The sequence below is a fragment of the Phoenix dactylifera genome, chromosome 17 (assembly GCF_009389715.1).
Source record: "Phoenix dactylifera cultivar Barhee BC4 chromosome 17, palm_55x_up_171113_PBpolish2nd_filt_p, whole genome shotgun sequence".
Classification (NCBI taxonomy): Eukaryota; Viridiplantae; Streptophyta; class Magnoliopsida; order Arecales; family Arecaceae; genus Phoenix; species Phoenix dactylifera.
The window spans coordinates 15,216,000-15,337,768 of record NC_052408.1 but is presented as its reverse complement, the minus strand read 5'-3'; the positions used below and the strand labels follow the sequence as shown (position 1 = coordinate 15,337,768).

Here is a 121,769-nt window from a genome sequence, read left to right as displayed (position 1 = left end):
CACATTAGAATTATATGAAATGCCGCTTTTATCAAAAAAAAAAAAGAAAAAAAAAGGAAGAGAAAGCAGCAACAGTTGTAATCCTTCATAAGATAAATGCCTTCTACTAAAGCTTTTAGCTAATGCACTCATCTTTTATCTCTTCTAAGCAAGAGTTGAACTATTTATGGTATATCTTTATTATGGTTAGCGTTGTGCATATCCCCCCAAAAAGAATCTCAAAGAAGAGTATTGCTCCAACTTACTGCGATTTACAAAGGGTGGGGGTTGGTGTGGGGTCAAAGCTTTGCCCTTGATATTTTTTACCTTAAAAATCAAGATTTACAATCTTTATGCCTCAATGGCAAATAGATAGTAATAGTCTAGTTTGGAGGTTTAGGAGATTTATGAGAGAGGACTACCCTCCATTTTTTGTAGTCCACTACCTATGAATTCTACCAAAATAAACAAAAAAGATAAATAAATACATAAAATATTTTACTTTTGTGATTTTATGGAACAATGAAAGAGAACGAATAAGATAAAGTCTCACAAGGACTAAAAAATTTTCCTGATAGTTACAAACTTAATGACAAGATCATCAGAAGATGCTGTAATTATTCACATTTCAATTGCTAGTCTGTCAAGGAGCAAATCGACTATATTAGCCCATACCTCTCGTGACCATATCAAATTTTTCATGTACCAAAAGTGAAAAAATACACAATGTCACGTAGAAGCTATAATATAATCAAACTAAGCTTGTCTTAGTGCTAGAGGGAACAAGAGGGATTCACCTTGTTACTTTGTTGATCATTATCATGTTTGATCTTCTTCTTATTTGTTTTCTTTTTTTTAAAAAAAATGTTGGAAAATTGGGGTTGAACCCGAACCTTAAGATTTGTTACTTTATATGATCTCTCTTAGAAAAGATATGTTTCTAAAGTTCAGAATTCGATCTCAGCTTGTCCCACTCAAAAAAGCCTTCAAGAGATGTAATGTAGAATTTCAAAAAGAGTAAGAGAAAGATAACAAAACGTAAGAGATAGCCAAGATGCATATAGGAAAAGAGATTTGGAAAGCTTGCACCTATAGTCCTCCAAGAGTTTAAGTATTTATAAAGTAAAAAGGGCAAAAATATTGAGCCAAGAAAGAAAGAAAGAAAAGATTTTAATGTTACAAACGACAAGCATTGAGCCAAAAAAAGAGAAAACACTATTAATGCAATAGAAAAGCTATTAATGCATGGACAAGTGGAGTGCCATGGTGCAAGAACGGACCGAAATCCTTTTGTGTTTAGCGTGAGGTTTAGTCGCATATTTGTTGAGAATAGCCGTGGTGGTATTAGGGAAACAGGAGAAGTTTTTTCCTGTGGACTTTTATTTAGCGAATTAATATTTAAAATATAATTCCTTTCCCTTTTTTCTAGTATAACATTACATTTTCCAATAATTTAGTGCAATGATATTATTCATGGCTGGTGCTAAGCATGCACATGCAATGCACATGCATGGATGCACAAGATGAGTGGCATTCGATGGACGACTAAGATTCCATCGCTTATCTGCTTGAAGTGAATTGGGTATATATTCTTCATTTAGTTTGTGCATCTTTTATTTTATAGAATACAAGGGATATTTTAGCAAAAAGGAAGTGTACTGAAATAGAAAAATTATATGAACTCGGAGATTAAATATCTTGACTATATTCTTGGACATCCCCAAGCTATAACAATTCAAGCCATCACGACTGTCTCGAGATTACAGTCTTTTCTCTTTTTTTATTTTTTTTATAAAAATTTTGTGGAGAAATGTTAGAGTTCACAAATGATACATGTTCAGCTTAATGTTTCAAAAATTTATGGTGGTGCTTGGTGCCAGGAATGGCCAGACTCAACTCTTTGAAGTTATAAATAAGATAGATATCCCTTTCATAATTTTATTGATTGTAGTCATAATATCACTAAGAAAAATGAACTAGACTTTATGAATGAACAAGATTATTGGAAAATGGCTTTATTGTTACATAGTAATAACTCTATCAAACCATGACTTATGTTGTACTTGGTGGGAACCGACTCATTGATCTTAGATTTTGCTTAAATAATAAAGTGATATATAGAGAAAAAAAGAGTAATTTTGTTGAAAGCTAAAATATTTCTTTCTTGATAAAAATGTTTCTTAATAACTATAAATTTTGTTATTTCATTTGAAAATTAGATATTGTATAAAATGAACATTTATTTGTTGGGTTATAATTGAGAATCATGGCAAAATATATCTATATTAAGGATGAATGCTCATAAATTGTAAAACAAATAGAAGTTATGAGACATGATCCATTGTCAAGCTAGTTCAAGTCAAAAGAAGATTTGTTAATCATGAAGTTATAGGACGCGACAATTTATAGTTTTAATTAGAATTATGAATTTTACAAGTGATAAAGCATTGAAACATGGCAAATATCACTTTTTAGAGTGATTTATTTTGAATCTAGAAAATGTACTCTTAGATTCATTACATCACATGAATCTCAAACATTGACAATGATTAGTGTAGTAACTCCACAAAGCCGTCGAATGATGGTATAAGCTACAACCAACCTTTTCCAATCTTGAATGTCATAAAGGGACCTTTCAAAATCTATTTTGTTGAATATCGAGATCTATCTTCTTAATAAGTTAAGTGCACTATTTTATCAAAAAATAGATATTACACAAAATTCATATGTTCGCAGTGGATTGTAATAATCGTGAGCCATGATTAATCTTAGTTTTATTGATAATGAATTTTTTACATTATAAATTGAAAATCAAACCTTAATTGAAAATATGACCCATGATCGAGCTTCGTTGAGTCAGAAAAAGATTCACAAATCATGAAGCAGTGATACTTTTTCAAAACAATCTACTTTGCCTTTTGAAAAATAAAAAACTCAGTGAGCCTGTCAAAATAGCACATATTCATTGGGAAGAAAATCAAATTGAAGATTAGTTGCAGGTCATGATAGATTTAATTGACAAGGATTAGAATGCTCTGAGTGTGACTAGTGTTTTAATGAACCAATCCATTAGGAGGTCTGATCATGACTTACTAGTTCAACCACGAGTCAAATGCAGCTCAACCGATGATCTCTACATTTTGCTTCATAAATAATATGCTTCAATCCATGGTGGTTAGATATCCTCTACCACCATGATTGGGTACGCACTGAAAATCTTTCTGGAAAGAAGTAAGAAGCTGATTGTAATGGGCAAAAGATCAATTTCGATAAGAGCTGGTGCTTCTTCTCGAACAGAGCTCCTCAAAAATGGTATCAATCGACCGCTGCTCGGGCCGTTTGTTCATTAAACAGTCCGATTCAATGCTTTAGGTTAATGGTTTTCTAGATTCAATTACTCTCCATAATATTTTTTTTGTCCTTTCTTAAATTTTCTTTTTTCTTAGGACTTTCGATCTTTGCAAAATAAAATAAAATAAAATCTCAATCTTTATAAGTGATAAAGCACAATAACATAGTGAAATTGCATCCTAAAATTATTTTCTCAAAATTTTAAAGATGTTGTCTTGATAAAATAAAAAACTTTCCAATAAACTATTTGAGAAAGATATACTACAAAGATCCAACAAGCAGTCCCTGCGTCGATCCAACAAATATTTCTCCATCCAACCATCCATCAGACCACAAGCTTCTAATTTCTCCCTCAAGATTCCTTCTTGAAGGACTTCACAGAACACCTCCTTGCTACTATTCTCTCCGAGCTTAAGTAATCATCACCTTCTGCATGTGGTTCGCCACCTCCTCCATTGTTGTCCTCCAGCCCATGCATGTATGTCTGCTCCTCCATTCGCAGCTGCGAGAAAGTCATGGGCATCTTACCAAGGTAAAATTTGCACGAAGAGAACCTTAAGACATAAAATCTTAGACTAGTGATAGAGGGAACAAGAGAGACTCATCTTCTTGTTTTGTTGTTGGCGGCACCATGGCATGGGTTGCTGTCTTCTTCGATCTTCTTATTTTTTTAAGTGGAAAGGCTGGGATTGAACCTGAGCCTTAAGATCTATTGAATCATGTGATCTCTCTTCAAAATACACTACCTATGAGCTTAAGGCTCAGAGTCCGATCCCAGCTCATCCTACCCAAAAAGGCCTTCACAAGAGAGAGGGGGAGAGAGAGGGGGAAAGAGAGAGAGGAGGAGGAGGAGAGGAGAGGAGAGGAGAGGAGAAAGATGAGGAGGAAGAGGTGGAGAAATGCACAGTGTTGGCTAAGATACAAGGGGGAAGCTTGTACTCACCATCTGAGAATTCAGGTATTTATAAAGAATAAGATGCAAAAATATTAAGCAAAAAAAAAGAGAAAGCTATTAATACAACAAATTGATATGTACAAATGGAGCAGCATGGTGTAAGAACAGACAAAATCCCCTCAGGTTTAGCATGACTATACGTTACAAATTTGTTGGTTTTGCTTATAGCGGTTTTAGAAAAACAGGAAAAGTTTTTCCTATGGGCTGAAATCATTTAATATCCGGTGGATTGAGCTTATCTAGTAGGATGGTATTTGAACCATTATTTATTTCTTTTTTATCATAATATTAGTTTTCATTTTATTTTATTGAAATAAAATTATAAATGAATGGTGTGGAGCATGTACAATGCACATTGTGTGCGAAAAAATAGAAACATTTGATGGATGACTATGAATACAAAGATTATATTTGTATGGAGTAATTTTGTCAAATATATTATTCAATTTACTTTGTATTGTATACTTCTTTATCTTCCTTGAAAATATAATTTGTATTTTGACAAAAGAAAAGAATCGCATTTAAATAGGTGAAGTAAGTTGAGAAGGAATATTAAATATATAGGCTGTCAAGCCATGCCCCAAGGACATAGTGACTTTCTTGGGCTTGCATAGCAATTTATCTTTTTTAGATTAAAAAATAAGAAGATAAATATTAGACCGCATAAATAGAATATGCTCAAAATTAATATGTTAAAATTTTATGACAACATCTAGCAACAAACTAGCTAGAATCAACTCTTCGCAATTATAAATATGAAATCCTTTAATAATTTTTTTGGTTATGTGTGAAATAATACTAAGCAAAAATAACGATGACTTTTAAATCATCAAATGATGTTGTAACTAGTTGAAACTGACATGAGTAATCCTTGATTTTTTGAATAATTAAATGATATAATGAGGCATAACAACTTTCTAAAACTATTCTTGAGAAAAATAATTCAAATAAATAAAATGTATTATCTCATTGAAAAAATATGTGCCACATGAAACTTACATATATTCATAGTGTTGAGTTGGAGTCAAAGTAAAATTTATATACATTAATGATATATTCTTTGTAAATTGGGAAATGAACAATAACTAGAAAATATGGGTCATTCTAAGCTAGCACAAGTTGAGAAATATTTGCTAATTATGAAATGTCAATAGCGACAAAGTATAGTTTTTTTTTCAAATTAAATATATTTTACAAATGGAAAGAATCAGAGCACGACAAAAATATACTTTTTAAAACTAATCTACAGAAAGATTTTGATGAGTTCCTTGAAAATTGGAAAACAAACTATAAATATAAAACACGACCAATATCTAAGTCATCTAGTCTAAGTTGGAAGAAGATTCGCTAATCATGAAGCATCGAAAAGTGACAATTATAATCTTTTCTATTTTATATAGTGCAAGTAATATGAATTGAAACACGACAAATGTACTTTTTTTAAAAACATGATTTAAATCAAATCTTGAGAATTGTCTTAATGTATTTATTGTACATTAGAAAACAAACTATATCCTTGGTTAATTATTAATCTAGTTTGGATCAGAAGTAAACTCACCAATCATGAAGCTTTGAAAAGTGACGAGTTATATTATTTTAGAAATATGTGCTTTACTAGCGATAAGAATCGAAACACAGCAAATGACATTTTCAAAATGATTTACATCAAATCTTGAGAAATATTTTTATAAGCTCCTTGTAAATTAGAAAAGAAACCATAAAAACATGGCCAATAGTTAAGCTAGTCCAAATCTTAAGAGGATTCGCTAATAATGAAGCCCTGGAAAGCAACAACTTGTAATGTTTCAAAACTATATACCTTACAATTGATAAAGAATCCAAGCATCACAAATGCTACTTTTTTAAAAATGATTTATATCAAATCTTGAGAAATATTTTCTTACATCATTAGGCCCCATGGATCTCAAAGATTTAGAGGGCTTTGTGCAATACTTCTACTAAAACTATTGAATGACAGTGGACCCTAAACTTTACCTGAATGAGTATTACAATTTGCGAATGATGAAATGATTTAATACAACAAAAGTTACTTTTGAAAGGTTTTTTTTCATAGAATGTCAAAATATACTTGTCTTAACAAATGAAGTTTGTTGTTTGATTTGCAAGTATATATTGTACAAAATTAGCATACTTTTGTAGATCATGATCATGAGTCACGATAGTTGCATTGACGAAGAATTTGTTGCACATTGGAAATCAAAACCTCACTTGCAAACACGTGTGCTTGAGCTTGGTTAAGTCAAAAAGGTTAAGGCAAAGTTACTCGCAGTTACCAAGTCGATGGTCAGACCATTAGAATACGGTGCTCGTATTTGAACCAACATTCCTGTGTCAAGGTGACTAGATTAGTCATTTCTCTCGTGAGCTGTTCCACGCAGGAGTGAAGTCTTTCCTACTAAAAACAAATATACTCCTCGAGGGGAGATTCCACCACAGTGATCGATTGGATCCAGAGCTGGAGACGTGCAGGTGAAGGCATGTTGTTGCTCCACGATATTCGCAAACTACTGGAGGAGTATGGCTTCCATCAGGCCATGCAGGTCTACAGGAAAGCAAATGGTGCTGCTAACTAGATTGCTTCCTTTGCGGTTCATTACTCTATAAGTTTCGTATGGATGGATCGCGGCACAGTGCCAGAACTCTTATCTGGTCTTTTGTTTTCTGATTTTGTTGGCCGCATCCACACCCGTCGAGTGTGAGCCGCCGTTGTACTAAAAAAAAAAAATACAAATACAGGTAAAGAAAAACTAAAGGTTGGGAGTCAACCTGGGGATTAAGATTCATTGTATGTGATTTCTCTTAGAAAACACATACTACTATCGCTTAAAACCCAGAGTTCAGTCCCAGCTTATCCCACCTAAAAGGCTGGCAATCAAGAGATACCCAGAGAGAGAGAGAGAGAGAGAGAGAGAGAGAGAGAGAGAGAGAGAGAGAGAGAGAGAGGCAAAAAATATTGTTTGAAGATTGTGGAGGGGGGTTTTGCCGAGAGCACAGTGGCTTCTCATACCTCACATATGAAAAGAATAAGAAAAGAAGAACAGTAGTGGAGAGACAGCAGAGATACATAAAGGGGGGATTTAAGAAACTTGCACTTGGCCATATAATACTTTGTGTGATCATGAAGTGGAAAAGGCAAACGTATTGGGCGGACAATCTTCTTTTGATTTGAACTAGCTCAACGACGGATCATGTCTCATAGCTACTATTTGTTTTCCAATTTATGAGCAATTCATCCTAAAGATAGGTAGATTTTGCCTCAATTCTCAATTATAACCCACCAAGTACATGCGCATTTTATGGAGTATCTATTTTCAAATGAAATAACAAAATTTGTATCTCAAGAAAGATCCGTTTTGACCCGGGTGGTTTGTTCGATTGAACCATCTGTGGTATTCTTTTTTTGTACTTTCTTAACTTTTCTATTTTTTTAAGAACTCTAAATCCCTATACGTACGTACGTACCCGAGAAGTAAAAAAAATAATGTAATATAAAATAAAATCTCGATCTCTCTAAGTGATAAAACACAATAACGGAGTGAATATTGCATCTTAAAATCATTTTCTCAAATGTTTGAAGATGTCGTCTTGATAAAAAAGGAAACTTTACAAGAAACTATTTGAGAAAAATATACTAAAGATCATACAAACAATCTTTGAAATCAGGCACTGTACATTGATCTCAATCACATGCAAAGAGACCCAAAATTTTTCTCCATCCAACCATCTGTCAGACCACAAGCATCCATTAATGTCTCCCTCAAGGTTCCTTCTTGAAGGACTTCATGGAACACCATCTTGCCATTATTCCCTCCAAGCTTCCCGTACCAATTAATCATCACCTTCTGCATGTGGTTTGCCACCTCCTCCATCATGGTCCTCCCGCTCATGCATGCATGCATGCTCCCCCATCTGCAGCTGCAAGAAAAGTCACTAGCTTCTTACCGACGTAAAATTTGCCCGAAGAGAATCTTATGGCATAAAATCTTAGACCATGGGGTTAATTTTTTGATGACCATAAACTTAATGACGACATCATCCTCATTTACCTTTTGGCCAGTGTTAGTTTGTGAAAGTCCTGTGAGTAGATCAGGCCATTTCTCTCGTGTGCTATATCCCACCCAGACTTGATGCCTTTTTTCTACCAAAAATAAATACAAATACACCAATGCTAGAAAAATGCTAAAATGCAGCCAAGGTGACCGCATGCATTTTAATGATAGAGGGAACAAGAGAGACGCATGATCTTAATATTTTGTTGTTCGTCGTGCCATGGCATGGGTCAATATCTTCTTTGATCTTCTAGTTTTTGACGTGGGAAGGCTGGGATTGAACTTGGGCCTTAAGATTTACTGAATCATGTGATCTCTCTTCACAAATACACATTACGTATGAGCTTAAGGCCCAGAGTTCGATCCCAGCTTATCCCACCCAAAAAGACCTTCATGAGAGAGAGAGAGAGAGAGAGAGAGAGGAGGAGGAGGAGGAGGAGGAGAAATGCTAAGAGTGAGCTAAGATGCAAAGGGGAAAAGGTGATCTGGGAAGCTTGTACTCACCAACCGAGAATTCAGGTATTTATAAAGAATAAGAGGCAAAAATATTAAGCAAGAAAAAAGAAAGCTATGAATGCCACAAATAAAAAGTTGAACACAAAGGCAAACTGCTATTAATACAACAAATTGATATGCACAAATGGAGCAGCATGGTGTAGGAACAGACAAAATCCCCTCAGGTTTAGCATGACAATACGTTACAAATTTGTTGGTTTTACTTATAGCGGTTTTAGAAAAACAGGAAAAGTTTTTCCTATGGGCTGAAATCATTTAATATCCGGTGGACCGAGCTTATCTAGTAGGATGGTTTTGAACTATTATTTATTTCTTTTTTATCATAATATTAATTTCCATTTTAGTTTATTGAAATAAAATTATAAATAAATGGTGTGGAGCATGTACAATGCACATTGTGTGCGAAAAATTAGACACATTTGATGGATGACTATGAATCCAAAGATTATATTTGCATGGAGTAGTTTTGTAAAATATATTATTCAATTTACTTTGTATTGTATGCTTCTTATCTTTCTTGAAAATATAATTTTATTGTGACAAAAAAAAAGAAATGCATTTAAATAGGCGAAGTTAGATAAGAAGGAAGATTAAATATCTAGGCTGTCAAGTCATGCCCCGAGGACACAGTGATTTTCTTGGGCTTACATAGCAATTTATCTTTTCCAAATTTTTAAAGAAAAATAAGAAGATAAATATTAGACTGCATAAGTAGGATGTGCTCAAAATTAATATGTTAAAATTTTATTACAACATCTAGCGACAGAGTAGCTAGAATCAACTCTTGGCAATTATAAATATGAAATCCTTCAATAATTTTTTTTGTTATGTGTGAAATAATACTAAGCAAAAATAATGAAAACTTTTAAATCATCAAATAATATTGTAACTAGTTGAACCTGACATGAGTAATCCTAGATTTTTTGAATAATTAAATGATAGAATGAGGCCTAAAAACTTTCTAAAACTATTCTTGAGAAAAATATTTCACATTAATAAAATTTATCATCTCATTGAAAAAATATATGCCACATGAAACTAGCATCTATTCGTAGTGTCAAGTTGGAATCAAAGTAAAATTTATATACATTAATGATATATTCTTTGTAAATTGAAAAATTGACAATAACTAGAAAATATGGGTCATTCTAAGCTAGCCCAAGTTAAGAAAGATTTGCTAATAATGAAATGTCAAAAGCGACAAAGTATAGTTTTTTTTTTCAAATTATATATATTTTACAAATGAAAAGAATCAGAGCACGACAAAAATGTACTTTTTAAAACTAGTCTACATCAAATCTTGAGAAATGTTTCGATGAGTTCCTTGGAAATTGGAAAATAAACTGTAAATATAAAACACGACCAATATCTAAGTTGGAAGAAGATTTGCGAATCATGAAGCATCAAAAAGTGACAATTATAGTCTTTCCTATTTTATATAGGGCAAGAAACACGACAAATGTACTTTTTTTTTTTAAAAAAATCTTGAGAATTGTCTTAATGTATTTCTTGTACATTGGAAAACAAACTACAGTATATGTTATGCATCATAAATTAGAAAGCAATTTTTGTCGCTTTTTGTCGCTCATCATTTCCAAAATTTAGAATCAGTGTTTGTTAGCTGTAGTATACACTATGAACCACTATCGATCATATACCCTATCGATGCTAGAGAATCATGTAACTTGAGATGATTATCAATTATTATCCTTAGATGTTAACATTATCCTTTCTAAGATTTAATAAAAATTCTCAAAGGCGATACTTGTCGTGTTTCAATAATTGATAATTTATAATTTTTTAAAAAAATCAAGTTTTCATATCTCAAATGATTGACAAATCTTTTTGACTTATCCATTCTAAAAATAAATTTGTATCTTATAATTACAAATTGATTTCCAAATTATAAGGAATTCATCATCTAGTGCATTTAAAATTTCTATTATTCATGATCACAATCACACTAAACAGATGGATTTTATGCTAAAAAATTATTAAAAGAATGTTGACTTCCACCAAAGTAATTTTTAAAAATAGTTATAACTAAATGTTGTCACTTCATTTGCAAAATCTAAAAACTATTGAAGATAACTTTTAACAAATAACATTGTTCATCTTTGATTGCATTATAACCATAAAATAAAAAAAATAATATTTTCATTAACTTTGACAACTTAGAACTCATTAATGAATTCTATTGCTCTTTGATTTTCTAAGATTTTAGCGCACTTTTTTGTGAAATTTAACAAAAAAATACATAAATAAATATTACCAAGAGCAACCTTATTACTCACCAAATAAAAAGAATAATATTAGACTAGAAAAAGGATAGAAATAGTATTTTAGATGTCATTATTAAATACACTTAGCCCACTGGAAAAGCCTTTCCTGTTTTTTCTGAAACCATCAAAGCCAAAACCAGCAAATTTGTAACTGATCCTGGTGTTAAAATAACAAGACTGTGTTTGTTTTTGTTGATGCCACTCCATTTGTGCTTATCACTTCGTTGCATTAATAGCTTTTTTATTTTTCTTGAAACCCTCTACCTTTTTCTCTCTATAAATATCCAAGCTCTTAGCTAGCAAACACTATCTTTTCAAATACTACTCAACAATGTCCAAACCAAGATTGTCATCCCTCCCCCTCTACTCCTCTTTATGCATGTGAAATATTTTTTGGTGGGATAAGCTAGGATCGAACCCTGATTCTTAAGTCATAGTATGTAACTATTTAAATAAGGTTACGTTTGTTGTAGCTTGAGAATCAGGTTCAATCCTAGCCTTCCCGCTAAAAAAAGGGGTAAAAGATGGTGTAAAAGCCTTTGCTTGCGACTTGTAATCATCGGTATAATCTCTCTCCTCCCTACCGCTTCTTTAATTGTTTGAAGTCTAATCTCTTCAAAAAAAAAAAATGGTGGGATAAGCTAGGATCGAACCCTAATTCTTTGTGGGCATATGCCATGCTCCTTTTTCTTGATCTTTTTTTCTTTTATTTTTCTTTTTTTAATGCTTTCGAGGATAAATATCAGAATCTTATCGATCATTTAAGTAAGAAAATAATGAGAATTATCAAAGACTAGAGGAAACACCTTCCACATTTTGACCACAAAATCCACATGGAAGGAAAGTGTGACTAGCCACTTTATAATGTACATGGATCCATACTCAAGGAAACATGTTTCGTTGTTTGAACAACAAAAATCACTTGGAGATAAGGTGCGAGGGGGGATAATTCGAGACGAACGCATGATGCATGTAGCCCACTGGAACCGAGGCATATGATTGGCGTGGTGCACCGTCATATGGTGTACGGTATAATTTATTCTTGGAGAGAGTATGTAACTGCTAGGCCATGGCTAATTTTTTGATGCACACCATGTTTTAAACAAAATATGATAAACACAGTATATCTAGCGCATTTCAATCTATAGAAAACTCCTCTTTTGTTGTTCAATTTTGAAATAAGCTGAGATACATAATATTTCAAGTTTCAAGCCAAAATTTATCTTTGCTACTTCTCTTATACGATGACAAATAACCATATTAAAAACAAAAAAAGTTTGAAGCAAGCGCTACCATTAAAATGCTAAAAACAAATCCAAGATATTTTTCCCTATCTATTTTTCTGCTTATTACATCAATTTGATCTGTAGTACATTAGCCTGGTTTTCCTAAGTTGCTATTAACATGGTAATACAGGTTCCGGGTCATAAAATTAAACTAATTGCTCTAATAATAAATTTCTTTGGTGGTCCTTTTTGTAATAAAAACACATTATTCTACGAGGTATTCATAAACCAATTAAAGATAAGAAGAAAAAACCTGCATGCTATCATTCATTTAATGACATAAATTATATCATGATTGAATAATGGTGTTATAGGGACTACCAAAATTGAAGGTGCATGCACATGTAGCTCACGAATCTTCTCAATCATACATAAAAGGAATATGGTATTCTCGAAAAATCCAGTGAAACAAATACCTTCTAAAAAGAAAGTAGAGAATGCATGTGTCCATTAACAGATATGGTACACGATTCATGGATGGAAAATAACCTCAAATTTCAAGATACGGTGTCATGGATTTCACCACAGTTTGGTGGGAATGTTGAAGTGGGAGACCTTACTTCTATTAGTTGCCTTTTTTTGTTCCTTGGAATCTAATTTCGTGATGTGATTGGAGTAAGGTTTGATCTAGTGATAAAGATTTTCTCATGCATATTATGTTCATATTATTAGTAATGGGTTCACATCTTTATTAGATGCCCAAGGTTTGTTTGAGTCAATACTCCAAATAACAGACTTCAAGAAACACTATTATTTTCTGTCATGACAGAAGTAATGGGAATAAGATCATAATATAAATATATAAATGCTGCCATTAGCTACTACTAAAAGAAATAATAGATAATAACTGGGAAATAAAAAACAGCACTTTCATTTCTATGTTACAGTTTACGGAAATAAACATTATCACTTCAGATAAATAATAAAATTTTGTAATATTTTGATTTAATCAGTTGCGTGATGACCTGGCAACCTGGGCAAAGAGCAGGTTAGGCTGGGCTTAGGCCGGGCCCAAGTCCAGGGCAAATTCGTTGGCCTGGCCCGAGACAGCCTAACTCCGTAAATCCCCCTTATTTTGATCGATCCGAGATCTCCAGTTCTCGGTAATGGCGGGAGCCGGCGAGAGTGTGTGTGTATGGGGAGGCGGGAGGGAGGGAGAGGATGGCAATGGCGATGCCGGCAAGCCACAACGGGATCGGAAAGGTGATGAGGCGATTGACGGCGCTCCGGCGGTGACGGGCGTTGGAGTTGAAACTCGCCACCGTCCATGGGTGGTCCTATTATCGGGTCCCGTTCACCTGTTGCGAGCAGTCGCGAGCTGCTAGAAAAAAAAAAAAAAACCGCAACATTCCGTATAGAAACATATATACGGGCATTTGCATACAATTTTAGGGAACTGGGTCATGTGCCAGCTCTCGCATACATATTGTATGCAGACGTAAATCCGTATAGAAATATATACGGGTATTTGCACGCATGATCCATCGAAGGAAGGCGGCACAGGAGGACGCGCATAAATATTCCCATGCGGACGAAAATCCGCATAAGAAGTTACATGCGGTAATCCGTAAACAATATTCCCATAATATTTCTGTACGGAACATGGCATAAATCATCTATGCGGAAGAAAAGCCGCATAGAAAGGGTAAGCGGACTGCCGCATTTCATGCCCTTTTTAACATACGCACGGGGGTGAGGTTAGTAGAGGATGAGCTGGTTGGTGCCCACGTGCGCAGCCGCTCCATCTCCCATCCTATTTCTCTAGGGTTGCGAGGCACGATAAATGTTCGATAAAATGCTTGACAGAGACATAGCTTCTTGAGGTTCCCTCGCCGCTCGAGATTTGCACAAATGAGGAAAAGGTTGAGATGAAGGATAAAAGGAGTCTCTCCATAACACACAAGGAGAAGACGCGGGCAGCGCCTTGAATCAAAGTCTGCAATGTGGCAGGGATAGCCGTTCTCTGCTCCATTAAGACTTGGGTGAAGAACTGTTGAGGCTCCGGACTTTGGCAGCATCACATGTCAGACAGACTGAATGAGAAGTTCTGGTAATTGGTAAGCGGAACAGGAGGTCTCAGAGAATAATCCAATTAAACAGAGAGAGAGAGAGAGAGAGAGAGGCATGAAGTTTAGAAATTGGAATCATTTTTTTGCAGCTTGAAACGAATTGTATGGTTCTGGCCCCTTGTTTGGCTGTCTAATGGGGCAACAAAAGCTTTTATTGCGATGCTTCGCTTGCACTCCAATAACTAACATATAAAAGATTAGGTAGTAGTTTATTTTTACCAAATGTTGTACACAGAAACGTTGGAAACAAGAACCAAACTTCTGAGCCTTGTCTCATGGCCCTCCTCTGTGTGACAACCAGGAAACAAGAGAGATATCCTCACATGGCCTGTGGCCATGAGTTTCCAAAGCCAAAGCAAGATTAATAATATTATCCAAGCGGAAAGGGTGCTCGAGCCTCGAGGAAACTTTCAAAGCACACCAAAAAAGTGCAAAGCCAGCCGGCCAAAGAAATCCTCCAACCAGAGTCTCCATGTGATGATGATGGTGGGCTCCCACCACCAACTACCCACCCAAAGTTTCATCCATCCTCTGCCTGCCATCATTGTCCTTCCATTGTTGCATCACCAACCACCACCATCATCACCATAGCTGTAAATAATCTTAGCTTTTTAATTTTATATCTTTCTTCAAGCTTACTTCTAACTAGTTTACTCTATCAAAGGATTATGATAAGACTTAAGAGGTGGATATATCAGTGTATTGGAAGAAGATAAACATGAGAATGAATAAAAGCAGCATATGCTCCAGAAGCTGCTCCATAAGATAGCAATGCAAGCATACTTAATTTACACACTTCTAATAAACAGCCAAAGTGCTGGAATAATACATAGGAAGATAGAGAGACAAGTTGCAAGCCACAAGATACAGGGGAGATAAGTAACGGTGATGATGGCTCAAGGCCTACTCTTGAATGGGATTGCCCTGATGACCACCTGGTGGTAGATAGAAGCAAGTGCAGCTCCAATGAATGGTCCCACCCAGAAAATCCACTGGGGAAGAGAGAAAGAATATGTAGTTAGTTGTCTAAGCTATCATCAAAGTAGTACACAGAACTCGTCATCACACCAAGAGGGGCTTAATTGCTTACCTGGTCATCCCAAGCATGGTCCTTGTTGTAGATGATGGCAGCCCCGAGGCTTCTCGCAGGGTTGATACCAGTTCCAGTGATGGGGATGGTAGCCAGGTGAACAAGGAAAACGGCAAACCCAATAGGCAAGGGAGCAAGGATCTGCGTAAATTTCACCAGAGTTTATTAGCTTAAATTCGAGGGGAGAAGAAAAAACAAAGACATACCAAATAAAACAGGGAGAGAGCATCTTTATATAATAAATTTAAAAGATGGCAAACTGTGAGGTTCTAGTAGTTTCAGAAAATTAGCAAACTGTAGAATCAAATAGTTTTTTGAAAGCAACGGTTAAAATCTTAATAAGTCTCAAAAGCTACAGAATCCCAGCAAGCAAAACAAGAGAGGACCATTTTTAAGCACCATTATATTTAAGCACTAATATGGGATACATATAAGCAGGATTTGTCTATAAAGACATGAAGAGTACTGCAAAGTTAAAGATAAAATATGCATGGATAAATTGATAGCACTACAAAGAAAATGGAAGGCTGACTACATGTCTTGAGATCGAAAGAGTTGCTTACAGGCACATGAGAGTCCCTGGCATTCCTCTTGGCATCAGTGGCAGACAAAACAGTGTAGACAAGAACAAAGGTGCCAATAATCTCAGCACCCAAGCCATCACCTTTGGTGTAGCCAGGAGCCACAACATTGGCTCCTCCACCATTGCTCTCATAGAGCCCCTTCTGGAACCCCTTGACCACACCAGCACCACAGATGGCACCCAGGCACTGCATCACCATGTAGAACACAGCCCTGGTCAGGGAGAGCTTCCTTGCCAACAGCAGCCCAAAGGTCACAGCAGGGTTGATGTGGCCACCTGCCAATTCAGCAAAAGGAAATAACTAAATCAAAACCAGCCTTCAAACAATGAAGGAGTGCTCCAAACTACAGCAACAGGCCAGAGGAATATATATATATATATATATACACACACACACACACACTAGGGGTTCAAGCCTTCAGGAGTGGAAATGAGGTACATGGAAAAAAATTAATTGTTGGCAAAATGATAAATAATATAAATGGAAAGAAAAGAGAGAAAATGGAAAGCAAGCAATATTCCTTTTTGGAAAAAATAACTTAAAAAATTAAAAAGCAGTGAGATGATTTTAGAGAAAAATTACTAAAGCCATATATTCGCATTTTATTTTTTATAAAAATATTTCGCATTTGTTCCTGACAAAATGAAAACTAAAAAAAAATTAACCTGCGCCTACTGTAGTGAAAGGGATAAAACCATAGAACTGAAAAAGGCATATGAAACAAATATAAACCTTCCTTTTAATACTGAAAATTATAACTTACAACCTATATAATCTGTAATGATGATACCAACTTGAGAATAGGCAACATGACACCATCAGGCCAAGATGAGACCAAGAAAATGGAGAAAAGATAAGAAAAACAGAAAAAGAAGGAAGGGGGCCAGTTTCTTGACCTGAGATCCCAGCAGTGCAGTAGACCAGGGCAAAGATCATGCCACCAAAGGCCCAAGCAATCCCTTGGATGCCCACGGTGGAGCACTTGCTGTTGGACTTGACCACACCCATGACAGTAAGGATGGTGATGTAGAGGAAGAGGAAGGTGGCCATGAACTCTGCTATCCCAGCCCTGTAGAAGGACCATGACTGGAGCTCCCCTGGCTCAAACAAGGGAGCTGGTGGGGGCTCCTTGTAGTCCTTGTCCTGGCTCTGAGCTGCCGTCCCTATTGGCTGCCTTTCTGAGAACTTGTTGGCTCCCAGCCTAACATCCTCCTCTTTCCCTTCCATCTTCCTCCCTCTCTCCCTAAGAACTCTATTCTCCTAAAATGTGAGCAATAAAGAAGGAAAAGCCTGCGACTCGAGTGGAATCCAAGGATGGGTGGGGGCTTTTATAGACACACAGATGGCTCAAGTTTGTGGTGTGCTATTTAACTCATATTATTTCTTTATAAGGGCTTAATAGATAGGGTTATGTGTTAATTTAAAATACAAGTTGGCTTCTGGGGGTGGTTTAGAGATGGTTCTGGAAAGGGTTTATATACTACGTAATATGGACAGGGAGGTGGCTTGGCCTTATCTTGTCTCATACCGGCCACTCTATACAACTGCACTTACTGTATAACCTAAGAAGAGAACAAGAGAAGAGAGATTTTTCACTTGATGGCCCTGGGTATACAAGGACAGGACACTTCCCTAGTGTACTAAACGGTTCCAACCTTGACAGACAAAAATTCATCTTAGATCCTTGGTTCAATTAAAAAAGACTGATTCATGAACTGCTTGCAACCTTTTTATCAAATGCTTGCTTTTCAAATATGATCTGAATGATGCTGCATTGAGGAATTGTTATTGATGTATTATTTATTATACAGGATCCTCTATAGAACTCTTATCCATCTTCATGCTTTCATACGACAATCAGTAATTGTAATGCCAGCCATGCACCCAACTTCAAGGCTGTTGGAGTCCAAATTACTTGGATTGAGAACCATACTTTGCGCGACATTTTGCAGTGAATCAATGAAGGCCAGCAGCTGCTCTAATCTGACTCTTGATTCAATCTCAGAGGTTTATCTTTGCATAGAGATGGACTGTGAAGTAAAGCCATTAATATTATGCTTGCAACATGAATGGCTATAAAAGTAAGTGGATTTTTTCTAATTCATTAATAAAAAGGCCAAGCAACAGATTTCTTCACAAGTATATTAGAAAGGTGTTTGTGACACAACCATATTTCCTCTTAACCTACCTAATTCCTTCTCCTTTACTCCTTATCATCTATCTCTCTTTGCATACTTCACTATTCTTTTTACTGTTCAACTTATTTTCCACCCAAGAAGAGGGAGAAAGAATGGCAGAAGCTTTCTGTTTAGTATTTGTTTAGTAATAACAAACGAACAATTAATTATTAAGGTGCACCAAAATGCCAGAATGTTACTTCAAGGGTCAAGCTCATTTACGCTTACCGACGGTGAGGACACCAGTCCGGAGAGCAGGGTCATATATCCGATGCGAAGACGACCGTTATGGAAAGCGACAGCTTGGAATCGAATCATTTGTGAGAGGACTCGTGACAAAAGTTGGTGCTCGCTTTCGCACGCGGCCAAGAGCTACATCCTCATTGGTGTTGTCACCATCACAAAAAGCCAATAAAATAATTCAGGCACACAGCTATAATATATTTATATATGTATGCATAGTGCTAGTAATTAGTACTTGGCAATGTCAGATACAATTAGACCATATTCCTTGATATATGTACTTCAATAGAAAGATGAGTTACCCTTAATACATGCATGGCGAAATGGTGCTAACTCTTATGTGGTCACTCAGAGTCGATCTTTTGAAATGAAGCCGATGAGAAGAGAAGATGAATATAATTTATAATTTTTGGTAGAACATATGAATATAATTTATATGGAAAATATTTGGCAATGAGAATTAAAAGGTGTGTTTTTCCATTGTTCACCACAAAGGATAATATTGGTCAATTTTCTTTCTTTATTTTGAACCATTTTTTCATAGTTTTGCATGATTCTTCAAATGCTTCCCTCTATTGACACTTTGCACTGTGTTGTATACATGTGATAAATTTCTAATTTAACTTATATGTATGCGCATATATATCAAATAAATATATTTATCTAGTTTTATCTTGGCAAAAATTTGATGTGGTATTATCTTGGCATACATTTTACCAAAATTTATAAACCATGCATCTTTCAAGGTTGCTCAATCGATCCAAGACATCCAAGCATTTCCATCCTTGACATTACTTTGCTTAGGGTGATCAATAATTGAATCTATAATTTCGGGAATCATTTCTTAGTCCAGCTAGATATAATAGTTTTAATGAGTTTGATATGTTACTAGCCAAGTTGGCCAGCTAGGCTTGAATTAGAGTGCTAGAAATCTAACTTTAACATTTAAATCCACGTGACATAGTATGAATTCGAGGTATATCCTATTAAAATTCCTCAACATGATGAACATATCATAGTCCAAAGTAAGTAGCTAAGAACAGCAAATACTTCCTGGATTTTCATTGAACCCATACTCGTCTATTTGTATCCGAAGTCTACTAAACGAGTCGCCATAGTCCAATTTTCACATTATTGACTGTATGTTATGTCGCCCTTGTGCACATTGTGATGGCCAACGACAAGGACATTTGGTAATTGTCTACGTTCGCCCATTTCTAGTGGCCCAACATGATTGGGAGGTGGTGGAGACGAAGCCATTCTCTATTTTGTGGCCCAGAGAAGCCTTCCAAAATCAAACATCAATTACGCGAGCAAACTCTCTTCCAAGGGCCGTCCGCCGCCCCGCTACTCCACGCCACACGTTTTCCCCCGCCCCACGCCAAGCCGCAAGCCAGATGGAAACGACGGAAAAATAGAAACCCACAAAAATTTCCACCGACCGGACCAAGCCACCTACCTCAGTCCAACCGTCCAGCACCTCATTTTACGCCAACGCATCACCACTGCGCGTCGGCATAGCGGACCGACCAATTGTTCGCTGACACGTCCCGGAACATCTAATTTTTTTAGGCATGTGATCTAATTCTCTGCGAATAAAATGGGCGCAAGAGTTGCGATGGCAAAACGACACCCGTCTGAGAGTGCATGGCGATATGTGCGCACATAAATATTCTGTTGCAGGTGCTTCTTAGCAGTCAACGGATTGGTACATAGCAGTAAAAACTGAAATGAGAATTTTTTTTAGTATATATCATCTTTCATGAAACATGGAAGCTTTTTATGCTGAAACGCTGTGCGTTCTTTGCTCGGCTTGTGTTGAGTGTAGCAAACATAAATATTTAAAGGGTAGATAAAGGAGTGGTTTATTTTGTTTCATAAAGGCCGGCAATAACACCCAAAGACACGAGGGGGAAAAAGAATAAAGCAGCAGCAGCAGACAGACAGACAATGAAGGTGCAAAATGATGTGCAAAGCGCTATACATCATCGTTATATAAGCAGGACATCGATTGGACAAGTTATAACTTTAAGCATTTCATAGAAAATAGGATTCTTCGTCGGCCAATTAAAAAGGCAAAGCTTCGTCGGAGCATCTCAGAATTATCTCTATATAATCGAGGACCAATTTTAGTAACTATATCTGTATCAGCACATGAACGAGCAACATCCTGAGGCCTCAGAACTGCGCCCACAATATACAAGCAACAATTTATAGGGGCACAATACTTCAACCGCTTATCACTCAGATTTCACACAAACATCATACATACCAAACCTTAGTCAAACTATATAAATATAAACTTTACAATTAAGGTTTGGATCGCCAAGTATTGATGACCGATTTTGATGAACATTTTGACCTGCTGTATCGTATGGAAATCGGAGTCACATAGTTTTGAGGTCCAAAGAAAACATGCTTTACGAATCAGCACGCACGCTATATGACTTTTATTTTCGTTTGTCTTTTCTTTTTCTTTTCCTAGGCGTAGAAACAAGTAAATAGCTCGCTATTTTTTGAAACCGAGTCAGACGGTAAAATGCAACATTGAGCAAAAGCACAATAAGAGCTAATCTCTTCCCAAATCTCCACCAGTTCTGCACTATTAACCCTTACAGGTTGAAAGCTGAGCCTGCAGCCTATCTATTTAATGTTGGATGAAAATACAGAGATTTATTTATTTATTTGATGTCAAAATACAGAGATCTATTGAGCAAGTTGAATATGTGGACAAATTCTCTCTGGTTCTCCTTTTATCCATAGATTTTTCAGTTCACCTCTTTTCCGCCCCAAAGCCAAGAAGGTGCCTGCAAAGGATTCAGAAAAATCAACAGAGGATAGTGGGAGCCAAAAACTGCATTCCATAAGCAAAAGACTTTCAACAAATTTTGCAGAGCTACCATGATTCAAATTCAAGATAAAGTAAAGTGTTAAAGATGGGATGATTGGCTTATATGCTTTTGAATCATAAGAGCCATCAGCTCAGCCAAAATCACCCCTTTTAAAGCAAGTTATCTATTACCAAACTCCTGATCAATTTTTTCCCCTCCAAGTTATATATTCCTCCAGTCGTTTTCTCCCCTTATCTTTTATGCGCTTATCAGATCACGACTTACCCAATGTGAAGGGGACGATGTAGAGAAGAGCTGGTTGACCATGTCCATCCATTAGATTTAAAGCAACATATGTAATAAGAAGACCTGCAGAAATAAATTCAAGCACAATGCTCAGGCATGACTGATAGCAGCAGAAAAATGTTTTGTTCTATCGTCCAAATATCCATTTCAGTAGTTGTATCATTTTGCGATGGTGGATAAAAGTCGATATGTCTTAATCTTGGTAATCTGCATATGAGAACTAGAACGCATGTATGTTGTGTCACTATAAAGTGGACCTATCAAGTTCAGAAGCAAAAACATTTAAGTCATGATGCTCCATTAAAGTGAGCACTAACAACCACCCTTACTGTTTCTGTTGCAGAAACAAATAACATGAAAGTGTTACCTGCAAAGATCATCTTTCTTTGTTCAAAGAGTTGAAGCAATAAAATCAATTTATAAATGTACATCGATTCTTATTAGAGGTGCAAGTACAAACAGAACAAATCAATAAATGTAACTAATCCATGAAGCTACATTACCAATAATGAGATTATCCTCTGGTTACTTCCAATATTAGCTTTGACATTCCATGCTAATCTTCCTAAAAGACTAGAATAAGTACTAATCTGTCTTACCAGAACCATAAGCCGCCATGGACCACAAGAAATAGCCAGCTCGTAGATTTTTATTTGCAGCCCAATCATATCTGCGGACAACAAACAGACAGTTTCACTAAACTGTTTTGCACTTTTGCAAAGCTATAAAGAAAAATTCTATATAATAACTTTCACAAGAATCAAAAGGCATGCAAAAATATTCTTTAGCAGTAACCTCCATTGTGACTAGAGTGTCATGCGTTCGAAACACGGAAACAGTCTCTCCACATGTGAGGGTAAGGCTGCATACATCTGATCCCCCCTAGAACCATAGTGCCCGGAGCCTCATGCACTAAAATGCCCTTTTAGTAGCATAGACAGGATTCCACACAGGGGATGACACCTAAAATCCCATTTAAGCTGCAACCTGCTAATAGAGAACAACAGGGGACTGTTTGGAATGAAGGACCACATAGTTCTTAGGCACATGTGCAAGAAAACGCCCACCCCCTCCCCCAACCCCATCCCACCCACCCACCCAACCAACCACACAGACGCTTATGCACACGCGCGCACAGACACAGACAGAGGGAGGATGGAGGGAGAAGGATGATAGGTCAGAGGCAACAGATTGATATAACCAAGATGAGACAACTTTTTTTTTTTTGTTGGGGGGAGGGGGGGGGGGGTGGGGGGGGGAGGGCAAATCATGCACTAAAGTGTGCACGAACAAAGGCCTGGTTTCAATGGAATGAAAAAACAATGCTGGAGAGCAATTTTTAATTTCCCAGAGATTTTCTCAATGCTGTTATATTTTTATCTGAATCCATACCAGCGAACAGCTATTCCCACTCATGCTACTAGCTTTCTTCACTCATGGGGTTTGGGCTGATCCTATGGTAACCACACTGGCCCTTAGTTGGAAGAGAAGCTCATTTCTACATGAAGGGTAACAAAAACATCATAGGACATAGAGAACACAGACCGATTTATTTTCATAACATTGGTCAAGCTGAGGCTTTTGAATCAGGTCACTGATGTCACAGATCCTTCAAAGAACCAGACTACAAAGATAGGGCAATAACAGGGTTTAATCAATGCCCTTTAAAAGAAAGTGTCATAGATTAGAAAGGTTGGTACCTATGTGGCTCAGCACTCCGGAGAGATCCTCTACACTCACCATGGGGTCCCTCCTGCACCGTTGTGCCACGTTCTTGTTCTTGATTCGGTTGGCTGCACCTACACTAGAGTAGGGTGAGCAGCCGTTGTACCAAAAAAAAAGATTGGTACCAAGCTCCACAATTTCAGTACCGAATATTGTATTGGTACACTACCGGTTCAATACTTTCGGGTACGGTATGGTACGCACCCCGTACCGAAACAACTCTTGACCTCTTTTCTCACTTTTTTTTATCTTAGCACCGTCTGGAACTGGACAGTACGGGTTGGTATGGTACAATATGATATGCACCCTAATATAGAGCAGTAACCGATATGGGTTGGTTCAAGGCATGTACCGAGCCAAAACCCCATCTCCTCCTAGTTCCAATCTAGTACAGGTGAGTATGCCTCAAACCGGATGCTTCGGGACGAGACAACAACCATTGGTTCATACTCTACACATGCACAAGCAAGTTTCTCAAAATCGGTACCAAGTGCCATATTGATCAAGAAGCAAGTCGGTATGGTACTGAGACATAGTATACCAGTAAGATATTTGTACCCGAAAGTGAGAGAGAGAGAGAGAGGAGGGAGGGAGGGAGGGGGATCGGTAGAGTGATCGATATCGATTGGGGCGACCAGCAAGGGGGTTTGTGAGGGTGACCAACGAGGGCGTTTGACGAGAGAGATCAGCAGAGCGACTGGCCAAGGAGTTGCTCAAGGTCAGCGGCGATGGCATCAGAGTGAAGGAAGGCTATAGTTTCAAAGATGAGAAAACGTAAGAGAGAGATTAGGGCTCATGGGGTAGGAGTGGTGTTATATTAAAATAACGTTTTGGATTGGTTTTGGTTCTGCCCTAGTTGTGATTCCGCGCCGGTTTGGTTCGGTAAGCTTCAAAACAGGAGGTTTGAGTCGATATACAGGACCATGTGCACAAGCAGAAGGCATCGAAACATGCCCAACAATCTGTTAAAAATATTTTGTTACAACAAGATGTTTCAAATTGATAAATGTAACAAAGCATCTGAACTGCTAGAGGGAAATCACATACTACATAGGAAAAAGGATGAAATGCCATCCAAAGAATATGGTCTGATTGTGACAAACCTATAAGGAAAATCTCCAAGCAACAATGCTTTTTAAAATACGCATTGGAATATCAGGAAACAGTTACAATTTAGGCACATAAGATCATTTAATATAGTTAAGAATTTTTAAGCCCAGATACGATAAAACCATGGAGGATAAGAAAAAACATGAGCATTTATAAGAGGCTCATGAGTCAAATGATGGAGACAGCACCATGTGGGATCACAGAGGCATTGTAGTGCAATGATAGGATAGAATCCCAATAAAGATGAGCACTTCAGTTTGTACCAGAGGATCAGGAAAGAGGATGAAAGCCCAGCATAAGCGAGAAGCTGTGTCAAGTTTTTTAAACACCTATCCTGCAACAGCATTTAGCACTGAATGCAAACAAGAATTCAATACGCTGACATACTTGTTATATTTCATCCACAAATCAATTGTGATATGCAATCAATATTTCCCAATGGCCATGCACTCATCTTGGTGCGCAAGCTCTAATACCTGATATCCATACCACAAGATAAAGCTGTCTACCTTCAGAACAATATTGTAATATTTTATCCAGTAATCAGAGATACGCTAAGCAACAGAAAAGATAAGGATACCTAAAATTAAAAAAGTAAAACACTAACCATGGAAAGAATAAAAGAAAACCAAAGTCGGAACATGGAGGTTCTGACCTTAATGAAAATGCAATTAGTAGCCCAGGCAGGAGGATATCACCAAAACCAATGATGCTGTAACCACCCCATGGATCAAACATGCGTGGAATCTTAAGTAACATGGGTACACCATCCTCACCAGTCCTATCACCACGTGCAACCTACAAAATAGAGCATATGTAGTATGTTAATCCTTCAAATTGTCACCATTGTCCAACAAAAATAGGACCACTTACTAATACAGTAATACTTACCACAATCATCACACTCTCATGAAACCACCTCTTTGAAACAAAAACCCAAAAGATGTCATATAGGAATGCACAACTGAGAAGCACAGTACCCACCTGATGCAACCAAGAAGTAAAAAAATGAAAATGAACATGACATACACATGTCAATGAACAACAATATATAAACATCATAAATGTGGAACTGCAACCATTAATTCAAGTATTAAATACAATAATTTGCTGAGTTATAAGAAGGACTGTCCTAATTATTGAACATAAACAATATCTTTTAGCATTCACCAGTAGTAATAGAATTAAATTTTAAAAAATGTGTAGCTGGAATTCTAGTTTATAAAATTCTCATTCTTAAGATTGTGGAATTATCTTATGGAAAAATAAAACGCAAATATGCTGCAAGGGGTTATACAAAGGACTGAATTTGAGCCAAGCCGAGCTTTTCTCTGAACTGATCCATTGTTGAAGTCATGTAAAGGCCTGGTCCAACCTACTCCCATGGAATGTAAGCACCCTAAAACCCAACCCCCTTATATCCTCAAAATTTTAGCAATGATTACAGCCAGGCCAATATGTGATTATGAAGCACGTATTTGTTAGACTGAGACTCTTCCCTGTCCAGCATTTGAGCGGATTTTGCAGATTGCGTGCATCTTAATCCCACTTCTTGGAAAATAAAGTGGACAGTTAAAAGCCTTGCATTTTCAAGCTCTAAGATGCAATTGGTTTTGACTTGGAAACTATGATAATGCCAATACCAACTCAGAAGTATGGAAGAGCCAGATGAACCAGCCATTGCAAGTCCAAGAGCAGCCTATTTCTAAACAGCTCAAGACTTTACACCCCGCATGGCATATGATTTTCAAACTTCCAGTGCAAGCCAGTCGATGATAAGGCTCAATGCACATTTTGTCTTTGCGACTACATAATTCACTAGCTCTAACTCCAAGGCCCCACAAAGCATCCAGACTAGCCATTTCTTGCTCATCAACTTCTTGCAAGGAGGCCTAGCTACATTTTCTTGCTATGTGTGACATATGAGGGCTCCGTCCATCAAACATCAATTCACCTTGTCCCCACAACCAAAAGGCTACCATTGCCAATTGACTTTGTCAACCAGTTCACCGAATTGATAGCTTAGTTTGTCAATCTCATCATTCAATAATTATTTATCATTGATACTGTAAATTCAGCATGTCACTCAGCTCTCTGCATAGGCACTTGAGACCTCCAAAGTTTGGAGTGGACCACACTTGAGGTGAACTCTATCAAGTTGCCTTCATTATGACACCTTCATTATGCACTGGTTACCAGTATGCTTGACATGCCTGCTCACTAACATCACATCTACCAAGATCATGTTTATTTAAGCATCATTACAACTCATCAAATGAAAATTGCATTATTCCAACCTAACATCGTCTCACTCATACTTTGTCATTATATCACTTCTCTTTGCCTCTAGGTTCATCATTAGCAAATCTAATCTACGATCAAAGCATTTGTTCACATTGTACTCCTTGGCACATCTATAGTTTAGACATATGACCATATCACAAACATAACTAAGAGATATGCTGTGGATGGTTTAATAAGCAATGAAATGGTTTGATTTATAGTGTTTAGGAAGATCAGCAATCATGTCTGCGCATTCACATGCTATGTATATCCAGCTAGATGGCAATATAATATAATAAGCCTATAGGTTTTTAATAAATACTTGCATCCTAGTTGCATATTCTCCAGGTCATGTAACTGCATACCACGCCAGCTGCAAATCTACAAGAATACTCAGATCTAATGTAATAGAAGTTATACTCCACTGGCCAACCTATTCAAATAGAAATAGGAATTTAATGGATATTTGGATTTAGCAAAGCCCCAAACAAAAGTTTCTTTTCTAACTTTAAAAGATTTTCGCAAAGAGGCGATTTGACCATAGCTGAAACGGTCCACTAGAATGGTTGGAGCAACAGGTCCTTGGTCTCTGTCTCAGCTAGCTGCAGTAATAGGAACTCAAAGCCTCGTCATCCGCGGAAAAGAAAAACTCTTGCGTAGCCTTCATACCCGGAAGCAAGCAAGAGTGCAGGCTCGCCTCGAAAGCGAGCCGGGAGCGATCAAAAGCGATAAACGCTTTTTTGTATTCTTGACTGATTCAATTGATAACGAGAGATAATGGTACCCCGACCATGCCCAAAGGAAAGGGGGGTGAAAGCGGTATCAAAGCGAGACAACATAAGTCAATTCTCCTAGCTTAGAAAGCTATCACCGCTTTCGGATATGTGCATAGCACAGCGTCACTGGTGCGAGTCGAGTCCATATGCAACGGGACCACTAGCCAACACAGCCCGCCTCTGAGGTGGATTCCACATCCTTTGGAAGAATTAATTTGTATTGAGCCCGAGACTGTCTGAAGCTGCATCCGGACTTCTCCAACAACTTCCTCATCTTTGGTGGGTAGTACCTGGGGATCCTGACGTCCCTGAAGATCTCTTCATCTAGATCTTATAGTCGGATATCATCATCGCGCCATAGGGGTTGTGCTTCCGACCTATAGAATAGTATTCCCCGTTCACTGTCTCCTGAAGGAGGAACATAGAAGGTCTTTAGCTCCTCAACTCTAGAAACCTCCAGTTTAGCCAAAGGCTTGATGAGGCCCTCTGGTAGCCTGGTAATTTCAATAGGCTGCTCAGAGGTGATGGGTTCTCTGGTGAATTCCCCCGTCTCGTCGGGGTCAGCTGAGATGCCTTCTTAATTGTCTTCCTCGCTGGAACTGCTTCCCCAGCGCTTTGGTCTATGAGATGCCTTAATTGCTTGCTCACATCTTTCTTCTTCTTTTATGGTTACCAGATAATCCCATAGGTTCACAATATATTGTACAAAAGAAAAATATTAATTGCACACATGAATCATGAGCATATTCAAGTCACAACTTGGAGCGAACAATCTCAAGCCACCAATCGAAAATTCTTCATGTAGCATTTACATGAAATGCATCTAAGTTTGTAATAAACAAATTAACAAGCCTTTCCCATCAATTTCCAGGAAATTATGCAGATAGTATAATACTATATCCTGGAAAAGGACATTGTATTATATAAAGTTTAAAGCATGGAAGGTTAAGCCATGCCGAACCAGCTAGTTTGGGGTGTACCGTCCTGGACTGGTCCAATACCGGCATGGTTTAGTCCATTGGTTCGAAATGGAGGGAGATGGGGAAGGAGAGAAGAGGGAAAGAGAGAGGGATGGAGGGAGAGGGAGAGGGAGGAAGGGAAGGGGAGAGGGAGAGAGGGAGGAGAGAGGCAGAGAAAGAGAGTGCTCGAAAGCTCTCATCTCATCGACAGAGGGGTCTTTTGAAACAGGGGATGCTTTGTACTTTTTTTTACCATTTTCGAACTGAAGTCAGTAAATGCTTTGTCGACTTCACTTGAAATTGGCAGAAAAAAAGGTGCCTCCCGAAATAGCATGGTACCAATCCGTAACATACCATACTGCCCATCAACCTGTATGGGTCCAGGTACCGATTCGGCGAACTTTAAAGTGCAAGTTTACACATTGAATCACATTTGCAAAAAAAATAACAGACTATATAAACTACTGCATATAATTTTTATATTGATATGCCAGAAAAATGCAGACATAAACATCACACAACTTTCTACTTTTTGAAAAAAGATTATTTTCAGTATGAAAGGATATAAGCATACTAAAGATTTCCAAAGATTCAGAATACAATTGATTTATTTTGCAGCTAGTATGCCTTAGATAAGAGCAAGATCTAAAGTTTCTGGACCAGTACTTTACCAATAATAGTATGGACTGGTATGGTGGGGTACCATACCAAGACAGCAAATATGCAATATGGAATCATGTGTACGCACGGTACAGTACTGATTCTACTGAAAGTCATACTAGTACCAGTATCTTACTTGTAGTACAGCCACTGGATCAGTATGTATCGTACTTCAATCCATGGTTAAGAGTATATAAGCCAATAACCTATGAAAAAAGCACTAATATAGCTCTTGGAGCACTGGGAAGGGAAAAATCATACCTTGAGATTGGGTACTCGAACAATTTGGAGAACCGTAATAATCAAAGCAATACCCTGATCAAAAAGGCAGGTAGCAAGAAAAAAAATAATGGTTAACAAAACAAATTATAATAGGTAAAACTTAATCTACAAAAAATCCAGGACAGAAGAATTACATGTGCAGCTGCCAATACCAAGAATAAAAAGAAATGGAGTAATATCCACTCAAACATGCCAGTTCATCAAATATGACTTCAACCGAATCAAACTTCAGCTTTTTCAATTTTTCTAAAAAAAGGGTGGCACACATAAGCCAACATCTAGCTCTACTGACTTTCACAGAACAATCCATAATGCTCAAATGTCTGATAGAGATGGTTTATAAGGAAAGATAACACAATCTCGCTCTAAGAACATCATGCCACTTTAATTGCTTAGTTGAACTTCCCTCTTTTCAAGTGAGGGGCTCCTTGCTGTCATTATTGGAAATGGTAATCTCAACCAGTTCTCAATTTTTCAGACAGTACTCCCGATTTCAAGGGGCGCTCACAAGGATAAGCATCAGTTTTATGGCTGACAAGTCTACAGTATATTTCATATTTTAAGATTTGAAACTTACAAATTATTACTCATAAGCCACACAATTCATCACTTGACAAATAGCATATATCTTAACCGTGTAATTCAATAATATTGAGGCATCTCATCTTGTTTTAGTGCAGAGGTGACTTTTATCCTTCTTGGAATAGTACAGAAACATTATGTTTACTTGTTTGCATTTAGATGAATTTTCCCAAACTCCAATGTTGCATTTATTTAAAAAATATTTGTTTTCGCATATGGATACCACATCATCAAAGCCAATTTAAAGATCATTTAAACCTGTCTTAGGTCCTTATCAACTAATAACAAGACTGCTTGTGGATGTTAAAACAAACTAATGTTTATTGTCCAAAACAATTAACAATATTAATGGGGATAACTAAAGTAGAAGTGGATGCTAATTTTTGATTAAGAAAGTAAGCTGTAATACATGATTCCAACTTGCTTACCTCAAAGAAAATTTTAAAAAGTTTTACTCAGTTTAGTGGACTAAAATAACTCAATTATTGTCATTAAAGTATATGATTTTGAAGAAGTAAATTAGTTTCAAGTGTGCCTCCACAAAATCGACAGATGAGAATAGGTACCATATTTGCAATGCAGTTCATGCACAATCTTGTTATAGCTCAAAAAATATATGTGCCAATTATCAATGCAGCACATATCTAGAACATATGGTGATTCTTGAGTAGTACGCAAAGCAGAAGACTTTTATTTTTCTTACCAGGATATCTTGGCCAATCCAGGCAAAGGATATGGAGCGATAAACAGCCCATACAACAGCAAAAGCAATGCAGAATGGTGAGACTGCTACTGTAAGGTATGAAACAGCTCCAAAAAAGGGCACTTTAAGGAAAGATTGCCCAGTACGTTTAAACCATCTGCCAAAATCCATATATCAATTATTAGTAACAATCCAAAAGCATCGTGCCCTCTCAAACTTTGATAGGTCAACTCTTTTGCTGTGAAATGCATAGCAGGGGCAAATTCATACATGAGATGATCTGGAACTTACTGAACTAACAGTTCTAATCATCTACTCTTAGTTTTAAGCATGTAATGGTCCAAGATAGGCAGCACGTCAAGAAGCAATCTACAAAACAGGATATCATGGGTGGAGGGGTAACACATCTCTGGTGGTAGTTTTTGAACTAAGGCCAAACTCAGCAGCATAACCAGGAATCATAAAGTGAAAACAATGGGAGCATAAAAGAAGTCCCTGGCAGCCCAAGAGTTTGCCTCCCAACTTGGAATAAGTGACAGGAAGCAAGTAAATGGAACTAACATCCATTGTCACAAATGCTCAAAATCAAGCTGAAAGCTTGTGGATTACAAAAAATGACCAAATATTGCAGAAAAGCAGGGAAAAATAGTAACAGAAGACATGGAAATAAGTAGGATATAGGTAATAGTCTTGATCCCGATCTTGATGCATATGATCCAGACAAATACTATTTAAGAGAGAGCTTTTGGATAAATAATGAAGTGATCCAAGCTACTAAACTTCAATATATTTACAAATATATACATATATATGTTATAGTATACTTGTTCCTCCAACTATTAGCAGAAATAACGTACTCACAAATAAAGTGATAGCACAAGCTTTTGCAAGGTTGTGTATATAATTACAGCGTGTTATCATTGTTATCAATATCTGAACCCAGTTCCACCTTCATGTTAAGTAATGTATCTTGACCTAGAGGTGAAAGACCAGGATCAAGAATTTAGTCAACGCTCTCATACATCTCAAAAAATTCTTCTACATTTCTCATAATGTGTATCTCATAAATGCGGAGTAGCTAGCTTTTTAGTTCAAGAAGGAAGCAGTTATAGGAGTGAAGAATCAGAGATTTAAGCCTATGAAGTCGATCACCAATAAAGCATCCAAATACAAACAAATGTTATTCACAAAAGATATATGGTAAAAAAAAGTTGATATTATATATTTTTATTTCTCCGGATCCATGATCACATGATGTGACTATGGTTTTATGCTGGCCATCAACCTACCACAACCCTCCTTTATCGAGGCTTGGAACCAGATATGTACAAAACATAGGCAGAGTTGACCAGCTATGTAGCCGGCCCCAACTAGTTTGGGATTAAAGCTTTGGTTGAGTTGAGCTGTATATTTTACTTATATCACTCCAACGGTTGGCTTTGATGGTACATAAAGGGAAAGGTTTCATTCAACAGATTACTGGAACTGTTTATGGAACCAGGTGCAGATGTGGGTGAGAGGGAGGATTTGAAGCGGCTGCAAGACACCTGCTGGAAGGTTCTCATTATCAAAATTGGAAAGCAGTGCTTAACGTTCATGATTAATCTTTTTAAGCAAGCCACTTTGATGCTTATCTTCATGGGCATAAGCATTAACTAGTGATCAAACATCATCATCCGCACGTTCAAGCATGCATCAAAAAAGAATTGGTAGGAAGACGTGGCATTTGAACACTAATTGAATCTCAGTGTAAATTTCAAGAAGCATTTTATTAAAAAGCCACAGAAGGGTTTTTAGATGTAACATAAAAATATTACATCTTATGTTTATAGAGAAACTGCTAACTCCCAGAACGTTGGGTCAACAAGTTAGCAATTGATGCAACAAAGATGGGATCTTACACAATGGTCCCAAACCCTCTATGACAATTATTTATTTCCATTTATTAAAAAAAATACGCAATGCAATGAAAAATATGCATAACAGGAAAGAAAATGCAACATTTGGCATACCGTGATATTATAGCTACCAAGCATGTTTGTAGGCCCTGAAGTACAACAAAAATGTCCAATTAATAAAATTATTGAAAGAAGAAATAGTAGTGTGAGTAGTGTAAACATTTGCTGAACTATTCAATCAAGGTCTACCTACACCCTGTACAGCCCGATACAAGGTATACCATACTGTACCAGAAAAAGACCAGTACGACACGCACATTCAAGTCGGTACAAGCCCCATACAGCCTGTACAAAAGCGTATTGCCCCTGTACCGAGGCGAAACAACTTGTACCGTAGCGTACCGAGGTGTGTACTGATCCATATTGAGGTGTACCGAGATGAAAATTGAGAAAACAGGTAAGAGAGCTATTTCGGCACAGAGATTTACTATACCATACCGTACCGAACCGATAAGATACCGATACGGTACCCAGTACTAAGATTGCAGACCTTGTATTCAATAGTTAAGCATAAAAGAAAAGCATCACAGCAAAATCTTTTATACCACAACTTGTGGTTCATATAACTAAGTGATTTGTAGTATCACATAACAGATTTTCTTTGGTGAAAAAGTAATAACTTCTTGTACAAGCAAAATGTTTCCCAATATGAGATTTAGAAAAAAAACCCTAAGCTTCATCAGCCCTATAGAATTTTGAGAATGTGTAATTTAGACTTGAATTTCAAGAACATAGCAATAGAAAAAATAATATATCCAAAGGACAGGAGACATATTTGACAATGTTTTGTGAGATCATTAGAACAAGTAAGCAGATCATATGTATCCTGATGTTTTTAACAAAAAAGTTATCAATATCCTGCAACTAAGGAGTGAACTTGACACCACCAGAAGTCAGAATGATATGGAAGTATTGTTCATGCTGAGAAAAAGATAAAAACACGAGATTCTAGACATCACATTGCTTATGTTGAGTAACAACTTCCACTATAAGAATCATGCATTGCTAAATTATTGTTCACTAACAAACTATATCAGCAACATAGCTTATATCAAGTTCTTAACCAATAGTAGAAAGACATGCTTCAGCACTATTTTAACATGAGCATCTAATGAGACTTCTAAGCTCTCCTATGTCAAAATTATAGTCCATAGCAAAACTAGTAGATCTGTTGATACAATTTAAGACTTCATATATAACTTGAAATTAAGCAATGTAACATCTAAGTGCAGTCGTATGACAAATAAAGGCTAAAGTTGATGAATTTGCACCTCGACTCCCCCAATGCAAAATAGAACCACCAAAAGCTCCACAAACCAGTGGGACATAAATTTGTAAAGTAGGATCAAGAAGCATGATGCAATCACAACAAACAATACTGCAGACATTGTGTTTACATCCACCACACCACTGGTGCCTGTAGTTTCCATGTTGAGTATCTCATCTGGGGCATCCTATAAGCATCATCCATGTGTCAGTTGCAATGAAAACTTTTGGCAATATTCGAACACTGCAAAGATGATCAAGTGCCTTTTGGGCGAACTATTAATAAGGACCTTTATTAACTTTTCATATTCAATAGATGCTTCTCTAGAACTCCAAGCTGACCAATAAGATGCACATAGGATGGTACCAACAGCCATAAGCCACAGAAACACCTCGGCTGTATCAGCAAGAGGACGATCCGGAGAGTATAACTGCACCGCAGCTGAAGAAGTTGTGAAGTATTAAAAAGAGCAATCAAGTCATATAACCGATCATCAAATGCACCATGTTGAACAAGGTACGCTGTCTCGGTACCGACCCCATACCAGTGCTACCTTGTTGCTATGTCGGTACGCCCGATATAGGGGCCAATTAGGCGTACTGAGTGTTGGTACGTCCCCCCTTCCACATATCTGCACCGAACCCGTACGGTAAGCTCTATACCGTCCAGTTTGGTACGATCTGGCATACCTTGACGCTGAATGTGAGTGCATGAGAGAGAGAGGTGCTTCTTGTAGACTATAAGAAAGAAGATGGGATTAAGGCCTGGCTAGTGCAGGGAGGCAGGTCTAAGACATGTTATGGTATGCTTTCTCAAGTTCTAAATTCCCCCTTTCTGTCTCACTGAGTCAACCATCATTTGCGAAAGTCAGACACACAAAGCCAGTGCATCTACGGAGGGTGGTGAAGAGAGAAGGGGGGTATCACTATCAAGTCATGTCTTCGGCCCTTACCCATCCAAAAACAAGTTGAGTCTACATCCAGGGATATGAGATTTCAAAAGACCCACCGGTTTATAGGTTAGGTCTGGGTATGTTAAGATTCATACTCTACCCAACACTTACAAGGTTTGGATCAGGACAAGGTCCAAGCGGGCACCAATTTTGGTGATACCAAATAACTTAATGTCCTCAAACAATTCATATTGACATATCTTCAAAACAAATTAATAAATGTCATAAGAAATCCAAAGGATATAAGGTTAAACTTTACAAATATATTATATTTGTTATATATTGTGAGTAAACCATCAGATCCGGGTCAGGTTCCCAAAAATCAGTCACATAACCTAATGAATTATATGATCAAGTGGAGTCGGGTCAAAGTCAAGTTCACCTACAGTAAACTAGAGATGGACCTGAAAATTTTACAGGTCCATCTTGGCACCCATGCCCAACCCATAGGTCAAGAGGTCATCATTGGATTTAAATCAGGTCTGAATCTGCATGTCTTACGACAGTCCTAATTATCAAACCTTTAAAATTAAAAGTAATCATGGTTGATGGAGAAGCATCATAAGACCAAATTTCAGCCATCCTTGCTTAGAGAAGAATTGAGATCAATCGAACATATTTTACTAATTTCTTTTGGAAAAGTAACTAAAACTAATGAGTTTCTGAAAACCTGAATTGCAGTTGAGGTAGAACTTGGCTTCATGTTGTGCATAGTAGATTTGTTGCCATGACATCATCTTATAAGACACATGAAAATTAAATTACAAACCAATGTTTTGCAGTAAAGAAACTCTTATGCTCAAAGCTATGGTGGTGGAAAGAGGAATCGCGACTCATGCTGATCATCAAAACCCAATACAGCAGTAGAATGTCATAGTAAGTACAACATAACAGGAGTGCAGAAAGAGGTATGCCCCTGTCGAGGCAAAAAGTTACTTCAAATATATTCTAAAACATATGTTTGTTTGGATAGGTGAGCCAGAATTTAATTAGACTTAAGCCGCTTAAATATAACCATGCAGTTAAAATTTGTGGCTAACAAAGTCCTTTTGCTAGGAGAAAAATCTAATGCATGTTAAAGCCAAGGTTCTAACATGAATGATAGATGTCTATTCATCCATGTGTCTCAAAGCAACTACCCATTGAAGGAAAGACATAAGATCAGAAACTTGAACAATTAATAAAGAGGCACTATTCACGGAATCTGAAGAGCTTACATGGATCATCAAAACTTAACCATCAAGTAGTGTAGCCTATTACAAATCCGTTATCTTATTGCCATTCACGACTATGGGTTAAATCCTCAAGCAACAAAACCTTTATATTGTTGATCACTTCCTCAAAATTTCCTTCAAGATTTTTATCTGATATGCCTCCTCCTCCTCGATCTCCTAGGCTCCAAACCTTACTAGGCAGTTATTATGTCATCTCAACCAAATCTGAATCCCCTAAACCATATCCCTTGGCTCCACATGGTCTCTACCTAGTGTACTCAATTTTAACTTTGTAATTCCCTACTCACATTTCAACACTTCTTCCTGCTCATACGTGCATCATCTTTGTTGCCTACTGTTCCAATCTTTCAATGCAGCTAGCCATATATGCACCTTTTTTCCTTTTTTTTTCCTTTTAGGAAAGGAGGGTGCTGTTGTCTCTTTAACTTCTCTTTTGCCTGCAGTCTGATCTATACCATACTCATTCTTGTTTTGTGCAATCCCTCACCAGTAACCAGCACGAGAGAAATTTACAGAAGCACGCGTATTTCATCCAACCAACTTCTTTTTCCCAGAGGTGTCTTTGTCTATATCTTCAAGGACGTAAACTACATCTAAAAAAATGATGGAAATCTCTAACCAAGACCTGATTGGAACCTACCATGTATTTCTTTCAAGATAGCTATACAGCTGTAATAGAACCTTTTTCTTTTTACACAAATATCTACTCAAAAGAAGGGGGGCGGGTTGAGAGAGAGAGAGAGGAGGGTGGGCATCAGGTTAAGAGCCAATTGTCAAGACAGCAGGTTTAGAATGCATGTATAATGTCATAGTGAATTGGCAAAGTTATTTATATTATTTAAAACCAAGAGTTCCATGACTCTATAACAAATGACCAAGAAAAAAAAAATGCGAACTGATTTAAATGATGCTAATCCTAATCAATTCTAGTAGCATCAAATAGTTTTTTTTTGTGAACAGCGGGCTCAGAAGGAAGAAATACCAGAACAAATACAAGGTTCCCAAACATGCTAGGCACTTAAGGATGTGGTGTAGATAACTTCATTTCACCAAGTGCTCCACAACTGCACGTAACATATGGACTTATACCATATAATCACTGTACTGGCATGTATAACTGCTGGTGGGATATCCAACTGTCAGAGTATTAGTATTTTTCAGCCTAATGAACAACCACCTGCAAAATTTGTTTCTCAAATCAGCAAGAACAACCACAAGTGTGTTCTTTTTGCCTGTATAAAAGTGCTTGAGAATCATATTATCTGATCACGCTCTCACTTTGATCTGAGAGCCTAAGAGGTAGCATTTTCACCCAGATATTTCCTTCACATCAAGCACACTTTGCACAATGGCATGTTTAAACAAAGCCAGGAGAGTTGTCCTTATTCAGTATTTCTTAAGTTTATGAACTTTTCACGTGCAAAGGATCTCAACCAGAAAATTCATTTGATTTGTAGATGGCTATTTCTCTGGCCTAGATTTGGTGGTGAACAACTGCAAATATGCTTTTTCTCTTATATGAATGCATCAAAGAAGCAAGCGCTTCCAACACTTCATGACTTGTAATGTCTTAAATATCACAAATCAATTATTAGCATCCAGAGATCTTATGCATTTAAGGTAACTCAGATGCATGAACCACCTTTCCTACCAAACAAAAAGTTATATGAAATTCTCTAAATGGAAAATGAGGTCAAGAGTCAGCAAACCCTTATAAACAGTGAATATGAAGGGAGTAAAAGCTCCAATTTTACTTTATTATAGCGTACATATATAAGAAAAAATAACAAGAGAATTGTTCAAATAAAATTATATCAGTGAATAACAAAGATCATTGTTGTGAAATAAAATATGCGCTTTAAATACCATGCACCATATAGAAGACTCACCTGAGGCACCACTCTTGATGCTGCTCTCTAAGCTTGCACCTGCATCTTGTGGCAGCATAACTGAAGATATGCTTATGTTTAAGTCTGTTTCATTGGGATCACAGACCATCTTGTACAATTCTGCAGGATAGACACAGATTATAATATAAAAACCTAGTGACAAAGTGAAGCAGAAACAACTGAAAGAATCAACATCCTACATGGAAAGATTAGAAATTGGTCCTCTATTGAGCAATCTTGTGGAACTATACTCATTACACAGAGGTTTACCAAATCCATGGGATACGTCAACATGTTATTTGAAAGAAAAAATGAAGATGCTTAATTAGTTGAATTTGAGATGACATATAACTGCAGAGTGCAGGAAAAAGAACTGACAGTCGCTGGGGCCAGTCGCTTGTGAAAGATTACATTAAAGAGAATTTACATAATCCATTTTGATAAAATAACTGACAGTCAGCTACTACGACAACTTAAAAGAATGATGACATGAACTACTGACATGTGACTAATTTTATCGTATTTTCTAAAATATTCAGCAAACCTAAGGGATCAAAGTGGAGATGAAAAATGAGAAAGACATCTATTAGAGCTCAATGAGAAAACAGTAAAATAAGAGATTAAGACAGGCTAAGGAAAAGAAAAAAATTTAATTGGACTGTGACAGAAATCAAGGAGTCATGATTGCTCATGAGAAAGGGACAAAATACAGAAGGGTTTTAAGTTCCCCTGAAACAAATGGTACTAAATGTAGGTACAAAAGGGAATGGCAAATAAAGCAGGAATATGTATTGAAGATAGTGCCTTTAATCTGGCCCTTCAAGAACTCCAATACCATGTAAATTGTCAATATAAAGAGCCAACCAGCAAAAAAAAGAGAAAGAGGAAACAAAAAAAAAGGATGAAATGAGCTTATCATCTTTGTATTGATGAAATGGCAGCATTGCTCTGATTATTGTACAGAATCGTTTTTTCCTTACAGCAAATGGCCATATTATGTTAAAAAAGAACAAAATTTAATGGATAGAACTTATAGCTGAAACATTTGAATCGCAATTTTACATATAGGTGCAGTAGCCAACTGCTACTCTGATACTGTTGAACTAGCAGGATTAATATTTCAAATTAGATTATATAACCACAATCTACTGAGCAAGAAAAGTCCATACCTTTATGGGTATTTATAATAAGGATCGCAGAAGCACCAGCTGCTTCCGCAACCTTTGCCTTGGTCGTAAATTTGCAATGTCCTCGGTGCACTAATAGGACATCTCCAGCAAGCTAACAAGAGGAACAGATTTTCAAGTTTCAAACACCTTTACTGAATGTTAAAAAACACTGCAAGAAATGAACATAAAAAAGAACCTTTTTCTTAAGCGTAGTACAGCAATCAGGAGGATCTGACACAGAAAGCCGAGTTCGGTTGGCATATTTTTCTTTTGATTCAATTGTAGTGCCAAATCGAGCACCAACACCAACAAACTCAGCATCTTCTCTGTTGTTAATCCAGGTTTGCACTTTTACCTGGCAAGAAGCATATGTAATATGAAGCCTTGCAAAGAGCAAAACACAAAATGCTGCTAGCACACTCCTAACAACAAAGATGGACACTCAGGGTTTTCCTGAAATCTTGAGAGAAAATGGATCATAAACCAGTTTAGAAGACAAGCAAACCTTAACAAAATTTTTACAACCTAACAGGGTAGAAAGGGGCAACAAACAAGCATGGCCCCCCTGAGTACTGGCAATGCAAGAACCTTGTAAAAACTTTCTGCATTTTGGCACAAGTCCTTCTTATGCGACAACCAACATGTTATAATAATCAGTATTTGCTTCAGGCTGGACATGCTTCAAGGTGTTTGATATACAGGACATGTAACCGACCAACCTACTTGGACATCAGGATTTGATATAATGGCAGACCACAACTTGACACCGTACTAATTTGTGCAAAACTACTAGACTTTAACCTGGAATATTAGCTAGCCGGCAAGCACATATTCCCTGCATAGGGACCCAACAATAGATACAGTCCAACATAATAATTTGGTAAGAGATACTTTTTATGAAATTGAGATTGTTCCCCATCCCTACAAACCAAGCATAAGGTAAAGAGTAAAGACTAAAGACCATAAATAGTATCCTATAACATATTTCCACTACAAATGTTTACTAGCTGGGTACCTCGAATGTTCGACATTCCGCAAATAATAAACAAAGCACAAAAATTGAGACTAGCCACAATGCACCATTAGCAGTAATGATGTGGTGTGAAAAAGCAAACCATGAAACCCCCCGGGTTTCTCTGAGAAGATAAAAAATGAAACCAAGATCAGGAGCGATTACAAATATTTATATGGGTCATTTTTACTGCAACTGCAAATTCGAGAAAGTTAATAAAGGGGAACATATTTTGGTTGAGCAGATGAATGAATATACAAACTAGCTATAAGATCCTTCTCGAAACCACTCTACTCAAGGCAAAAATGGGATCCAGCGATGAACCAATTCAAGATTCTAACGCCCATTAACGATAAACCCACTAAAGATGAAAACCAGTATCATCCGATATTGAAGAGGAGCAAAATTATTATAGCTGAGCCAAACAAAAAAAAGGTAAAAACAGAGTCACTCTCTCTATCCCTATCCTTTGATTTGCTTGAGAAACTTCTTACCCAATCATGCAAATTTTGTAAGCTGGCAACAAAATTAAAAAGGCCTCAGACTGAAGACTTAATAATTGGTTCTATGTGGATGATTAGCAATTGTTGGCATTTTCCACCAAATTGTGCTTTGATCTGAATGCCGCCACAAAAACAAATCCCTATTTTAGGAAAGTCAACAAATGCTTTTGTATAAGAAGTCCATTAGTATCCTAAAACTTCAAATTCAACTAAATTGTTCCTTGGCTCAGATTATTGGAAGGTTTTTCCATGTGGATCTCCCCAAATTCAGTACCTTTGCAATAAAGTTGGCAGCACGAAACTATGCTTGCCATGCCAAGTAGATAATGTGTTTCTCAACAAAGAATATTTCAATGGCATTCAGTGTACCTCCAGATATCCACATTCACAGACAGCACAATATTCAACAAAACTTCTCTTCCTTGGATAGAAAAACATGCCCAAGCCAAGAAATGATTAATGGAGTCAGACAGCTCAAAATTAATAGACTAACCTTAGTTCATAACTAAAAATCAAAAATTCTCGTCATACCTAATTCAAAGGAAAAGAAACAGTAGGAACGCTCATAATCTGTAACGACAAGGGTAAAAGTTTCATCAAAATGCAATAAGAAAAGATTGCACAAACAAAGAAAGATAAATAATTATTACCCATGGAAACACTAATTGAAAAAAGAAAAGAAAACGTATTGCAATTTGGCACAGCTTTATCGTGTTGAAGACCTGGACAAGCAACTTAATCTCAGTCCCAAGAATCTAGTGCTCAAACCGAACAAATAAATTCGTTCTTTCGTCTTCTTTTCAGCATGTAAATTGGCAGTTCAAGCGCTTTAACGGTCAGCATTATACTTCCTGGTTTTCGAAAGCCCACCCTCCTATAGCAATCAATCAAGAACTACATCAAGAAAAATGGGGCGAGGGTTAATTTGCTCGACCCTAACTTGTAAAAAAATTCAATCATTTATGCTAAAAATTATATCTGCAGAGCTTATCTTTCCCATTCCACATCCCCCTTACCGCCGCCCTAAAAATAGAAAAGTTTCCATACAAAATAATAAGCGACAAAAAGAATCAGAAAACCCCCACACCTAGCATAGTTCACGGCCTCTACAAATCAAGAAAACCCTCAAAACAAGAAAATTCCAATCAGGGAAACCGCAAATTTTCAAGAAACGAGATGAATCGAAGAGGAGACTCGCCAGGACGAAGTTATTCGAGCATCCGGGGATCTTCGGCGCCCGTTCATCCTCATGGACTATATCCCCCCCAAGAACCAACCCGGGAAGAACCGACATCACTAGCAGCGCCCACAGCGCCCCCCAAGAACTCCCCCAATCCATCACGAATTCCAACTAATCTCAGCAGAATCAAACTGGAATAAGAACAAGAACAAAAGAAAGGGAAAAGGCGGCGGGGAGGATGAGATTGAGGGGAATGGAGAACAGGAATAGATCTCGCAGCTGGTATAATATGGGTTGAATGAAGTCCCCTCTCCCCCCCCCCCCCCTCTTTTGTTCCCTTCCTCACTCCCGCTTTTTTATTTCGGTGGTTGCTTTCTTGGGGGGGGTGTCGTGGCCCTAGTGGGTTGGACGGCGGAATCTGGGTATCGGAGAGACCTTCTACGGATCGCCCGTTCAAATCACCGCTGCGCTGGCCGTCTTGTGTGGCAGCCGAGAACCGGTGCATTTCACCGGGTAGATTTGGGGTATGTTTCACCAATTGCCGACTTTTATTTAGCTCTTGAAACAAGCGGTGATATGACGGGCGATGCTTAGCCTTTTCTTTTTCTTTAAACTTTTTTTCGGATAGGCTGTCAGCAGGGTTTGGCCGGATGCAAGAGCTTGGTACGGAGGGGGGCAGTACAGAATGCGATGGTAAGATATGTTAATTAATTGGTTTAATGGCGATGGTGAGATATGTTAATTAATTGCTTTAATGGAGCTCTGATAAGGATTGAGAATGAGATGGACGAGTTTGGTGGCTATAGATAGTCTTATGATTTCAGTTATTTGAAGCTAAATGGCAAGATGAGCTGACAGAGGGCCCACCCTTTATTTCCATGGTCGAGGCCCTCACTTAACCTGTAAAATTCTTGATTTGACGAGAACTGGTTTGATAGGCTAGGACTCTGAACTACGGCCTAAATTAGAATCGACAAGATTAGAAAGGGGATATCATCCTCTCCTGGTTCTCAGAAAAATATAAATGATTACTTCGCGATCCAGTTTGATCGTATGTAAAATGATTAAATTTAGATCTAATAATTATCAATTGTTACTTTATTAGTAGGCTTACATGTAGGACATTCTTCTTTTGGGACGTGTTCGCGTCATGCTGTTATTTATATTCCATTGTTCAAGAATAATTTTAAAAAAAAAGTCAGATGAGTATGATATAATACCTAATATATTAATACCACCAATTGTACTAACTTATATATATATCTCCTTATCGGTTGGTACTAGTAAAAAAATTAAAATTTCCACACTTATTTGATGATAAATACGAAACAAAAAACAAATGAAATAAGAATCCCTCGACGACAGGATTAAATCGTGCTGCATTTCTTCTCTTTTACTGAAAATAGAGAGATAAATTTATCAATTCATCGTATTCTCGTTTAGGATTAATAGGGCTCAAACCTATAGCTTTTGTCTCTTGACTGTTACAAAGGATGATACCACCCTACCAAAATTGTCGTTATGTGAAAAAATCAGTTATATTGTTTATGTAGCTTATCCTTCAGATCTTTTTGACGAAGCTTCTATTACAAACATGTTTATTTTTGTTGTAGATTATGTGTTTGGTTTAAAGACCTACAAGCTCTACCTTCCGAGGATCTGTAAATTTTTCTTCTTATTCTAAAACTTTTCAAAGCCTGCCTCATGGCATCAAAGTTGAAAATGGTAAGTTGCTGTCCTCCATTAGAACATACTATCGAACCAAAATTGGGACTTATAGGTTGGACTTCAGCAAGTACATTCAAAAATTTATTTGCCTATGATAATTTCATGTAATGGCATTAAATGTTTATAAGTATTATATAAAGTGGAGCTACAGTCTGATTTAGAGGATTTGAATTCAAATCCTCTCGCACCTAATAAGCATACACTGTAACAATCAACGTACGGTACTAAAGGTGCTCACTCGTTGAGCAGGTAAAGTCATTAATTTTTGGAAACCAATAGCCAGAGTCAAGCTATGGCCTGATTTTAGACAAGTTTTTTTCTACATTAGTTCAAAAAATTATTAAAAAATCCATGCACGCAGCTGCTTGTGCCTGCACACATGCATGCAATGAGAACCAAAAAAAGAAAGAGCTGTGCATTCAATGCCATATGACCAACATGATACCGGTTTACAGCACTCGTCCTAGGTTTCAATGGCCTAAGTGGCAACTCTCGACATTTAATAAAATTAAATTAACACATGAAATCACAAACCCGAACATGGTCATCGATTTTCTGATATTTAGAAACCAATCCTAGCCAAACAAAAGCAATTAATATTAATCATACCCATGAGAAATATAGATAAAAAGTGATAGCATGAATATCGCGAAAATCATAACCAGATTATAGATGCAAATTCTTCTACCAAAACAACATAAGGATCTTTCTGAGAGGGGGCAAAATTTAGGAATTAGATTCTAAATGTTACCTTCCATATGAAGATGAACGTTTCGATTTGCATCAAGACAGTTGCCATGTAACCTACCCATGAAGTTCTGTGCTTAAAGTGTGGCACAAAACATCCAGATTTCGGATTTGCCTGATATCAGAATTTGTATAGCTGAAGAAACCAGTGTTGCTTAAGAAACGAACCCATGACAGACATTGGGTGCAACATACAGGATTAAGTGATGATAAGCTGATAGAGCCTCGAGGTAGTAATTACATGGACGTTGGCAATGTTTTCTTCAACAATGCGGGCAAGAAACTCACCTGATGTTGCGCTGTTGGAACGTTTGAATTTTTCTTTGTTTGCCAATGAATAAACTTTAAAGACCAATAAGTAACCAGCGATCTGCATCGTCAAAACTCAGCCAGAGCACCACAAACCAGAAAAAAGAAATACAGATAATTACCACGCTATACAAATACGAAAGAATTTCTGATAAAATAAGAGACGAGGGGAAAATGCATAAAGAACAAGAATAAAAACACCAGAACGCAAATTATTACAGATAAAAACGTAAGCAATAATCAAGGCTGATTGTGAGGTCTGAGAGTAGAGAACAGAAATCAAACAAATTCTAGAAAAAAGGAGCGATTTTGTAATCACAGAAGACCTCTGCTAAAACTGGAACCTCTGCTGGAAACTCGAGAATGAGTGGAATCTACTCTCCTAAAGCGTTATTTCTCTGCTTGGGAACATACTTTAGCTTGCAAATTTTTTCAGGCTTTAATCTGAATTTGGGCTTGGAAGCACCAGATTGCAGCTCGGTTGAGCCCACCCCAGCCATCTTTTTCTCTGCACTACCAAGTATGCTCCGTCCAAAGGAATCAGAAGACCTCATTGGTAACCCAGCGCAATTATGCTCAGGGTTGTTGAAGCCATAAGATGCTTCAGTTTCTGGAGGTAAAACTAGCTGAACATGATCAGATGCTGTGGCCTCCTTCCATCCTGCATAATATGAAAGCGCCGTTAGATCTTGATTTCACGGTAGAGTACAACACCTTGCTACTTCCTTTCTGCCTATCCAATTAAAAGCAGACAACCTAGCCACCCACACAGGCTGCAACATCGTTGTAGCACCCCAACTAACAGCTCTATCAATCTGAACCAGATGATGTTTCAGCCACCTAATGAACAGACGAGAGCTCAAAAACAACTGAACATGGTATCTGCGGTCATAAGAGTACAAAGCTAATGATTCCAAACGCTCCACTCACCAAGCTGTCATGATAATCCAATTACATCGACAATTTCAGGTTAAAGCTCTCATCAGGTGACCTACAGATCAAAGGGTTCACATTGATAAACAGTTGCTGGTGGTGGCAATAGAGCACCTATGGTAAGACTTATCGCATACTTCAGAAAGGGAAACATCAGTGAGAGGGATCCTTACTCTGAGCAAGAAAAGCCTCTGCATCTTTGCTTGAGAATAACATGGGTCCTGACAAAATTGCGCTTCTGTGCACCACCAACATATCCTTGCACCTCTCAGAACCACTGTCATCCATTCCACCAGAAGCAGGACAGTTCTTATCAGGTGAAATCTGGCTAGCAGTTTCAGCGGTGTGTCCATCCATTTCGTTCTCTCTCTTGCCACTTCTTGTTGTGGCACAATCACAATTTTCTTCGTGAGCCACTGGTTTCCACAATTTTGCTCCCGAGTGGTTGATATCAGTCATAATGGAATCAGCCTTAGCCAACTTCTCCTGATAATGACTAGATCTCACAGAGCTCGAGTCCTGGCAATGATCATTTCTTTGTCCAAGTATGACACTGATAGAACCTATTAAAACTTCAGAATTATCAATTATAACTGGCTGATCTCTATGTTTTCTGTCTATTCTGTCAGAGGAACCTTCTTCATTATCAGGCTTGGATTTCCGTGTCCAAACTTTATGCCAATTGGCTGATGCAACAGCCTTTGGATCCTTGTAGTTGCCATGTTTCATTGAAATGGAACACTTTGAAGATGGAACCTGACCTGAGTTGAAACCATTCCGAAAAGTTCTTGCCGGTTTAGATAGTAGACGCTGGACTGTGGTTGGCTGCCTCATGCTATTTTCCATTTGCTTTTGGTGATCCATATTTTGATCAGGATCCTCAGCATGCATGTTCAATCTGAAGTTTGCTTCCGCATCAGGATCAGGTGATCCAGTGGGCTCCAAAGAACATGGGTCTTCATGAAGTGATGCTTCTTGAGTGTACAACTCAGACTCCGATGGAGCCCTTGGACTTGGTGTTCCAGTGGAACCAGATGGACACTCAACAGTACCAGGAAAAGAAACCTTATTGTTTACATCAGTAAAGTCTTTTGCCTTTTGTTCTTTCTGCCTAAGTTTCTTCATCCTTTTTCTTTCCAGGAGCTCAGCTTGTCTGCAATTGCAAAGAAATCAATTTAAATATGACTTTAAATTAAACGAGGAGATGTGCTGTTTTAAAACATTTCTAGTTGACCGGAGCTGAAAGCATCACCTGATATCAATAAATTCAAACAAAAGATTTAGATCTACCTCCCCCCCCCCAACACACACACACACCAAAAAAAAAAAGTCTGCAAATAATGAAAGATAATTTAGGTTTCATTGAATTTCCCAACATAATATGTTGAGTTGTGACTTCAGTGAAAATAGATGCCACAATAGACAGACAGTAGAATCATAAAATAAGTTGTTTCGATGAAATTGCCGTCAAAACATCTCAGGATCAACCGAGGAGTTAACGTCATACTCAATTTCACCAAAGCATCAAGTTTTATCCCATCTATAGATTTGTTCAAGCATCTAAGGGCCTTTTTGGATAATCCATCAGGATTAGACTGAATTTCTTGTCGGATTCATGGATTGGGCAGCCCAACCTATGAATCCAGCAAAACATCCAACCCAATCCTGCCAAATTACCCAAACGACCTAAAGGGAAGAAGAATAGGAACTACACATGAAACGAAGCTTTACAAAACAAGATGCACAATTTCATTCAAGTCATAAAATAATTAAGAAACAAATTTTAAAGAAAAAATTAAAAATAATTTAGGATATCATTAGGAGTATTTTGAATATTGAAATGTCAATATTGAGATCATGTTCAAGCTGAATACCAAATAAAACATCTGGATAGCTTTACTCAAAGTGATACCAGCCAGTCAGAACTTTACTGTATTGCCTAAAGTAAACTCTAGAAGTCAATGCCTTTACAGCTAACCCAAGTCAAACCTGTTGAATTGAAACAAAACTCTGTTTTCAAATCTCAACAACCATAAAATTCAAGGCTACTTGAAATTGAAGCTTGACTCTCCAGGACATATCAGAAGTATCACCAAGAGGAACACAGGTCTAGCATACAAGTGCGGACGATACGGTATAAAACATCAATCAAAATCATGTCGGTAACATCTCTACTGCATCTACAAATTCGTCCATCATTAGTTGAAAGTTGAAACAACGCATATCAAATGAAAGAAGGTTTTATGAATAATAGAACCAATGAAACTTAAACTTGTCTAATACCACTTGGAAATAGAAATCATGCTTCTAACTCCTATGGAACTGCATCCTCTACTTTTCATACTAATTGCAAAGTATCCTTGCTACAACAGAAAGGCAGGGAACATAACACATGTTAAATCTGTAAGTATAGGTTTCTTATGGAACGGCTTCACCTTCCCAGAAAACAACCTTTATTCATTGATAACAAATTTACCATATAATACTTTGATTATTGTTTGACACATGCTATGTATGTGAATGTAGAAATCAATCAAAATCATGTCAGTAACATCTCTATTGTGCCTTCAAATTAGTCAATCATTACTATATCAAATGAAAGAAGGCTTTACGATTTAATAGAACCATTCTGGTTTCAAAAAATGCCAAAACTGGATGATACGATTGATACCATACCATTCCAGCGCAAAACCGGCATAGGTATGGGTGCCGTGATGCTGAAACAACTGTATTGGTACATTCCAACTGTACCAATCTCTCCCGCTCTATTACAGGTACCGGTCGTTATCGATGGTTTCCAATTTTTTGAAATATCTCAATTTCTGTAAATACTGTTGGCACTGGTATCGTACCAAACTGCATACCATTTCCATGGAAAAATAGTATGAGGTTCAATACCGATATTTGAAATCTTGATTCAAACTTAATTCAAGCTTGTGAATAACCCATAGAAATGGAAAACATGCTTTTAACCAATGTTTTAAACGGCAGCTGTGATATGTGGGCAGTCAAGGGACCACATTGCACATATGTATTATGCAGGCTGCATACCTACAGGCCCATATACAGTTAATATTTTAAACATAAAATTAAAAATAATTATATATTAATAATAGCAATATTTTTATTAATAATAATAATAACATCTAACAATTAGTGCTTGCTACTTAGTAAATTGATTCTTAATTGCAATAGATATAGCATACCGACATTGTTCGTATTGACATATCCAACCAGCTCGAAAGCCACATCCAACCCAACCATTAGCTTGAACATGCCTTATCCGCGTGAGCCTGCATAGAGTGGTCATATACAAGGTTGGGCAATGCTAAAAGGGCCACATATGTTGTTGCACAATGATAGGTAGGCTGCATATGCAGTCGCATGCTGATACTGCTATGTATATGTCTTTAAAGTGCTAAGAAAACTATCTTTGCAGCCTATATGTGGCCTGATCGTAAATGATAGCCGCATATAGGTATGCACAGTGGTAGGGGACTGCATATGCATATACAACCTTATGCATTGTGTTTTAAAAGAATGCTTCCAACTCCTATGGAATACAACAGCATCTTCTGCTTTCGCAATAACTGCAAAGTGTCCTACACAGAAAGGCAAGGAATATGTTAAGTGTTTGACACGTGCTATGACGTGAGAGAAAGCATGAATAGTTGTGAACTCTCATTTCTTTGAAGGGCACACGAAGCTGAAGACCACATGAAGACAGACTTTTCGTGCAAATAAAAGAGAAGCATACTCAGTGCCTTAAAGAAACTGATCCATCTAAAAGACCACTTGAACCCATACTCAAGACCCTTCCTGTTCCTTCCCATCAAAACAAGAGAACTGCAAGAGAAGAAATTCCCAAGAGAGAGAATGGAAGACATTATTGAGATGCACCGATGGGAGAAACTCAGTCCCCAAAGTTTGGGGTTTATATTAAAAAAATGATGACAAAAGACATGTGATGAGACCAAACACAAGCCTTTTCCTGTTATATGGTACATGATAATAAAATAGTTTAATGTAATTCTCTAGACCACTATGAAGTATGAATGCATGAGTCCATAACATACATCAGGTTTATGTGCGAGTATTCTCATTGCTGAGTGATGTTTAATAATCATTGGATATAGAAGGCAAATCTTATTTTTCTTATGTGCAGGGTAAAGTTTTATTAAGAAAAATACCAAATTTTGAGATGGTATTGAAACTCGAAAGTGAAGTGTCTAAGGTAGCATATCACTGGAAACAAACAGTCTTCCCGCCAGATCTTGGACTAAGGATCAGAAAATATTGAAATACTTGCATCTCTCGAGAGATGTTACAGCCTCACAGGTACTCCCTTCATAAAAAGTCTACATGAAGATGGGAATCAAAGAGGAGAAGAGTTTTCCAGAAAGACAGTCAAGAGGCAACAGCAGTAATGGTTACTTTCTCTTCACAGTTTTAAGTGCAGCAAAGATCTTAACATATACACAAAAATTTCTTCACTATTTATGCTGAAGTTGGGTAAACATAGAGAACTTAGCATTACTTATAGAACAATATATGAAAAAAAAACTGTACCCACAGGTTATGTGGTTTAAGAGTTTGTATGAGGTAGCCTTATAAATTGACAGAATCCCCTTTTAATCATTCAACACAAGCTAAAAACATAACAAACAAAAGATAACACACCTTTTTGAAAAGTCACAGTTACATGCCAAGCTATATAAACAGAAACAAAAACGCTAAACGGACATTCACATGCTCCAATAAGAAAACAAAATAAAAAGAAAATAGTCAAAAAGATAAGCAAGTAATTGGTGTTTGTTTTGTTATGGAATCTGGTAATCAACATTATGATAACTCTTTTCATCAAAAAAAAAAATCAAAAACATAAAGTAACTCTTAGGCATTAGCTACACCACATGAATACCTTTTCTGAGCAGCTTCCTCTTCCTCCACAAGCAACTTCTGGCATCTCAAAGCTTCAGCATCCTTGTCAGCAAGCCATGCCTTAACCTATGTATTGTATTACATTAAATTATCACAATGACAAATTTCTCAACAAGCCAGATTATTTAGATTCAATATGCAACTATGGAGAATTTTAACTATACCAGTTTCTGTTCAAGCAGAAAACTAACGCACGCAACTAGATTTTTCATCTCCATAGCAATCTTCCCAGCTTCTCCATCAAAGACAAACTTTTGCAGCGACACGGCGGTGCCAGCACACAAAAAGGTCTTTTCACTTGCATCATCAAGAATGTTGAATAATTCCCTTGATGACATAGGAAACCTGGAAGGCTTAGCTTGAACAATATCCTGCATTATGGAAAATAAAATTTTCATGATTCCATACTGGCTGATGGTCTAGCATACCATGTACATCATGAAAGATCAATAAAAATACTACAAGTTATACACAAACATCCACTTACCAAAAGAGTGAAACCAGCCTTGACATAGATTTGTGGTAGAGAAGCAAATCCTGGCTTTCGAATCCAAGATGACAATGCTTTTATGATAGAACAACCAGCAACTTCCTGAAAATATGATGCTTACTAGTATGAAGCTCACAATTTAGTAATACTCTTCTTTAAATGTTCTCATATGTTTAAATTGCCAGGAAGCAGGATCAGTCAAAAGGTGGATGTAACAACTAAGATGTTGTGACTCATTGTACTTCAAAAACAGAGCAAAGCATTCAATCATAAAGGAACTTTCAAAATCCGTCATTTCACACGCAATTGAGCTTATGAAACCCATATCTTGAAAAGGGTAAAAATGTGGTAGAACTGGAAGTTCAATTCATAGGGTAACATGGGTATCACCAACACTTTTTAGAGGCAATAAAACTAATTCACCCAACAAGAAGTAGGGAACATTATGGCCTTGCAACTCATTATATTCCTTTATGTTCTTCATTTACAAAACAATTACTACTCTCAAGAAAGTGCCTCTAACCAATATAGGCCTTGCACATATGTAGAAATTCCCAAGTTTAGATAAAAGATGTTTCTAGCATGTATAATCATGCTCCTTCCTACTTTAGTAGCAATGGATACCAACAAAATAGTCAAGGATATAAATGATTGATGTAGTGAGATCATCACTTCTATATAGCCACATACATAGAAGAGATAACATACTGGGAACAATTAGAAAGATAACATGACTTGGAAATAACAATTAACTGTTAGGCAAGAAGCGTCAACTATAAAGAGCACACTAAGTCTACAGTTAAATTTTATTTCTTTACGTATTGGATTTAAACATATAGAATTTCAATTAATTCATCACCTCTATAGCCATATCCGTGAATGATGTGATTTCTTTTGCCTCCTCCAGGCATAACTGAAATATAAAAAAAAAACTAAGTTATTGTTAAATAAAGAATAAACAAAGCATATAAGCACTGCAAATGGATGGAGTGAATCTAGTTGATGCATGGTCCAAGACTTAACCAACTTAGATCTTTGCAAGGAAATTTGGCTGAGGCCTAAAGCCTCTTTAATTGGTTTATCATTTTTAAGTTCAATTGTTGGGGTGAGTCTTCCAGGAACGATAAATTTCAACCAAACACATCCTCTGTTACTTGTATTTTAGGCAAAGCATTACCTTATCCCAGTATGCAGCCAAGAATTCCCGATTCTTAGAAGAAGAGTCCTACAAATAGTCAGCTAAGCATCAGCAATCTATGAGCACAAATATCTATAGAAAAGGAAGGAAAGTAAAAATTAACTCTGAATAAAGAAAAAATAAATGGAATTTAACAATTCTCCATTAAAGAAACGTAAATGCCAATCAGCTGTTCTAAACCATCTTGAACTCAAAATTGCATATTTCTATGCAAGTAGTTAGTAACTCAAACCAGAAAATTTGTAAGTGATGACGGATGCTCTTTGCTCAAAAAACAACAGGAAAAAAAAAAGACAAAAAGGAAGTTCATGCGACAAAACAGGTCACCAGGACCGCCATACACCTGTCAAGAACCCTATGGCTAGATTTAAAATTAAACAACCTAATACTCCTTACAAAATGTGCAGATTGTAATTCTTTTCGAATATTGGTGGAAAACATAAAACATGAAGAAATTGAATGAGTTCAAGTTAACATTGTAAAACAATCATGCCTTCCAATCAATACACTGGTTAGGAAATATACGATGCATGGCATGCTGATTGCTATAATTAGTCATCTGCTTTTTCCAAAAAGGAAAGGGACATAAAATTAATCATACCATCTCCTAATTTTTTTTTAAGTATATGGTAGAGAATAAAGCTGCAAGAACAAAACTGGTAAGTCCATCAAGCATGAAGAAAAAGGAGGAGAAGAAAAGGACCTTATCGATGTTCAAAGACCGACGGTGCACACGTACATGCCGTCGATAGTTTATTGGAGAACAGAATTCTCGAGAGCACTTGTCGCATTTAAGCAATTGCACCTTAGATGGTGACAACAAGGGCCATCCCGGAAGATCTGCCAAAAGAAGATGCAAGTTTGTTTATCAACCCAAACAACCTCTTTGTTTCAGTAAAATAAAAACCTATCACTAGTTACAACCCAAAATACCTGCTTTGGACACTTGACATACATTTTTCAGGCTCACCATTCGCCTTTGCAGCAGCCTGAGCAAAGGCAACAACAGCTTCAGGAATTTTGAGAGTTTGCATTTGTTCAGATGTGCTCTTTTTCCCTTTTGCAGGGGCTCCACCATCTTTCAGAGGATGAATGAATTCCTTAACCCCATTCATTTCAGAACTCAAACCATTGCAGAGTTCTAGAGAGTGCTCCTTCCCTCCAACACCATTGTCCACCCATGAACCTTTAGAAACTTTGCTGTTTCCTTGCTGGTCTAGTGCATGGAGCAACTGTATCCATTGAACAGGGCTATCACCGGCTCTAGAGAATGAAAGTAATGGCTCTTTTCCTATTGCTTCTTTGATGATACTGTCAAGGGGATCTTGTCCTTCCCTCTCTGGCTTCACAATCTTCTGCTCAGGCGTCATTGCACCACCAAAGCTGCTACAAGCTCTCACTTTAGTGACTGACATCAAAAATCTCTCAAAATTGTATGCTCCCAACCCATTCTTTTTTAAAGGAAAAATCTCAGAAACACTACTAGGAAGACTTTTTCTACGTCAGACATTAAAGAATATAAAATGCAACATAAACCAATATAGGACATATAGGTTGTTTTGGACCATTAAATCTAAAATGAAAATTCATTTAGAATGCCCTTATTTTTCTTCAATTTTTTATCCTAATGTGGAAGTAGCATCAGTTTCTAAATGCACAAATATCCTTCAAAAAGAAAAGGTGAAGAATTTGTTGGGGGGAGGAGATAAGGATCATACAGCAAGAACTTCCCTTAAAAAGAGCAAACGTCTAGCAAATGAGGAAAATATCAGCACTACAATGACAAAAGAACTTATAGTGAACTTTTTTACAGTTCCAAATCGCGAGCAAAAAAAGTCTCTTATAAACAAATCGAAATCCAGAAGCATTTAAAGAAAAGAAAATTGCAACAAGATCAATACCAATGCAAATCAACAGGGACAAGAAACTAAAGGATGATTATAACAGAAAAGTTTCATGGAAATCAAGATCCAGGAAAGTTAATAATATCAACGAATCAATTCTGATTCCAAGTAGATTTTTCTCGATCCACTGATATCCGGTACTATAGATCTATGACCATGAAGCCAGTTCAATCCATCAATCTTAGAAAGGAAATATAAGCCAACATCAAGAACCTACACAAACAAAGATTTTCCGCAGCAGATAGAAAAAACAAGAAACAAACGCCCTAACTCGCATCAAAATAAATAAATTAAATATCACAGAACACATAACCATCAAAAGTTAAAACTTTTTGACGTTCTGCGACCAACTGACAACTCTTGATTCAACTCCAATGCAGATTTCCTCGAGAAAAAACAGACAAATATAAATCTAATAAAGCCCAGAGCCGAAGAAAATTCAAAAGCGAACCAAGAAACGGCGGGCCGAGACTTACGGAACGCAGCCAAAACCAAACCCAATACGAGCAGAGACGATCAAGAACAACCCGGCCAGCAACAGAAATTTCTAGTGATCCAAATCTCGGGATCTGGGATCGCCGCAGGTGGGAGCGACGCCGAACTCCGCCGGCGTCCGTACGGGTCTGATAGATCGTTCCAAGAAGACGAGACGTGCGGCAGAGGATCGCGGCGATCGAGAAAAAGCGTCGAGGATGGAAAGGGGGAGGCAGAGGAAACCCTAAAAGCGTAGGGAACGGGAGAAATCTCGAAGGAGACGAATGACGAGGGCGGAAGCTGAAGCTTATATAGCGGGGAGGCGAAAAGTTGGAAACGAGGAAGAAAAAATATTCCATGGGACGGCCCAATGCGTGAGTGGGCAAACCGGGAGGCGGACTGGCGGAGTGGAACTAGCAGTACACTGCTCCTGCGGAATAATATAAGTTGCGATTCTTCGCTCCCTGGACCATTGTAAGCCTACTACATATTTCGGAATCTGATCATATTACTGCATGCATTATTCGCCGATATTGGGACAGCATATCCTATATGTCGGCATATTACATGCCGACAATGGCTTAAATTGCAACCCAACGTGGTCGCCGAATTCCAAACTGTTGCAAGCATTTTTTATTTAAGACCTTTTACACGACAAATATTTTATGCGCAAGTACTCTCATAAATTCTTTCTTCCTAACTTAAAATCTTTGATCTTGAGGAAGGTGTGTTTCTGTATGATTTTTTTGAAGAAACTAAACGATCGAATGTTATGACAAAGTATTAATCATTTTAAATGTGAGACCCGGTCCAATTAAGTCTATCTTAGACTGAAGTCGTAAGCCCAACCGACTTCAGCCTTTGCTACTATGTATAAATTTGTCCAATAAATTATTGGAGTTTTCATTGCCCACAATAAGGGATTAACAAAGCAGTGTATTGGAAGGCTCCATATAAACTTGATCTTAATAATTTGCAAGTAACTAAAGGTCTAATGGAGGATCTAGTAGTAATTTTTGCTTGCCAATATATGTAGCCATATACTGTGTAATGACCTATCACTAATTAAGGTTCAATTAAGGGCTTCTTAACAATTTCGTCTTAACATACTGACGTCGCAGAACCATTCTCAGGTCACTGAAACTGTTAGCCCCACCACTTTTAAAAACCTAGAGATTAAATTAATGAGCTTTTTGTAATTTTCCCTCGATCTAAAAAAGATTCTGTCGTTGCTTCAAAAACTCGGACTTTAGAACCCTTGGATAATATACAGTTATGCAGGGAGCTGCGTATAACGTTTCCCGTATCTCTTAGATCTATTGCGGTTCGAACGAGGAACAGGGGCTCCTTCTCTCCCTCGTCCACTTTCCTCCAATCCATGGCGACCGCCGCTCTTCCTAAATCCGGAGGCCTACGAGGACTCGCCTCGTAGGGCTCCAGTCTCTGAAGAGGAGGAGAAAATTAGGGGGCTTTATCTCCGATCCAAAGGATTCCCAAGTGGAAAATCCGGTGGAGGGAATGAAGACCGCGGCTGCGAGGATCAGAGCTTCCATTTCTATGTCATATCGAGTAATGAAGCCCTTTTCCTCCCACTCCTTCACTAATATTGCTCCATAGCCTCCCCCCTCTCTCTCTCCGTGGAGTTGTGGCTTACTCTTGTTTTTTCGAACATTTTTTGGGGAAAAATTTCATTTGGTATGGCATGCCCATCGATGAATTTGCTTAATATGGCGGTCTATCATTCTCTTTATTGTTCTATTTGGTTCCAGTTTGTTTTAAATTTCCAGAAACTTAATGCTTAGAATAATACGTTTGATGGTCTCCATGTCCATCAAGTCCCCTTTTTTATTTTATAATTTGATAGCCGTGTTATTTTTTTCCCTAAAATCCATAAATTCTAATGATAGTCTGAAGGAGTAACGAATGAAGTGCAATTTGTGTATTGGTGTAAATTTATGTAGTTAATATTTAGCAAACCTGAGTGTATTAGTTGCCATTTAGATTTTAGCCAACTGGTGACATACTAAAAGTGCCTTTTTTAAATTGTTGTTCTACTAAATACATTTTAATTGAGACAGGAAAGTCAATTGATAGGTGGGATGATCTAGATCATTTATTAGTCTAATCACAAAAATTTTATTAGATGCGTGGTTGGGATAGGTGCTTATCTAGCCATTCATGGCCTTCAAGCAATCCAAATTGCCTCAAAGCATTCTTATCATGCGATCCTTGTTAACTACAACATGGGGTTTCAACAATGTGAGTGGACCTATTGTTTAGAAGTAACTACTTTTGGAAATTTTGGACTTCCTGCACCATTTTGTCAAAGTTAAAAAGAAATATGCTTTGTGTTAACCAAGCTATACATATCGTGAATATCTTTGTTTAGTGTTATGCATTTTTTGGTTCTTTTACCTTTGGCCTTCAAAAAACTATAATTGATTCATGAGTAAATGATAAATACAAATTTTACTTTTTGCATAGTCTTGCTGCTTTTGTAGGCCTAAAAAAGGGGGAGGCACAGAAATGGTGGAGAGGTAACAAGAGGAATTCTTCTGACAAAAATTTTGTCAAGCCATAGAGAGGATTTGAGAATGAATTCTGAGATAATATCAGATATCACTTTATATATATGTAAGAGAAGATGGGAGGACCCCATCCAGCTTCTATCCAAGTTAATTGAATGGAACAACAAAGTTGCCTCCTAAAAGAGGCAAGCAACATGCTACAGAAGCATCAGCCTGTCTTCATGGAAACCCAAATAACTCCATAGTATCATACAGAACCTAAGTTATCTCCAAGACAAACAAAAACGAAAAGAATCCAAAACATGACAGCCAGAAGCACTCATCCAGCAAACCCACAACAAAAAACAAAATGATACTACATAGAGTTCCAGAGTGCCCATTATAGCAGCACCTGATCAAATAGTGCAAATCATGGTATTCTAGCTGTCTTATTAATTTGAAGATTAACTTGAGAGGACTCCTACAATTGGTAAGGTACAGTATTGTATGTAGCCCCTACACTATTGGTTGACTATGATTTAGTTAAAGAAGACAAAGAGATTGCCCTGTAAATGTGTTTCCAAATTGTGAAAGTTTTTCATGTTACCATTCTTTATATTTCTTGGTTTCTTGGCAATATTTCCCACAAAACTAGAACACCAATTAAATGATATTCCATTTAGCAATTAACAACATCACGGATGTCTGTTGATCTGTCCTATGAAGAAAAAATCATGTGGTTATATTTCTGTAACATATGTTAAGACATCGCCTCCATATTAAGATTAACAAGTGTGCAGCATGAGCTGCAAAGCAGAAAGACCAACATATTTAGCAAAATATCAAGACAATCATTTAATAGGCATAGAATGAAGTAGATGAACAAAACTACTAAGATAGCATATTAATACCTTAATAAAATGGCACCCTAGCCTGCACCTTTATGTGTCTGAACATATTTTTACACCTTAGGCATGGTTTGATTACCAGATGCTTTTCATGGCTGCGCTCCCTTTTGATGTTTAATCTTTTCCTTCTCCTGCATCTGCACTGTCAAATTTTTCTTGGTTTCCTGCAAATCAAAGGAAGAAACTCAGGAAAACAAGGTGTGATCATATTTAAATTATTCATATGCATGCGGCTAAATTACCAGCTAAAAAAACTTCTTATTCAAATTACCAGAAAGAAAGGAATTGTTATTCTTAGTAAGATAAATATAGTTTTCGTCAAAAAGATATACCATCTGAAGTAGGTCTTATCTCTACAAAAAGTTTGTCTGCATCAAAGTGTTAAATATCTACATGATAAATTTTATATTGAGACATGGTTTGCTTATATCTGTTATAATAAATAAGTAGGTTTCGGTTGCCATATTATTTTTAGATACTCTAGATAGCACATAGCATAACCATGGCCGATGATGAGACCAGTAATTTTGGTGGAGAGATGTTTGATGCATTTTTGCAATTTGTTTGAAGGCAAAGGTGCAGGCTTAAGCAAGTTGGAGAGGCAAACTGGGTGATCTTATTAGTGAGAGAAGCATATGCAGGTCATATCCTAAATGTGCGCATGTCCTCTGCAAGCCTCCACCTTGGTGATCTCTTCTGCATGTTAACCAGATCACATTACATGTCTGATGTTTGTATTCAGTGTCACCATAACTCCCAATACATGATTTTGTGGTGGTAAATGTGCATTTGTTGTCTCACCAGGTAACTCTCCACTGGTACATTAGTCAGCCAGAAACTCCCATCTCCTCTTATAGCCAGGATAACTTTCAAGTTTTTGTTTGCACTCGAAAGTTGTCTGGCGTACTATCACTTTAAAAATAGGTAGTCGAATCATTTGAACTTCAAGGCAGGCATATAGTCTGCCTATAGTATTTAATAGATATGATGCTAGACGTACAACACAATGTCCAGCAGACTGTTCGGGTATGAGTCTCTTAAAAACAAACTAGTTACTTCCTCCAGGAAGTTATTTTAATATTTTGGGTTCGTTATGTCTGATTATACAAAATCATTCAGCAAATTTGTTTGGTGCAGCCAAGTTTTAACTGGTAGCACTACCACCCTGGTGATCTGTTGTTTCCTCATGATGAGAGTTAATTGAGGCTATTAAATCAATGACTCATATAGTGGAATTGCTCATCAGCAGTATCAGTGTTCGGTCATATATTCTTCATGCTTTGTTGTGCACCTTGTTTTTGGAAGTTCAAAAATTCCTTTGTTTTGCAATCATAAATGGTTGAAGTTGTTACCTGCCATTGTTTGTAATATGTCAAGTGTCCTCCATTACTTAGACATGAGGTTTGGCCTTTTCTTTCGCTCAAATTCGCAGCATCTCAGTGTAAGACAGAGAACCTGCTCAGCCTGCAGAAATAGCCAATGCCCGGAGGACTCATCGAAGGTTTGGTGCACCACCCTCCTATCATATGCCTCCTTCACCTGCTCCACAATATTCAACTCTGGCAGTCCTGCCAACAGCTGAAGGACTATGATCCAAAAAGAATAGACATCAGACTCGGGAATCAGCTGCTCAGTGTTGAGGAAAACAGGGTCCATGTATCCAAATTTTCTCCTTGGGTTTGTCTCATGGCAGATTGTTGCTTCCTGTGATAGGTCCTGATGTATCAGCTGAGCAGTACCAAAATCTCGAAGCTGGATGATGTCATTAGCATCGAAGAGTATATTTCCAAATTTTATATCTACATGAATTATGGCATCAAGCTTGCTGGAGTGAAGGCAGATGAGGGCAGAACGCTGCTCATTGATGACACAGAAGCAGTCCTGCCATGAGAGTCCACAGGCAAGCCTTTCGCTGAGGTTACTATTCTAAATTCAGAATCAATTCAAACGCGACTCAATCCCGAATCAATTCTGAATAATAGTGAATTGGGTTGTTTGTTTGGTTTGGTTCAGCCTGCCTGTTATGTTTGGTTTCCACCTGCTATTGAAGAATTGACTCATTTCAATTATGAGCTAACTTTGGATCATAAGAGACCCAATCCAGAGCCTGAACTGAAGTGCATGCTCCCATGAATGTCCTTCCAATCTGGAAGAATATGGTAGCCTTGCTGCCTCACTTCTGGAACCGATTCAAATATAAACTAGGCAATGGGAAGATGCTTGGTTGTCTGACTGTTCTTTGGACTCCCTATTTCTAAACTTTTATTCAGCTGGTAAGAAAAGATGGACCTCAGTGGAATCGGATTGGAACAGAAGGTTTGAATAGAGAATTCACTCTAGTTTTGTTAGCAGTGAGTCTGATGCAAATAATTGCGGCCGGGATGAGGGCCAAGGAAACATGGTGGACCTGGAGGCCACTAATGAGTTCAATTTAGAGATGCTACTGCACTAGGACCTATGATCATTCTAAGATGTATAAATATGAATTACCTCAAAAAAAAGATATGTGAATATGAAATAAAGTTTTTTAATCTGGATCCCTTTTGTTAGAGAGAGGCCAAGTAAAATTTCTTATTAAAGGTTTTTTTTTTATTTGAACCTGAAAATCTTCCAAGTGGCAAGGAATGCCAACTAGCTGAAATAAAATTAGTCGAGTTAATAATGGCTCAAGATGATTCATTTTGTTAAGTTTGGTATATATACATTGTTGACTGATTTTTAACAACTTTAAAATTTTGAGATTAAATGGTTAGTCAACACATATGAGAAGTTTTTTGTGCATTCGTGAACATTGCATCAAAGAATACTTTGTGCATGAGAAGTTCTCACTGTCCCCGACCCAGATCTCTTGCTATGAGTTCTCCACAGGACATGGAGTGAAGTACGTAAAATTATGATACTAGCCATTTCTTATTTGGATGCAAACTTCATTATGTTGAAAGAATGAAGAAGATGTATAGCATACATTTTCATAGATCAGAGAATCCATTCTAGCTTAATATATCATGCAATTAATAGGGAGATGTACTAGGCAATGAACTACTTTGATGAACTTGAAACACAAAACAAACTCATACATCCCATATATTTTCTGTTTTTTTTTTTTTTTTTTTGTACAATACATCCTATATCTTTTCAATATAAGGACAACACTCTCTCTCTCTCTGTGTATATATACTTACATATACAAGATACTACAAATCTAAAACTGTTTTGTACGCAACTAATTTGAGAGAAAAAATGCTTATAATCACCGATTATATCACCAAATACTTGTGACGGAAGAACCTAGGACATCTCTGATGTGGAGTGGGGTGCAACCAGTTCAAGTAGGGTTCGACATGCAACCGAAGAAACATTAGGGAAATCATTTCACTGCTGCAACCATTGCTCGATCATAGAACGAAGGTTATCGTTGGGAACAAGTTCACAGTGGGGAAGCTTGAGGTTGGTCATGGGTGATGTATCGTGACCGCTGTCTAACCATCCTTTTATTGCCTCAGCTTCATATGTGAAGCCATCTGCTGCTATATGTGGATCCTTCATGATCTCCTGCAACATCATTCAAGAATACCAAAAAATTGAACCGGGAGCTTTGCTAAAGAGAGCGAATAAGGAGTTGCAAGAAAGTATTGAATACTAAAAATTGTGAATAAATAAGAATAGGCTTGGATAAATTGGGAGATACTCTGGGAAACATAACTGGTACGTGCCTTTGAGACTCTTATGGAAAATTCTATAGAAAAGCAGCAAGGCCTATGATTTTATACAGCATGCAATATAAAAACTCGATGAGCACGACGATACACAAACAATAAGGTGGATTTATCTTGAAACATTGGTGAGAACTAAATGGCAGAGAATTACTTGATATGGTATGGGCCTGTGCCATGAAGACTGAAACAAACCCTCCCCTTGTTCTCATTTCATCATCTTAATGGAATCCAAGAAAAAGGAAGGACCTAACATAATATAGTCGGAAGCAATGTGAGAGGATTTTGAAGAACTTGTAATGATCAGTGGTTGGAGGCCTCGTAACGATCGGAGAAAAGGAGGATGACTATGCTTGTGGTATAGCATGCATAAGACATCAAGTGGGTAAAACTGAAAGGTTGGATTGTGAAAAACCTGAAGTCATGCACAGTGAATACCAAGTAATTCTAACCTTAAGTATCGGACAGATGAAGTAGGATGGGATGCAGTCCTCTGAAGCTTTCAACATTACTGATGAACGAGATGACGCCATGGAAGAAGCAGCAGCCTTCGTCATGGGCTCAAGCACCCTCCAAGCCTCCCCCGCAAGATCCGGACGTCTCTTCCTTTCGACCTCGCAGCATTTCAATCCCAATTGCGCCAACTTCTTGGCCTGCACATAAGGCCAGCCCCCTGCAGAAGCATCCACTATCTCATCCAAGCGTTCTTTTTCCAGTGCGTCCCTCACCTTACCGATAATTCCGAGCGCCGGTTTTCCGGTCAGAAGGCGCAGGATTGTGACGCCAAAGGAGAAGACATCGGAGTGCGGCGTGAGCTCCCCCGAGGTAAGAAACTCAGGGTCCATGAAGGCAAAGGTGCCCTTGGGACTGGTGCGGCAGTAGGGGGTGGCGGTGGTGTTGGACTGGACAAGGAAGCGACAGATGCCGAAGTCACCGAGCTTGCAAGTGAAGCTGGCATCGAGGAGAATGTTCGCTGGCTTGAGATCACCATGGACCACGCTGTGGGGTTTCTTAGAGTGGAGGAAGAGCAGCGCAGAGCGGATCTCTGCAGCAATGCGGGTGCGAGTCCGCCAAGAGAGAGGTGGGGTGTCGTTTCGGCAGGCGAGGCGGTCCTCCAAGCTTCCATTTGGAAGAAACTCGTAGATGAGAGCCCAGGCTTCTGGGCATGCTCCTATTAGCGTGACAAGGTTAGGATGCCTCACTCTACTCAGAACTTCAACCTGCGATGGTATCCAAAGAAGGAAAGCTTCACGTCAACATCAAAGAACAAACTGTTTAGAATCCAAAGTTGGAACTATGATGCTAGAATCATCATTTTTGACAGGCAAATCAAATAACCTTCCGTTCTTTGATCTCTTATGTGTCCTACCTCATGATGAAATTCTGACTGTCCTTGCCTGCTTTGAGGATTCAACATCTTTATGGCCACTGTCGTATGGCGAAGGAAACCCTTGTACACACTTCCATATCCTCCTTCTCCAATCTTTAATGAATCATCGAAGTCCATAGTCGCTTGTTTCAACTCCACGTAAGAGAATTCTGAGAAGATTGCTGTTCCATGAGTGCCATCAGTAACCTCTACTTTCTTTTGATTCTGCTCTTCAGCTTCCCTAACCGCATTATCCCGCTCTCCCCGCAACTTTTCATGCTCTAATCGCAGGGAGTTGAGGAGATGTTGAGCTTCTGATAGTTTTTCTTCAAAATCCTTCACAATGCGGCCGGAATCAGCGATTTGGAGTTCCAACTCCATTCTCTGCTGACAAAGCTTTTGGAATTCTTCAAAGTCATCATCTCGCTGTTTTCTTAACTTCTCCAATTCCGTCCTCTCTCTTGCCAGTCTTTCCTCAGTTTCTTTCCTCTGTTTCATCTCTTTGGTGTATGAATTCTCTGCCGCTCTGACCTGCACAAGAGAGATGGTATGACGGGATGCAGGTATGGAATGAAAAGATTGTTTTCCTGATATTTTTCTCTTTAATCTCCACTTGGATGACTGCAATATTCTCTTTAATCTCACATTTATCTAATGATCAAGGTGGCTATGCTCGAATAAGGATGACAGGTAACAAATCATAATGCAAAGGCGAAACTACAAAAAATCTATAACAGGGTCTTACTTTTCGGGTAGCCTGATATAAGTCTCTTTCAGCTTTCTGACGCCTGCAAGACTCTTCGTAAGCTTCACGTTTCAAAGTCTCTGCTTCCACGAGTGCAAGTTGCAGTTTTTCGTATACATCATCATCTATCCCATCATCATCCTGCCCATGACCAGAAAGTTCGCTGTATCTTAGTTTCCTTTTATTCCTTACATATGAAAACAAGATAGGACTATCATCTTTTTGTCCTGATTCATAGCTTGCTAAGGTACCAGCGAGCAGTTACATATTCATCTTGATTGTAAGACAGGTATATGTAACTCACTGGACGATATCATCCTGACACAAATTAGCATTTTAGCTGAAGAATTTTTTCCTTAATTAAAAAAAAAAACTTGGGACTGTTAAGTTAGAAGTGAATTCTGCCTACACATATCTAATGCATAGTATAAAAGAATTTGAACTAATGTTACTAAACCTTATAATAATGTCATCTTCCTCAAATTTTCGAATGCCAGAATATAGTTTAATTGGAAGAATGTACCCACCAAATCATGATGTAAAGATGCAAACCCATGATTCTCTTTAGACTCATGAACTGATGGCAAATTTGATGATCCCTCTTCTCTCCCCTCATCCTTATGAGCTGGGACCAAAACCACGTTGCTTGGGCCTTCTTCACTCTGGTCTGAACACCTTGAGCTCTTTGAGATCCCCTCCCAGGGATCACTAACACTCCTCCTAATGCGGCCTGGACTTGATATTCTACCGAGGTCTTCATGAGGCAAAGCTAGGGGCATTGCCTCCCCCTGTGAATTGAAATCGGCATATTGTGATCCCTCCCTGAAAATAAGATCCCAAAGCGTGCAGGAATGAGAGATAATAAGCATCTATAATCTAATCAAAGATAATGGAAACATGAGTCAAAGAAAATTAACAAAATCCAATAGATATACCTGCTGGCTCACTGCACAAAATACAAATGAAGTGGCTATGGTGGTTTTGGCCAATTGGGATGACTGAAGCTCTACAGGCTTCTGGATTTATCAAGACAGTGGTGTTTCTAGCCGAAAATAAATGAGTGGGAAAATATCCTATGTTTTGATGAGGCAATTGAAATAATTAACTAGTTTTCATACTATGATCAGGTAGGCAGCAGAATTTCCTAGAACTTATCTCAGTGCACTAAATGACTCTTGCTTGCTATATTTTATACTTAGACATTTCCACAAAATAATACACATTTAAGGTTTAGAATCGACGATTGAATTTCATGTCTCAATAAAAAAATGTTTCCTTTGAGAGCTTCCCAGAGGTATCTGTCCAGCAAGAAAGAATGCTGTAGACTCATGCAAAAAAAATATGCAACTCAAGCCGCCACCTGAGATTAAATGGATTATTTTCAGAAATAAATCTATAACAAGTTAATAACAAAAACATAATTAATTATCGAATTCTACATTTTCTCTTATTCTCAGTAAAGTATACAGTCAGCATATAACTTTGGGGGTAGACTAGGAATTTCATAAAGAGATATACAGCAAATAGTCGAAACAAGCATGACATTTAAGTGAATGCGCACACATTATGTAAACTAGGATTGCAATAATGCATCTGAAACAATAATTTTGGATCTTATTGGCAGATTCAACCTACAGTTGTCTAATGGAGAATAAACAAAAGCAAGGCACAAATAATGACTTCAGCAGTTCTATATAAATCAAACGAAATCCATAAATCTTTTATGATAGAGGTATAACTTTTGCTTTTGAATGAAGAGTGTGAAAAGGCTTAGATGATAAGATTCAACTTTGTTCCAATAAAACACATCAGAACTCACCAAGTTGGATAGGCAAAATAAAGTAGAAGCCAGTATACTAAGAAAAGAAAAGGAGACCAAAAATGCTTCTTTAGCTTTGAACATACCTTATGCAGATCAGGTTCCCTCTGCAAACAAACCAGATCTTGCATGATGGATCAGCCTGCTGCTGCACACTGAGTGCTGTGTTGGACCTTAGCTCCTTCATTTTCCTATGCGTACAAGGCCTCAAATTAAATTTGGAAGTTAACAGTTATATCCACTTAATATTAAAATAAAGAATGCCCTTCTTTTATGTCTATTTGTCCTACAAAATAAAACAAAAAATTGCATAACTAAACTGGCACAACTATAAGATTCACTCACCCCAAGAATATTACTTAGTATAAGACTTGCAAATATTCAATATTTTTCCTCAAAATTCTAAATAAACAATAGAATTTAAGAAATTCTGCAAATAAGAGATGTGCCCGGACTACGAATTTATGCAAAGATATATTTGTAACTCCTCTCTTCTTCAAGAATTCTACCTTGAAATGGAACACATACCATTATGCTCTAAATTTAAATGGCATATAAGATAATTAAATTTTTGTAAGTGCAGCAAAGAATGTGATATTTATGTTTGGAATGAAATAATATACAAGAGTATGCAAAGCACACCTTGAATAATGTTTGTCTGCTGCTGCTCCCATGACCAGTTTCCTTTTTTTGGCTCCCATGACCAGTTGGGTGATACCATGCTGTGCTATGAGCTCCACAAGCCCTTTGCCAATGTCATCTGACTCAATTACTAGTTTCTCAGCTCGTACCTGTAGGACAAAGATTGTTTAAGACATCACTTGAAACATCACCACCTTTTAGCCTCCCTCGTTATTATTTTCTTGCCTTTTCCCTTTTGAGTGAACTCTCTCAAAATTATATTCCAACATCAAAATTTTGGTCTAAACATGATATATTGTACCGATCCATGCCGCCATATAACAGGCATAACACATCATATCGGTATCAAATAGATATGCAGTATGGGGTGTACTAAGTATTGGTATGCCGAACTAATCTCGTACGGAGTTTAATGACACAAGATGATATTGGGACGGGATCTAATACTAAGATCGAGAATCTTGGGTCTACGTGCCATTCTACCCTTTATTTTTTTAAGAACGACAGAAGCTTTGATTGAAAAAAATAAGCCCATATCATTATGCTGATCTTGCATTAAGACGTTCAGAAGCTAACAAACTTATAAGTGAGAAAAAAAAATGAGGGATAGAGAATTCTTGGAAGCAGCAAATTCACCTTGGAACGTGCACACATCACGATGTATTCATCTAGGTATTTGTCCAACTTCTCCCTTTCAACCTGCCAATATGCATTGACTTCACGCGCTGTTAGCTGGTTCACAGCAAACCAGCCTCCCACTGCAATCAAAATCGCAGCAAAAATGGTGAGAACAATATATGATACAATTTTTTTTTTAAGAAAAAAGTTCAAAAAATATACGCGGGCCAAGTTGGTGAAAATGGAATAATCAATGTAAAGAATGGAGGTGTGCATGATAACATGAAAAATTCTCTCTCACACGTTCAGAAGTGAGTTCTTTGCAGAATTGAAAACCCCATTCCGACACAAGGAAATAGATATCTCTGACAATAGACAAATCGCCCGTTAAGAGAGTTCTAAATTATCTTCCATAAGTATCCTGAACGGAGACTTATATTCCTTATTTAGAACCATAATTTTTTGTTCGAAAAAAAGGGAAAAAAATATATTCTTTTTTTTTCTCCTGCCCAGCCCAGCTGAGATCGATCACCAAGCCATGAGCTTTAACCAATTTTGGAAAGAAAAGAAGAACAAATAAAGCCCTAGCAAAAGCTGTTCCTTTGTCTATAAAAAATTATTAATAACTTCAAATGAAATCGAGCAACAAGGCATTTGTTCTTGGTTCTCGCCGAATCGAATAGAAGAAGAAAACCTCCAAGAAACAAGGGGGAAAACCCCGATTTCCCCCCCTTCTTTGGGAGCTCTTAGGGCAGAAAAAAAGACAAAAAAAAACTCACTCATTGGAATCTTTTGTGCCGGACGATGGATATGGACGATGACGATCTTTATCTTCTTCCTGGAGATGTTCTCAAGCACCCAATTGAGATTCGCCTTCCCCTCCTTCCCCTCCTTCCCCACCGCAACGTACACCTTCTCCTCCTCCTCCGCCGCCGCCTCCTCCACCGCAGGCTCCTCCACGATCTCCATCAGCCTACTTCTCCAGCCCCCCGACGACGGCACGCTCGCGGTGCGCCGGTACCCCCTCCTCTCCATCTGCTGCTGCTGCTGGAGAAATACCGGCACCGACGAGCTCACCAACGCCATCGCTCTATTCAAGTAACCGAATCCAGACACGAAGAAGAAGAAAGAACAAAGAAAGAGCAAGCTCTTCCGCTTCTACTGCTATTCCATTCTCAACAACAACTGAGACCTTCTTTACGTTCTCTTTATGATCTCTCTCTCTCTCTCTCTCTCTCCTTCTTTTACGCTTTTGTGGAGGGAAGCAGAAAGGAGTATCTTGTCGTGCTTCGCGCGATGCAGCACCACCAACTTCTCTGTCTTTCTTTTTTTTGTTCTCTTTCTAAATCTTACCTTCTGCGTTCGTTTTTAAGGCCCTGGACGCTGGATTTTTAGGTTTGGGGGGTGGGGTTGGGTTCCGGTCACCTCCCAAGTGCCGAGCCGGGAGGTAACGGGACCACGTGAGCTTAGTCAAACGTACGGATGGATGGGTCCACCCGGGGGAATATTCCCTTATTCCGTCGACGGCTCGTTGTTTCCTCCGCTCCTCCCTTGGCTCATGTCTATGAGATATGCGAGAGGGGAAGAAAGGTGGTATTCTGCGGGCGAAGGATGGACTCACCTTCGTTTACACGAATCCACGTTGGATCGTGCAACGGTCGTTTCGAGATCTATGCAAATAGTGAATGTAGATTCTTCTTTAAGGTACGATGTGGCGGTCAGAAAAATAATCCGAACAGCACGACAAGAATAATAATTAAAAATACAAATTTATATAATAAAAGAATAAATATTTTTTTTAAAAAATGGTATAAAAATTTTAAATATAATATATTTAATAATTATTTGATAATTTTGGTTGAGACGTCTCATTAACAAAAAAAAATTAACGTTTATTAAAGAAGATAAATTCAAACTTTTATAAACTGGACAACTATAAAAACAAAATAAATAGAACTTTTATTTGAGTAGTTATTTTATAAAATTAATATAGCAAGCAGTTCTATTTATGTTAAAAAAATTCAAAATCAAAATAAGATGGAAATTAAGAAGAAGTCATATAGAAAGATGTGTGGCCATGTAGAAGGTTGGACTCCTTTTATTTTTCAGAAATAAAAAGGACAAAATTCCATAGATCCTAAAATTGTGATATTTTTTTTATCGAATTTTCTTCTTTTTTTTTTTTTTTTTGGTAAATCGGCAGCTCACACATCGAATTTTCTTCATCGCCATCAATTTTCTCATCTCATACCTGCAATATTTTTTCAATTAGAAAACTAAATACTTAAGTTTTCTCCCTACTCCACTTTCTTCCCATATTTTGACATCTTCTCCTCTTTTTAGCCCTTGCTCTTTCTCCTGGCCAAAAAGTTTAAACAATGCTTTACTTTCATATTTCAAATTTTGTTATTTGAAATTATATTACAAGAAATATGATTTTATTTATGGTAAGCTAAGCCCGAGTCAAGCTTAATTATTCGAGTGGTCAGCTCGAAAGAAGCCTAGGCTAAGATTAAATCAAAACCATTTTTACCAAACATAAAATTGATGGAATAGCGATGGGCTCTAGAATGATCATAGATGCCATTTAAATTTAAATGCTATCATTAAATTAGACTCAATGTAAAATTTCAGCAGATTTTTTTTAAATCGTTATTCTTAAATTAAATTATAACATATAGGATGGATCATATGTTGACAAAAAAGAACTTTACAATTACCTAGATTCTATAGAAAATGGAGAATTTTACAATCTTCATTCTTTCTTCTAACAATTAGTTGGATCTTATACAGGATCACCTTCCTTAATTCAATAGAGAGAGAATTCACTTTCTAAAATATTTTTTTCCTATGTATGGTGATTTCCAATATATATAGATATACATGGATTCCTAAAATACTTTTTTCTTAACAAATGAAGACCTACTTTCTTAATCTAGTAGTGAAAGATTTCACTTTCTAAAATATTTGTTTCTTATGCATAGTGATTTTAATATATTTAGATATCTGCAGCTTCCTAAAATATTTTCTTCTAAAATATATGTTTAAGATAATTTTTATTTTAAAAAATATGGATATTTGAGATATTTTTTCTACATTTTTTTTCTGTTTTTTCCATTTAACAGTATAGATAGAGAGATAGACTTTTCTAAAAAAACTGTAAATATTTCAGATGATTTTTTATTTTTTATTTTTAAAAATTTTAAATGGGGATTTAGTTTTCTTTTTTCAGTTTAATAGGCATAGAAAGATTCTATAAAAATTTATCTTAAATTTTTAAAATCATTTATTGAGAAAAAGAAAAATAAAATTAGAAAAGTCCACTGCCATGAGAATTCCAGGCGTGGCACAGAAATAGATATGCTAAGCGGACAAACAAGCAGGTGCTTAATTTTTGCACATTTATGATGAGATGTGAGATTATTAATGATGGCATTTAAGGCGAAGTGTCAGGGCATGTCGGTGACAACAGAAATTTCAAACTCGAAATAATGCTATTAAAATTCCTTGGCAAAAACATAATTTTAATAGTTTATTTATTTATAAGGAATTCTGTACCTATAGTTTTGAAGCAGTTTTTAGATGGATACAATGATGTCAATATAGTTTTTATCTTTGGAGTCTATCGATATCTTCCCAAAAAAAAAAAAAAAATTTTTTTTTTCAGCAACATTAACCATTAACTATATCTCATACAGATCTCAAAATATTTATTTTTTATTTTTATGCATAAATTTTGTAGCAGCAATTATACAACCCAACGGTGCATATTAAAAAAATTATCATTTTTTCGTGCAAAAGATAATAGCTCAATTTTTATCATACTTTGCCTCTTCTTCCGTGCACATCTCACTACCGTTGATGAGAAAATATCTAACATCATATCACCTTCACTCATCATTTTTTTCTAGTGGTCCATAATTCCAGTCACAAATCTTGCTTTTTAAAACTATATATATTTGTATTGCCAATGATCTTAAAAAATGACTAGCTATCGATATAAAAAAAGTTGTGACTCATAGCTCAAAACCACTGCTGCCTCTACTATTGAGACTTGAGGAAATAGAAGTCAAGCAATCAATAGTTGATGATACAAACTCTGGGCTAAATGCTTTGAAACTCTCCGTACCATATATTTCGTATGTCCTGTCAGCTTCGCAATCTTGGAACTATATGCTCCCTAACTCCGGAGTAAGTAGGACTTACGAACTTCAGTTTCTTGTTTCTTTCAGGGGTTGCCGTGACTCCCTGGCTGTATGGCAAAAAAAAAAATAAAAATGATCACACTCATTCACATGCTCATATATTCTACAATCAAACTTTCTCATTTGTTCATATATTCTACAATCAAACTTTCTCATTTGTTGCTATGACTCCCTGGCTGCATCTATCTGATAATAGATAAGTAGAGCCACGCCATGTTCATATATTCTACAGTCAAAACTTTCTCATTTGTTGCAGTTACTCTCATGGGCAAGAGTGAGAGGCGGCAGGACTCCAATGCTCACCCTGCTTCCTCTCCGTCTCCGTGGGCCCATGCAGAAGACTTTGGAGGGTTGTCGCGTTCGCACCGACAACGCTGTCGTACGTCTACGTGAGATGGATTTAAAGCGTTGGGCCCACCGGATCACTCCAAGCGTGGTAGGTTAAATTACGTTAGAATTCTGGATCTACACGAATTCTATCCATGCATCGCATGTGTGACGTAAGGTCAATACTTGACCCATTTGAGTATAAATTTTTTGATCCGTTTAAAAAATAAGTTGAATTTAAATTGATAGATTGCTATATTTGATTCGATCCAACCTGATTGCCACACGGTATAGAAATCGTTGCTATGTTTTCAAACTAACTTGAGTTTTTTAGGTTAAATTCGGTGGGCTCTGCCTCGGTATACTAAATTTGGGGTAGGGTTTGAAATTTTGGTTCACATCTATATGGTTGGACTTTCAAGATGTGGAGGCATCGTAACCTAGGCTATTGCGTTTGTTATTTTTGTCAACGAGTTACACAACAAGGGCACTGCTCCTTGATATCCCTAGACCCTCGAGATGCCTATGAATATAGGATTAGAAGATTTTAGACCTAATTGTACAATTATCAAAAGATTTTGAAGGGTGAAGTGTTTGACGCTCTCTAATTGTTTGGGATCATGGAAACATCAAAACTAGCCTTGTGCTTTGTACTTGCATGTGTACAACCATTTTCTTGTTTTAGTCTACTTGTAGCTTACGAATGCCACGCTGGGAACCAAGTCTTCAAAATGTGCAGGCCATTTCAATACCCTAGAATGAGTCCCAATCTGATTACCTAACCATTAAACAACTTTGCAGAAATCCATTTTTTTCCACAGAATGGACTTAATGATTCCATATCCTCCTTTGAGGTCACCTCTCTTGTAACATCTTGCTTAACTTCATTTCTTTAATGAAGAATGTACATCAACTGAATTTTAATACTAGTTTCCTTCGACAGTTATATGATATCATGTTCTTTCGATTTAGGGAGTGAACAGAATATACCATTAACCAAATATCCATATGCTCAAGACTTAGCAATTTAAATGTTTTCTTTCTCCGCAACAAGCCCATATACAAAGCAAATAGATGGCTACAATGTAGGTGAGCCGGCCATCGACCGCATTATAAAATAGTAGGTGCTTGCTTGCTGCTTTGTTGGCATCACCAAGGAAAATGCTTGCCAAAAGATTTGGGTGACATCCTTCACGCGAAAGAATGATTCTTCTTCTTTCGCTACATCAACTGTTGGATCACACAATAGCTGCTTCGAGAGCTCTGCAGGTAGATTAAAAAAAAATTGAAGTGCTTTGAAACCTGTGCAAGATACGATTCAACAGCTAATATTGTGAAAGAAGATCCATCGCATGAAAGGTACAACCTCGACCCAGTTGGCAAAGGCACTCTCCATTAAGAATTCTTAAACATGCAACAATTTTATTATACAAGTTGAACGCATGGTTGCCAATAACCCACCTTACTTCAGGTGCTTGAATGTCCTGGTCTGCTGTTGAATTTAGAATGCAGCCAATCATGAAACCGAACACGGGGAAGTTTGAATCTATTAATTGGGATTGGGGTCTTTTTTTTTTTTTTTTCTCTATTTGAACTTTGGGATTGGGTCTTCGATCCATTGATATGTAGGATAGCATGATTAATAACTCGGGACTGTACTCTGATATTTTAGGGATGGTGAAATCCCAAGCTAAGTGGGATTTCATGCAACAATATCATGCTTGGGCATTCAAGAGTCCTACACATTAAATGTTGATGTTATTTCCTGGGCTGAGAGTCTTAGACTCATGACTGAGATAAATTAAGGCGTTGTAAGGTCCTTTGACTTGTTGGTCGATGTCCCTCGTGCCATACAATGACGGCATATTGATGGATTGATGCATATGTTTGCTGCGAAGGTAGTAGATGGATACTATAGTTTGTGTTTTACTTTGAGAGAGAGAGAGAGAGGAAAGAAAAAATCGACATAATAAACTAAGAACCTCGAAAGAGAGTCTATTACACATTCTAAACTAGAGTCGATTGGATTTGACATATTTCAATTGAGTTGAAACAAACTCAAACTAAACTCCAGGCATGCAAGTGACGACCATGCCCGCCTAACTTACTGATAGTATGTGGGAAAAATGTTACATGGCAAGAAGTGATAAAGGATATATTTTATTAAAATAGTTTGGCTTTTGTGAGTTGGAGCTTTGCCCCAATAGTCGTTTCTCTTTGCTCAGCAATGAAAGATTCTGGCTTCAAGTCTTAGATGTTTGTCTTTATCAAGCAAGACTAGTAGGTAGTGCTATATATTTTTTTTTTAAAAAAAAGAATTTGGAGCTCTAAAACATTGGATGTAGCAAATAGATCTGTATATCATGTGGCGAGGGGATTAGCATCATTCATAGGAATCGATGTAATACATCGAGTGTAGGTATAGTTGGATATTGAATTGCAAAGCCAACAACTTTTCATGTGTATTAATGGGTGCTCTGAAACATTTTGTAATTAGACTTGACAAAACCCTAAGGTAGGCATGAAGAAGATATTATTTTTCTCTTTGTTCTCTCTTTCTATGCATGCGTGCGTGCTTTGGAAAAAGAATTCTTGGCCACCTCAATCATAACTGACTGGCACCCGATGCCAATATCTGGCTCGCTGATTGGCAGATTCCAGCATGTCAAAACAAAGATCCATGCATGTCATGCCATGTCATGATAGACAAAAAAGAGCAGCACGAAGGATTAAAAATAAATTAATGTCTCTATATTACTGTGTGTCTACAGATGAAGGAAATATCTATAAAAGGTTTCTTGTTTCAACGCCTTCATAATCATTTTGTCGAAGAGCTTTTAAATCCTATATCCATCCAAGCTCTGCAACTATGGTTAGTTTAGGACAAAGGCAGGTAGTGTCTCATTATTTATTATTACATGAGCAACCATTTCTTTCATGTATTGCTGCTCTTGCTATAAAAAATTATCTAGAAGGGCGTGTCTAACATCCAATCCTTAGCCGAGCCGATGCAAATTTATCTACATCTTTCTGTCTTCTAGTCATGGAGAAGACTATATAGATGCCCACATCCACTTAGTTTGGGAAGAAAGGTAGCCATAAATTTAGATGTTTTATTTGGTTAGTGACAAGTGTCATTATTTATAAACTTTATTGCACCAAGAGTGGTTGTAATAATGGATTAGAAGATAGGAGAAGAGAGTTATTAAAGATATATATATCATACATAAATTAGAATAATTGGATTAAGACTGAGAAAAACTTTATACTATCTGTGAATTCAGCGTATAGTATGGTATGCTGCATTTTCGGATGAACATGGTACAAGAGAATGAAAACTTCATGCTTTTGTTGACCTGCGAATCCAACTACCAACAGATAATTATAGGACGACCAACCATGTCCAATTCATTTATAGTATTTTTCATTTTCAAATGAGGGAAGCTACGGGAATATGCCATGGTAGCTACTTGAAAGATCCGCTTACTATATATTGACTTGTATGCAGATTTTTATTTCTTTCTTTCTTTCATTGTTTTTTGAAAGATGGTTGGTGCCAAGAATTTTGAAAGATGTGGTGAGATAAGCCAAATAGATAACCTGAAGTTTTATACTAGAAATGAATTGGTGATAGCCTTCTTATCCTTGCTGTCTTGCGAGCCGGTGTGGTTTAAGGTCATTCTAGAAACTCAATGCGTGTAGAAAAATAATGAAGTGATCTACATGGTAAAAAGTTTAAAAAGTGATTCAGAAAAATGACAGCATTTGCTTGCTTGTCGATAAGAAAGTAAAACAAAATATCGAGCCATTGAGTGCTTGCTAGGATGGTATTACCTCTCGTTCTTCAAACAAAAGATAAGATAAATATATGATTCCTAATACCATCAATCTTTGCTTCGACCCTCCTATCAGCAAAATTCCAACTTTATGAACTTGATTTGTTCTGCTTGGAGGACTGGGCATGATATAGATGGAATAGGATGGGTACAAAAGTGGATTGGGTTAGAGCTCCTCTATTGAGGCATCCTAGGCTCTTAGCACTCATGAAGCTCAGCAAGATATCTGAATAATAGGAATTCAGTGGCCAAGGAGGTAGCCAAGTATCTCTCTGACCTCCCAATGAAAATAAGGATTTGATCCCAAATCTTTTTTATCACATGATAACCTTTTTTTTTTTTTTTAATCCCTAACCCTCCAAACTCCGATAAAGATGAGATTTGATCTCAAGTTATTCAATTCAATTGTCAAAAACTTTAGCAGCTTGGAAATTAAGCTAGCACCTTCATCTATCAAATATTTCACCAACTTGATAAATTAGCATCTCCATAGCCTAGTTTCCAACACAAATGAACCAAAGAAGGGGCTCTTCCTTTTTGGTGAGATAACAAATGATTAACTGTTAAATTATCTTAACATTACTTGCTAAATGGAAAACTCTACTATACATGTCTCTTGCCATGCTTTTTCTCCTTTGTCAATTTGTTTTACATGACAATGTTCCTCTAGTGGTTATTTTAAAGATTTTTTTATTAGGACTCGATAAGATTGATGATTCGGAGGCATTTGGAGCAAAATGTTTCCTTTCCACCTTTTTCGTGGTGTAATTGATGTCATCAAATTATAATCATTTAGTTTGATCCAACTACTATCAATGACTTCAAAAAGGTAGTGGTCTCAGAAAAGGGACATCAAAAAGGGTTTACCATGCAACGACATTCTGACCCCGATGCACCTGGTCCAGGGCTCTTTAGATCGTTATCAAAGGCATGAGAATGTTTAATAAAGTAACAACTTCCCTCGTAGCGAGTGCAGTCTTTTTCACAATGATCTTATTTAAAAAGAGTTTCTACCTTACACGCATGACATACTACCTTTCTCTTTCTTTACCATTTTATTTGGGCCCCTCTAGCATTAACCCTTCCCACAATTAAAAAAAACAACAACTAGGAGATCCAATCGGGACTGGAGAGAGAGAGAGAGAGAGAGAGAGAGAGAGGGAGAGGGAGAGGGAGGGAGAATTATCGTCAACAAAAAAAAAAAAATGATGAAATACTTCATACTTGGTTGGAATTTTTTAAAAAAATATATGAGAAAGTAGCTTTCTCATGAAATAAAATTTTCATATTTTATAAAAAAAATCTATGTAAAATATTTAAGAGTCCAATTTTCACCAATTTGGAATTGGGGCAATTTTTTTTTTTAAAAATGCTCTTAAGCTTTCAAATAGAAAATGGTCAGATCTTTTCCTTTATTAAAGGCATAACAGGTATTTTACATATCTTTTCTAGAAAGATAAGTCATTCTAAAATGTGTCGCTTTTCTATAGTCAACCAAGCAAGCAAAAATCACTCATTTAGATTATATATTTAAGCATCAAGCGAAGAAAAATTCATCCTCCAAACCAAATAAGTCCTTAAAAGGCCCATCTCTTCCTAAATATACATTCTATTGATTTATTCAAGATGTTATAATTCTAGTTGCCGTCTCAAATAAAAAAAAAAAGAAGGAAGGTGGCCGGTTTCATCTAGGGAGGGCACACATGACAATCGTTGATGCCAGTCAAGAGTGGCAGCCAAAATCAATCTCAAATGATCAAGTTTGTGTGGCATTGTAATCTTCTTCTTTTCTTTTTTTTGTTTTTTTTTGCGGATGAGTCTTAGTCCGTGTACAATTCTTTAAATATTAGGCAGTTGCCTATGTATTTTTCCTAAACTCTTTTAGGCTGTTGCTCGTTTTCTCGATGGTCTCTTGGAATTATATGAATAAGTCCATGCTTCTACAAGTTGGTGATGCTAATGCTGAAACCAGCCATCATGCAGCCATGCTGGCTTACACTGTTTGCTTTCTAATAATAATAATAAAAAAGAAAACCACAAACCTTTTTTATTTCGAAAAGCCATCAAGGATCATCACAAGGTACGCCTGTTGTGGTGTCATCTGGTTACAAAAGGTACGGCGTAGATCAGAAATTCGCACGGTTTAGGATTTAAAGCATATTAATTAAACTCATTTCAGAAGATCTCTGTGGTCTGAGGACCAGCTTCTTTCAGTCAATTGGCAGGGCATATCCCGGACCTGGCCCACTGGCTTCTAGATCTCAAGAAGAATCTGTATATCTGCACTGACTTCCAGGTATTATGAAGAACCTCTATGGATAAGACAACACCACGTATGGTGACGCCTGCCTCAAGCTTACTTAGAGAGAATCTAATCTCCCTTTGTTTCTGACCCTGCTAAGATGACCAATTATACTTGGCCTCCAAGGCTGGACTTGAACTATTTCCATCCGCGAGAAGACTCCGAGCACTTTCGCTGCTGTAAGATTCTCAGAGCAGCCTTCCCTATCCATGGCCCCAGGAATATCCCAGCAAATGGACTTGTGGATGGTCATATGAAATGGAAGGTGCATTCCAGTTGCCAGGTATCTTCCTTACCGGCCAGGTTCATAGGCCTAGGATGGAAGATGGAAAGATCTGTGTACCAATCAACAAATATTCTTGTGCCGTGTACCAGTGGCATTTTGAAGGGTCAAAGATTACTTGTGTTGGTATAGCTTGGACTGTTCCATCAACCCTTCTTGTTGGGATGGTCATATAGATAGACATACTAAATTAACCTCACAGAATATCTGATGAGATAGCAGCATCCATGTATAGGAGTTTCCAATGGAGTTGGGCAAGCGCATGGCCCAAACATCTGAATTTATCTTGAATCCACTTTCAGCAATGGATTCTGTGGATTAGCAAAGTTGACTGCAGGAAGCATGAGAACGATAAAATAATCAACAGTGCTTTGAAAGATGGAATTAAATTATAAAAGCTAGTAAATTCTAGCCAAATGCTACGTAAAGATTTGGAGAAGTTAGTTAGGGGATCAGCTTAGCTCTTATCTTCCAAGAACAAAGACTAGTTTATGGTAGGATGGTGGCGTTTGTAGCGGACCAAGAAGAACACCATGTTGATCTAATCAGTCTTGATCTGCATAGGCTAGCTGCAGATATAGAATCAGAAGCTAAACCAACTTTGAGAGATTATCGAAGGAGATTACAGTAAGCGATCATTTAGCTAGATGATTTGCCAAACTTCTTCGCAAGAATTGAACAAGGAGAGATGAAGTGATGGCAGGTAAACTACACATTTTATTCTAAAACTACCATTAAACAACTAAAGTCTGCCAATATAAGTCCTGCTTTTATTTGATACCAGCTTCAAATTAAAGCATAAATGCCTAGCCTGCCAAGACTAGTGTTGTTGGAGATGAGCATAAATTTTGCAGGAAATTCATCGTCAGTCAGATGTTTATCAGGGATTAAAAGAGGAAATAGGCAATAATCTAAATACTTGCAAGGAACATGTCAACAACTTTGGGAAAATAAATTTAACTGTCATCTGCAAATTGTGAATTTCTCTAAAATTTGATCTCCTCCCCTTCAGTTCATAAGAAAGTTAAGATGTGAGATGAGTGCAAACTTGGTACTGCTCTTGCATGACACCAGTGCGAACCTTGTAGAAAATGCCAGCTCTTTTGTTGCTTTGCCATGCAACTTTGTTATTTTTATTCCTAGCTTATTTTTTCAAAGGGAGGACATTACAAACCCATTATCAACTAGATTAGTAATATTAAGGCTAACTTGATAAATGGTTTTTAGATAATCTCATCAAGCAGTACGCAAACATGAGAAGAAATAAAGATGCATTAATTTCATCAATGCCACAAATATCATGATTAGCACAATAATACTACTACGGCCTTCTAAATTGATTCATTTGTACTATCATTGGATGTAATTATAAGTATTATAAATAGTTTTTGAAGAAAAATGCTCATGAAAAAGAGAAACGATACAAAATACCATAAGCAATTTTCAGTCAGACAATAAGATAATTAGATACATAAAAAGATTTATGTTGTCAGGTCCTCAATGCGATTTATAGTAATGATCAAGTATTTGTAACAAAAACAAACAAGACATGCCTAGAGCACATAAGAGATCGAACCCATAGAAAGTAAACGATAGAATTCCATTTATAAAAGAGTAAATGATTGAATAATCTTGTTATCTTCTACAATCGATTATTGCCATCTTGTATTTTCAACTTTTGAGTGGCAAGACTGGTGTTGGAGCTGATCCCAAGAGGCACATCCTTGAAGCTCAACTCAGAGTATGATCCCAGCTTATCCCATGCAAACAAATTTTAAAGAAATGTTAGCCTATGAAATCATTTTGACGATCAATAACAAAAAAAAAAAAAATGAATCTAATGAAGAAGATGCCTTCCGAAAAAATGAAGGGGATTGCATGTGGATGATATGAGATGCTTTATAAGATTTACTCGAGGAAGATAATCTTGTATCATGATTTTTACCGGATTTAGTGAAATAAATTTCAATTTTATGTTTGAAAAACACCAATTTTTTGTAAAAAAAAAAACAAATCCTCAAACCCTAAAATGCACACCCCACTTCATAATCCAATTGTGGGATGGTCCATGCTTCAGCTTAAGTTTTTTTTTTTTTTTTTTTTGCGAAAAGTTTGAGCAAAATTCTGAACATGCCTAATCGAATGACTAGGCGAAGAGAGTATAAAAAGGCCAACATTTGTGGGCCTCCATCAAATCCCAAGCCCAATTTTTATATAAATTTGTTCTGAACTTTTGATCAGTGCCATTCAAAGCTTTAAATACGATTAGCTTATATCTGACTAATCAAATTATAAGCTCCTCCCTCGGGAGACGGGGGCTCACCAGATGAACGGTTGTAAATACTTCCATCCCAAGTTCAAACCTAACGGCCCCGCTCCATCCCAACGTCTCTTCCCTCCTCCCCCTTCCTCTTTGACTGGTAGCTAGGGTTTACTCTTCCCCGAATTCTAAGGTTTTCTCCTCCCCCGTGTAAATGGCGACCCAAAACCCTAGATATATCTCGGTTGGATTCTTGATGACATGGAAGGTCCGTCCGATGATCGAGACCCCGAGCTTTCCTCGATCGAGAACCCTATTCTTCCCAATGGCGACGCTCGCCCGGGCGATGCCCTCCTGTCCGAGCTCGAATCCCTTCGAAATTCGTACAATGAGCTCCAGCCTAGATGCATGGCCTTGGAGGAAACGCAAGCAGATCTCCGTGCCCGTAACTTTGATCTCTCTCAGGCTCTGGAGGAGGTATCGGGGGAGAGGGACTCGTTCCGAATCAAGCTCCTCGAGGCGGAGGACTCGGCAAAGGAGCAGGAGGAGGCGAATTTGAGGGAAAGATTGGAACTTGGTTGCGCAATTGAGGTGTCTAGGGCTAGGGTTTCCGAGTTGCTTGAGGAAAGGAGCAAGAGAGATGGAGCCTTGTCTGGAATTCTTGATTCTATCCTGATGGCAAAAGAGTGCTTGAAGAGGATTGGTGAGAGGATATGCGAGAAGAAATTGGAGGAAAGTCCGGAGGAGAAATCCAATTTGGAGGATGCACTGGAGGTTTCAATGTTGGAAACCAAGTCGATGCTTAAGCTTGGAACGACAGTGGAGTCTAAGTTTTTGGAATATGAAGAGAAAATAAGAAAGGAGAAGAAGGACTTGGGGAACAGCATTGTGAGTTTGACAGAGGAGAATAGGGATATCGGCAACCTGCTGAGGATAGCTTTAATGGAGAAGGAGGCAGTGGAAAAGAGCCTTAATAAGCTGAGGGGAAGTGCAGAACAGAAGAAGGGTGTAATCCTGCAGATAGCTGAGAAGGGACTGCAGAAAGTTGGGTTTGGGTTCATGATGGGGGGGACAGGCGGGGACTCGCAAACAGATCAGATAACTAGTTCTAATGCAAGCATGAAATCTGATGGTAGTGAATGTGATGAAGAGGTCATCAGTCTGGTAATTGAATCTGCTTCCTCCTGATGATTATTTTTTTAATAGGGTTAATTTTAAGCATGAAGCTTAATTATGATATAAAAGCTCTAATAAGATTATATAGTGTAATCATGATTGAATCTGTTAGCATCTGAAGTGCTAGAAGGCTTCATTTCCCCTTCTTCTGCTTGCTGATGTTATCTTTGTTTGCATCAAAATAGAATTATTGAAAACTGTTTTGAAGGATGGTGTCTTATTGAGCCCAAATCTGCATTTCTGTTGACTATACTGGAATTCTCCCAATTTTATCTTTGTAAATTTTGGATAGATAATATGTGGTATAATTAGTGAATAGGAATTTTAGAACTTAGTTCATTATATGATATCAAAACACCTTTTCTATTACCAATGATTACCAAATTTTAAAGATTAATTAAAAATATACCCAATCTTGAAGTGTTACAAATCAAGCACTTATAGATGGCATCTTATATTATCTCATAAATTTTTAGCATTAATTCGTTTTGGCAAATTTCATAAAACTTAGCCTGTTCTTGAGTAGCATATTTTTAGTAATGCAAGCAAGCAGAGAATGAACGGGCTTCTTAAGCTACTATAAGCAAATCTTTAAAGCAAGCTGAGGACATACTGTTAAAAGTTGATTGACCAGAATATTATTAGTCATAATTGCATATTGGGAAGTATGGATGGGCCCTTATGGAAGGTTGCATTTTCAGAACTTCATCGAAATAGGGTTATTCCAATATTTATTTTTTGGGAAACTATTATAAATTACACATTGGTGGAAGGGGAGGGGTAACGTTTTTTTCACTTGAAATCTACTCCTTTGTTGTTTTCTGGTCTTTCCTCGAACTACTGGAATTTGTCTCTGCTTGTGTCAGTTGAACTTGCCTTCATAGCTTATGGTTGTTAGTGTGTATAGTTCTAGATTGAAGAAGTGGAAGGCAGTGGCAGTCTGCATAAATATGACTATACTTAAATATCATCACAAAAGGATACAAATCGGTTATTTTTCAATTTTTCCTTGATCAATCTAACTATGACGCAACATATTGGGCATTCGTAACATATGTAACATGCAGTCCAAGTATGGATAACACATTAACTTCTTTTCTAAGACTTAAACTCCAACTGTAATGAAACTTCACTACATTATTCAAGATATCTGGTGTAATATTAATTATGTATTTACTTCTAAAGTGACATTTTTTATATGTATCCCATAGCCTTTCGAAGTCATACCTGCATAGTCTGAAATTGGAGTCTGATTGATTAGAATCGACTATCTAATTTTCCTCTTCATGAAGACTATCTCGAGCATTCACTACAATCGATCAAATAAGCCACATTTGTTCACTATTGCTTTATTCTTTATCAGTACAAATCCTAAGGTTCACTTGTTGCACATGTCTCTACTTTTTGTTAACCTTAACACCCTCATTTTCTGGGGTTTATTTGCATTAGCCATCTTTATTGATCGACCTTCATCCATATGTTGCAGCTGGTTTTGCTATTCTCCTTGTAATAAACCTTGAGCATACTTTGGCCTTAAAACAAAAATATCTTATTGTGCTGGAGAAACTAGATGTTATGTCTCAAATACCTTCAAGCTGAACTATCAGTCAGGAATAATGTATTTTCAGGCACAAAGATATTTCTGCCCTTGAAACTGACTACATGAAAAATTTTCCGTATGTTCTATTTGTGTATTGAAATATTAATTTCCACAAGATCAAAGATAGGCACAAAACATTAAAATCATGCTGCCTGCTAGAAATTTCCTGATCCTTTATGAAGAACAATTAACTTTCTCTTCATATCATGGTTTGTCACTATGAATTGACTTTATGTTGTGGGATAACCATCAGATTTGTTGCTTCTGGATTTTTTCTGATCAGACGTCAACCGTGGAAACTATAATGAAGAATCTACGGCGTGAGATAACTGAATTAAGACGAACTTTGGATGAGTCCAGGTACTTTGTTCATGCAGCAGCTTTGGATCTTATAGTTGGTTATTGCCATCCATGTGTTTTTCTAAGTGTTACCATATATTCTTGGCATCAATTTGTATTGATTTACAAACGCATGGCAGAGAAAGCTTGAATATGATTATGTTGATCTCCATGTGAATAAGAAGTATACATTGAATCAAAGGGAATGAAAATACCATTAACAGCTTACCAATATCGATATGTTGAGCTGCATCTTTTCATGCATAGCCTAGAAGCGCACTCATCTACAATAGAAACCAAAACATTCTACAAAGCTGTCAACTGATGAAATCATATAAGCGAAACTAACTCTAGAATGTATTTTAGTGAAATCCCTGTGATGATGGTGTATTGTAGCCTATACTTTATTCAAAAGACTTCTCTCACTAGAAGTTGTTTCTTGCACTGACGGGCATCCTAACTCCTTTCATTTATTTTTTTTCTCCAATGTGTTTATCCTTTAGTACAACCAACTCCATATAGCTAGGACATGGTGCAATATGTATTCTTATGATTCCCTACTTTTCAGGACCAAATTTTTTGAAGTAATCATTTTTAATAATCTTGTCCGTAAATCTTAGCATGATTTCCAATATTATTCTACTATAATTACTATGTACTTGGTGCTGCTAATTATGTATTCCTTGAATTTGCACACAACCAGCAAGTTACATGTGCATACATTCCAGTGTTTACTTCTTCTAAAAAAAATTCTCTTTTCTTCTTAGTGTTTTGCTACTCATGTCTTTTTATCTATGCATTACCAGGTCAGATAACGAGCATTTGCAGACTCTTGTTGATAAACAAGCTCAGAACTTAACAGAGAGTCAACTATACATTAAAGATCTGGAAGAAAGAGTGAATATGCTGGCACACAGTGTAATCACACACTTCATCTATATATGTCATTTTTTTAGGTCAAACAGTATCTTACTTCTCTTCTTACCACCTACAAGGTTGAAGAGCTCATGACAGAGATAAAAGAAGCAGGGGAAGAGGTTGCAAGATGGAGGGAGGCATGTGAATTGGAGGTAGAAGCTGGAAAAGCTGCAATTGAAGAACGTGAGAAGGAGGTGACAATCTGGATACCCTGCTTTGCTTGGTCATGTAATTTTCACATTGGGCTTGGTCTAGAACTGTTTATTCCCTCAAAGCTACTTGACATTGTGAATTAGACTCAATTCATTTCTTGAGACAGTCTCATTAAATTTCAGCCGTTAAAGCATTCGTTTTATAGATCTTGATAAAAATTTATTCAAAATTTTATCTTTATACTACATGAAATACAGAAATAATATTTATAGCAAGTTATACCTCCTAATCAAAAAGTTTCTTCTGAGGTCTCAATACTTTTTCATATCTTAGTTATTGTCATAGTACTTAATGAATACTTATTGACACCATATATTAAGAATAAGCTATGCAGTCTTGTCTCCTTGCGTAGGATTATAGTTGTAAAGAAAGAACTAAGATCAAGGTAGTAGCCATTATTTCCAAAAAATGGACATATCTATGGTCAAGTAAATGGATTGTTACCTTGACCCAATTTTGATCATAGAATTTAAATTGTTTTCTTTTCATAGGTTCATTTGCTCAGGGAAGAGCTCGAGAGGACAAAGGCAGAGTTGAATGCTGCAAATAACAAGCTGAAGCTGAAGGAAAAGCTAGCAGCCACTGCAATGGCTGCTCAGGCTGCTGCAGAAGTCACCCTCAGGCTGGCAGACAGCAGATCTGCTGGTTTCAGGGAACGAATTGAGGAGTTGACAAGACAGTTAGAGGAAGAAGCTGATCGTGGCAGAAGGGAGAGAAGTGGTAGCCGCAGGAGAGTGAGGCATATCTGCTGGCCATGGCCGGCCTTCAGAGTAGCACCTTCTGCTCGTGCTGCTTCCCAAGGCAGGGTAAGGAGCAGGAGAATGCTGCCTGAAATGGAGGCTTTGTTGCATTTCAGAATTTAGGAATTCTGTGCAATCAAGCTTTTATGTCTTTCTCGGAGATTCCTGCTACAAGCAATACATAGGCTTGGCAGGAATTTGAATCCTAAGTCATTAATTTATATTTTACGCTGTGCTGTTCATCGTGTGGTGTCTGTTGTAAGTACGGGTTCTGTGGCTATGCTAGACCGAGGTGCCTACAATATTTTGGTTATTAGTCGAAGAAATTTTACCACATATACAGGATCAGTTTGTCTAAAAGGTTGTATACCGGACTTTGAATGCAAGCTGACCAAGTTCATACACATTTTATAATTTTTTGTGGAATGTTGGCTGTTGAATAAACCATAATTATATCCAAATTGCCTTCTGTTATCCATAATCTTCGAGAAATAATCATCTTTCTTTTCCATGGACATAACCATTACAAAGAAACTGTGGTTATGGATAAGAGGCATTAGAACAGTTGCCCCTATTTTTGCGCCATCTACAGGTATGGTCATGCTTATATTTAAAGTGGTTTGGTGTGTACTGGTATGACTAATGACTATGCATAATTGGCCATATGGGGTCACACTGAATTGTTTATACTTCCATATCGCATTCACATAGGATTATCTCATTATTGATAATGACTTTCTCCTGTAAAGATAGGATGTAGGGCGATTTTTCAAGCCTTAATGGTGGAGTCTGCAATTTTTTGTCGGAAGTCAAAAGTGAATCTGTGGATGCTACTCTGCTGAAATATCTTCTTATGCCTGTACAGTTTAAAATGTTAGAAAGAAAAATCTGCGGGTAAATATTGATGTAAGTTTATATTAATATTTTGCCTAAAGATTTTTAGAATGTTTGGTTCCATTCATGTGTTTTTTTTTTTTTTTTTGGTGAAATTCATGTCATATTCATAAGAATCTTTTAACCTTCTGCTAATTCTGCCAATGCCAGTTCCGTTGCATGCATGATGCATTTTCAACATCTCCAACTTCAAAGATAGAAGCAGAAAATTTGACAGCATGACTACTTACTGATAATGGATGTCTCTAAGCACACTCATTTGGAAAGAAATTTCTTTCCTTATGCAGGTAGTTTAATGGTCTATTAATTGTATCTGAAGAAATTTCTCATTTCATTCTGCATCTTTCATTTTCTCAGTGGTTTTGTACTTCAAAACTGAAATTCATCCATTTTGGGTCCTAGTCCTTCGACATCGTTTCTAGATGCTGATTTCTTCCACAATGTCATGTTTAAAGTTAGAAGTGCATGCGGTGGCAATTTGGTTGGAAGAAGACATTTGTATATGTTTTTATTTTGTTTGATAAAAATTAGCAGTACAGAGCAATTGTGTATGGTAATCATTGAATCAGATGAGAATGATGGAGGCTTTTCCTTCTTGCCCATGGAGAGGGAAACAGGTACTGTAGGTAGATATAAGGGGCAAGATTAAAGCAGACTGAAATTTGAAAGACATCCAACACTTTTCCTATCAGATATACCTTAAGGTCAAAAGCATATAATTCAGAATGTGTTAATATGTTTATTGACTCATAATAATAAACATGTCCAATAGTTAAAGATTTAATTATTGGAGATACCAAACATTTCCGTTAGTTGTAAATTTAGGCTATGCATTTATTTTTGGGAAGACACAAACATTATTATCTACCCTTGGCAATCTATTTAGATTGAATACAATTTAGTTGGGAACTTTTTTCTCCAGGGTCTGAACCCCAAAATGGTAAAAGATATGGATTCTTGTTCCTTATGTTACTAGAATAACTCTTCACAATTGTACAAGAATGGAAGTGTGGAGCTAATATCTTAATTAATCTATCTAATAAAAGGACCATGGTACAAGAATGGGGAAACAGTCTATCTTTGATTTTTTCCCCTCCAACTTCTTTTATTGTTTATCAATACACAACTGAATCCGAAACCTCAAGAATTTAGGTGCTCTGTCAGAGTTTAGGTAACATGGGCCTGAATTTTATTTTTTCTGCTTGCTTAAACTAAATTAAAAGGATCCCACTTACAGTTGATGCTCCAAGTTTGTTATAATGCTAAAACCATTTAGCAGGAAGTAAGCTACATGTCAGGCTTTTGAGCATGATGAGAAAGGGTGGCTTAATATTTAATTTGTCTTCTTTGTTCATGAATATAAGATTTGGCAAGCAGATATACGTTTGCATGTTGGTATTGTGATGAGGAAAAAGAGGAAAAGTGCAACCTTTTAGTCTTACAAAAAAGACTGAAGGCAAGTGAGAAGATGAGAAGGCAGGCAAGAATGATTTAGGGAAATAAGCATCTAATTCCAAGGGAACTGCTTTGATTTATTTTCATTGCTCAAATGGCTTATTTTGGACTTGTCTCAGATTAAAGTTTTGAGGCCACATTACCATAAATCATAAAATGTGTATCTTATTTATGTAAAACTATATATAGTTGGGCATAATCATTTGCATATGGAAGTTCACCATGTTCATTCTTCATGCCTATTTCATGTCTTTTACATGTCACATTAATCTTTGATTGTTTCCACTGGCAAGGATTAACCTTGGGTCTACTATTTATCTTTTGTGCTGCATCAACTTCAATCTGATAGATTATGATATCATTCACAATACTGACATAGTCAATAAATTAGAGAGATATTGAACCAAAATACATTTTTGGACACATTTTGTATTAGCTAAGTGTGGTAACTAGTTACAACTCTCACATACTTTAGCTTGCCTTCTCTTATATGATAAAAAGTCGCACACATGGTGGAAAATGTTCTGTACACATATGTGCTCACATGCAACTGTTCTTTGGCCCAACAGTCTAACTAGAAAGAGGTTAAGCCAATAAGACTTAGGTCCACCAATTGCACCTCTTTCCTTAGTGCTTGTGCTAGGAACAGGTTCGGACTTTGAATAAGAAAGGTGGCTGCACTTACCATTATTCTCAAAAATAAATTAGGAGAGATTGTGTCATTTGAACAGTCCTAGCCGTTAGATGACTGGAACTGCTCTTGATCTAATTGGAGCTCTACAATGAAAATTTTTAGGAGCAAGACCATCACAGTAATTAGGAATGTGACAACCAATTCATGGAGAGTTGTTTTCTCTTCGTGTCTATACCTTTTAAGAAAATAACAGGTTTGAGACTTGTTTGCAGCATTAGTTGGCACACTTTCCCTTCCTGTCTTCTATGTATCTTGCATCATATAACCTTGAGAACTTCTACAATATTTGTGGCCATTAGCCAAATTATGCTAGAAGGCTCAAATAAAACGACAACTAGCTTTCCTGGCCATCAAACTAGCTCAGTCAGCCATTTAAACTTGACATATAGACTTGGTTATGCGTATGATATGTGATTTTGCAAGAAGAAAATCTTAGACATTAGAAGGATCTAAAACTTGCATCTGATACTCATGGCTGACTCCATGCAACATAGCTTATCTTGCAAATCAGTCATTTAATAAGTTGTTGGTCATATGTAAATTGGGAGTGGCTTGCAATTCTCCTATTTCATCAGTGGCATGTTCCCTGCACATGGTTGTCATACTAGTTATTACTGTCATAATAGTCTTCCACTGCCCTTTTCATGTGATTTGATGGGCAAAACCTTCGCTTTTATGCTGGCAATGACTGACAGGAACCTTTAGCAAAGCCTCTCAATTGTAAAAAGTGGAGGTCTGTATCCAAACAGAGATCCTTGTGCTAAAAGCTATCTGCCCAACCAACTGGCCATATCACTGAGTGGTCCTGAAAGCCACAAGGCTTTGGAGGGCATGGTAGTTAGGACTCTTTCTTCCCATCACATAAAGCTAATGTGAGTTCCCTTCGACTTCTATCATTTCATTCTATAAAGGGCGAGGCATGTGACTAGCAACCTATCTTTAGAGCTTTGCCATGCAATAGGTGAGATTGTTATGGAAAAACTTTTCAAATAAACATTTGAAAAAGAAAACAGAGTTTATGGGGTACATAAGTAAATCTATATCACCAACATCCTAACCTCTAGTGCATGTGGAACAAATCTGTGGGTGGATTTAGACAACCACATAATGAACTGCACAGAGATTTGACTAATTATTCGTAGCATCTAGCTGGATTTTTTTATAAATCAGAGAAACCCTTGACAAGATACTGCTTACTTATTCTGTTATGATGGGGCTCAGTGAGGTTTGAGTTAGAGTTTTGTGATCACAATTTGGTAAGTAGTTACTTTTCCAAAGCATAGTCATTATTGAAACAGCATTCTTTGAATAATTAAAACGATGCATGTTACTTGCATTACTTTTAGTTAATTTCCTTGAATTACTTTAGAATAATTGAAGTATGCACTAGTTGTCCATTGGCGATCAGAGTTGAAATAACTACTCGAAATTCGTTCAATGAATACAGAAAAAATCACTACGTATTTGATACTGTTTGTTTACTATGTATTTGGTATCTCTATTGCTGCTGCTGTTTCCGCATGCATTTATTTGTATGCATAGCATGTGGGCAATTTTCACCGTTTCCTATAAAACATCACTTTTGTCATTCCATCTCATTTCTTGAGGCTATTGGTATTTGGGCAGTAACCATCACCTTTGGTGATCTTACCCCTGTAAGTCATCACTAATACTGTGCTTGTTACTATTCTTACAGCGCTAACCAATGGTATCATAAAGTTAGGACAAGGGTCTATGTGCTACTAATTTATTTGCTGCAAATCAAGAGTTTTGACCGTGGAACTGATCATTTTTTGTCTGCATCGGTGAAGAACTCGTATATATGTATCATTGTCATGCATCATTTCCCCCTATAATCTGAAATTGCCTGTTTGATCTTAAGAAGCACTGATGGTTTGTCCAATTCCATAAAACAAGTGGGTAGGTATTGTAATCCAAAATATCCTATTCCCTTTTTGATAATGAACTTATTGTTTAGCATGATCATAACCATCTGATAAAGTGTGACAGCTCAAATATGCAGCAAAAGCGATAAGAGGGCCACTGGATTATACAAATTTGGTTCGAACTGGGCCCAGAGCACCTTCCACTGTCTCGTAATGGGAGGGGATTCCACTCCCAAGTTCCAGAAAAAGTGTTTCCTTTTGTCAAGCCTGGTACATAAAGGAGGGTGCAATGATCTAAGAGGGTTGGTTGCTTGGCTGCAGAGATGATGCCCATGTGAAAGAGTGATAAAGATGCGTGTCTCCCACGGCTGCTGCTCTCCTTTTCATTCCTTTGTGGTGGAAGCCTGAGGGGCAAGTTTAACGGTACAGGAAAAGGAAAAGCTGACACTGCCGGTTGGCCTTCAAAAAGCTTGGGAATAAAGAGGGCAGATGGATTTGATTGTGTATCAGACACAGCATGGGCTGCAGGAGGTTGGTGATGGTAGGAGAATGGACTGCTTGCATTAACAGTGATCAGCACATGAGAGGAAGATGGACCGCTGATCTTCTCTAAAAGTTTTTAATATATATATATATAATTTATGTAAATCAATGAATGCATTTTTTATGCACCTTTTTTATTTACATTTGTCGAAATAAGGAAGTATGATTTGAACTAAGATGTATTTATCCAAACGAATAAACAAACAACTACTGAGCACAAAGGATGATATGTCCTTTGACAATTGGGTGATCTTATTTATGACGCTGAAGACCGCAAGAAGCTCGATGATTATTATAGTTATAGATGAAATCTTCTATTAAACTCTGTCAATTGAGGAAGTCTGGATAACATAGATGGATAGAGTTGAATTTCAGAATTCATGGGTCATGTTCTGTTCAGCAAATTGTCACCATTCTATGCTTTGTATTCACTTGGTTCCTGGTGACTGATCAGGTACATGGACAATAGGTATCAAGGGAAATTCGTGTGCTTATTTATACAGGATATGATCTTGTTGAGTTTAAGTGAAGCTGGGGAGTACAAACTAGATGTGGTTTATTTATCTTTTAGTTACTCTTTTCCTTTCCACCTAAAGAGAGGTCATCAGAGAAGGAATTGGATGATGCAAACATTTATTCTTCCTGATGATTGTCCATCTTTAGACATCAGCCTTCTTAGCATTTGCCTCATTTACTATATATCAGTATATTAACCCACATGCCCCTGAGTTGTTGTAATGATTCCTTTGAATATGATCTCTTCCTTGTGAATATTGGAAACCTCCATGTTCTAAGAATAGCAAGTAGTAGGCTTAAACTTAACATTGTGCATAGGTGATTTTCACCTTATACGTATGCCTGAACATAAAATTATAAACTTTTGCTATTTTCTACATGATATCATACATTGCAGCGACCCTTCTATTTAGATATAACTGTCTTTGAATGTTTTCTCTCTCGATGAACCACCGACCAAATCTTCCACCTTCTATTAATCACATCATTTCTCTTCATCTCCGTGGATCATAACTGCAAGCAAACAAGAAATACATCAGAATTGATTGCATATTCACAGCATATACTATAATACGCTTCTTGTACTTATCAATAAAAATCTACTATATCTTAAATTCCAGGGATGAAGACAAGGATAAGCCCTCACTGGTGTAATCATTTTAATCTAATTGACAACTTAGTTTTCAATTAGAATATACCACTGATGGGGTCAACAAGCAGTTTTGGCCCCTCAAAAGCAGTGATCATCAACTTGTTGTAATCCTCTGTAGGGATAGCACCAACAACTCATTTAAGACACTAACCCCACGAAACTTTGGCTACCATTAAAAATGCAAAGAGCATGCACTGTAAAGTGCAAGAGAACAATATTTATTGGAAAATCACATTCTATTACTTGGTGAAAGAAGATTAATAAAACCGGCTCCAAATACTTGAACAATGATTGGTTTTTTGAGGATTAGGTCTTAATCACATTATGACGAGTCATCTCCAAGGATGACTCATGACCTTCTTATTTGCTTTATCTCTTTCTGATAATTTACAGATAATGGGTACATTATGATGCCTCTAATTGTGACGAGTCATCTACTTGTGAGATGGGTGCAATCCTCGTACAAAAATCTTATATCACTATATAACTTTGCCATTTAGGATATTATCAGATACGATAATGAATTGGCAATCACAATGATACATTCAAGTAAAATATCGCCAGTGTAAATTATGAAGATCTATGCTTTCTGCTTCTCATAATATCCAACGTTGTCCCATCTTTTTTAATATAAATCTAGTGAGCAACCACCTCTTCGGAAATTAAAAAAAGCACCTTCCAAAAATTATGAATTATTCAAACTTTGCTGCACTTTAATAGATTTCTACTCAAATCTAGTCAAATCTAGATTGAATAATGAAGGTTTCACATCGATGATCTGAACCGTTAGATATGATCTACCACCTCTAAGTTGCTTATATACCAAAAGTCATATGATTTGGAGCGCTCTAGCCTATGCATCGAGAAATCAAAAATTTAGATAGTCTAAATAACATTAACTTATATTTATATTTTTGAACATTTCAAATCATATGATTTTTAGTATACATGTGTGTGTTTGTGTGTATATATATGTTGGCCGAGTCCCACCTTATATGAGGTGGGACCCAGCAATTTAAATAAAAAAAAAAGAAAAAAAAAGGAAACAAAAAGAGGGAAAAGAGGGGTTAGGGTTAATTATTCTATTAGAGGGTGGATGAGAAGAAAACAAAAGAGGGTAGCCGTCTTGGGAGAAGTGCTTGTGGAATCCATCTCAAGGAGGAGGTGAAGATCTTATTCAAGGCATTTCAAGAGGAAGAAGAACCTTGTGCAAACCTACACTCGGTGAGATTGTTCTCATTTTATTATTGGAGCCTAAACTCTTTTCATATAAACTCTTTGTTTGTGATCCAAGGAAGAGATCCTTGATGTATGTGATCCTCTAGCTTAGCCTAGAGAAGATACTTTGTAAGCCCATTATTGTTGATAGTGGAGGTTTGTGGTGGACTTAGGTCCGGTGGTTTTTTCCCTCATATTGGAGGGTTTTCCACCTAAAAATTCTTGTCTCTTTCTTGTGGTTTGTTTTTGGTGGTTCTTACATTGATTAATTATTGTGGTATTCTCATTCTACTCACACAAAGATAGGAAAGTTTTCATCTAGTAAAGAGGTCTTTCCTAACAAGTGGTATCAGAGCAAGGTTTTGTGCCTACAAGGTGTTTGATAAAATTCTTGTGTGACTCGAATGGAGGATTCTATGGGAGGCATGATTAAATTGACATCTTCCAACTATGCCATTTGGAAACCTAGGATGGAGGATATCCTTTATTGTAAGGATTTGTATGAACCTATCAATGGAGATGAGGCTAGGCCAAAAGAGAAGACTGACAAGGAATGGGAGATAATGAATAGAAAGACAGTTGCACAAATTAGACAATGGGTTGATCAGACTGTGTTTCATCATGTTGCTCAAGAAACCAATGCCTTCTCTTTGTGGAAGAAATTAGAGGCCATGTATGAGAGAAAGACTGCACAGAATAAAGCCTCTTTGATTAGGAGGCTTGTCAACTTGAAGTATAAAGATGGGAAAAGTATGACAGAACACTTGAATGACTTCCAAGGCTTGGTGAATCAGTTGACTACTATGAAGCTTGTCCTAGATGAGGAGTTGCAGGCTTTGTTACTTCTTAGTTCTTTGCCAGACAGTTGGGAGACTCTTGTGGTGTCTCTAAGCAATTCTGCACCTGACGGCAAGGTCACTTTGGATATGGTAAAGGATAGCATGCTAAATGAAGAGGTTAGAAGAAAGGAACAGGGAATATCTCCTGAAGCTGAGGCTCTTGTGACAGAAAGAAGAGGTAGAAGCAAAAGCAAGTATCCTTACAATAGAGATAAATCCCGGGGCAGGTCAAAGTCAAGGAAAGGCATAAAATGCTATCATTGTGGCAAACTAGGACACATGAAAAGAGAGTGCAGAGCATTGAAAAGAGAGCAGAACACAGAAAAAGGTGAAGCAAAGACAGAGGAAAAGGATGTTACAGCAGTTGCAGCTGATGCAGATGTCATTGTTGTTAGTGATGGTTGTGTCAACCTTGCATATGAAGATAGTAACTGGGTGATTGATTCTGGTGCTTCTTTTCATATCACTCCACATGGTGGTTTCTTCACATCCTATACTTCTGGTGATTTTGGTTGTGTTAGGATGGGAAATGATGGTTTATCCAAAATTGTTGGCATGGGGAGTGTATGTTTAGAGACCAATACAGGGTGCAAGTTGCTACTCAAAGATGTTAGACATGTTCCGGATATCCGCCTCAATTTAATCTCCACCGGCAAGCTTGATGATAAAGGTTATAGCAATCATTTTGGTGAAGGAAAATGGAAGCTCACAAAAGGCTCTTTGTTGATAGCAAGAGGAAAGAAAAATAATACTCTCTATATGATGCAAGCAAAACTAAAGAAAGGAGAGGTGAATACAATTGATGATGATTTCTCTACAAAGCTTTGGCACAAAAGGCTTGGGCACATGAGTGAGAAAGGACTTCAAATTCTAGCCAAGAAGGAGTTGCTACCAAATACCAAAGGTGTGTCTTTGAAAACTTGTGTTGATTGTTTAGCCGGAAAACAACATAGAGTTGCATTTCATAGAACACCTATATCTAGAAAAATTAACATTCTAGATTTGATACATAGTGATGTATGCATGATGGATAGTAGAACAAGGCACTTTATTTTGTTACCTTTATTGATGATCATTCTAGAAAGGTATGGGCTTTTGCTTTGAAATCCAAGGATCAAGTCTTGGATATATTTAAACACTTTCATGTCATGGTTGAAAGAGAGACAGGCAAGAAGCTAAAGTGCATCAGGGCAGATAATGGAGGTGAGTATAGAGGGCCATTTGAAAAATATTGCAAAGACTATGGCATTAAGCTCCAAAAGACAGTTCCTAAAACACCGCAAGAAAATGGAATTGCAGAGAGAATGAATAGAACAATTGTAGAGAGAATCAGATGTATGCTCTCTCATGCAAAGTTGCCAAAACCATTTTGGGGTGAAGCTATGAGGACTGCAGTGGATTTGATCAACCTTTCTCCATCGGCTCCTTTGGATGGTGATGTGCCAGAAAGAGTTTGGACAGGAAAAGATGTATCCTACAGTCATTTGAAGGTGTTTGGATGCAAGACATTTGTTCACATTCCAAAAGATGAAAGGTCTAAGCTTGATGGAAAATCTAAAGAATGTATTTTCTTAGGTTATGGCCATGAAGAATTTGGATACAGGTTGTGGGATCCAAAAGACAAAAAGGTGATCAGGAGTAGAGATGTTGTCTTCTTTGAAGATCAATTTATTGAAGACTTTGGAAAGCAAGAGAAGCCGAAGTATTTGAACAGTTCTCCAATTAATCTTGATCCAGTTCCTCCACCTATGGTACATGATGATGATAGAGGAGATGTGCAGGATGACAGTGAGCATAGTGATACAGGTGCTAGTGAGGATTCTACAGGTGATAATGGTCACAGTGAAGCTTCAGAACATGGTGAGCTATCAAGTCAGTCTGAAATGACAGAACTAGAGGTCAGAAGGTCTACTAGACAGCACAGAGCATCATCTAGATATCCTGCTTCAGAGTATGTTTTTCTTACAGATGAGGGGGAGCCAGAATGCATACAAGAAGTGCAGAATCATAAGGACAAAGATAAATGGTTTCAAGCTATGCAAGAAGAAATAAAATCCTTATATGAAAATCATACTTTTGATTTGGTAAAGCTTCCTAAGGGTAAGAGACCACTCAAGAACAAATGGGTATACAGATTAAAGGAGGATGAGAGCGGCTTAAAACCTAAGTACAAAGCAAGATTAGTTGTGAAGGGCTTTGGTCAGAAGAAAGGTATAGATTTTGATGAAATTTTTGCTCCGGTTGTGAAAATGTCATCTCTTCGGATTATATTGGGTTTGGCAGCTAGTATGGACCTTGAGATTGAACAACTTGATGTGAAGACAGCCTTCTTGCATGGAGACCTAGAGGAAGAAATTTATATGGAGCAACCTGAGGGGTTTAAAACTAAGGGCAAAGAACATCTTATTTGCAAGTTGAAGAAAAGCTTATATGGGCTTAAACAAGCACCAAGACAATGGTATAAAAGGTTCGATTCTTTCATGATGGGCCACGACTACAAGAGGACAAAATCCGATCATTGTGTCTATATGCAAAGGTTTAGTGATGGTAATTTTATCATTCTATTGCTTTATGTAGATGATATGTTGATTATTGGCCGTGATACTAACAAAATTGATAGGTTGAAGAAAGACTTAAGCAAGTCGTTTGCCATGAAAGATATGGGGCCCGTAAAGCAAATGCTTGGCATGAGAATTTCTCGTGATAGAAAGATCAAGAAGCTTTGGCTATCACAAGAAAAGTATATTGAAAGGATGCTCGAGCGGTTTAATATGGAAAAGGCTAAACCGATTTCCTCTCCACTTGCAAATCATTTCAAACTCACAAACAAGCAATGTCCTACAAATGAAAGGGAGAAAGAGGAGATGCAAAATGTACCCTATGCTTCAGCAGTAGGAAGTTTGATGTATGCCATGGTGTGTACAAGACCAGACATAGCATATGCAGTTGGTGTTGTGAGCAGATTTCTCTCGAATCCTGGCAAAGAACATTGGGCTGCAGTCAAATGGATACTTAGATACCTTAGAGGTACTTCCAAAGCTTGCTTATGCTTTGGAAATGGAAAAACTATGCTAGAAGGATTCACAGATGCAGATATGGCTGGTGATATTGATACTCGAAAGTCTACATCGGGATACATGATGACTTTTGCAGGGGGAGCTGTTTCATGGCAGTCCAAATTGCAGAAATGTGTTGCTTTGTCCACTACAGAGGCCGAATATATTGCGGTGACAGAGGCATGTAAGGAAATGTTGTGGATGAAAAGATTCCTCCAAGAATTGGGCTTGAAACAAGAAAAGTATACTCTCTTTTGTGATAATCAGAGTGCCATTCATCTTAGCAAGAATCCCAGCTTTCATTCAAGGTCGAAGCACATTGATGTGAGGTATCATTGGATTCGGGATGTGTTGGAAGAAAAGCTTTTGCATCTAGAGAAAATCCATACCGATGAGAATGGGTCGGATATGATGACTAAAATTTTGCTTAAGAAGAAGCATGATATTTGTATGCTTAAGGCAAGCTTGGTGGAGCCTCTCACATAAGATGGGAGGGGGAGAATTGTTGGCCGAGTCCCACCTTATATGAGGTGGGACCCAGCAATTTAAATAAAAAAAAAAGAAAAAAAAAGGAAACAAAAAGAGGGAAAAGAGGGGTTAGGGTTAATTATTCTATTAGAGGGTGGATGAGAAGAAAACAAAAGAGGGTAGCCGTCTTGGGAGAAGTGCTTGTGGAATCCATCTCAAGGAGGAGGTGAAGATCTTATTCAAGGCATTTCAAGAGGAAGAAGAACCTTGTGCAAACCTACACTCGGTGAGATTGTTCTCATTTTATTATTGGAGCCTAAACTCTTTTCATATAAACTCTTTGTTTGTGATCCAAGGAAGAGATCCTTGATGTATGTGATCCTCTAGCTTAGCCTAGAGAAGATACTTTGTAAGCCCATTATTGTTGATAGTGGAGGTTTGTGGTGGACTTAGGTCCGGTGGTTTTTTCCCTCATATTGGAGGGTTTTCCACCTAAAAATTCTTGTCTCTTTCTTGTGGTTTGTTTTTGGTGGTTCTTACATTGATTAATTATTGTGGTATTCTCATTCTACTCACACAAAGATAGGAAAGTTTTCATCTAGTAAAGAGGTCTTTCCTAACAATATATATGTGCATGTATGTATATATATATATATATAAATATATGTATATGTATATGTGCATAAGTATGCATGCATGTATGTTATGTGCATAGGAACACAACCATAGCATGCCCATGTCAAACATATAAAATATGAGGTTGGCTCGGTGATCCAGCAGTGCGCTGCTTGTGTCAAGGCATTCTTCACAGCTGGACGGTGACCATTATAATAATAGAGTCGGCCCCTGGAGATTGTAACATCTATTTTCCCGAAATACCCCGTCGCATGTGTGTACGTGTCAGCGCTGCCGGTTCGATCAGACCCCCAAATTGTGCACGGGCTCGAATCATCTATGATCGCTTCCACCTGCCGTCTCAAACTCTCAATCTTAGAAGAATACCACCAAAATCTTGTCTTGTGATTAAATAGAAAAAAAATTACATAATGCACACGCATCTTTAAAAGCCATCACATCTCCGTATGTATTTTTGAGAAGCTGTATCCACATATAAATAAGCTCGTATTTTGCTCATTAACTTCTTTTCTTTTTATTATGTAAGAAGGCACAAATCCATTCAGGAGTGCATAAGCTTCTAGAAAAAGAGATTTTTTATATAAACTAAGTAGTAAATAGTAACCTTTTTAGTAGCAAGAGTTTATATGAGTATCTTACTCTTTAAAAAAAACGATCATGAAGAAAAAAATATTTTTAAAGACAAATTGAAAATAAAAAGATTGCATTTTTTAAGACATTATCTTTTAAATAATAAATTTTATAGCAAAGTTTACTTTTCATAAAAAGTGACAAAAAGGAAATAAAATGTTTTAAAAATAATAAAAATGAAAGAGTATCGATAGGAGAACACCGGGTAGGAAGAGGAAAAATGCCGAACAAGTTTTGTCTTATTTAAGTAAAACTATTTCATAAAATAAATAAATTATTTGCTTATATGTTTATTTTTAAGCTTACATGATTTAAGTTTACACAACTATAACCAATAAAAAGGTGCACATGCATAGTTTAAGGAACTCATGATAATTAGTATATGTATTAGAATTCTTTTAAGAGGCTTTATGCAAATAGGATATTTTTTTAGAATAGTAGATGATAAATCCTACGCACTAAAAAGATCATTAAAATCCAAATAACAAAAAGAACAATCAAAAATAATAACCATCTTCTTTCTTCAAAATAAATAAATAAGTAAAGACGGTCTTGAAAGGAATTATAGTAAGAGTAGATATGCATATCTTGATTCAATGCACCTTTCCCTCGAACAAAAATCCTCTAGTGTGTGCACTAGAGCATATTGTATAGAGAAGGCTTCCTATTTTGCAATGTTTCCTATATCGCCCATTTTAAAGAGAAAACTCAAGAATTAAGTCAGGATAAGATTCCTACTACTAAGTACTAACGTAGTCCACCAGCCCCATGAGTTAGAAAAAAAAAAAATCACGCTCGTGGATAGAGGTCCTCCGTCTATATCTTCTCTTCTTCCTTGCTAAGCCTCTTTATATCCATCCTCTTTCTCATCAAGCTATCTCTCTCATTTGTAAAACCTTTTTTCTCCTTCTAACTCTATTTCTCTGACTCCAAATTCCTCCCTCTTTTTCAAGATCAAAGAAACCTATAACATATATCAGCAAATCGATCAGTGTGTATTACTTAGCCATATAATTTATATTGGTGAACGCTATAGTCTAAAAACTATGTATCGATTTATCTAATGGTGTGTGTTAGGATACTAGATGACTATTTTGCTAGGTGTATATCACTTGGCCATGTAGTATGTACTGATGAACACCATATTTTAAAAATCATGTATCACTTTAATTGGAGGCGTGTATTGGAACATTGGATAACTAATTTGTTAAATGTATGTCACCTAGCCATGTACTATATCTTAGCAAACACTATGTTCTGAAAACTGTGTATTAATTGATCTAGAAGTCATCGCTGAGTATGTATCAAAGAAACTTACAATATGTATCTAAAAGCCAATGAGTGTATATCACCTAGCCATGTATTGTGTATTGATAGATACCATATTCTAAAAATTATGTATCGATTTATCTAGAGGTATATATTGGGATACTGAATGACTATTTTGCTAAATGTATATTACTTGGCCTGTAGTGTGTATTGGCTAATACTATATTCTAGAAACTATATATCAATTTATCTAAAAATGTGTATTGGAATACTGAATGACTATTTTGCTAGGTGTCTATTATCCATTCATATAGTGTGCACTAATAAATATGATATTCTGAAAATTTATATCAGTTATATGAAAGTATCTATTAGAATGCTAGATAACTATTTTATAAGGTGTATATTATTTGGTTCGGTGGATACCATATTTTGGATGTCTTCTTGGAAAATAAGATTTGTAGAAGGAGAAAAAACAATTGGGGACGAGAAAAAAGTCCGACGGGGACACGAGATCTTTCTTTACGTACGTGATTTTTTTTTTTAAGTCACCAAGTTGACGGATTCTGTTAGTAAGAGGAATCCTTCGAGGAAATATGGCAAAATAAAAAGGCTGCATCGTTAGATTTTCTATAGTGCATGCACCGGGAGGATTTTATTCCTCTCCATCTCCCCGATCCGTGTTCTGGTTTTATCTATACGTCAAGAAAGAGAGAAAGAACAGCACAGGAGGGAGGAGAAACCCAAAAAGATTCCGAAACCGGAAGGCAATTCCAATTCCCAGCTGTGAACAAAAGGGACAACAAAAAGCCTCTTCCCTCAGTAGAGGAATCCTCCCATCGATCTCTCCTCGCCTCCCCCTTCGCGCCAGCTTTCGCCTTTCCCAACTGCCCCTCCTCCCAAGCTCCTCCAATGGCAGCCTCTTGAAGCCGACACAGGCCTCATCTTGTGCGTCGAAGCGTTTCTTTGGTTCTTGAGGCCGTTGGCGGAGATGGGGGTTCGTTTTTCTTGATTTTTTTTTATTGGATTTTGGTGGGAAGTTGGGATTTTGATACGGTCTCTAGGTGTTTTCTGGGGTTTTTCTATCAACTAAAGGATCTGCTGGGGTGTTGGAATTTGTGGAGACGAAGGGTAACATCACCTTTAAAGGTGGAGTCTTGATGGAAAAACGTGGGAGAGCTTTGGGAGTTGTTGTTTGAGAAATAATTAGTGGTGATGGAGTGAGCTTAGTCATTAAGTGTCTGTAATTGGTGGAAAAAAAAAAAACAAGGATGGTAGGAAAAGGTCAAGAATTTTGAGATTTAATGGCTCTTGATGCCATGCAAATATTGGAAAGGATTGGTGGAGAAGAAAGAAAGCAGTACTTTATACAGAATTTATCTCCGACGATCATGAATTTGACTGGCTTGGTCATTTATGATGATGTTTAAATCTGATCTGAAGATGGTAAAATTAAAGGATATCAGCATCAACTTGGATTCAGTTGGTTCTTAATTTCAGGTCGACCTTCCTATATTTCCTTCCATGCTTTTCTCTTCCATCATGTTTTTATTTCAGAATAACTTGGTCAAGCTACCCTAAATTAAACAACACAAGTAGGTGAATTGGAGCTGGTTCTTGTAGTTTGATGAGTAAAATGGGATGGTCTACAGCTTGTCATAATGTAGCTTAAGCTATGGTGTCAATGAGACCTGACCTCAGAAAATTTTCAATCAGGCCACAGATGGCATGGGGTCCAAATCAATGCACTGTAGAAATATGAAAAAGCTACATATGCCTACAGCTTAATATTTTATTTTTTAATCTGTGAAATCTTTTTCTTTTGCTAGCTGAAATATTCACCTGCGTTTTCTTGTTCCCTGTGAGTGGCATGCTTGTCTCTCACATCCTATGAAAGTTAGTTGTTTTTTTTTCTATATATATATATATATATATATATATATTTGTGTGGTTCAATCAAGATGAGCATTCAAGCTACCAGCTATTGTACAGTGATGCGTGCATAACTGCTCTCTTTTCTTTTGCTATTTACTTCTCATGTCAGGACCTGATGGTTTGGTTTTATCATCATGTGCCTTGTCCAGGTTTTGGATACATGTTGGTTCACCTCCAATTTCCGAGTTAATTTCATTTAGGTAGAGCAGGGGACAGTACTCATCTAGCATGGCAAAGAGATCTCGCAGAAGACCTGCACGGGCCAAGAAGGATCATGCTGGCTGCATATGGGGTTTGATTAGGATGCTTGATTTCCGCCATGGGCATTTAACTCGAAAATTACTTCGAGATAGGAAGCATGGGACTGGTAGACATGCAGGTAAGACTTTCCTGATATTGTGTCAATCTACTGATACTGGCTGTTTTGTTAATCTTCTTATTGAATTGTTTGGTTTGTCTCTGTCGGCTATTTATTTATTTTTGCACCACCATAAGTGATTAATAAATGAAGATTGTGCTAAAAATGCCCTTCATTTGGCAATGCATCTAATTCAGAGACTTCTGCTACTTGATCAATATGCTGCTATACCTAAGTACCAATGCTTAATGCCCTTATTTGTAACTATGACCGAGCAAGTCACAATACAAGCTCAAAAATGTCTGCTCTTTTATAATTTTGTGCTATATTATCTATGCAGGCACTGGATATTCAAGGAGTACACTTAATTTATTGGGCAATTATGAGGAAAAGCATAAAGATGTTGATGTAAGTCTAGCTATTTTCTTTCTGAAATAGAAATAAATGCATATGAAATGTTTTTTTTTTTTTTGTTGCACATGTTTGCAATATCAAAGTTTAATATATCATTTTTGTGGTCCTTAATGGTGATGTGATAAATATGGACATATATATATATTCTCATTCAAAGCCCACAAAATATTATATTTTGTTTTGTGTGACTTGGTAGTATGTTTCAGGTTGGGATGTCCGAACTACAACGGATATCCCAGAAAAAAAGAAATAACAAATAAAAAGATACAATATCTTGCCATTTTTTTCCATATAGCTGTATCTGGTGTTACTTTAAGCATTTAACTCCGATCAATTGTTATGCTGTAAAAGCCAATCAATACTGCTTTGCCATGATTTTATCATATAGTTAAATTAGAATTCTTTAGGCAGTTGGTCTAAGCATGAATTCCTCCAGTTGAACTCAAAAGAGAAATTCTTGGACATTTCAAATTTCTTTCATCTGGCTGTTGTTGAAAGGTATTTTGTTGATCAAATTCAGTGAGTGGATCATACTAGTTCTGTACTAAACAGAAAGCAAGAGGATGAAATGGAAGAGTATGGATTATCACCTCTGCTACCAATGTTCAATTGTTTCCACTGTCTCTTGGAAAATAATTTCAATAGATTAGCATTTGCGAAGCTTCTGTCCTATTCCTAAAAGTCTGAGATTACTCCATCATGCATCTAGAGAAGTCTCTAAACAAGTATTTTGAAGTTAGTCTGGTAGCAATTGCTCATGAGAAAAAGGCAAAAATTATAAGGCAGGCTTGCAAGTTGTGACCAAAAGAGAGAATTTTGAAACTTCCAAAGTCTGCAAACATTTGACAATTCCTTTTCCTACAAGTTGCATCTTGATTTTCATCAGTTTTCTTCTTTCCTTTCTGACCCTGTCGAAGCTTGAACAATTCCAACACTGTGGAACATACTATCCAAGTACTCCTTTATCACTGAGCGGTCATATGGGGGCCTTAGCTGGTGATCCGGGCCGTTTCCCTCTCGACGATGAAGCTTATCCCCCATCGTCTCACTGGCCAACCTTGACCCCATTTACAAAATAATGCTTCACACGTTGCTATACCTATCAAAACTTTAGCCATGATTAATCACAAGTTTGAAGCAGTGATATCTTGTGCATTTCATTGCGAGATGATTGATGGTTTAAATCCAGTATCTTTTTTCAGGATATCAATGAAGAGGTAGCAGGAAGGTTTAGTTTGGATATGGTAAGTGTCAAAACACTCATGGAAGAAGAGATATCAAGAGAAAATTCATCAAATAAGATATATGCTGAAGTTGAACATGCAAGATGTGATTTGAAATCCCAGTTTCATCTCAAGGATAATCACAAGCAAATAAGTAAGAACTCTAAGACAACATGTGATCTTCATGCCAATGATTTAAGAACTTTCACAAGCTTGGACCCTTGTTGGTCTAATTATCCAAATCTGATGGGGAAGTCTTCTATCGATCTCAAACTGCCTGCACTGATGGCAGAGTACCATGTAGACAACTGTCGATGCCAAGAAAAGCAAGTGGATTGTAAGACTAGGACAAATTCAAGTACTGCCCTGAAACATATAAGTCATAGCAACTATAGCCATCTTTATAATTATGAGCATCCAGAGCTTGCTCAAAAGCACTCTATTCTTCAAAGGACACTGCACAATGAAGCTGAGACTTTGAAAAGTCAGAAGTTAGCTGACATAAAACAGCTAAATGGTAATGGAGTAGTCCGTGAATCTAAAGAGTTCATTGATGCATTGGAAACATTAAATTCAAATAAAGAGCTTCTTTTAAAGCTTCTTCAAGATCCAGATTCAATTCTGTTGAAGCACATCCAAGACTTCCAAAACTCTCAGGCTGGTAAACTGGCAACACTGGAATCATCAAAGAATTTTGAAGGAGGCAAATTGATAGGAGAAGAGGTTAAAAGCTCAGGCCAATGTGATCAATCCACCAGTCATAAGCACTTGAATAACCAAATCAGACATTATCCTGTTATTAGAAAAATGGAAGAGTCAAACAGCACAAATCTGTCAAAGGAGGGTGGTGGTAATTCCAAGGTGTTAGATAAAATAGTAGTTTTAAAACCCAGTCCAGCAAGAATTCAGAACTTCTTAGATATGAGTAGTTCCAACTCTTCACCTCCATCACATCAAAGCTTACAACATCAGAAAGACACTGGAAGAGTTTCATCCCATTTTTCTCTAAAAGAAATCAGGAGGAGGTTGAGACATGCTATAGGTGAGGGAAGAAAGGAGCAACATCCAATCACTACCGATGGTGTTCTTCATAAAATTCCATATGGATTTCATGACTCAGGAGATAAACGGATTGCTAGGGAGAGTGCAGGCATCAATTTGCCAAGTAAAACTTCTCCAAGAACAGAACATACTCAACCCACAGTTTTTGCAATCAGAAGACATGATAGAGCCAAGCCAAGAGCAAGCCAACCTAACATCAAGGATGAGTTCATTTCAACAAGGACCACTCATCACAGAAGACTGAACTCAGCAGCTGTTGCTCAATCGCCAAATAGGGAATCGGTCCTTAAAGAGGAGACCAAGAAACACCTTTCAGAGATGATATATAGTGTGGAAAAAGATCAAGTTTGGACAACCCGAGAGGTCTCGAAAACCTTGGGAAGAATACTTTCACTGCCAGGAGATAACTTGTTATCTCCTAGATTGGCCCCTGGAAGAGACAAGGAGCCTGACTTGTTATCTCAGCAGATGGGATTGTCTTCTATGCAGCAACTAATACAAGAACATGATACCAACCTGTCGAGCCCATCAAGCCAGAATTTAGAAACTCCACCATCTACACCACTAATTGATGCTGAATGGCAGGCTGGAGAAGAATTGAATCCAGAGGGTATGTTTTTCATATTATATAAAGTTTCATCCAATATCATTTTTCATAGGTCATGATTTATGAGCTGTTGAAGCCTTATCTAGGTACTATGGAGAATGTGGAAATAACAGATAGCATATGCATGGAAGAAAGCAGGCATTTGGATGTCTCCTCGGAATCTGATGACACTAAGTTCAGTGTAATGAGTGAAGGTTGCAACAAAGAAATATCTTATATGCAGCCAGGATTGGTAAGTGGTTAATTATAAAAGTTACATAAATTTGTGGATGTTGATCCTGTTATTCTTTTTCTTTCTTTTCTTTTTTGTTTTTAACATTAATTTTCTTGTTTGCTCAAGTATAAGTTTACATGCTCTAATTTCTGTTTTTCCAGGAGCCACATGAAGAGATGCAACAACCGGTGAACCTATCTGTTTCAGTCTCACCAGGCTCCTTACCCATACATGAACTAGAATTACCTCAATGCATCATAGAAAATCCAGAGCACCCAAGTCCAGCATCTGTTCTTGAACCCTTCTTTTCAGATGCTATTATTAGCCCTCAGAGTGCAACAACTGAACCAAGTGGGAAGCAATAATATTTAATTTGTTTTCCTTTATCTTTTATTTAAACAATTGCCATACTAATACATGGAACTTATGCAGATGAGCTTCCTCTACGGCCCCAAATCAATCACGCAGTGGTTGTAACCTCGTCAGTTTCAGCAGTCAACTTAAGAACCTTTGAGGATGAAAAGATAGCTAATTTCAAATATGTAAGAACTGTGTTGGAAGCCTCAGGGTTAAGCTGTGACCAATTTCTAGAGTGGTGGTTTTCATCAGAACAACTGCTTGATCCATCCTTGTTTGATGAAGTGGAGGTGATACATAGTCTAATGCCAGATAATCCCAAGCTTATTTTTGATTGTATCAGTGAAGTTCTTGTGGAGATCCATGAGAGAATTTTTAGTGGCAGCCCTTGGATGTCTTTCATCAAACCATGTGTCCGGCCATTCCCAGTAGGAGGAAAATTCATCCAAGAAGTGTACAAAGGCATTGATCGGCATCTCCAATTGCAGATTCCATGCACATTAGAGCAGATAGTTGAAAAATATATGAATGCTGGAGCTTGGATGAACCTCCGGCTTGAAATTGAAAGCATTGCCATTGAAATAGGAAATGCCATCCTAGAAGATTTGATGGAAGAAATTGTTGTAGTCTCTTTGGTCTACTAGGGATTCGTTTCATTATGTTTGAAGGACAATGAACAAGTGCAGTCAGAGCTAAAATACTGGCAAGGCTTTCCAAATGTAAACTCCTATGGAAATGACTCCATTGTAGTCTAAGTTCTTAGGTGGCTGTACTGGTTTCTGATCCCTGACGTAAGGACGCCAGTTCCTTCACGGTTTGGGGGTGTTTCTCACCATTCTACAGATTTTACGAGCTTAGGATTCAGCTGGCTGAGTATGTATTAGTTGGTCTTTATTTGTCCGATCCTTCGAGTTGCTTATATTGTTTTTGCCATCACCTATGTTGCAGAATAGCAAAAAGAAAGGGATTTCATTTTATAGATGTTGTTCAGAGCTTCCTGAAACTTGGAAAAGGTGTTAGTCATGTGCTGAGAATCTTCCAATGAAGAATGCTAATGTTCATCTGTTTTTTCTTGCATACTAGTGTAAAGTTTGTTCTCCTAAAGATTGAGAACTGAGTTAGCAACCATCCTAAATAACTGTGATCTGCTAATGTTTTCTTTCTGCCGCTGCTCAATTTCTGTCAAATGGCTTTTCAGAACAGGAAAGGATCATCCATGGAAAATTTGCACGCACCATGCGAGTTCTGATGCATTGGTTGATAACTATCAAATTGATTCCATGCAACGCTGCACATACTATTAACAAAATGGCATTAGCATGGACTGCAGCAACGTGAAATCCTACTGTCAGCTGCATCTGCCTATGTAATTCACAATCTGGAGTGGAAATGTCTTTTTTTCTATTTTTGAAAATCTCCAGAGAGCAGATTAGGCATGGAATCTTCAATGCAACTCCTGTCAAATTATATTCATGTCCATGCTTATAAAATGCTGCAAAAGTCATTTAGTCTTATTTGTCTGTCCTGCAAACGATAGATCTTTACAACCAAATCAAATTTGGGCAGCCCTGTCAAACCACACCGACCTCAAATGGCCAGTCATAGAACTAAGGATTGCATTCTTCACGGACCATGGATAAAATTATATGCATTGGAAATAATGCAAGAATCATTTTACCAAATTAATAAACCAAAGACTAAGCCAACCCCCTCTAGTTAAATAGTAGCTTCAATGAAAAGATGCAGGTCAAAATGGAATGTTAGGGTGCAATTGCATATCAGGATAGGATTTTAACTTGCCTCTTTATAAATCAAGGACCAAGCAACTCAAGGGCCCTGTACTTCAGCTTATGCATTTACCCTGTACCCTGATCAGTGTGTGTGTGTGTGTGTGTGTGTGTGTGTTTGCGTGTGTACAACTGCTGACTTATATTAGGAAGGATGCTTCATGGAATCAAAGATTTAAAATTAAGAACACAGCATTCCTTCCTGACACTTTTTTTAAATTTACAGGCTGGATCTACTTTGACCAATCAGCCAAAGTCCTACACCTTTGCAATACACACTACAAATAAAATAGTATGTACATGATCCTCAGTCTTAAAAGCTTGCAGCCCTCATTCTGCACGCCGAGTTTGGCATCATTGAAAACACTTAAAGATTCTTCTGCACATCAGAATCTTGGTGGCCTCTTCTTCAGTCATGTTGATGTTTTTCAATAATATTTCTATGAAAATTGCTGCTGTTGAAGATATATGCCTCTAGAATGCCGTTGACCTCAGATGAAACGAATGAAATCTGTCCATTGAAAACATTGGACATCAGAAACAAATGAGATCACAAATTAAGGAGATGAAGTACGAATTTATAATAAATTACAAAATTTTATGATTGAGTAAAATGGAAAAGTATTGACAACAGTTGACAAAGGCATTTCCCAAATGAGCTTACAATAAGATTGTAGAGATTAAAACATAAAAGATATCTTATGCATATCAACAATGCAGTCAACAAGCTAGGGCGCTTCAGCCAAACCATCAAACATGAAAATTGTAACCCAGCTATTAACTGTTCCACAGTGGTACAACCAGAGTTTTTTGCAAGCTTGAATATAGTAATGTCTTTAGTAAATGACACTCCATATATGCAGATAAAGTTCATCTAAGCAGCTACAGAACATCTCGGATCAAAGAATTCAATATAGCAAGTTATCAACGGCAGTATGGACAGTCGAGTATAACTCGAGGTTCATAAATGATAAACGATGTCATGCTAGAAGGTAGAACTCACCTCATCAGCAGAGAGTAATAGGAACCAGCTTCCAAAAGATAGCCTTATATGATTTAACATCTAGTGATAATATACAGTTTAGACGCACCTCAAATATCTAGACCTGAACAAATCAACATTTCATTTACTCTTCTTTGTTGACTGTAAAGACAAGGTTGGAGGCATTGCCCTCTTCTTGGCAAAAGCATTTGTTCTGCTTTCAGGCTCATCAGTGTCCTCTTCACTAGGTCCACTTTCCTCAACAGGGTTTGTCTTTTCTAGATTTTTGGAAGCTTGTCTCTTTTTAGCATTTAACTTTCCAAGCAATTTTCTTTCTACAGGATCAGTTGAAGCCACTACTGTTGCATGTGGTGTGACCCTGGCTCCCAGACCCAGCCTTCAGAAGGATCCATGAAACAACATCAATTCCACAAGAAAACATTCCCAAAAAATTCATATGCTTAAATGCAAGAATAGTAAGAGAGAACCTTGAAGGTCGACCTTCAAATTCCCGTCCATTAGGTTCACCTGTTGCCGATGCACTCATATTATTTACCCAAGCTTCAGCCTGCAAAAACCATGTTCCAACATGTGCAGAATACATCACTTAGAAATTTCTTACTCAAGCGGCACATAATTACAAACTAAAAATTATTACTACTCTATTTTTCCTTGATATATGCGTGTGTGAAGTTTGCTTGCGCTATTATAACTTATAAGCAACATTTTTCTCATTTTGTTGACATCAAACATCATTCTTGTTCCCTTGGGACCAAGGAAAGCTTCTAGCATAATTCTACAGCTTATGAACCTCCCATGGAACTGAAAACATACCAAGCTTGCTAAAATGAAATTTCTTTACCTGTAATTGCACACAACAATTGATGTTCCTAGAATAAGGGCTTGTGCCAGCATAATAATAGCATGAGTATGGCCCTTCTTGGCAAAGTAACATCTCACAAAAATTTCTCTCTTTCGTATATCTGCTTTTCTCGCTAATTTAAGGGTTCTCATTCAACAGATACACCAATACATTAATTGGCTAGATAAAATTACTTTTTAGCACATTTACTACCAATATAGTTATTTGTTAAGATAGGCAAACTGATTATGCACAAGAATCGGATTTCAAAGAAAATCCTTACAAAATTTAAGAACCTCCTAAAGAACTGTCATGTTGCATCTTTGAAGGTGACTGAGTTTCTAGTTTCTGCAAACAATCAAAGAGTGTGCATGATGCTTTCCCGTTATTTGCAACACTTTTAAAAGTGAAAAAATGCACCACATGTCAACAAAGAAAATTAAAACCCTCTTAATCAAACAAATCAGCCCCTTCAACTTTCCTCCTACAAATATGAATTTGATAATGTGGTTGCAAATGATCCCAGGAACCTCCTTCTGCTAATTAGTTTTCTCCTACCAGAGGTCCTTGACAGGAAATACATAATACTTAACATCCCAGCTTCACTTAGAATCTTAGTCCATCTTTTCCCCCTTTGAGACCCACACCAATGCCATATAATTTTTTTAGGTTCTTCAGCATCGCTAAATGTGTAACAGGTAAGTCTTTGAGCCGTAACAATTCGCATCGGTTCTCAATAAAGAGATTGCAATACCCTCGAGTGGTCATCCACCTACATCCAAGATTAGTGTTTCACCCCTCAACCAATTGCGAAACAACTTCGCAACTATAAATTGGGAAGTGGTGTAGAGGCTTAAAGGGTGAGAAAACCATTCATCATGAACAACAAAGAAGTCATAGTAGACAAATATAGACCATGAATCAGTATCAAATCAAAAGGAGGGGAAAAAATTCAATGCCAGATATCTTATTGCAGCACCAGTCCCTGGAATTGAAGCAGCATCGGTGTAAAGATATGATCTTTAGCTATCAAACCGAGCAAGAAGAAAGATTCGATTAAATTTAAGCTTAGGGTTCTTACTAATTTCAACGCCTTGTTTAGCTTCACCACTCTCGGCACCACTTTCGTCTTCGCTTCCGTAGACATCGGCCCAGAACTTGAATCAGATCACGGAAGTAACAGAACTACAAGCAAAACCCTAGAGTATCCAAGAGAGGATTTCAACGAAATTTACGTCAAAACGCCTAAAACATTAGAAAACAATTTGTAGAGAGAAACCCTAACCTCTCGGTTTGCGAGGTGCAATTTGGGCGAGTCCTCTAAGACGTGCCCCGTCTGTCGGTTTTGGAATCTTAAAGCATTTTCGAGGGCTCCGAATATGATTACAGCCTAAACACTAAAAACTATAGTTTTTGGAAGAAGCACCAGCCTAAACTAATAAACCTTATGATATCAATAAACCCTCCATAGAAGTTTTATCCACGAGGAGATGTTTTTAATTAAAAAATCTAATGATTTAAAATTAAAAAAAATACGACAAAGTTTGCCTCTTTTAGAGTAGCCAGAAAATTTTAATAAAGTCGGCAAAAACTGAAGTTGGATCTCAAGTTCAATCCAAGCCAACTCGATCAGATTGAATGGAATCTGTAGTTGGTCAACCCAATCTCACTGTTTCCACCAAATGAAGGGGGGTTGATTGGGTGGCTGTTTAATAGGGGCTCATAGAATGGAAGATGTGAAAATTGCTGCTAATTCCAATCTAAATAGAGTTGCTGGAAAATATAGGGATTTATTGAAAAAATTAAAAGTTTAATCCCAGTCACTTATCGATCTATGTAAAATTCTACTGTGGAATTGCTATTTCTATGTTTAGTAAGAGTTGTCAATATTATCTTGATTTCTTGTAAAGCCTTGGCTCTAATGGTTCAGTACTTTCAGTCCATAGTTGCACTCGTTTGGTTCCAATTGAGAAGTGTGACATCCATGTACTGTTATTTTATGTAACTCAAACAGTGATCCACCAACATCTAATGCAGGCACGCTGTTCTTGAAATCTCTAAGATAGCATCAAGAATGGAGGTTGAGGGACATTTTTTATCCTTATTTTTATATGAGTTGCACCTGATAATTTTCCTTTCTGAAGCTTTAACCTGTCAATTGCTTGTCCTTTCTCCTCATAGTACTCTCCCCTGAGGTATATAACTAGTATGGCTTAGAGAATGTTTCTTTTCATTGCCATCTCTAATGTTGATTTTTTTAGTTATAGTCGCTCTTCAGTTTTGTTTTTGGGGGTGCGTGAGCATACTAATGAAATAAATGCAAGGTGAAAACAAAAGCACCAATCCATCTTATTCAAAATCTTGGAGGCACAACAGAAAATATGGCATATCAAAGATATCAATAGATTCAACAATCCTAAGGTAGGAGACCAGCAATAGTAGGAAAAACTCCATCGCTGGCTCACCATGAATTCACTTGTAGGCTCCTTATCAAGCTGAATGATAGGAACTGATGGGAGGCAAAATGGATCGTCCTGCTCTAGCGTGGAACCACCCAATTCCTGCCAAGCAAATCTCAGAGCCGAGCAGGCCGGGCCTCAATCTTGCTGAGAGCCAGGCCGACCTCGAACCTCGCCAAAGGCCGAGCCGATCTCGACCAGAAGCCAGGCCGACCTCAGCCCCCGCCGAAGGCCGAGCCGACCTCGTCCGCAGCCACACCCGCGCGCGCGCCCACGCCCGCACATGTGACCGAACATTCCAGCCTAACCAGCCGCTTTCCACAAACCATTGCTTGCTAGGCACACCATGACATGCCAACCAAGGGCCATGCCTTGCTGCCAAGGGCCATACCCTGCCACACCTGCCAAGAGCCATACCCTGCCACACCAGCCAACACCACGCCATGCAAAAGGATTGCCCAAACCGTGTGCCTCAAGCAAGCTCTGGCCTTCGCCACACGCCACCTGGCCAAGACCATCTTCTCTCATGATGAGGATGGACTATACCTTAGCCATCTGGACACTCTTGTGAGGACTATAAATAAGCCATATCAAAAACACTCCAAAAATTTTTTTCCAACAAAGGTTGGATCAACTCTAACTTAGCCATTAGGGGGCCTTCGCCGAAATCTCCGGCTAAAACTTTGTGCAGGTACCTTGGAGAGCAGGAGGTGGCCCTCTTTCTCCATCCCAGTCAACGTCTTCTTGGCTTCCTCTAGCGTGGTCACCCTCGGGCCAAATTTCAACACCAACAGGAACATACATGACACACAACATACACAAATGCACATACATGCATACTACTATATTGAAGTCTAAAGGCTGTTTAGATAACAACCACGTGACGGTTCCAAGAACAAAGTAACAAAGAGACGCTCTAACCTTGGTAATGAAATGGTCAACCATTCAGGTCTAACTTAACGGGACAAGTGTGGAGGCCACTAAATGGAATAAAGTATTAGATAGGACTACTTACATCATGTTCCTAGCAAGGATAAAGATCAGCTAAGATGATGTCATTTAGTCGGATTTAATAAAGCTAAAAGGTAATTAAAAAAATAAATATAGTCCCATCAAGTCAACATATGGCTCCACATAAGAAGGCCAAGTGGCATCTAAGAAGAGTTGATCAAACCAAGCCAAGTAACTACTTGAAACACCAGCCAAATTCCAAAGAAAGTGCGAGTATACTGGAAAGGCTGGATATTGATTTAACAATCCTATCAAGTTTTGTGCTGAGATCTCATCGGCCTGATTTAAAGAAAATTCGAGAGCAGGACATGTGAAGATGGTTGTTGAAAAGCTAAGACATGAAAACTAGAGAAAGAATTAATATTGCTTGCCGCAACTGTAATAATAATAAAAAATGACATGTGTCAATATAGGAGATGGATAATTGTCAAATGGATAATAAAGTGATATATAAATACTATGTTGTAATTATGAGAGGGCTCTCTTTTCACCAATCAAATGATTATTTCTTTTTACCTTCTCGTAATCTTTTTTGTTTTTATCTTTTAGTTTGTAGTTTGTAGTTCTTAGCATAACTCTGATGTAGTTACTTCTCCCTTTCTTGAGAAGATGGCATCTCAGTAGCGAAAGCTTTGAAGATAAGACAGTAGAACCCACTACCATCTATCCTTTTTGATTTAGATACCAGTGGCATGCCTGCACATCGATCCAACCCAACCATAGACTTATTCTTCTTACCATTCCATCCCAAGAGAGAAAAAGAGGAGCAACACGTACACTTAATGCATAGTTGAATAGGAGACAAAAATAAAGGCCATATTGAAGGCTCAGATGCAAGGAGGTACATGCACAAGAAGTGAAGAAACTAAGGATCTAAGACAATAACCACTATTGTGTGCACGCAAGAGATCTTTCCTTTATTTTCAGACTACTACCAAGTACTTACGGTCCTCATGTTCTATCCAAATAATTGAAAATGCTTCTGTCCAAGATCCATGGTTCTCATTTTCTGATCAAGAAAAATTTTGATACCAAAGCCGCAAAAATTTAACTAAGTACTGCATTTGTAAGTGTACGAAGCATCACAATTTTAAATTTGTACCCATTTGTCAAACATAGAATCTGGTGTTTATACCCTGTATTGATCATTTACATTCTATAACAAGAGTTGTCATCAATGTATGAAGAAAATAACACCAAATAAAGATCGATTACAATGAACAAAGATACAGACACACATCACTCCTTCCCTTTGAAGTTTTTTAATCTATCAAGAAGAATAGCTTCCCATATACAAGTATAAATCCATCATTGCAACCCATAATTTTGCAAGATGAAGAGGGACATGACTCGCATGTCCTTAGTCAAAATGATCGACACACATTTCAACATCATTCTAAAAATCCTCGAGTATTCCTGACATCATTCCACCTATCTGTAAAAGTAGAACCATAAATAGCTGGAGTCATATTGTCGTCATAGAACCATAAATAGCTGGAGTCATATTGTTGTCACTGTTTAACGATTAATATCACATAAACTTTAAGAATAGAGGGTGATAAGAATCTTCTAAGAGAATATGAGATGATTTATCTTGACAAATTCCACAAGGTGTGAATTTATCTAAAATGGAATAAATACCTGCTTTGAAGATAGTCCTAGTTCCTTAAGATCTTCTATCTGCCCATCAAAACAATCCATCTTATTAAATTGCTCCAATAACAGAGAAAAAGAGAATTAAATTGAAATGGTTTTCTTTTCAATGATAATGGTTTTCACTGTGCTTACTTCCTTAAAGGGTTCTGGAGTTTCCTCGCGAAGTTGAAGTATGTAGGTAGCTCTCTTCTCTCCAATTCCCTGAACAAAGAACAGGAATTAGCATATACCAAGCCAAAATTAGGAGCAACAGACAGAAGTACAATCTAAGATCTTGAAACTGACCTTCAATTTTTTAAGTTCCTCTCTGTAAGAAAAAGGAAAAAGAAAAAGAATAGATTAGAGAGAAAAAGAATAGATTAGAGAGACCATGTTTCCTATAAAAAAATCATCTAATGCTAAATAAAAGCGATTAAGGGAATTGCAGATTGTAACCATTTCATCATAATTTGTGTTCATCTGATGGCTTGCAGATCTTATGCAAAAGGGGTGGTTGATAGATGACCTAACTATGTATCCGACAATGCAGCATTGTGAATTTTTTTAATGTAGCTTTCTAGGTTTGCAAATATTAGGTCTTGAAATGTAAAAGAATGAACAAGATGACACTCTCTAACTGTAGTTACATTGATGTTATCCATTTCTTGTTGAAATAATTATCTCAAGTAAACAAGGATAAATTAATTTTCCAAAGATGGTCAAGGTTAATCAGTTCTTAACTTCCATGCAAGAATTGAAATCAATAAAACCTTCGGCAATGTTTTCTTGAAGTGATAAGTTGTGAAAATAGTTAACTAGTCAAACATATACGTGACCCAGACCAAATTGTTAGCAACAACTTATTGTTTTACATGGCAAGAAATACCGAAACAATCCACCATTTCATGCAAAAGAAGGCATTCCTAACATGCTGCCAAATGTTCCGTCTGATCTAGCATCATGTCATGCAAAACGAATGCTAAACCCCAACTTACAAGTGTTAATATAACTAAACCAATTTTTTTGTTGCATCTCCTGGAGAGGATGATTTTTCACTGTATCTAAGAAGATGCTCCATGCAACTACTTGCAACAACCAAACTTGTACTTCCCCACTAAGTATACCCCATGCCTTTTGGACTCCACAATGCAAAAAAAGGATAAGGTTTTGATGTCGTCAATAATAGAGGGTGTTAATCATAGCATCATAAAATTTCATTGTGCAGAGACAACAACAATAGTCATAACAAATCTGGGAACAAATGCATCATAATTTAACCTAATTTTTATAAGGATTTATCACTCTGTTTCTTGCTTAGCAATGCAATAATTTTTGTAGCATCTTTCAGTTCTCATAGTCTCTTATTACAAAAAATATGCCATTATTATCACCTATCACTCTTCATAGTTTTAGCCATGAAACATTATACCACATGAAAATTTTATGTATAATGCGAAAAAAGATATTATAAAAAATTAGACACAGTATGATAAATATTATGGCATTAATCATTAATTTATTTGCCTTGACTACCACATTATATAATTTAATTTGATTAGTTTAGACTCTATAATAAAGACTGAATGACTCATCAGTCAATGTTAATGTTTTGTCAAATATAAATAATTGGACTATTTTTTGTTACAACAAAAACAATTAACCTGTAACGGTTAGCTTGATTTCTATATGATCATTATTTGTTATTTCTCTTTGAGAGGAAGAAAGCAATCATTGCTTACTTATTAGCACTGTTAAGGAAAGATAGACACTCCTGGACCAGCGATTTCTGCAACCATGAATAAGGAAAAAAGTTATGCATAATCAAAATGACAATACTCATTAACAACTTGCCATAAAAAAATGAAAAATACAAAACCTTGAGTCCTGTACTGCGAGTTCTGAAGATGTCTTGTGGAGTACCAGTTTCAAAGTTTGAGTTGCCATCTAGTCTTAAATTGAACGGGACTCCAGGAGTTTTGGGTTCGATATGATCGACACCACCTTGCTTATAATATGATACATCCACTTTTGGTGTTCCAATGCATATCTGTCGAGTACTTAAGAGTTTCAATGAGTTCGATATCTCTCTCAATCTTTCGCTTAATGGTGGAGAGGATTTAGCCATATTGACAAGAGATTCATGGTTCTCCTTCGTAGTGCTTTCTACAAAAATAAAAAAAACAGAAACAAAAAAAAATCTCTTGTAAGAAACTGTCCTCTACCTCTGTAAATATACTTAGAAACTTTGCAGCCATTTGATACATACCTTCTGAATCTGCAGATAATTTTGCACTAATATCAAGTCCAGTCTCACTTTCTCGAATATCATTGTGCTCATTCGGAAAAGAAACATCCTTGGGAGACTGGATAAAAAGTTTAACATAAATTTAAACAGCATCCCTTATGACATAATAATATATCATAATCATATAAAGCTTCTGACTGAGAAAAGAACCAACCTCTGGAATCTTAGATTGTACATCAGGAGCAATGGGTGACACGCAAGTTTCCTGCATAAAATTCTTTCAGAAATTTCCAGCAGTTGAAGACGCATGTAGAAAAGTGCAATGCTCAGTGCATATTTGGAAACTTGAAATAACAAAATAGTATAATATATACCTCACTTTGTGTAGAAGTGTCTCCACATGTAGAATCACTTAAAGCATTCTTCTGGGGAAAAGAAAAATCAATGGGCATGCAATGTTAAACAAAATCTTCTCTCTAACAAGCCGGTTTTATCCATGCTGCACTTAAAAAGCTGGTTTCACAAAACGAAAAAGATATGACTTGACCTCATTTGATGTATCCACATTCATAGAAGCATTTGATAAGATATCATCCTTCATTACAGTTTTATAAATTATTCAATTAAAATATGGATCCTAAAATATAAGAGAACACATACTCTCCAAAAAATTATTTTTGAAAAACATTCTCCATGCAGCATCAAGGTTGTTATAAGTGATGAATTCCAACTCAGTAAAGTTATACCTCTATATAGTTTATTTTTCTCAATAATATAAATCAAAGCAATTTGTTGCACAAAATTTGTTTAAATCAAATTAAAAATAAGCATATAAATACTACTGCAAATTCAATTTTATTGCGGTAAGGTAATTCATTTAATGTGCAGAATTACCATGTCTAAATATCTGCAGATTTTCAGAAAAAAAAAGGCACACCTATTTTTCCGTATGGCATGAAAGAATTAATTTGAGAATTGAGTGGGTCTATTACCTTGATAGATTTGGGGCTAGGACTTGTAGCATTGAACAACTTCCTGAGAACATAGCAAAACCAAAAGTTACTTCTGGATCATGTGAAAGGACAAATTAAATAACTCTAAATGCATACCTTCCTTTTGTTAGAGATGTGCTATTGTTTGTTTTCTTCTCAACTGAGCTAAATAGGGAGGGTCCAGGTTTCTTCATAGATTTGCTCAACGGTTGGGGCCTGTGTGTAGAAGGGTAGCACAGTAAGATACAAATTTTGGACAGCCTTACTATAATGCTAGTTTTCCATTTTTTTAAAAAAATATGAAATAATTGAAAGCCTCACCTTCTCTTAGTCAAAAATGGGGTTCCATTTCGTTTTCTTTCAGTAGAGGCAAACTGAGAAAGTTGATGCTTTTTTACTAAGGTATCTTGTGCTCGACTTCCTCCATTAGAAGGGGAAAACGTCGGGATAAATTTTGAGACACTCTTACTACTGCTCTTGGTTGTGTCATGTCGGTGATGGTTGACCATCTGGCATGACCGAGAAGCCAAGCTGACTGCATTAATAGTATCTTGACATAGAGTTGGGTTCTACATTAAACAAGCAAGTAATCTCATGAGATGAAAACATCTTAGAGGACCACATATATGTGTCCAAATTATTTGGAGCAGCTTAATCCAACAAAAAAATTTATGTAAAGAAAGAACACAAGGTTATAATTATGAACCTCACCACACAAGTAATGAGTACCGCCCCACTTGCTCTGCATATGAAATCTTGCAACAAACGGGTCAATTTGCTTTCTCTGTAGGGAATGTAGGTCCCATTGGCATTCAATGCGTAAATAACATTGAGCAAGGTATAGAGTGACTTGTTGACTTTAGCACTCTCAGCAGGATAAGAGTAAGCATTACTCTTCTGTTTAGTGTCCTCATAACCTGAAAAACAAAAAATCGGCATGGAAATGAAGGAAGCTACTAGAGTAGCAAAGCCTATTATCCATCATGAAAGAATAAAACTGAAGTTATTAAGACAGTTTGCTACCTGCCAAGTCAACAAAATTCATCTTTCCAATAAGGGAATGGTTGGTTTTCTTATCAACAACAGAAACATATATAATCATGCCTCTATGGCTCCTAATCGATGTGTCATTGGCAGATTTCTTTTGAGGTCTCCGTTGGTTGCATGCATTAGTGAATAATTTCTTGAAATCAACAATTGAATTCACAGGGACCTGAAGTAAATTTATGGATACACAGCATGATCATAGACATTTCATAGATCAACTAAGGAGTTGCCAGAAATATAAAGTTCCATGAAGTCCACTGTTATACCTGAGAAAGGCCCTTGAGCTGAATTTTCCGTCCAGCATCTTCAAGAACAAGTACCTCTTGTTCTTTAGGATCCAAGAGATCATAGATGTGATCTTGATACACTTCATAGCATGATATAGCCACTGATCCCCCTACTTCTGTGGCTGACATGAGAATCTCGGAAATTGCCATTGGTGCCAAGCCAGGGTCCTCTTCAGAGCCCTACGTGTCAGTGCACTTAGTTGAATTACAAGAAACAAAGAAAGAGAGAAAGCAAAAACCCTACTTGTAAGACATCAAGCTTTAGAGAGAGATAAAGAACTGAGACCCACCTGAATCATCTGAGTCTTTCCACTTCCCCGAGCACCGTAAGCAATAACGCAGGCATTACGTCCATGAAATATTCCTTGGATAAGAGGCTTGACCTCTCTAGAGAAAATCTCACTGATGCCCTCATCTTGCTTATAGCACCAATCTAACTTGTAAGAGTCTTTGCGACTGCTCCTAAAGAACATAAATAAATAAACTCCATCAAATCACAAAAACCCCTAATCCAAAAAAGCCCTATCAGCTCAATGAACTTAAATGCCATCTATGTCCAAGATTAGCAAATCCAAATACTCAAATTCTTAATTGCTGTGACAATAAAAACAATCAAGAAAACATATTTGAAAAAATTGCGCTCATATCTTGAAAATCCAATTAATAAGAACCAATAAAGAAAACAGATTTAAAGAAGAAAATGTGTTAGTAGGTATAAATTTCTGTCTAATTTGATCGGTCAGATTCACCGATATAGTTAGAGAAGGAAAGATTTCTCTTTTCAAAGCCCCGAGAGCATAAAGCCTACAATATCAAATCAAAACAGTTTACTTCAAAATAATTCCAAAAAAATCAAGAAAAAGGAGAAGAAAGCTATCATGATGAACTGGAAGATAGCCGAACCCAGTAGATTGATCTCCAAAAGAGATTGAGGCGTAGTCTCCATCGCATCTCGTGAGAGAAATCTGAGCGCGACTGGACGAACAAGAAGACTCCCCATCGGAGGCTCCGACAATCTCCGAACTCCGAAAAGATCTGATCCTTCCCACCACCCGGACTCCCCTTCGCGACTGCAACCAAGATTGAGAACCGGAGAACTCCGCACTGCTCTCAGCCGAAGAAGAATCCATGCTTTACGAACTCCGAATCGGAGAAATCGAAGAGAAAAAACAGAAGGAAAACAAGACGATGGGTATTGTTCAAAGAGTTGAGAGCTTTTCTAGGGTTCTTGGCTTCAGAGGAGAGGAATGAAGCCGTTGGGCCGTGGGGCTGGGCTTTTGAAACAAGTGGTTTCTAGTGATCCGCGGAACTGATTAAGATAAGGAATAACGGAGTGCCGGATTCTATTTGATATGTGGAAGGTACCGTCGTCGTGGCGTATAATTGGTGATTGGGATATGTTAAGTGGTTCCGTAGGTGCACGAGATCTTCAGCTTTTGAATTTTGCCGACTCTCCGCTCCAGTCCGCGCCTTGGATGGCAATTGTGATTAAGAAATGGATTAAAGGCGACGCGCTTTGTTAGCAAAAAAGGGAGTGAAGTTAGCCATCTTTTGAAATTCGAGTTGTGCCCGCGAGACCAGTGTGAGCACCAAAAAAAAATCTAGACCAAAGCGGTTCAATATATTTGGAGGCCTAATGCGAACTCAAAGGCCTCAATATAAATGCATTTGGGGCCTCGATGCATAAATAAAAAAATCTAATATTTTTTATAGGTAATAAATACGTTCCAACATAAATGCATTTGGAGCCTTAATGTGTTTATAGCTATAAAGATACATTGTATTTATAACTATAATAAATGCATTTGGGGCTAGGGCCTTAGGCGACTACCTCAGTCGCCTAAAAGTTGAGCCGACCTTGATTATCCGAAGAGGCTTTTTATACAAAGATGATTGGTTTGGTTGATAGGATAGGATGTAATTTCTTCCATCTCCATTGGCCTTCAAATTTGATACTAGTATCACTACAGGGAATTTGATATTTTATATAGAAAAAGACTACAAGCTATTCTATATGAAAATCGATGATTGATTGAGCAATGGTTCAACCCAGCACCCACCATATACACTGACCTTACATTGAAGCCCATGATCGATTGAGCAATGGTCGAGACTGGATTAACAACATGCGACCCAAGTACTAATTCTTAAATAGCTCTTTAGATGGATGTACTGAACAGTGTATTGTTAGATAATCAGTGGCAATACCTTTTTACATATTGATTCCTTAATTTTATAAATTCTATATGTAATTAATTAGGTTTAAGCCATGGCATGCAATTATAATGTTTTTTTATAAAGTAGCATG

General features: G+C 37.2%; 8 protein-coding genes and 1 long non-coding RNA gene across 17 annotated transcripts; 3 read left to right on the top strand and 6 right to left on the bottom strand.

Annotated features, from left to right (window-relative positions):
• Positions 1–15,210: 15,210 nt before the first annotated feature.
• LOC103705518 (probable aquaporin PIP1-2) lies at positions 15,211–17,500 on the bottom strand. The gene is made up of 4 exons (XM_008789252.3): positions 17,079–17,500; positions 16,162–16,457; positions 15,599–15,739; positions 15,211–15,500 (listed from the first exon to the last, which is right to left on the bottom strand). Exons 1-4 carry the CDS (start codon positions 17,407–17,409, stop codon positions 15,405–15,407), a joined length of 864 nt encoding a protein of 287 aa, XP_008787474.1. The 5' UTR covers positions 17,410–17,500; the 3' UTR covers positions 15,211–15,404.
• A 3,614-nt stretch (positions 17,501–21,114) lies between these two features.
• LOC103705526 (signal peptide peptidase-like 4) lies at positions 21,115–42,320 on the bottom strand. Its single transcript, XM_039115200.1, has 14 exons — positions 42,003–42,320; positions 39,486–39,644; positions 39,290–39,401; positions 38,121–38,240; positions 34,334–34,485; positions 34,049–34,231; positions 32,832–32,866; positions 30,820–30,976; positions 29,514–29,567; positions 25,466–25,558; positions 25,230–25,372; positions 22,339–22,409; positions 21,719–21,802; positions 21,115–21,409 (listed from the first exon to the last, which is right to left on the bottom strand). The coding sequence occupies exons 1-14, from the start codon at positions 42,141–42,143 to the stop codon at positions 21,309–21,311; spliced, it is 1,605 nt and encodes a 534-aa protein (XP_038971128.1). The 5' UTR covers positions 42,144–42,320; the 3' UTR covers positions 21,115–21,308.
• A 2,600-nt stretch (positions 42,321–44,920) lies between these two features.
• On the bottom strand, positions 44,921–55,040 carry LOC103705525. Of its 3 annotated transcripts, none has more exons than XM_008789263.4 (10): positions 54,711–55,033; positions 53,286–53,713; positions 53,034–53,170; positions 52,310–52,357; positions 51,992–52,045; positions 51,130–51,234; positions 50,807–51,013; positions 50,623–50,708; positions 45,875–46,854; positions 44,921–45,429 (listed from the first exon to the last, which is right to left on the bottom strand). In XM_008789263.4, exons 2-10 carry the CDS (start codon positions 53,698–53,700, stop codon positions 45,143–45,145), a joined length of 2,319 nt encoding a protein of 772 aa, XP_008787485.2. In that variant the 5' UTR covers positions 53,701–53,713; positions 54,711–55,033; the 3' UTR covers positions 44,921–45,142. The 3 variants fall into 3 exon arrangements, with proteins under 3 accessions (XP_008787485.2, XP_008787487.2, XP_008787486.2); XM_008789264.4 differs by lacking the exon at positions 44,921–45,429 and adding an exon at positions 45,436–45,759 and having other exon boundaries at positions 54,711–55,040; XM_008789265.4 differs by lacking the exon at positions 54,711–55,033 and having other exon boundaries at positions 45,014–45,429; positions 53,264–53,607.
• A 951-nt stretch (positions 55,041–55,991) lies between these two features.
• On the top strand, positions 55,992–60,676 carry LOC120104277. Of its 2 annotated transcripts, none has more exons than XR_005506736.1 (2): positions 55,992–56,277; positions 58,694–60,676. It is a non-coding gene; the product is annotated as an uncharacterized LOC120104277 (long non-coding RNA). The 2 variants fall into 2 exon arrangements; XR_005506737.1 differs by having other exon boundaries at positions 55,996–56,277; positions 59,556–60,676.
• Positions 60,677–61,114: 438 nt separating this feature from the next.
• On the bottom strand, positions 61,115–68,361 carry LOC103705579 (U-box domain-containing protein 33-like). Its single transcript, XM_017842362.3, has 9 exons — positions 67,809–68,361; positions 67,048–67,169; positions 66,412–66,560; positions 65,856–65,960; positions 64,478–64,772; positions 63,951–64,091; positions 63,206–63,736; positions 62,289–63,056; positions 61,115–61,675 (listed from the first exon to the last, which is right to left on the bottom strand). Exons 1-9 carry the CDS (start codon positions 68,113–68,115, stop codon positions 61,496–61,498), a joined length of 2,598 nt encoding a protein of 865 aa, XP_017697851.2. The 5' UTR covers positions 68,116–68,361; the 3' UTR covers positions 61,115–61,495.
• Positions 68,362–80,333: 11,972 nt separating this feature from the next.
• Positions 80,334–85,632, top strand: LOC103705527 (uncharacterized protein At3g49055). 2 transcript variants are annotated; one of them, XM_026804047.2, is made up of 5 exons: positions 80,334–81,406; positions 83,272–83,378; positions 84,164–84,275; positions 84,353–84,469; positions 84,980–85,632. In XM_026804047.2, the coding sequence occupies exons 1-5, from the start codon at positions 80,504–80,506 to the stop codon at positions 85,349–85,351; spliced, it is 1,611 nt and encodes a 536-aa protein (XP_026659848.2). In that variant the 5' UTR covers positions 80,334–80,503; the 3' UTR covers positions 85,352–85,632. The 2 variants fall into 2 exon arrangements, with proteins under 2 accessions (XP_026659848.2, XP_008787489.2); XM_008789267.4 differs by having other exon boundaries at positions 80,335–81,406; positions 83,302–83,378.
• A 14,897-nt stretch (positions 85,633–100,529) lies between these two features.
• On the top strand, positions 100,530–107,217 carry LOC103705528. 2 transcript variants are annotated; one of them, XM_008789268.4, is made up of 7 exons: positions 100,530–101,484; positions 102,069–102,298; positions 102,618–102,685; positions 103,894–105,586; positions 105,670–105,815; positions 105,959–106,148; positions 106,230–107,217. In XM_008789268.4, exons 2-7 carry the CDS (start codon positions 102,148–102,150, stop codon positions 106,796–106,798), a joined length of 2,817 nt encoding a protein of 938 aa, XP_008787490.4. In that variant the 5' UTR covers positions 100,530–101,484; positions 102,069–102,147; the 3' UTR covers positions 106,799–107,217. The 2 variants fall into 2 exon arrangements, with proteins under 2 accessions (XP_008787490.4, XP_026659818.2); XM_026804017.2 differs by lacking the exon at positions 100,530–101,484 and having other exon boundaries at positions 103,881–105,586.
• An 881-nt stretch (positions 107,218–108,098) lies between these two features.
• Positions 108,099–111,199, bottom strand: LOC103705530. 3 transcript variants are annotated; one of them, XM_008789270.3, is made up of 4 exons: positions 111,071–111,199; positions 110,867–110,984; positions 109,412–109,491; positions 108,099–109,320 (listed from the first exon to the last, which is right to left on the bottom strand). In XM_008789270.3, the coding sequence occupies exons 2-4, from the start codon at positions 110,930–110,932 to the stop codon at positions 109,065–109,067; spliced, it is 402 nt and encodes a 133-aa protein (XP_008787492.2). In that variant the 5' UTR covers positions 110,933–110,984; positions 111,071–111,199; the 3' UTR covers positions 108,099–109,064. The 3 variants fall into 3 exon arrangements, 2 of the variants coding, with proteins under 2 accessions (XP_008787492.2, XP_008787493.2); XR_603804.3 differs by having other exon boundaries at positions 108,100–108,452; positions 108,945–109,320; positions 110,867–111,072; XM_008789271.3 differs by having other exon boundaries at positions 108,100–108,452; positions 109,033–109,320; positions 110,867–111,072.
• Positions 111,200–114,360: 3,161 nt separating this feature from the next.
• On the bottom strand, positions 114,361–120,715 carry LOC103705532 (kinesin-like protein KIN-10B). Of its 2 annotated transcripts, none has more exons than XM_008789274.4 (17): positions 120,365–120,715; positions 119,752–119,923; positions 119,441–119,641; positions 119,151–119,340; positions 118,839–119,044; positions 118,449–118,696; positions 118,245–118,343; positions 118,128–118,170; positions 117,510–117,560; positions 117,350–117,400; positions 117,157–117,253; positions 116,767–117,053; positions 116,630–116,676; positions 115,197–115,218; positions 115,044–115,112; positions 114,897–114,935; positions 114,361–114,690 (listed from the first exon to the last, which is right to left on the bottom strand). In XM_008789274.4, exons 1-17 carry the CDS (start codon positions 120,589–120,591, stop codon positions 114,652–114,654), a joined length of 2,088 nt encoding a protein of 695 aa, XP_008787496.3. In that variant the 5' UTR covers positions 120,592–120,715; the 3' UTR covers positions 114,361–114,651. The 2 variants fall into 2 exon arrangements, with proteins under 2 accessions (XP_008787496.3, XP_017697853.2); XM_017842364.3 differs by having other exon boundaries at positions 119,752–119,917.
• Between the last annotated feature and the right edge of the window lie 1,054 nt (positions 120,716–121,769).

Excerpts from the sequence above, each read along its gene's own strand:
- LOC103705518 (XM_008789252.3), bottom strand. The coding sequence starts at position 17,409 with ATGGAAGGGAAAGAGGAGGATGTTAGGCTGGGAGCCAACAAGTTCTCA. Across the intron at positions 16,458-17,078 it reads CTGCACTGCTGGGATCTCAG|GTGGCCACATCAACCCTGCT; the intron begins GTCAAGAAACTG and ends CTGAATTGGCAG. Across the intron at positions 15,740-16,161 it reads CCAGGGACTCTCATGTGCCT|ATCCTTGCTCCCTTGCCTAT; the intron begins GTAAGCAACTCT and ends AAATTTACGCAG.
- LOC103705526 (XM_039115200.1), bottom strand. The coding sequence starts at position 42,143 with ATGGATTGGGGGAGTTCTTGGGGGGCGCTGTGGGCGCTGCTAGTGATG. Across the intron at positions 39,402-39,485 it reads GTACTACGCTTAAGAAAAAG|CTTGCTGGAGATGTCCTATT; the intron begins GTTCTTTTTTAT and ends TCCTCTTGTTAG. Across the intron at positions 25,559-29,513 it reads TTCGAGTACCCAATCTCAAG|GTGGGTACTGTGCTTCTCAG; the intron begins GTATGATTTTTC and ends TGGTTGCATCAG.
- LOC103705525 (XM_008789263.4), bottom strand. The coding sequence starts at position 53,700 with ATGACGCCTGAGCAGAAGATTGTGAAGCCAGAGAGGGAAGGACAAGAT. Across the intron at positions 51,235-51,991 it reads TCACGGATATGGCTATAGAG|GAAGTTGCTGGTTGTTCTAT; the intron begins GTGATGAATTAA and ends TCATATTTTCAG. Across the intron at positions 46,855-50,622 it reads GAGGAAGCTGCTCAGAAAAG|ACAAGCTGAGCTCCTGGAAA; the intron begins GTATTCATGTGG and ends TTGCAATTGCAG.
- LOC103705579 (XM_017842362.3), bottom strand. The coding sequence starts at position 68,115 with ATGGCGTTGGTGAGCTCGTCGGTGCCGGTATTTCTCCAGCAGCAGCAG. Across the intron at positions 64,092-64,477 it reads CATCTTTACATCATGATTTG|GATGATGATGGGATAGATGA; the intron begins GTGGGTACATTC and ends GGTCATGGGCAG. Across the intron at positions 63,057-63,205 it reads AGTCAGAATTTCATCATGAG|GTTGAAGTTCTGAGTAGAGT; the intron begins GTAGGACACATA and ends ATACCATCGCAG.
- LOC103705527 (XM_026804047.2), top strand. The coding sequence starts at position 80,504 with ATGGAAGGTCCGTCCGATGATCGAGACCCCGAGCTTTCCTCGATCGAG. Across the intron at positions 84,276-84,352 it reads TGAATATGCTGGCACACAGT|GTTGAAGAGCTCATGACAGA; the intron begins GTAATCACACAC and ends ACCACCTACAAG. Across the intron at positions 84,470-84,979 it reads TTGAAGAACGTGAGAAGGAG|GTTCATTTGCTCAGGGAAGA; the intron begins GTGACAATCTGG and ends TTCTTTTCATAG.
- LOC103705528 (XM_008789268.4), top strand. The coding sequence starts at position 102,148 with ATGGCAAAGAGATCTCGCAGAAGACCTGCACGGGCCAAGAAGGATCAT. Across the intron at positions 105,816-105,958 it reads CTTATATGCAGCCAGGATTG|GAGCCACATGAAGAGATGCA; the intron begins GTAAGTGGTTAA and ends CTGTTTTTCCAG. Across the intron at positions 106,149-106,229 it reads GAGTGCAACAACTGAACCAA|ATGAGCTTCCTCTACGGCCC; the intron begins GTGGGAAGCAAT and ends GAACTTATGCAG.
- LOC103705530 (XM_008789270.3), bottom strand. The coding sequence starts at position 110,932 with ATGTCTACGGAAGCGAAGACGAAAGTGGTGCCGAGAGTGGTGAAGCTA. Across the intron at positions 109,492-110,866 it reads TAAACAAGGCGTTGAAATTA|GCTGAAGCTTGGGTAAATAA; the intron begins GTAAGAACCCTA and ends TGGTTTTTGCAG. Across the intron at positions 109,321-109,411 it reads TTTGAAGGTCGACCTTCAAG|GCTGGGTCTGGGAGCCAGGG; the intron begins GTTCTCTCTTAC and ends ATCCTTCTGAAG.
- LOC103705532 (XM_008789274.4), bottom strand. The coding sequence starts at position 120,591 with ATGGATTCTTCTTCGGCTGAGAGCAGTGCGGAGTTCTCCGGTTCTCAA. Across the intron at positions 118,344-118,448 it reads CCATTTTTGACTAAGAGAAG|GCCCCAACCGTTGAGCAAAT; the intron begins GTGAGGCTTTCA and ends TTCTACACACAG. Across the intron at positions 117,054-117,156 it reads ATTATCTGCAGATTCAGAAG|AAAGCACTACGAAGGAGAAC; the intron begins GTATGTATCAAA and ends TTATTTTTGTAG.